Below are 144,179 nucleotides of genomic sequence, written 5' to 3' on the forward strand. Positions count from 1 at the left end.
ATATTACGAGCTGCATGTATCTCCAAAGTATCTAGCGGCTTTAGCACCTATATATATAAGTTCCATGCCAGAACAGAAAGCGTATTAATTCCCTACCTTCTTAACTTTTGGAATTGAAGATTGGAAAACTAGCTAGATGTGTACGTACACGAAGAAAAGCATTCAAGCATATGCATGCTCTATATTCATTAAAGAGTAATGATATAAATATAATACTTTGCACAATAATATTATAAAATGAGGATATTTTTATAAAATGATGTTACTTTTATAAGATGTTTTACAAAAATATATCTCATTTAAAACATAATTGTATAAAATATTGTAAAAAATATTATGTGTAAATCTTTAAATTACTTCTATTTATTGGTGAGAGAAACCGTACTTGCACGTATATATCTATAAAGAAATGCATGATAGACTGAAATCAATCACCCGTTTTACCCAAACTCTTAATACTTTACCCTTTACATAAAGAGAGATTCTACTCGCAACCGCATCGGAGAACCGCTGCTTAACCAGCGTCCACAGGGAAAATGAAACTGTGTTTCGTATATACCAAACGACCGCATTCCATCATTTTTGCCCTCCCTCTTGAAGAAATGTTCCCTTCGTCTTCCCATAGAAGAACACGAAACCTTCCTCCCAAAAAGATGAAGACATGGTCCCAGCTCCCTCATTTGCAAGTTCTTCTTCTCATCTTCTTCTTCTTATCTTATTCCTCAAGCTCCTAACAAGAATTAAGTCCTCCATTAAAGGGGTATACTGTTCCCTTCATCTTCCCACAAAAGGACATAAAGCCTTCCTCCCAAACAGACGAAGATGTGGTCGCAGCTTCCTCGTTTGCAAGTTCTTCTTCTCATCTTCTTCTTCTTATCTTCTTCCTCAAGCTCGTAATAAGAATTAAGTCCTCCATTAAATGGGTATATGCCTAGACCCCCAAAATATCCGGAAAAATAATTCAATCCATAGCGACAAACATACGACGACAAGCACAAATGCAACCCATGGTGACCCCCAAAATATCCGTAAGAGCACAAAATCTCAGGTGAACCAGGCTTCAACCCACGGTGACAAACACAGATGCAACTGCCTGAGAGAAACACATGCAGATTCGGTACCCAACATGGTAGTGTGCGTGATCTTGAATACCCAACACAGATTCGATACCCAACACAGATACAACCCACCAGTTGGTTCACCAGATCACCGCTACAGATCTGGTTCTCCTACCCACAATGCGCGACGTCACTCACTCTCCCTCAAACTCTTTTTCTCCTTTCTTAGTCTTTTTTTTTTTTTTTTTGCATAGGAAGGCCAAGTATGCGAATAAAAGAGAAGCATTCACAAAAAGCCAGGGGACAGTGAAGTTTCATCATCTTTTGCGTTGCCAACTTTAGTCGACCAGTGGAAGTGCCTCTTGGGGAGTGGCTGTGGGTTCGTGGAGAAGAAGAAGGGGGAGTGGTCGTCTATGACTTCATGGAGAAGAAGATGAAATTCCGCAAGTGTTAGCTAGATTTCTTCTTCCTACGTAAAAATGAAACACTGTGTTTCATTAATGACATGGAGATTCCTCACTGGTTGCACAGGTCGGTTGCAAGAAGCATTTTTCTTACGTAAATGACCCTTTACCCTTTATACTCTATTTTTCTAGTGAAACATCCTTAGAGGTTTTACCCAAACTCTCGAGTCTTGGGTAGGAAAGAGATAGACATATAAAATAAATTCTTTAATATTTAATGAGTTTTAATATTGCACAGGACACAAAATGGCGGGTCCCATAGGCAACAATAAATGTTGTGATTTTTATAATTTTTATGCGTCACGTTCTCTCACTCTAAACCCTCTAAGGGATCCTTATCCTTATTGGAGTCCATTCTCTTCTACTTTAGGCCCTAGAATATTTCTTGCCCCATTTTACATGACATCTCAATTTTGTTTATGTTGCAAATTAAAGAATTTATTGCATTAAATAATGTAAGACCCATTTTATGTATCAATCTCTCTCTCACTCTATGCCTCAAAAGGAATTATGTTACATATAGTCACTTTTGCGTATTTCTTGTGCACTCCACTGATATAATTGACCAAAACAGTTATTTTATATTAAAAAAATGACACAGTCAATCACATTAATGAAGTGTGCAAGGAGCATGTAAAAGTAACTGCACATAGAGTTATTGTTGATTTTATCATGTTTGCATCACAAAAAAGTCAACGAAAAAAGGATCGATTAATTAGCAGAAAAAACTATATCGACACTAAGGATGTGTTCTATAACAACAATATACATGATAACAAAAGAAAACATGACTACATCAAGATTAGGATTGGTACGTTACATATGTTTTTCAATTAGGGGTAGGCAACAACTCACCAAGACCTGCCCAACCTGCCCCATCAATCTTTCTTGCTAAGATCATTTGTTTCATATTGTCGTAAAGTGGGAGTGAGAAATCTTTTAACAAACGTGGGCAGGCGGTGGGTGCACTTGTCCACCCATATAGAGAAATGGTACTTATCATTCTCACACCACACACCAACACGTGATTTGTCATTTTTATCATTTTACTTAAACACACACATATTAACACATCAATATGTGTGTGTTTAAATAGAAGAGCAAAAATGACAAATTACATGTTAGTATAGGGGATGATAAGTAAGATTTTTCATACAACAAATCCTAACAATCTAATAAAACCTTCAACTCACCCTTCTCGTCCATTTTCTCTCTTCTCCTCTCACTTCTTCCCTACCTTTGCTTCTCTTTTCTTTGTCTTCTTGCATGGCTAAAGCCTAAAGGACTATAATGACACTACACCGAATCCATCGAAAAGGCCCATGGCTAGGGCTGTGGATTTCATCCTTTGCAACAAGCAGTTTATGGTTGTGATTGTGAGTCTGTGTATATCTTGCCTCGTAGAGACTCACAGTCGCAATTGTGAGTTTGTGTACATCTTATTTTTATTTGTGGACCTAGATTTTTTGTGATGGCCTGAACAGTGGGCTTGATAATCTGCCCTGGCTAAGCCAGGACGAGCAGTGGCGTGGGGGGCATGGGTGGGGCCAAACATTGATATGATTTGTGGTGCGAGGATAATGGTAATGGATAAAGGATAAAGTAATTGATAACAATATACATTTTTTTACGGTAACAGTTTCTCTGAGAAGACGAAATTATTTATTTGATTGACATATAATTTTAAAATATTATCCATATTTTTGTTAAAAAAGAGTTAATACTATAAATATGTTTGCTTTGCTTAGAAAAAAAAATAATTAAAACATCCACCACCTAATTGTTTATCCAAATTAAAGATGTAAAGTACCAAATAGTATAGTATTTTCTAATAATTCAAGCATGCCAACTTGTCCTCCATGCTTCTATTTAGAAGTTTTAATATGTAATTCTTCATATTGAAAGTGCATTAACAATGAATTTAATGGCAAAAAAATTGGTTTGCAACCGTGTACTGCTAAATATAAAAAATTAAAAACAGATTGTCTTGTCATGATCCCTTTTTTTAACTTTTTTTTGGAGGAAAATTTTTTATCCACGAAAGGGTTATAGAAAAGTAAATCACAAATTGACGTGATTTGATATAATTTATCAGATTTATAAAATTATTTTTTTTGCATAATAAATTTAATAAATCTCATAAAGTCACGTTAGTTACAAATTTATTTTTATATAATCTCTTTATATACGTCGTAATCTCCAAATACATTTTTTCTCTATTTGGTGAAGAATGTATATTTGGGCCTTTTACCGATCCTGCAATTACTAAGCCTTCTACTTGAAATTTGCTCCTTTAAATGGGTCAAGTCATGTGGGCCTTCTACTTGAATTTCGATTCTGCCCCATTTGAAACTTAGATTGAATTGAAATCGATTTAATTCAGTCTAATTTTAAATTAAATTTGATATTTAAATATCAAACTCTCAAATTATTAAATTTATTTAAACTCAAAACTTCTTTACACATAAGACTCACAATTTTTTTCAACTTAACACTTTTTTACACGTGAGACCCACAACCTTTTTCAACATCTCATAAATATGGACGTTGCTACGTCCACAAAGAATTTAGAAATTCTCTACAGAACACGAAACTCTTTTTTTTTTTTTACTTTTTCTTTCACCATTTTTTTAAACTATTTAGATATTTTTAAAAAATAAAAAGAAATTACATATTCATTTAAAAGTACTTACTTAAACATTAAGTAAAAAAAATTAAAAAAGATTTTTGTAGAAGATTTTGTGGGTATAGTATTTTTTTATAAATATATCTAAATTCATTTTAGATAAGTTTCATAATGCTCGCTGCCGAAAAATAACAAAAATAAATATTTAAAAATAATAATAAAAGATAGAAGTTTTGGATAAACTTTTTTAATGGGCTCACTTGGAAAAACTAGTCCAAACTTAAGCCCGATACTTGCACCAATCATTTCCCCCTTGATACATTGAATAACGTCTAATTGCTATTTTGAATAACGTCTTATAATTTTTTTTAAGTATCACTCAAATATAAAATATTTTTTAATTTTTTTATCTAATTATTATAACTTTACCAAACTTCCATACGAAGTACAAAAAATAATATTAAATTTTTTAAATTTTAAAATAAAAGTTATATTAAATAATTAAATTCAAACAATTTATTAATTTATAATATTTTTATTCAATTTTTTTTTTCATTTTTTTTTAAAAATTTAATAAAATATCTCAATTCAAATTATTTTATTATTATTTACAAAATTTTATCTCATTATCTAAACTCAAAGATCAAATGATTTTGGAAAAATCAATTTCATGGCTACCACAGCTCCAAGTGCCAGAGGCTGCTTTCACCTTGCAGATGGGCCCAACACACCACCTAGAGTTCTCCCGATGATTGTTCCCCCTCCACTCTTTTGTAAACCAAAAGATCTTTCTACTCCCAGCCTTCAATATATTTTTATTGAAATAAGAATTTTTTTTTTTGAATTATCTAAAATGCATTTTTGAAAAATTCTTTGACGAGAGTATGTACACTCCAGAAACTATTAAGTTTGACCTTTAAGATAATAAAAAAAAGATGATACAATATAATTTTGATGGTCCAATCTAATAAAAGATGTAAATTATCAATTTATATATGATAATTTGTAATGTGTAAATCATAATTTAAGTTCGATTCTAAAATATATCTAAAACAAAATCGAACCGGACGATTACACTCCTAATATTAGTCAAAGAAAAGTGCTACAATCACAAAAAAAAAATTATAAAAATAAATTTCCAAACTGACGTAACTTTATATAATACATCAGATCTACTTTATCATGAAATTAACTTTACAACGAACCATATCTTATTAAATTGCGTTAGTGTGTTAGTTTATTTTATAGGACTTATATTTTTAAATTATACATTTTAGAAATGTACCCGAATATTTATATTTAGTATGAGTAATGATATCCTTACACATCTTTTATTATTGTTTTACTATTCAATTATTTTTTTCCTTTTGCTATTTGAATTTAGATAAAAAATCACAGAACATGATCTTCTTGTATAATCTAAAAAAAGTAAATTCAATCAACAATGTAATTATGTAATTTAATTAAATATAAATTTAATTTTATAGAATTGATATTCTTTTGTTATTTGAGTCAATTTTAATAAAATTAAATTTATTATTAATTTAATCACGTGATTACATTAATTGATTGAATTATTTTCTTCTTAATTATATAAAAATATCAGATTTTAATCTAAATTCAAATAATACTAATAATAATAATAATAATAATAAATAGCCCATAGTAAAGCTTGTATCATTAGCCGGGAGTAGCCCGCAGAAACTTCCGAATTCCACCCAACACGTAACGCAGACAATATCCCTATCCCATCCATTTCCATTAGCCAGACTCAATTGACGTCCCTCTCTCTCTCTCTCTCTCTCTCTCTCTCGGGTTTGTACTTCATCTTCCGTCCAAGGTAGTGTATTTTTTCATTTTTGGATTTTTTTTGGTATTGGGGAGTTTTTGAAGTTCTGTGAATGTTTTTTTTTCCTTCTATTTTTTGGGATTTGCAGAGGTGAAAATGGAAGCTGGGGCAGCGACAGTCGTCCGATCTCCATTTGGCATGTCGAGAGCGTTCAATTCAGTTGGCAGATCGGGTGCGTACGTACCCGATTTCGTGCGTCTCGGTACCAAGCTCCCGCCCTCGATTAAGGTAGGAGATGTTTGTTTCGGTTTCTGATTTTATTTTCCCCTTTTGAGCTTCGTCTGTTTAAGGTTTATACGTGGTGGTGTCATGAACATATTGAAACCCGGTTTAAAGAAACGCGAAACTGGCCGGCTGGAAAAGGTTTTTTTTTTTTTTTTTTGCATGAGTTTCTGATTGTTATTTGAAGAAGTTCTGTTTCGCACTTTATGGGTTTCCTCGTTTGGCTTTTTCTGGATTTTTTTTCTTGGTCTTCTTAAAGTAGAGAAATATTTTATGTTAGTAATTCATTCTGGGTTAGGAGCTGGAATTTTATGTACTCAACTTTGCCTTTTCTCTTTCCTTTCTACGTAGAACCCAAATCAACCAATCAGTTTTATGCTGTTGCTTAGTCATGAGGTTCATTGCAAAACATATCTTGAAGCCCTTCAACAGGGATAGTTCTAGCACATAAATTCATGATGCATTTATGTAAGTATGGACGTGCCGAGTTACTAATCTAGGTGGTTCATTTGGCGAGTATAAAATAGAAACAAGGGGTGCTGAGTGAGGTCATGGATTCAATCCAGTATGGGTGAATCAGTGAGGTTTACCTATTCAAGGAATCAGTGAGGTTTACCTATTCAAGGAATCAAAATTAGTTTGGAGACTTTTCATCTACTTTTGGGATGAAACATGTGCATCAGTAGCACATGTAGGAGTGAATGAGCAATGTTTAGCTACTCCAAAAAATAAAGGTTTGAGGACACTTTCTTGCTTTCTTTTTTCCACTTTCTTGAGGAAACGTGTCCATTACTAGCACATATGGAGGTTGCTGTCTATAATGGTTTGTTCCACCCCCCACGCACTAACCTCTATTTTCTTTCTCTTCATTCTGGAATTTGATGCACTTTCATGTGATTGATGCTTTACAGCATTACACTTCAATTTATCAACCAAGTTCAGGACACAGGAGAGTGGGTTTTGGAAATAGGAGATGCTTGGTAGTTTGGGCGTCATCATCTCCTGACTCAGCAGGGTCTACTGCCCCAATTGCTCCACTTCAGCTGGAGTCTCCAATTGGGCAGTTTCTGTCACAGATCCTGATCAGCCACCCACACCTTGTGCCTGCTGCAGTTGAGCAGCAGCTTGAACAGCTCCAAACTGATCGTGATGCTGAGAAAAAGAAGGAAGAACCTTCTGCTTCAGGGACTGACTTAGTTCTTTCCAGGTTGGTCTAAATTTCACCATCAACTTTCTTGGCTCTGTTTCATGGTTGATATATACAAGTGATGCTTGGTAGGATTACTTACATTTTTAATTGCAAAACTCAATTAAAATGTTCCATTGATAGCTTTTTGTTTTTCAATTTCTTGTAAGATTCTAGATTGAGCTGGACAAAAAATATGAAATGGAAGGTTATAATAATTTTGTTGGCTTCTTTCCATTCATTTTCTTGAGAACTGAATAGGGAATTGTGACTTTGAGGAGAAACATCAATCATTCTCATGACCTTCTGAAATATGCAGGAGGATTGCGGAGGTTAAGGCTAATGAAAGGAGAAAGGCTTTGGAAGAGATTTTATATACACTGGTAGTGCAAAAGTTCATGGATGCCAACATTTCTTTAATACCCACCATAGCTCCCTCTTCCTCAGATCCTCCTGGCCAGGTGGACGTGTGGCCAAGCCAAGATGACAAGCTCGAGCAACTTCACTCTCCTGAAGCCTATGAGATGATCCAGAATCACCTAGCTCTGATTCTGGGGAGCCGTGCTGCTGATTCAACTGCTGTAGCGCAGATAAGCAAGCTCAGGGTTGGGCAGGTCTATGCTGCATCTGTGATGTATGGATACTTCCTCAAGCGGGTTGACCAGAGGTTTCAGCTTGAGAAGACGATGAAGATCCTTCCAAATGCTTTGAATGAAGCAGAGAGTGATACTCAGCCAGCTGCTGGGGGGAACAAGAAGGCCAGTGGTGAAGAGTTCCCTTCCCAAGGTGTAGCATCCCATCCTGAAGTCTCTTCCTGGTCTGGAGGTATGAGTCCAGGGGGGTTTAATCAAGGGATAAAGGCTTCCCGCTTGAGAAATTATGTAATGTCTTTCGATGGCGAGACACTTCAGAGATATGCCACAATAAGATCCAAAGAGGCTGTTAGCATCATAGAGAAGCATACAGAGGCATTGTTTGGAAGACCTGAAATTGTTATAACACCTCAGGGGACCGTTGATTCTTCCAAGGATGAACTCATCAGGATTAGCTTTGCTGGTTTGAAGAGACTGGTGTTGGAGGCAGCGACTTTTGGTTCTTTTCTCTGGGATGTCGAGAGCCATGTGGATTCAAGGTACCATTTTGTTATGAATTGAGCTATGTCCACCCAACTTATATCCCTGGTCAGAGGAAAATGACCGTGGAGGCACAACTGACCAACATAAAACCGGTGTTAGTTTGACTTTGGTGATGAGTTCGGAGTACCATGGTGCTAATTGTTCTGTATATAGCAATTTTTATTCTGATGAACAATTTAAATTCAGATCATTATTAAGGAATAAAGATAGTTGGATTTCGGAATTGTGTAGCTTCACATTACCTTTTTTGTGAAACGTACTTGAATGTTTGATCTTTATTGGTTATCCATACAGGCACGGAGAGACTGTGTTGTCATTTTTTAGGCATACTTTGCTTTGGAAGGATTGCATCTTAACTTTTAACTGAAAATTGCTGAAATTTGTTAGTATTATGGGACGTGTATATGAGTAGTGCTACCTTCTATCTTGAATTTTGTCATCATTATTAGTCGAATAGCTAATGTGTTGTATTTTAAAGATAGTTGACCTATGAAATTACTCATCAGTCGGTATATAAAATGATTAAATAGGTTGAAGGGTATCTTCTCGTTGTTGCTAATGCAGTAAGGAGTCATCTCAACAGGAGGATTGGCCCAAGTTGCTTTCAGGGCCATGGCAACCTATTACAAGTTGCACTATTGCACACTCCAGTTCTTGGTTTCCACCGGAACGGAAAACAAAACTGGGTAAGAAAAACAGAAAGAAATTAAGGAAAACTCAATGGTGGTGGCTCCTTAATTATATACTAATTTGAGGCCCTTTGCTTGTCCTACGTGTCTCCAACCGTCGGTGTTGCAAAGAGAGACTTGCTTCAAAGAGTTCCTAGAGTACTTAGGCCACACAGGTGACTGTAGAAGCTTTGCTTGACCCAAAGACAGTTTCTGTTGATTCATCTCTCTTGCAAGGAATTCATGGATTCACCAATATCCCACTTCGCCCTTGTTATTTTTCTTCTTGTTTCCAGTGCTATGTTGCCGGCATTAATGGTTTCTGCTTCCCTTGGAATCAACTATGGTTAAATTGGAGACAATCTTCCACCACCCGAAACGTTGTTCCTCTCATTCAGTCCCTTGGTGCCGAAAAGGTGAAACTTTTCAACGCAAACCCTCTAGTTCTTCATGCATTCGCCAACACCAACATTGAATGCTTACTTGCCTGGCACGAAAATCACCGGGATCGTGGTTGGGAACGAAGTCTTGACCCTCGGTGACAGTATGCTCTGATCAGTAACCTCGCCCCAGCTACGCAGAGCGTCCATGGAGCACCCCTTGCTTTTGGACTGAACAAATAGATCAATGTAACCACTGCAACCTCCATCGATGAGGCCAAGTTCTGATATAGACTTGTATTTTTGCGTTGTTTGATAAAAATATGAAGCCCGGACCAACATCTGACAGGAATATTTGGCTATTCAAGCCTGACAAAACGCCAGTTTATTCTCTTGGATCACTCACCACTGAAGCCCCTTCAGAAGTCTCCAAGCCTTGCACAATTTTAGTGTATTAATTTGGACTTCCCATGGGATTAATCTTCTCCATGATTATTTCGAAGGAACATACATCATCTTTGCATAATGGCATGGGCTTGGTTCCTTTTGCATGATTCCTAGCATGGGATAGAACTTATCTTTTGTTGAGCAATGGACCTTAAATGATTTAGGACAGGTACTGGTCATAAAACATCTATTGGAAAATCTGAAATATGATTAGCAGTAAGACAATTTGAAACTAGCTGAGTCTAAATATATATCAGTCCACAGCAAAATTTATTATCTTGACAAATGAGAACTTTACACGCAACCGGATCCTTGAATCTCCATCCTAGCTAGACTCCTAGTACATTAGCCATTGCTTAATTGCAGGGCAGGTAAAATGGAAAAATGATCTTGAAGTTTATTAACTAATCACTAAAGCATACACAAATCCTTCAAAGGGTGTGTTTACAATGTGGTTTGGTGCAAGTTTTCATATAGATTGGTGAAGCTGCTTCATTGTTCTCCATCTGTGCAAAACATTGCCAAAAACATCATAGAATACAATTTTTGCATCTTTCTCGGTCAACTGCACAGACATAAAACCCTGCCCATCATAGAAGAAATTTAGACCACCTCCGTTCAGTCCTTTGATGTCTCCCCTCCATGCCTTGGACCCAGCTCCACTTGTTAGAAATTGTATACCGCTGTAACAAGTTTCAGCATTAGTAAAATACATATAATTTGGTACCATTTTATGAAATGGTGAAAACTCACATTTTGTTTACCTGTCATTGTCGCTTATATGCTCAAGGCAATGGTCATGTCCATTCATGTAAAAATCCACATTGTTGGCCTGTTATTTTGCATGATATAAGTAAGGCAATGGTCATGCCATAAGAACTGAAAAGTGCTTGCTGACAATGAAATTAACCTGAAGAATTGGGAGAAGCCGCTTTTCAAGTTCCTTTGTATCACCATGATGTCCAACACTTCTAATGGCATGGTGACCAACAACAATTTTCCACCTTGCAGTTGATTTCTCCAGTGCTGATTCTACATCCTATTACAGAGATTTACAAGGAAAACACATACAGAGTTGTAAATACAAGAATTTGGCTAGAGCAAGTTCTTCAAAGGGTTTCCCTTCGTAACCAATCGTTGCGTTATGCAAAATTAATTTATTTAATTCAAGTATTTGATTGTTTAATTAGTCACAAGGTGGTTGAGAACTAACCAAGTTGTTCAAGTGAATTGGTATACAATCTCGTGAATACACATGGGTACATTGGGAATTTCAAGAGTGCTTCATCAACATAGTTTTAGAATCAGGCTATAAGCTTGAAGTTGCCACAGGTATATGGAATCAGCTTAACATCTGATTTCTAATTACCTTGTACATCAAATTTTTCAAGTAAATTGAATCGATCCCAAAAATCTTCAGAACTCCATTAAAAAAACATACCTTTAATAGGTTTGCAATGTAACCCTTGCGAGATTGGATGCCCCTCCAATCATAAGTATGGCCTTCGGTATCAGGAAAGTAACCATTGACAAAAGGAGTGGTGTCCACAAATATAATCTCTGCTAATTCTATAAAACACAGATACAGAGGAAAGTTAAATATGATTTGGCTTCAAAAGTTTCAATGTCCATTAGACAATCCTCCATTGAGAAATCCTTGAATGTAAGACCTATTTACCAGAATTCACAATAAAAGATCTCAGACAAATCCATCTGCTATCAATTTTCCTGAGGAGAGGGCTCAACTGTGCCTCTACATTGCCTCTATAATCATGGTTGCCCAAAACTGCACAGGATTAAAGCCGGGTAATATCATTGTTTCAGATTGTTATTGATATGTGAAATGATTGAGATTTCTTTTCTCCTTTTTTCGTTCTATAAAAGTTGGAACTTACCGCTGTACCACAACTTCTGCAGGCTCTTGGCTGTGTAGATTTTGGTAAACGACTCCACAAATGCGGTGTCCTGCACACTAGACAATCCATTGTCGTAGAAATTATCTCCTGTAGAAACAACAAAATTGATGTCTAACTTCTCTCCAATCCTTCCCATCTGCAAGAACGAGTCATGAAAATCGTAAGGAGAATCGGAACAAGTTCTTTTTATTCCTTTTTTGGGAAACTTTCTCATGCATGCATATGAATCTCAGAAACGCATACAAAACGTGGAGAAGATTTGGAAAAAAGAGAAGATAAGAACCTGGTAAGCAACTTGAGATTGGTTGAATTCTCCTCTTCTTCCCCAGTCTCCAACAACCAAAAAGCTAACCGACCCATTACTTTTGGTGGGGTCACTGGGGTGGTCAAATCTTTGAAGCTTTGCATGAGATGTATGGAAGAAACACAGGACAAAGGCAATGGCGGAAAGAAGGCAGAAAGCAATGGATTTTTTTAAGAGAACTGCCATTGATGGCTCTTCAGAAGAGATTGACGACAAACCAAAGACTACTAGGTTGGCAAGAAACTAAATATAAAATAGTAATAAAAAAGAAGAAGAGAATGCTTGGATCTTTCTCTACCACGAGGAGTCTCTCAATGTCAAAGCCACTACCTTTTTATAGACACGGAATTCCTGGTCCTGTCGAAACACAAGCTTTGGGGACAAGGGGGCTGTCTTGGGATTGGTGGAAAATAACATGAAAAAAAGAAAACAATGGGTTCCATTCATTTATAGAAGGAAAATTTATTAATGATTTTTTAAATTTTATTTTTAATTTAAATGCTAATTAATTTGAACGTCACGTTCTTGTATTATATTGCATATTAAGAAAAGAAGATAAAACGTTTTTTGACCTTTAAATTTTCAAATTATCCAATGTAATTTTATGAAGTAAAATTAAGTTTCTGTTGTCATATTATCTATAAATTTGAAATAGAATAGAATGTATTCCTCATCATAAAAAAAATATTATTATTACGAACATAAAATTATGATTAATTATTAAACGATACAAATCATAAAAAAAAAAATCAACTGGATATATATAAACCTATATATATAATAATTTGGTATATAGTATTTATTTATATTATTATCTTTTAACTTAATTTGTAAGTCGGTTACGTTTAGATAGTGAGAATACTCTAGAAGTATTGAGAATGTTTGTAAATAGTTATGAGTAGAGATTGAAGTGGGTTTGTGGGTCCCATTGAGAGTATTTTGAGTTATTTGGATGTATGAAGTATGTTGAGTTGTTAACTTTTAAACAGATAATTGAAAAATGTGTGAGTCCCATCAATGATTGATTTTTTTTAATGATGATTTTATTTATATATAATAGTGATAAATATTATAGTGATTTTATTTTTTATTTATATTTAATAGTGATAAATATTATAGTGATTTTATTTTTTATTTATATATAATAGTGATAAATATTATAGAATGTTTGTAAATAGTTATGAGTAGAGATTGAAGTGGGTTTGTGGGTCTTATTGAGAGTATTTTGAGTTATTTGGATATATGAAGTATGTTGAGTTGTTGATTTTTAGATAGATAATTGAAAAAGATATGAGTCTTATCAATGATTAATTTTTTTTAATGATGATTTTATTTATATTTAATAGTGATAAATATTATAATGGAGATGTTTTGGAGAGATTTTGATATGAAGATAGTTTATTATATTTGATATGTAAAATATTTTTATCAATATGAGAATATTTAAAAAGTGTTAGAAATACTTTTATTACTCAAACGTATCCTTAAATATAATGAATAATGTTTGAACCAAAACAACGTAAGCAAGCAGTCAGCAACATATTGAAAAAAAAAAAAAAAAATGGCAGTCAGCAACATGTGAACAGTTTCATTTTGTATTGAAAGTAGTTACTTTTTAATAACTAGAACATGTGGGCTGAACGGTGCGCTCTCAAGAAGACAATGGCGGCGGCGGCAGGAGCAAGGGCGGGGGTTAGCAGTGTGCAGAGAATGCGGCGCACTGGCACCTGAGAGCGGCGCATACGTATATACTTATTCGGATAGTAAGTTCAATAAAATAAAATGAATTGAAATGAAAATTAAATAAATTATTATTTTTAATATTATTATTATTTAAAATTTAAAAAAATTAAATTATTTTTTATATTTTATATAAAAATTTAATAAAATTATAATGATTAAATAAGATAAATATACGAATGCATATACGAATCCATCCGGTTGGAGATCGAGCCCATAGAATTTTTTTTTTCTAAGCCCATGGAATTAGAATATATGAAACCACTTCAAACTTCAATGCCACCACATCATCTTAACTGCACTGACTTCATCATCTACATTTCACATGTTTTTATTTTGTCCTGATTTAAAAATACTAATAATTTAATTAAAAAAAATTATATAAAAATATATTTATAAATTAACGTGATTTAATGTAATACATTAAATTATGTGATTTAATGTAATATATTAAATTATAAAATTATTTTTAATGGAGAGAATATATATTAGAATGGGTTTTTTTTAGCAAGAGTACTGGACGTACGTGACCTTGAACCCTTCAAATGATGGCAACGCCCACATTATCATAACCCAAACGGTATTCCGAGAAGTAGTATTAAAAAATTAAGATCCTTAATTCCTCTCTCTCTCTCTCTCTCAAAATGCTTAGACCAAAAGAAGAAATGCTTCTGAGCTCAAAATTGGAGGCAGTATATATACATGTTAAGATATAAAATAAATAATAAATTTTTTTTTTATTAATTTAAAATTTTAAAATAAGTGATGATTTTACATAGTATCAGAGCAGAGATTTTGAGTTCGAATCCTGACTCTACGCTCGACCCTATTTAATTAAATATTTCACTTGTTGGATCTACTCATTGAATGAAAGTCTGATCCACAAGTGAGGGAGACTATTAAGATATAAAATAAATAATAAAATCTACATCTTCCTACTTATTCCCATCAGTTTAAACTTTTAAGATAAGTGGTGATTTCATATACGTACCTTCTTAATTTTCTCTTATTATATTCATTAGGTCCTTCCTAAGTTTCTTAATTAATTATTAGTCATGTTTTTAATTACCGCATGGATAATGATAGGTAAATACATAGAAACATAAAGTATTAAAATTCAATAAGCCAAGTCATTTTGTAATTTTTATATATATTTTTTAAATCTCTTTATAGATCTAGCAAGCAGTACTTCTCTTTTCATAAACATCGAGTGCTGATCTCACGAGTAATCTCCATATGGTTCATTTGCTTTATCTGGAGATTGTATTATTATGGATTTTTTCCACCAATTAAAGAATGAAAACTAAAATAAAAACAGAAAATATAAGAGGGAAAAGAACGAATTATAATCGTGGCGTGATACTGTTCATCATGTTTTGAATTCTCAAGTCTCCATTGATATATCATGGTTAGCATGAAATTCACCAGCTTGAAATATTGGAGGTCTCAACTCACATTTGATTTGGTTCTTTTCAGATTTTTTGAAGTCTAATGAACAGTGAGGTTGCCATTCTTCTTGAGCATCGATGTCATGAGCAGAGGAAGCATTTGTCAGATTCCATGAATCGACTTGCTCAGTAATTGATCATCATAGGATCTGTTATCTTCCTTTTCCTTTTTTGTGTTAAAATTTCTGTATCTGCAAATCAATCACTTATTTTGAAAGTTCTGAGTTCACGTTTTCATTTTTAAGAAATTTAGAAAAATGATACGAACGTTTTTTACAATCCCGTTTTAAATGAATGACATTTTTTTATAAAATAATATATCCTCAATTTGAAATATGGTTGTATAAATAGTTGTACATGTATCATTATTCTAAGATTTATGATGTATTCCTTTTCCCAGAGCTTTCGAGAAGTCTTTACAGTATGTTAAGCGCTTTAGTCGCTTCACAAATCAGGATTCTGTAAAGCAAGTTCGAGAGTATCCTTCAATTTTAAGAAACAAAAGGATCATGAGCAAAATATTTATGTCCTTGTTATGTTCTAAAAATATTTGAATGAATACGAGGCATTCATTTTCTACATTTTCTATAGTCCTATGAGTTTCATATTTCACTGATTTCTTGAAGTATATATTTATAAAAAGCTTCGATTTAGTATATGCACAGTTAAAGCTGGCGTAAAAAAAAAACCGGAAAACTAGACCGGATTGAATCAAGCCGGTCTGGTCCAGAACCAGTTTCTGTAATGGCAAAATCGGCCGGAATCGGTCCGATTCCGATTCTAGGCTTTTTAGGCCCAAACCGGACCTGTTCTATATAATATATATTTTAATTATTATTTTTTATATATAATATATATAGTAATTTAAATTAATTTAAAAATAAACTGAAATTGAACAACTTTAAACTGAAATTGATAAATCACATCAATTGAAAAAAAGTCCTAAATATCAAAAGATTAATTTGAATTTATATACCAAAGTTGTAAATAAGATTACTAAAATATTATTTACCAAAAAAGAAAGAAAATCATTCAAATATTATTATCAAATTCTTATGGCCTAATAAATTCTCAATATATTTTTTTTGATAAGTACATAATACATTACTAAATTAGTAATACTAATATACATTAGTATATAATATATATTAATTATACTTTATATTTTCTGGCCTAATACTAATAGTCTAATACTATATTACTAATATATAAATTAGTATATAAATCACAATACTAAATAATTATATATGAAATAATGATATAGTTAATAATTTAGTAATTGGTACGTAATTAGTTTAGAGGAGTAATTGGTACGTAATTGGTTTGTGAAAATGTAAAACCGGTACATACCGGTTCGATCTTAAATTTTGTCCAAAACCGGATCGAACTGGACTAGTTACACCTCTATGCACAGTACTCCCCCAATATTTGAAAAAAAAAGCATTCCAGAAACATCAATGTGGATTTCAAATTAGGAAAAAGCTATTATGCCGCTTGAAGTGTACCGATGAAGTTGCCCTCCATTGGATTGGACAAGCGGCAGTTCCGCATTTATATATTTATATATATATATATATATATATATATAAATTCTTAACTACCATGCTGCAGAGTGTTGAGTAGATACCAGATGGCTGAATTCGAGGTATTGTAGTCCATACCATACCAGCATTAAGTTGAAAAAATAAAAGTAAAAATTGAAGAACTTTGGTCTGGATGATAAACTGAATACCTAGCTATCATGTCGTTATTTCTAATTATGCAGCTTGCTGTGGTTTGAAATCTTTGCCTCGAAATTGTGGAGGAAGCTACTTTTTTCATGCCATCTCTCAAGGTATTCACTACTCTTTGTAAAACATGCTTGTCTCCCTTCTTTTAAGTTGTTTATTATTGATACATGGATTCAGGAGGGCATTTTTTTTCCTAAATAAAAAGGTTAAAGGAGCAATCCAAGGTGAGTTTTTCTATCTGAACATGAATATAGTAGTGCCCTACTCGCTAAGAACCAAACTGGAGCCGCCTTGATAGTAGAAAGCTGCAAGAGATCCCTCGAGTCGAGTTTGAGTCATATATAGATTAAAGCCCATCTTAACTAAAAAAGTTAATAAATTTTTAACCAACTAATAACGATAATATTATTCACAAATGATAAAACATATATATCATACTATGTCAAGTATAAGACTGTTCATTTGGGCCGAGTTTTTTTCTGGCCCAGCCCAAAACCCAGATAACTGAGTTCCGGTTACTGGTTCCGGCCCGGATTTGACTTGGGTTGAAACTCGCATTACAAAACTCGAACCTATATGGTCCGGGTCCAGGTATGAAATCTGGTACCCAGATTTATATGTATAAAAGCTCTTCAGCAAACTCTGGCCCGTGATCTATCATATCTCTTCTTTAGGGTTTTCATTGCCCCCACCCTCTCTCTCTCTCTCTTTCTCTCTCCTAAGCCCCTTCTAGTTTTTGAGGAAATTTGTCTCTGCTTAGACCTCTCTCTCTCAAACGAAACCCTAGCCTCCGTGTCTCTTTATTTCAAGCTTCGGCTGCCGTATCTCTCTCGTTGCCGTGTCTGTCACACCAGCGACCTTTCGGTAAGTCTCTCTATTCTCCCGATCTGTGAGCAATGAATGTAAACATTGTGATCTGTGGGCATGTGGAGTATCTGTGAGAGACTGTGTAATATGAACAAACCATTCGCAGAATGGAGTTTGAGGACAAGAGAAGAAAGATGGTGAGCCCTGTGTGACCTTCAGTTCTAGGCAAGTCTATCTTTGGGTTCTTTGAGTTTTCGCTGGGTGTTCGAGAAAGTTACATTGTTTCTCTGAGTGGTGGGTAAGGGTGATACCCGCATGATGCGGGGCGGGGGGTACCCTCCCCCACACCCTGCCCCGCACCATGGGGGGGTTGTTGAAAAAATCACATCCGCCCCACCCCCGCCTAGCCCACTACTTTGTGTTTAAAAAAAAAAAATTTGGTCTAAAAATATTTTTTTAGACCCAAATTATAATATAATTTAAATAATAAATTAAAATTTATAAATATTAAAAAAACTTAAATTCATTAGAGTTAGATTTTGGATTGAATTGACCTCCTAGACCAATCTTTATATAGGAGGCCAAGATAATACAATAGTCATCTTTAAGCAATGTGGGACTTAGTAGTAAGTCCCACATTGCTTAAAAATGACTATTGTATTGTCTTGGCCTCCTATATAAAGGTTGGCCTAGGAGGTCAAGGCAATCCAATGACTTGAATATAATTTTAAGTCTTTAATAAATTGTATATATCTATATACAATATACTTATTTATATATGTATAAATAATTTTTTTTTATATGTAGAGCTGGGGCGGGGGGCGGGGCGGCTGCCCACCCCTAGTGGTGGGTAGGTTTGCATAGAAGGGGCAAAAAGGTGTTAAAAAGTCTCGGTATTTCAAATTTTTTTTCTTCGAGGTGTTTGTACGTATCATTGCATTTCAATCTATGTTTGTGGCTATTGGTGTATAACATTGTTGTTATTGTTGTGGGGGCACAGGTGTTTGATGATGGATTGTCGTTATTTCTCAATAGCCTTCACAATATTTTTCTAGTTTGCTTTCAATTAAGTTCTAAGATGGAAAGTTTTTCTGACCCAAATTAAGTTTTGCTGGTCTAAACGAAAGTGCATAATGCATTAATATCTCAAGAGTTACACCTTGCATGCATATCATTTTAAGCTAAGCTAATCTTTCATAAAGCTTTTGTTTGTTGTCTTGCAATATATTGGACGCAATCTCAATTAAAACAATAAAGAAAATAATGACTGAGAAAACAGGAGGTTTTATGCTCTATGAATTAAATGCATTTACTTATTCAATTCTTAACAGATTTTTCTTTTGAAACTTTTTAATTGCTACGTGCCTCTTAGTCAAGTATACAATGATTTTTTGTCCTAAGGCACGTAAACCATCATATTATAATATTATATTGGTTTTCTGCTATCCTGCATTTTTCGTTTGATTTAGTTTACATTATCTTGGTTGTATTATGCAGAATGATATTTTTCCTAACGCTTTTCTTACACAGCATTGGACATTGAGTTCACAAGATCTCAGATCATTGCTGCAATGCCTTGCACCTTTTTCTGCGCATGCATGGTTTGCTTTGCAGAAGCATTGGCTTGCTAACAATATACTGGGACTTGCTTTCTGCATTCAGGTTTGCCAGCATCTTTCTGAGTGAAACGTTTTTGTTGCTAGTGTCTTTATTCAATAAAATGCGAAAATATTGTCATTGAGCTGCTTTTATATATTGTGTCTACTGTCAATATTTGGTCAATCCATTTTTGAAAGGTTTTGTTTTTGTTATTTGCAGGGAATTGAAATGCTTTCTCTTGGGTCTCTCAAGACTGGCGCCATCCTTTTGGTAAGAAGTAGGACTTATGGAATTAATGCCAATCTTTCTGCTGAAAGTAAAGCACAAAATTGAAGTCTTTATTGTAATATCTTTGTTCGTAAGATCTGTAGTTATAGAAAATGTATTTGGAAGTGCAATGAATTAATGGATTTTATAAGCTGTGGATATTTATTTATTCTTTAGAAACCTCTTCTTTGGAATGTATGCATGGTGAATTTGGTGTTCCTTTTCATGGTTTGTGTTTTTCTCTGCTGAAATACATTTTTTCTCTTCAGTTTGGGTGGTTGCAGAGAATATACTAAGAATTCAATGTGGCTGTTGTCTTCAGTTTGAGTGGCTACAGAGAATAGACTTGAAGTTGTTATTTGGTGTGATTAAATCACTGATGGAAGACTATGTTATTGATATGTATCTTGTAATTTTGTATTTTGTAATGTAATGTATATAATACAAAATAATGTAATATGTAGTGGATTGCATTGTATGTTGCATGCATATTACATGATTAATATTGGATTTTTTTTTTTACATGCATTTAGTTAAAAAGGTCTAGTTGTTTCTAGGCTTATTTATTTTTGACATAAAATTTCGTTTTTCATTTTTAATATATTTTTATTATTATAGACAATGTTCAATGTATTAGTATTATGGTTTTTAACATGACTTCTTTAGAAAAATTTAATAAAATATAGGCTTTCATGTTAAAAAATTATGCTTTTTAACAACATTTTTTCTTGAAAAATTTGTAATGAAATATAGGCTTTTAGATAAAAATAAAATAAAAATTATGCCTTTCAACATTATTTTTTTGAATAAAATATAGGTTTTTGTAAAAAAAAAAATAATTATAATAAAAAAAAAGAAAGAAAGAAAGAAAAGAAAAGGAGTACAACCCGGAACCCGGGTTTCAAAAATCCGGAATCACCCGGGTTTTAGCTCTAGTCTATCCCGAGCCAACCCAACCTGGGTTTCGATCTGAGTATAGCCGAATTCCCGGGTCAAAATTCGGATGAACAGTCTTACTCAACATAAAAAGATACCTCGTCCAAGCACATGATATGTCAGTGCTAAAACAATTGCCACACTGACAATAGAAAGGAGGAAAAAAAAAAAGGGGTACCGTATACCACAATTTTTTTGTCCCTGCAATGTCATGCATGCATGTGACAATCACTGCTGATCTATTGCCAATGCCCAATCCCAGTGCTTAAAAATCTTCTTTAAGAGGAGAAAAGAATAGTTCTTAGAGAGAATTTCAATTGGCACCTCTAAATTACAATATATTGCTTTTAAATTGCATCCTAAACTTATCACATTTAACATTTTTCACCCCTAGCTAGCTATCTCAAATCTCAACTCGATCGATCCATATATATTTTATATATATATAAATAGCTAGCTCTGAATTTTGAAACGAATTTGACACATGATCCCCTTTGTATGAACTTTTTCTAAGCATGGTATTTATAAATATTATTGTTTTCCCAATAAAGAAGTGGTGAAATTAGGGCTGTGCTGCGCATCAGCCGGAAGCCGCAGCACACCGCCCAATTTTGTTTTTTTTTTTTTTTCACTCAATGCACTAGGTGTGCGCCGGCTTCCATAAACAGTAGGCTTACATTTATATTTTCTCGTGAAATTATATCCCTTTGACTATATTTTGGCTCTAATTAATTGCCAGTACCATTTTCTGGTGCATATTTATCGAAGCAAATTGAATCCCATCCATGGGTTAATTTGCAGATGGAAGGGTGAGGTTATGATGATGAAGCCATCGAGAGATTATTGAATGACCTGGCAGTAATAATCATGAAGTTTGCTTGACCCTTTGAAATCAGCCCATGCATGCATATATAATGTTTATCCAATTTCAACAGCATTGAGCAACATGAAAATAGTTTTATGGGTTTGGTGGAAGCTTTGGATAACATGTGGTTTCCTACAATAACTTTTGAACACGACTATAATTTGTGATGAAAAGTATTACAATCATAAAGAAATTTTATAAAAATAAATTCATAAATTTTATGTACTTTCATGTGATATATTGATCTATTTTACAGTATAAGTAATTTTATAATTTGGCATAATATATCAAGTCAAGTCAACTTATAAGCTTATTTTTATAAAATGTTAAAACATTTTTCATTTGTGATATCGTGCAATGCAAACTTCTTGCAAGTTGCTTTTGTTCTTTGGCAGACAGCGCTTTGAGCTTTCGTTATTGACGACAATGTAATATGTACGTTGTCTTGAAACTTTGGACTCAAAGGGTCCGGAAAGAGCACAAGAACAACTGAACAAGCTAAGCTCCAACACAACAAAATGCATTGCTCTCTGATCTCTCTCTCTCTCTCTGTAATCTCTGTGACATGATGTGAAAGTTCAGTCACAACCACTTCGCATTTTACTCTGCCCTCTCTCCTTGAACCGGACCCCCCCACCCCAGTGGGAGGTGGCTCTGTGCCTCGGGTTGAGGGGAAAAAGTAAAAAAGGGGAAAGAAAAACCCCGAAATTCCAAATAAAGGCAAAGCAAAAACCTCCAATTAATTTCAGAGCATAAAGCAAAAACCTCCAATTATGATCATAAGCGCCAACTGGCCCTTAACTTTCTTCTTTTTTGGTTGTCAAAAAAGATGTTGGAATTGCTGTAAAAGCTTTTCTTTCTCTCTATTCTCTTTCAATCATAAAGCAATCGATTGCAAAATCATTTCTCACTCATCCATTCTTTACATGCATGTCACTGTCACCTTGGAACTCTCTCTCTCTCTTCCTAATACACAAAAGAGTAGCAGTAACTGGAATAAGGAGTACTGTACTTATTTCGAGAAATCAGAACCTTTTATTGGCTTTGCTAAAGAATAAGTAGGGCTGGTATCATGTTACAGGTATAAGAATCTTATTTTACAGTTCTTGTTATCTTTATTTTATTAGGAAAAAATGTATTTAGGTTCCTCTTATTTTCATGATATTTTACTGATAGGAAAATAGTTATTAGGGGGTGCTAATAGAATAATGGTTATTATGGGTACTACTTGCCCCCTACGGGACGAGACCATCCATTCCCCGCACCCCACCTCGCATGGGGAGGGGGTGGAGTTTTCACCCCCATCCCCAGGTCCCGGGATGTGGGGGCTGGGCGGATTGAGAATCTGCCCCGCTTCCGTCTACTTAAAAAATATACTACATTTTACTTAATTTAAAAATTATTTCTAAATCTAAAAGTAATTAAAAATTTATTTTTAGACCCAAATTATAAATTAAATTTTGTAAATATGACTATAATTTAAAAACTATATAATTTTTAAATTTGTTAATGCATATTTTGTATAAATTATAATATATTAGTTTTTAAACTGTGTAATTTTTAAATTTGCTAGTGCATATTTTATGAACAAATCTAATAAATTGTAATATATATTTATATATACACAGTTTGTAATATATATATATTTATATATATATATATTTATATTTATATATAAAATATATATATATATATATATATATATATATACAAATGTAAGAAGGGGCGGGGTTGGGCCCTCCCTACCATCCGACCCCGCTAGGGGCCCTAGATGCGGGGTGGGGTGGACGGGGGAGGGGCAGCGGGGTGCGGGGCTCCACTGCCTACCCCTAATAGTTATTGACCTTTAAAACTTAAGAAATGTTTTAGGTACAAAGATATTTTATAAAAGATTAACAATCTGACGTAACTTAATATAGTACGTCATATATATATCACATAAAGTCATATCAGTTTGTGAATTTATTTAAAGTTGCAACACTTTTATGATGTGTATGCATATATATGTAACATGATTAAAAATATCAATGCATGATTTGCTATCAAAATTTCAAAAAACTTGCGATATGTTCATTAATTCATATGTTATCTTAATTTTCCACATTATATAATTACTCAAGTACATTCTCGTGATATAATATGATTAGTTTCTTATAAAGTTAGAAAATACAAAATGGGATTCGAATATTAAAGGTGGTTTAACTTTGCAAACTTCTTCAAATTTGAACTGTATTTGCTTCCAAACTAAATGGTTGAGATTTGGGCATATTACGATATATCATTTAAAAGTATAATGCGGATTACTGAAAATATCATGAATTAGTATATATCTAAACTTATTATAGTCTCATACAGCAAGAAGATATATAATCAATAGCTTTTCCGTGTGCCTTATAACCACAATGGTATCTAGCTACGTACACTACTCTCCGATTGTGATGATCAGAGAAAATGCTATATATTCATGAGTTTAATCTCATATCTTTGAGATGATCAGGTTAAGATATGGAGATTCGAATCCCAAATATGCATCGTGAGAGAGGATGCAAATGACATTAGGCTGAAAAGCCATTCAAATCATGTGTTATTCAAGTTATGGATATATATATTAGGAAACCATTAATGGATGTGTATATATATATGTGTATATATGTCTCAAATAAGGATAAAACCAATCCCACAAATCTGTCCCAAGTATATATGTGTATGTGTATGTATATATATATATATATATATATATATGAATAAAAATGGATGAAACATTTTGAAGGTAGCCAACCAATGCATGGCCGGGGAGTTTAATTAATTGAGAAGAAAATTAGTAATATGTCATAGAATTCAAAAGGGATTTTTTAACAGTACGTAGATTATATGTTGAATTATACAGTGCAAGTGGAAGGTAGCAGCGGATGCATGCAGTCTGTTCATGTTTGTTACTTTCACTACATATATGCCCATAACCTGCAATATTATGACTTCTCATCAGTGCTTTGCAGATATTTCAATAATTTCATTGCTGGGAAAAAATGTAGAGTCAAAGTAGATCATGATCAGTACTGTTGTTTTCCTATTATTCCAAGCTCACCGACATGGAAGACCTAATAATATTCAATGGCCAGAGACTTTTGTTTTAGAAAAAGAAAAAAGAAAAGAAAGTTATTTCATTATATGCATTCATATGATCTACGCGGGTTATATGGCATGCAAAGTACTATATTTTCGTAGAATTAAGGAAAGTTCTACCTATATATTAAGAAAGTCGAGAGAGAGAGAGAGAGAGACCATTAGAGACACTGACTTTTACTATTTTTTATTTTTATTATTTGGACTTCAAATGGGGTCCTTTAACTGAATTGGATTGTCCATTACATAGTGACACTATTAAATGCTAATGTGAATGAAATCCACACTACCTAATAAGAGTTTTCTAGGGACAATATTAAATGATGCAGGGTCCATATGATGTGTCTCTCTTTAAAATTGGACCATCCAATTTGATCAAACAATTAGAAAATATCTCTATTCATTATATATTTATATAGGAAAAATTATTTGTATAATCTTAAAGTCTGTAAATGTCGTACAATATTTTTTTAACAAAAAGTGAGATACACTTGGGACCCATGCACAAAGAAAACTTATTTTTTCATTGTGACTCTGTGAGTTTCACTCTCTAATTTCAAAGGTATTAATGCAAGATTTGTACATCTTAAAATTGTATCCGGCATTTATGTCCATGTAGCATGACATTGCAACTTGAAGATAATCAAACGTGTCAATTGATCGACTGCATGGACCATCGTAATTGGCCGGTGTGACATATAGGGTTTGAACTCTGATGAAATGTTTAAAAGTACATCCACCGAGTGCATTAAAGAACTAGGAGAAAATGGAGAATTTCCTCGATTGACTATATATAAGATCTAGGAAGGATTTATGTGCTGTTTTATCTTTCATATTCGGCCTAGGGTTTTGAAATTCGTCTAGTTTATGTATAGTCAAAAGGATGGGGCCCGGGTGATCGAAGAAGGGAGGAGAATGCCGACATGTGGGTGCATGTCACATAATGTATATGTGCCAAATGCTACACGAAGTAGTTTGAGAATTAGAATAATGGATTATTTGGGAGGATGAAAAAAACAGAATAACTAAGAAACTCACAAAGGTATGTGTGTGTGTAAATAGGGTTTACCATGACAAAACCATATTTGTGAAAGGAGTAATGATATACATCACACTCTTATGATCCTATTTTGATCATACTGAGTAGTATGTAGCACATTTATCACTATTAAATGATAAAAAATCATGTAATAAATAATCATTTAATAGTGAGAAATGTGTCACGTTTTATTTAGTGGGATGAAAGTAAGATAGTAGTATGGTGTATAGAATTTTTCTTATGAAAGGAAAACACTATAGGTACAAAGGGATCCCACAAAGAAATCTCACACACTGATGTGACACACTACCAGTGTGCCACGTCTCCCCCTATTCTTTTTTTCTTTTCCTTTCTCCCCCTCCCCCCGTTCCCGCCCCTTGCCCTCTCCCCATGCTGGCCAAAGTGGTTGGGGACCACCTCATGGTGGGCAGAAGACGCCGACGGTCCAAGCGGCACCGCCGGAGTGGAGTGTCGATAAGGAGGTTACCAAGAGAGGGAGGCACTTTACCGAGAGAGGGAGGCGTTGCTCGAGGAGAAGGGAAAGAGAGAATGGCTCCAGTGGCTGGGGGAGAAGTTTACGTCAACGAGGGGCTGGGTGAGGTGGCGCAGTTGGGCTGCGACGGAGGCGCTGGCAACGACGAGAGGGAGAAACCATGTGAGAGGGGCTCAATTTCGGGAGGAGAGGGAGAGAGGTTGCACTGTGGGGGGCTGGGTCCTGTCGGAGGTCACTGGTGAGGGGGAACAACCGATGGTGGTGGTCGGCAACGAGTTGCGGCGGCGCTGCTATGGCTGGGAGAGAGAGTCGGGTGAGGCGCACGACTGTTGGGAAGCTGAAGGGAAAAAAGAGAGAGAGAGAGAGAGAGAGGGAAAGAGGAGGAATGAGGGCTAGGGAAAATGGACACGTGGCACACTATCAATATGCCACATCAATGTGTGAGATCCGTTTGTGTCTCTATCAGTTCCCTTTGTGAAATAAGATTAATTTTTGCAGCAAGAACCCTTAATATAAACCTAGTACTTTACATCCTTTGATAGAAATATGGGTGATAAACGATCGGTTCAGACCGGAGAAACCGATTGGACCGAGACTGAGAACGATCGATCGGTCTCGTCCATGTTTTAGAGGATCGAAAAGTTTCGGTCATGTCTCGGTCCAAGGTTTTTCCACTCCGGATCTGACCAAATGAAAAAAATAAAATAAAATAAAAGATAAATATTATTTATATAATAATTGTACAATTTATTATGTAATTTTCATCTAATATGTGACTATTAACAATATAAAATTTTAAATATGTTATTAACACTTGTTAATATTCTATCAATTAACTAATATATAATATAAATTAGCTAATTATATACTAATTAGCTAATTAACTAATTAATAATATAATTTTCATCTAATTTATTATCATTGACCATATAAAATATTTTTTATTGAGTTAGTTACATAATCCACATTAATAAGTCACTTAATTTTAATTTAATATTTTAAATAATGTTTTTATTAATTAATTTAAAAATAAATAAAAAAATAAAAAAATAATTAGACCGGACCGAATGGATTGGACTGCTAATCTGGTCCAATCCTTATGGGTGTTCAGTCCAGTCCGATCTGAAAAAATGATGGATAAAAAATGTTCAATCCACCATTGGACCGAACCAAACTGACCGATTTGCACTCTTAGATAGAAAGCCAATGTTGACACATCCACCCTAAAGTAAAAATATTGAAATCATTATAGAGAGCAAAGATGTTTCTCAATATCCTCTTTAGGTCATTTCATCATAGATGACACAACTCAAGTTATGTACTTTTATTGAGATGGTTAGGCTCTGATATTATTTGTAATTCTATAAAAAAACCTCAAGCTGCCATATTAAAAAATGACTAGTCAATGCAAGTATAATTGGAGTTCTCAAATACCATCTACCCTGACTAATTAATGTAGCTACCAGTTGGAATAACAACCATAGTAATGGTCTTTGTGATTACTCCGATCTTCTCTTAGAATGACAAGTGGAATGGTGGTTAGAAGTCATTTTAGAGATAATTATAAGAATAAGATATTTTAGACATTTTATTTCAAGATTTTTAAAAAATTAAATCTTGCATGGTCAAGTCTTTTCTTAAAACTACAAAATCATTAAATTAGTGTCGTCGTCCTACATATAATTGAAAGGCACAAGTCTAAAGTATAGAGAGAAGCTCCTCTCATGAAATAGATGGATCGAGAAAAAGTAAAAGAGAGACCCTTTAGGTCAATGCATGGGTCCACTTAATTAATCAACATTTTTTTTTTTTACTATTACACCAACCCGGGCCCCACCATTTCATTCATCTCTGCTAAAAAGATAAACGATAAAATCACGGGTTTTTCATGTATTTTTTAACTGCCGACAAATGTACTTACAACTTAAAATGGAAATTAAATTTAAAGTACTGTTGTTTGAAGACTTTTATATCATATACTATTTATGGAAAATTTTACGTAGAATACACTTTCTATTAATTAATATATGATTTTTTTTTCATTCTATTTAAAATATAAACGTATTTAAATAAAATAATAAAAATAACAAATTAAAATATTTTAATTACATGGAATTGTGTGAAGTAAGACTTTGGTATAACTTAATTTGTAATATTTAAATAATTTTAAAATTTATCTTTTAAATCAAATTATATCATGTGAATGACGTGTGGTGTAAATATTTTCAAATAGAATAATTTAAATTTAAATCTCACTTTTATCTATATTTTTGGTCATACGATGTAATTCATATATAATAGCCACTGAGAATTAATAAAAAAGGAGACCCAAGATTCTGCCAGGGCGGATGCTAAGTACTCATGTAGAATGTCTTTTTAGTTTTTATTGAATATAAATCGAGATAAAATTAATATATATATATATATATCCAATCCCATTCCTTGCAAATCGATCGGGTCAATCCGATTATATATCCTTATATCTTTCCAATATATTCCAAGATTGAGGCCATCTTACGTACTCTGTTATCCTAGAGAGTGGAGAACCACAAAGATTAATTAGCTTTAGATTAACAACCAAGAAATGACACCAATTGCAATAGCACATGCAACATTATACACGATATTATTGCTACACCATTGCCTCATGACGCAATTCAATGCTACATTGGCTGTTGTTAGCTAGCTAGGTTTGTGCATTTGGGTCCCTTTTTTTTTCCTATCTGATCCAAAATCCAAAAAATGGGATTCAGCCAAGCAGGAATCGCTCATATTTTATCCGAGTGGGTATCTAAACTTCCTATTCACCCATATCCGGATCAATGCGGGTATGGTGATATAATGGTTATTCTGGATTAATACATGTCACCCATAACCGGATTTCACATTTCAAAAATAAATTACACTACAGATAAAATAAAGTTGTTTTGTATTTATAGCCCTCCTCTTTAAAATGGTTTTTTGACAAATCTAGTATCTAGTTACGACCTGAGTAACTAGATATCCGGACAAGTACCCAAATCGCATTATAAACCTGGATACAAATTTGATATAGCCGGATACCCAGATCAGCATTCGGGTTTAAACCCTTAGCTGCTGTCGTTGAATAAACTAGCTCATATCTCGGATTGCTCAAGCAAACACCAATCACGGTGGCCCCTATTTTGCATGCTAAACCCAAATTAGATCATTGGAATGGGTTTTATAGATTCATTTATTTATTTTTTTGTTAATTTACTAGAAATTAATTTGAGATGGTTGTTAGGGATCTCCTATTAAGATATAAAATAAATAATAAAATCTACATCTTTCCATCAGCTTGAGCTTTTGGGACAAGTGGTGATTTCACATCTCCACCTCTCCATCCATTGCTTTATATATTTAATAATATTAGTACCATAATTAGAAAAAAAAAACTTATACATAAACTCTAAGAAAATTATATATAAATAAGGAAGATAATTGTTTTTATGCAACCTTAACAAAAGAAATGCTTTTAAAAAAAATCACCAATATATGAAAATTAAACCCGTATGCTACTCTAAAATTGTCTACATCATTGATCCATTCTTGGATTTGGGAATAAATTAGAATATTGGATACAAAATCTGTCTAAATTAGTACTATTCCATGCACTATAATGGCTATTTCCAAGAGTCATTAACATAAACCGATAACAATTGGATCTTCATGATATCCTCCCCATAGACATATAGACTGACCTAGTTTGAACTTTTCAGTTTCCACTTAGTATATGCATCAAGAAACCCCCACTGCCTTCCTCTCAGGGTGAGGTTTTTCTCTCTAGAATAGCGTGCGTCTCTTGAGCTAGTGTGTCTGCCTTGAAGAGGTGACCATGGAAGAAGACTTAGCAAGGCAGTGGGAAGGTCTATGTCTCACTGAAAAGGAAAGAGAAAGGTTGGTTCTACAACCTGCTTCTATATGTTTACTAATAATGATAGTGGCTGAGAAGTCTGTTAACAAAGAGGCTTTCAAGGGTACTATGACTAAAGTGTGGAGATGTGAAAGTTGGTCCACTGAGGTTTGGTCTAACAAGTTTTTGATCGAATTCAATCTGAAGAAGGACATGGAAAGAGTGATCACTGGAAGACCTTGGTCCTTTGACGGATGGCTTATATGCCTGCAGGTCTTTGATGGTAGTATATCCATGAGTGAAGTGGCTTTCGGTAAGGAGGAATTCTTGATTCAAGTATACAACATGCATGCCACTTGGATGCATGACACATGATGTTGGATCCCAGATTGTCAGTAATGTTGGGAGGGTTCTTTAAGTCCATGTTGACTTGAGAGGTATTGGATGGGGTAAGTTCCTGAGAATAAGGGTGGTGATGGACATCACAAAACCTCTGTTAAGGGGCATGTTCATCACTGTGGAGGGTAAAAGATCCTGAGTGCAGCTTAGATATGAAAGATTACCCTTTTTCTGTTTCAAATGTGGTGTAATTAAACATCCCAAGCAAGGTTGTTCTTCCACTTCTCGTACTGAGGGCAGCAACAGTATAGAGTTTGGTTAAGGGCTCATGCAGTGAAGGAAAGTGATTTGATTTGCAAGAAATACGAAAATGGAGACAACCAGCAAGCTCGAGCAGATACTCACTCATGGAGGAAAGGGGGGAGGATAGGGATGAAGCCAAGTTTGGTAATTCTAAATGTCAGGAGGATATTTAGAAAACTGTTTTGCTAACTGCCATTTCTAAAGTTAATGACACAATGCAGGAAAAGCTGCATGAATCCAAGGAGTTGTCCCCTTCAAAAACTATAACTAAAAAGGTAAGTTTGACTGCACCTTCTAAAGACAACTTTATGATTGCCAAAACAAATGGGAGGTCAAGTCCTATGCTAGTTTTTAAGGAATCTGATCCAGCAAAGGAAGATTATTTTAAGGGGGTCAATTCTGCTGCTCAAGACCAGAATTACAACATAGTCCCTGCTCAAGTGGACTCGATTGATCTAAAAGCTCAAGTCTCATCTTAGGACCAATTTTTATTTGACCAAGTCCAACTGTTGGACCAGTAAAAAAAAAGGGCCAGTTGGAAAAGAATGGCCCGAGACATATTTTTTGCTAGATTCAGTTTAGGCCCACCAGTCACTAAAGCAAATGGTTCCAATCACAAAAAGATGCATGCCAAGCAGTTAAAAGAAAGACCTATCAAGCCTCTAGGCAAGAGGGCAAGAGGAGTGGGGGATGAACCTATGGACTTACACAACTCTAATATGGTGGTGGTCGTGTCACAGCCCCACCAAGAGCCATGAATTGTCTAAATTGGAACTGTCGAGGGCTTGAGAACCCAATGACAGTTCAAGACCTGCATCAAATGGTGCATAATAAGTTCTCATCCTTTGTTTTTTTTATGGAAAAAAGTGTAAAAGAAATAAAATTGAAAGACTAAAAAGGCAGTTCCAGTTTGCCAACAGTTTTGTTATAGACTGTAAGGGATTGAGTGGAGGTTTGGCTTTTCTTTGGAGAGATGTTGTGGAGGCTGAGGTTATGTCATATACTCATAACCACATCTCATTGCTAATTAGAGGGGGAAATGATAGAATGGATTGAGTGTTAACAAGCTTCTGTGGAAACCCAGTCACAGTCAAGAGGAGGGAGAGTTGGCAACTTCTCAAGTTCCTCAAACCTAAGGAGTCTATAGGGTGGTTATGTATAGGGGATTTTAATGAGGTGCTTAGCAATGTAGAGAAGTGTGGGGGAGTTGTGAGACCCTTCAATCAAATAGAGGCTTTCAGATGAGCTATTGAGGAGAGTGGTCTTTCTGATATGGGCTTTAATGGAAACAAGAATACATGGTCCAATGGAAGACAAGGTCTGGCATTTATCAAAGAAAGGCTTGATAGAGCTTTCTGCAATATAAAAAGTTCTGAGAAGTTCCCAAGTTCGAAAGTGCATGTTCTCCCAGCCTTGAGCTCAGATCATTGTCCCTTGCTCATCACTATGGATCAGTCTCAGTAGGATTTGAACAAAAATGCAAAGCCCTTTAGATTTGAGGCCAACTGGTCCTTAAAGGATGAATGCTATAAGGTTGCAGAGGATGCTTGGAGCAAACCTAGAGTAGCTGAGAATAAACTACTCTTTGCTACTAAAGGCCTAAACAAGTGTAGGATGCAGCCATTGCAGTGGAGTAAGCAGCATGCAGACAACCATAAAAAAGAGATCAATGCTCTTTTGAACCAGTTATCTGAGATCCAAAAGGCTACTAATGGCCACCCAACTAAACCCATAAAGCAATCGCAAAAGAAGGTGGGTAGCTTATTTGAAGAAGAACACATCAAATGGAAACAAAGAGCCAAACAAAAGTGGTTGAGGGAAGGGGATCGAAATATAAAATTCTTCCACCAATGTGCCACTCAGAGGAAGAAAATTAACTAGATCAAGAAATTAGTTGATGAAAATGATCAATAATTTATTTCCAAAGAAGGAATCTCAAACCTGTTCCAAGATTATTTTCAAAATTTGTTCTCTTCTTCTGACCCCATGAATATTGCAGATTGTCTTCGGTCTATGGAGGCTTGTGTGACTGCTGACCAAAACAACATGTTGCTCAGACCATGTACTCAACAGGAGGTGAAGGCAGCACTTTTCCAGATGAATGGACTCAACTCTCCAGGCCCCGATGGCTACCCTGCAACATTCTATCAAAAGCATTGAAATATAGTGGGAGATTAAGTAAGTGCAGCAGTGCTATATGTGCTGAATTCAAAAGGGAGCTTGTCTGAAATTAATAGCACTTACATCACTCTAATTTCCAAGAAAAAGTGCCCCACCAATGTAACTGAATTCAGACCTATATCTTTTTGTAATGTGATCTACAAGCTGATTTCCAAAGTTGTTGCCAGTAGACTACATAAAATATTGCTAAGCATTATATCCCCCTATCAGTTAGCATTTATTCCCAACAGACTAATTTCAGATAATGTAATTGTTGCCTTTGAAGCTTTGCATACAATGAAGAGTAAAATGACATGAAATGAAGGATATATGGCCTTGAAACTTGACATGATCAAGGCATATGATCGAATTGAATGGAAGTTTCTCAGAGCTATTTTAAACAAACTGGGATTCAGTATTCAGTGGGTGGACCTTGTTATGAGATGCATTGAATCAATTTCTTATGCTATCCTTTTTAATGGAGCTTTTCAAACAGCTTTTCATCCAACAAGAGGAATAAGACAATGTGATCCTCTTTCACCTTATCTCTTTATTTTATGTACAGAAACCCTTAGTAATCTTATTGGACAAGTTGAGAAATCAGGTGTGATTCATGGTGTACCAGTAGCAATAGGGTAGATTTGAGTCTCTCATCTCTTGTTTGCTGATGACAGCCTTCTGTTTTGTAAGGCTATGAGAATGCCTCTGGACAGAGACTAAACCTAGAGAAGACCTCCATAATCTTCAGCAAGAATACTTCCAAGATGACTCAAAAGTATATCCTGTCACTTGCTGAAATGAGATATGTTATGTCTTATAAAAGATATATGGGTTTGCCATCAGTTGTGGGAAGGGATAGAAACAAATCTTCCAAAGGTATTCTTGATGCAATTCGAGTGAGAATCAGTGGCCATAAGGTGAAGAGTCTATCTCAAGCAGGGAAGGAAATCTTTATAAAAGAAGTGGTGCAAGCTCTTCCTACCTACACTATGATTGTTTTTAAGTTACCAAAATCCTTGTTGCACTCCATAAACAGTGTCATTCATAATTTCTAGTGGGGTCAGAAGGAAAAGGAGCATAAGATCCACTGGATTTCTTGGAAAACTATGTGGGTAAGGCCAAATCTGTTGGGAGAATGGGGTTCAGGGACCTTCGCTGGAGGCTAGTACAAGAACCTGACTCATTTGCAGCTAAGGTCTTGAAGGTAAAATACTTCCAGAATTCTATCTTTCTAACAGCTAAATTAGGCTCCAAACCATCCTTTATTTGGAGAAGTTTTCTTGCAGCTCGACATGTGGTGGCAGCTGGTTCCTGCTGGAGTATTGGAAATGGGAGAGAGGTACATATATGGCAGGACAAATGGCTTGGTGATCCAGTCCCTAGTAAGGTTCTTAGTCATGTTGTGCAATTGGAGAGTCGAGCTACTGTCTCTGAACTAATTGATCACAACTCCATCCAATGGAAGTCTGAGATTGTGAAGGAAGTCTTTGAGGAAAGAGACGCCAATATGATCCTACAAACCCCTATTAGTACTATGCATGGAAGAGATCGAATTATTTGGCAAGGTACTAAAAATGGTCATTTCTCTATAAGAAGTGCTTACCCTATGGAGATAGCAAGGGAACAAGCAGAGAAGGGTCAAGCATCTTGTAGCAATCAATTTAAGGAGGTTTGGCAAACACTATGGAAGCTGAAGGTTCAACCTGGAGGTAAGGTCTTCCTATGGAGGGCTTGCCTTGAGGCTCTCCCTACTCAATCAAATTTGTTTAAGAAGAAAATTGTGGCCACTCCAATATGCCCTCTCTGCTGTAGGGAAAAAGAAAGTGTGGTCCATGCTCTTTGGAGTTGTGAATCTGCCAAGGATGTGTGGTGTCAAGCTTCAAAAAAGTTGCAGAAGATCTACTTGCCACAACTTTCTCTGTTAGAACTTTTTGCTGCCCTTATTCAGTCGATGGAGAACTAGGTGCTTCAAGAATTTGTAACAATGGCTAGGAAGATTTAGTGGAGGAGAAACTGTCTTATTTTTATTTAACAATGAATTTACTCATCCAAATTCAATTGTTAGGGAAGCTCGAGTCATCCTTGATCTGTTGGATGAAAAAGACAAGCATAGTGATCTCAGGACTCAATAGTTTTGCTCATCCCCAGCAAAATGGAAGGTTCCTCCCTTGCACTGGTACAAAATCAATTAAGATGGATTTGTTGACAAAAAGAAGGGAGTGATAGGAGTTGGTGTTGTTGTCAGAAACAGTGAAGGGCAAGTAATAGCTACCATGAGGCAGAGGAAGAAGTTGTTTCCAGACCCCTTGCTAGCCGAGTCCTACAGTGCTCTTCTAGCTATTAAATTTCGTATGGATCTAGGCCTTAGACAAGTCATCATAGAAGGGGACTCCTTACAAGTGATCAACTCTCTGCAGGATGATAAGGGAGGTGGGAGTAGTGCTTTTATGTTTGTTTGTGAAGCAAAACTTTTGATGCAAAATTTTGCTAGATGGGAGGTTTCTCATGTTAGGAGAAATGACAATGTTATGGCCCATTTGTTAGCAAAATATTCTCTCTCCATTTCATATTTGATTGTAACAATTGAGAATACTCCTTATTATATTTCCTCTTTATTATAATGAAATGGTTTAAGAGTTTTCAAAAAAAAAAAAAGAGCTGAAATGAACTATTTCCAAATTTCTCAATGATGACGTTTGTAACCAGACTATCATTTGATCACTACATCATTATGATCAGTGTCTATATTTCTTTTATAAAAAATTTTATGTACAGTCATTTTTGCGTACACCTTGTGCACTCCACTACTCTAATTGACTGCGTCACTTTTTTTAATATAAAATAATTGTTTTGGCCAATTACATCAGTGGAGTGAGCTATGAGTATGCAAAAGTGACTATATGTAGCAAAACTCTTCTTTAATTAATTATTTTGGTACACACTAGAGGGAAATATTAGGGGTGGGCAGTGGGGCCCGGCCCCTCGCTACCCCGCCCCGCATGCAATATCCCATGCGGGGGGCAGGGGGCGGATTGACCCCTGCGGGCCCCCGCACCCCGCTCCGCACTCCTCCCATTTTTAATGTAAAAATTTATAATTTATAATATTTATATAAGTAATTTATATAAGTATATTGTATATAAATATATACAATTAGTTAAAAACTTGAATTTAACTTCAAGTTAGTAAGTCTCATATTGCTTAACTATCACTATTGTATTGATTTGGTCTCCTATATAATGGTTGGCCTAGGAGGTCAAAACAATCTAAAATATAACTCTAATGAGTTTGTATCTTTTTTTAATGAATAAATTTCAACTTAGACTTTAAATTATATTATAATTTGAGTTTAAAAATATTTTTAGACTAAAAAAAAAAATTTAAACAATAGGTTGAGCAGGGGGCGGGGCGGGGTGCGGTTTCTACCCCACCCCCGGGTAGCGGGGCGGGGTATGAAACCCCTCCACCCGCATGGTGCGGGGCGGGGGGAGGGGAATGGGTGCCTTCGCCTTGCACCATGCGAGTAGCACCCCTGGAAAATATTTGAGGATGAGAGTACGGAGAGAAAGAGAGAGAGAGAGGCAGAGAGTATTAATAGATAATTAAGTATTGTTCATCAATTTTTTTTTAGTAGGGCTACAACTATAAATGAATTATAAAAAAGTCAACTCACAAACTGATGTAGTTTCATGGATTCGTCAGATTTACTTTACAATAAAAGTAACTTTATAATATGATGAACCATATCAAACCACATCAGTTTGTGAGATTATTTTGTGTAATCCACTCGTGGCTAGAGTATTTCTCATTTTTATTTAGCAAAACACTTTATCCAGAAATGGATTACACAAAGCAATCTCATAAACTGACGTATTTTGATGTGGTTCGTTAGATTTTAAAGTTATTTTTACTGTAAAGTAGATCTAAAAGATCAGATAAAATCATATAAGCTTGTGAGATTATATTTGTTTAATTTGTTTATGGATGTAGCACTCATCTTTTATTTGTACACAAGTTAAGTAGTAATAGCTATTTAATGTTGGCAAAATAGATTACTTAGCTTAAATATTTTTGTCTTTAGAATTTGACCAGCCAACTTTGAGGTTTTGTAACAACCTTATATAGATTAGAATCTAGATAACAATTATATTTATTAGAATTATGTTTTAGTTAGAGTTATTCTATTCTCAAGTCTAGGGCTATAATTGAGTCGAGCTGAACCAATCTATGGTTTGTCGAGCTCGGCTTGACTCAAAATACTTGAACTCGAGCTCGAGATTTTTCTTTATTTTTTGTTCGAGTTCGACTTGGCAAGCTAAATTTTCATCCAAAAAATGAGCTCAAGCGAGCTCGGCTCAAATTGTTTATTTTTTTTTTAATTTTTTGAATAAAATTTAATAATTAATAAATTAAATAGATAAAAACTAAAAAATCTAATATTGAATTTGTACAACTAACAAGTAGAACTTCTATTGAATTATAAGATTTTAAAAATTTATAAAGAATTAATATCTATCTAATTTATATTTATCCATAATTAATATCTATGTATTAATAATCATTAATACATACACATAATATGACAGTATATATCTATTTCATATATGGTTTCCACATACTAGTATATGAAATTATTAAATCTTACCGACTAATCATTGTACAAATTTAAATAGTCATGAAGTATATTCAATATATAGAGATAAATAATTAGGTTACGTATTATATATTTAATTATATATTATTAGCTAATATATATATCTATGTATATATAGATATGTGTATGTATATATTTATCAATATATGAATAGGATTTAATCGAGTTAAGCTAACGATTCGACTCGAGCATAAACGAGTAAGCTTTAACGAGTTTTAGCTGAGTCAAATCGAGTTTTATTGAGTATGTGTCATTTACTAATCGAGCAGATATTTGCTTTCACGGGTGAGCTTTTTTTTCACGAGTCGAGTTCGATTCGTGTTTAACCGGACAAGTACCGAGCGGACTATGAAACAAACTGATTCATTTACAGCCTTACTTTAGTCGGTGTGTAGAGTACAACATCCATATCACTTAAATGATAAAATTTTATTTATAAAATTCAAAATTTAAAATTCCTCTTTTAAACCAAATTATCTCATATAAGTACTTTATTATGGGAGTTATCCACCCACACCAGCTTATAAATAGAATTTTTCTTAAACATATATTATATTAGTAATATAATTTCTTTTGTTTATAATCTTATCTATATTTAGATGCTATCGTTGTAAATTTATATTCTTACTATACAAAGATTTACTTGTTTATAAGAGTTTATAAAACGATTGAAATTATTTTTATACTACTTGTATTATTTGATAATTGATTATTATGATACTATATGAACAAAGTGTTCATTTTGATAAACAAATCAAAGTCGAATTAAATATTTTAAATAATGTTTTAAAAAAAAATCACAACATGTAAAAAAAAAAATGCACTGTCGGTTGTAGATGATCAGCCTATCTTTTTATTATTATTATTATTATTAATCCCGTCGTCTCCGGGGAAGTAAAACAAATTGCGTAATGAATTTTGTAGTTTTGCGGGTATTGACTTGGAGAAAACGAGAGAGAGAGAGAGAGAGGGGCCTGTTGGAGTGTCACTTTCCTATATATACTCTCGAGGTAGTGAGAACGCATACCAAAATCGTTCTCCTTTCTCGATCTTTTCCATTTATTTTCATTTTTATTTGCAACACCACGTATCTCTCTCTCTCTCTCTCTCTCTCTCTCTCTCTCTATAGTTCCTACTGAGGATGTCTGTTTCTTGTAGAACAGAAAAAGTCTTCCTTTACCAGTTATCCGTCCTTACACCACAACTTCTTCTTTTCCTTACCCCTCCGAGCGCGTCTTTCTTTTTTTTTTGATCTTAGCTAAAGGTTTTCCTTTGCCTAGCATCCATATAAGTTCTATGCTTCAGATCACTCGGATATTCTTTTTTTTTTACCCTACTTTCGTTTTTCCTCTCAAAAGTTACGGCGATTTGTGTTTTTGTGTGTTTTTTTCCCCTCGAATTCTAATTTCAGCTAAGGAGGTTGCACTTTGAGTTCGAACCTCACCAAATTTGAGAGCACTTCTGAGGATAAAATGTTCCGGAAAGACATTCTTGAAGAACCCTCTAATTTGCATCCGATTCCTGATCTTTCACTGCACATAAGCCCTCCAAAGAGCGCCCCTTCCTCAATTTGCACTGCAGCGCATGAAGGAGATTTGAGCTTCGATGTTTGGCGCAAAGATGATCATGACAAGCTAAAATCTCACAGCGACAATTCCATCAGAGCCAGTACCCAGTTAGCTGAGACTGGATTCTCTCTATCTAACCCTAAAAGTGCTTTGGAGGCTGAGAGTCAATGGAGAAGAAACTTCATCAGCAGTAACAGTACTGGTGGGGAAGAAGTACTACTTCAAGCAAGGCATAGAAATCGTGGGATTCCAGTGCCTGATGTTCCTGAGGGAATCAAAGCCATAAAAGGAATTCCGGTGTTCTCAACTTTAGATCATTCCAGCAAGTTTTGTTTCAACCAAATGGCTGCATATCCATCTTTTAATGCTTCTACTCGTTCTTCTGCTGCCATCAGGCCTTATGGTATAGAGGGTTCTGAACCCATTTCAAGGTATAATGGGATAACCATGGAGACTCTAAGAACCCAACAGTTTCATCAGTATATGCAATTCCCACAACACCACTATATTGGGGCTGCAGGAGCCTCGGATTTCTCAAACAGCTTTTTGAGATCATCAAGATTTATGCCAAAGCTGCAAAGTAGGAAGAATATGAGGGCTCCCAGAATGCGTTGGACAAGTTCTCTTCATTCTCGTTTTGTTCATTCTGTGGAGCTCCTTGGTGGCCATGAAAGTATTGCTCTCTCTCTCTCTCTCAACTATTCTAAGATCGATTTTTCTTTCTTTGACTTTTCCTTTGATCGTTGGTTGTATTGTTGGCTATTAATTAGGGGCTACTCCAAAGTCAGTTTTAGAGCTAATGGATGTGAAAGATCTTACACTTGCTCATGTCAAGAGCCATTTACAGGTACAGCTGAAATAACACTCACCTTCCTTCCTTCCTTCCTTCCATCCCTCTCATTTTTACACACCACAGAAAACCAAAAGAACACGCTCCTGTTGAAGGGCCCTCTGTGTCCCTGTGGCTGTGGGGTGCGGTGAAGACTTTTGTCTATGATCCGTATGGCACAGGAGCCGATGAATGCAGTGAATGAATGAACAGTTTTGAGTCTGTTCTTTATGAAACAAGACAACTTCTACTTTTAGAGAGAGAAAGAGAGTGTGAGAGAGAGAAAAGTAGCCATCATTTCTCAATAATAGAAGCAATTACTGACCTTACCAAACATCAACGTCGTGGCCATTAAAGAAACCAAGAAAATCCAGAAAGCGAAGCATCTGATTTGATTTTTTTGACTGGGATCTTATTATTAATATATTTCAAGTTGAGCAGTAGATTTCTTTCATTAATCCCATCTTTGTTTTGTCTGTTGGTTTATAATTTGGTAATTATTTATTTATAATATATTATATATGTTCTAATAATTTGCCTCGGCAGATGTATCGCACTGTTAAGAACACTGACAGACCTGCTGCTTCCTCAGGTAATTCATACTCCTTAGCTTTGTTTCTTTTTACCCTTATTAATGCCATGATTTACGCTACACGTTTTGAATTATTGAAGATTCTCTCCTTTTACTTTATGCTTTATATTTCTACAGATCATATGCATGCATGGTTTCAGACACATCATGCACATTATATAATTTAATGCACCATACATATATATATAAGCGTTTAAATAATCCTCTATATGTATGCATGTATGTACATCTGTGTGCTGCATGCTGCATGTGTATATATGTGAATCCATGCATCTACAAGAATAATACATAATTTAAGGGAGAAATATATACATGTGATTAAAATGTGAATATAAAAAAGATGAAAACTCCTAAGAAAAAAAAATATATTCTTGTTTAATTATATATATATATATATATATATATATATGTATATGTATAGGTATTGCTATTTTAAGGCCTCTACTCTATACATTGTTTATATGATATAATTTGATTTGAAAAATAAATTTTAAAATTTAAAATCTTACAATCTCAATCTTATCATTTAAATGATGTGGATGATATACTCTACGCATCGACTTGATAATAGAATCATTCATATATATATATATATATATATATATATATATATGTATGTGTGTGTGTGTGTGTATGGACATTACAATCTTGATCTGAATTTTGTTTGTGGCTTGTATTAGATGGATCTGGAGACGAAGATTTCTTGAGCACAGCTCCAACTTTACATGATCAAAATGAGAACTGTCTCCTCAATCAAAGAAGATCATCAGCTTCAAATGCAGTTTTGGAACATGAAATGGGATACCATTCTAATTTGTGGTGTAACCCTTCCAGGTTCTCATCTCTCGACTCTCTCTGATATATATATATCCACTAGGAAAGTACTAGTACAAGACCTTTTCTTTATGCAGTCAGCAAATTCTTCTGTGACTTGATCTCAATCTTGTCCCCTTTACTTGTTGACATTTATAAATGATCCCCAGCTAAGTACATTACTGTCGATTTTAGGGTTTTTTTTTTTTTTCATGACATCCATCAATCAAGATTTTTCCTTTAATATATATACCAGTTTAATTAATTCTTCATTTAGCTAAAGTACTTGCAAGACGTCTTCAGCCTGGTTACTTTGTCCAGCTTGCACTTCAGAACATATATTATTCTATTAATCAGATACTAACCATATATCCACGATGAATAGTTATGTATGGAGATTATAAGTACTCTGCAAACACATGCACCAATCTGATTCTGTATTAATCCGAATGGACGTAGTATAGTTAATAAACATCTTTGTACATTCTTAATTAACTTTTGCATGCAAAGTCTAAATCGTTATTAAATCTCTCTCTCTCTCTCTCTCTCTCTCTCTCTCTCTCTCTCTATATATATATATATATATATATTATAGCCCAATCTTGCTTTGTTAGCTCCAAAGATCAGAGATCGCCGGACCAAAAAAGCATATATATTAATTACTTTCCTCCACTTCAATGAGCATTTAAACGAAGGAAAATGTTAAAGTTACTTAAAAAAAACTTATAAAAAACTTACTTATCCATATATCAGTTATTGATATATTGAAAATATAAAATTTAAAATTCAAAATTTAAAATTTAAAAGAAAACTAACAAAATGAGTTTTGTAAATAAAATTGTAAGTACATGTACCACTAGTTATTCTGAAAAAATCTCTTGCCATGAATTCGAAGGACTCGTTTGGACACTTAGAGTATTTGAGAATATATGTGAAAAGTAGTGAAAATGGTTTTTGAAATTTTTTGAGTTAAGATGTCTTATTGGATTTTGGAAAATGAGAGAGAAAAGTTGAATGAAAATATTATAAAGTTAAAAAATTGTTTGAATATAATTTTTATTTTGAAATTTGAAAAAGTTATATTATTTTTTGTGTTTTGTTTGGAAGTCTTGAAAAGTTGTAACCATTAGGTAATGATTAGATGAAAAGTTAAAAACTTGAAATTGAAAAATATTTTTTTTTTGAGTGATGTTTGGGAAGGAAATATTTGAAAATATCTTAGAATACTTGAGAATGTTTGAGTGTCCTAACAAGGCCTAAGATCTCTTACAATTTGTACGTCTTTGGTTCTTGAGGTACTTCAACACTCATGATGTCTTGCTAACAAGCTTATAAAATAATTTTTAGGTTCTAACACATTCGTATACGACTCGATATACGTATTGTTGACGATAATATCACTAGTATCAAAGCCTTTGGCTAACGCTAGGTTCGATCCTGTGGAATACTTATTCTTCCGCTAGCTTTACCTTCCACAAAATTGTTGTCGCCGTTCAATTATGTATCGTCTCAAATCAATGCATTTGGAGCATCTCTATTAGCAAAGGAATCTTGTCCACAACTTTAGATTTGATGTTTTAGTTGCCAGCCACTTCATCACAACAACATCATCTCATCGACGATCAATTAATAAATATGAAAGCTACTTTCAATCTTAAACTCAAGATTTCAAAGTTCTCCACCTTGAGTTTAAATCTTGAGTTTAAAGGGGGATGTTGAAAATAATATCAAATCAATAATTTGATTTGATATTATCTTCAACACATATGTGCCTGATGCCAGATTTTTGTCTCCAACTAGTTACCATTTTCCCTTTTTCATTATAATGTAATTACCAAGAAAGGTCCTAGCTACATTAGTTCATATAGTGTGAAAGAATTAGTTGAATAATTATTGAGGTTAAGGGTATAATTAAATCAAATTTGAGAGAGTTTTAAATGTTTTAAGCACTGTTTGTTTAATTTTTATGTAGATAAGAATCAAACTCAAACTTTATCACCAAACTACAATTTATTTTGACAATCCATCCAATATTTACCTTCAAATGTGTTCGAAGTTGTTTATGAATTGTTTGATGGGTAAACAATTATTTATTACGTATGAAATTATAAAAGTTGAATTGGCAAACCTTGTATTTGATACTTAACTCTTTATTACAAAATATATTATTTATAATATTATATCCTATGATTTTATCAACGGACTTTGAAATGCCAATTTTGAGTTTACGTAATGTATTTATATGAATTTGATATTTTTGACATATCTAAATCAAGAGTCTTGATCGATATACTCTATATATAATATTGCCACTATATACAACATGTCAAAGTAATCCCATGAAAGCCAACTGAAGTTTATATGTGTTGATGATTTTCATACACCTGGGCCAAGTTCCAGCAACCCGAGTTGGGATCCTGCTACCTGCAACACAGAGACAAAGGGGGCTCGGTGGTGGTCCCAGGAAACTTCGATGCCAAAATCACTCTTCCTTTCTTGGAGACTTATCTCAAAATTAAAATGTCTAGAGAGCTTATTCGTACCTGGAGTCTGACTTTTATACAAGGTATCGAGGGAACATTTTGTACCCTGTGTCAGGGGTCAATGTCACACTCACAATTGTTAGGCTGCGATCTTTAATGCGATGTGGCTTATGAGGTGGAGCCATTAATACGGCGTAGCTCCCATGATGGTGTCTCGATTGTAGATGACCAGTGCTATCACTTCCGTCCCCATCATCAAGGAATGGAGGGTTGTCTGCGATCTTTGTTCAATTGCCGGCTTAGATATTTAATTGCTAAGTGTTAGGGTCGGCGTGTCCCGTCTATCCCCTCGAGTTCCGTTGGTGATTCTAGGCCCATAAGAGCGGAGTGAATCGGGCTAAGATTGGCTTTAGTGTCTTGCCCAGGCCCAACCCCGAAGAGGGGATGCAAATATTCCCTCCAATAGGAGTTCTCTATTATTTAATAATCGACAATAATTTTGTAATCTCATCTATCAATAGTCACGGCTTAAACTGAAGAATATTCTAGTGGATTGAGAAAGATGCATAAGAGCTAGCTTTGAGGGTCTGAAAAGCAAGGTGCATGTACACCTAATCTATAAGACATGTCTGAATCAGTTCTTGTTCTAGTATTACCAAATTTTGAGGTAGTATCATGTAATGCCTCTAATGTATTGGAAATTGATATGTGTCCTTCTTAGTCAAGACGATAAGCCTATTGTCTTTTTTAGTGTGATATGCCCATGTCAAGGAGTTCTATTCTATTGATGATGAAAGTAGTCTTCTTTCTAAATCATTGAGAATTGAGGTATATCAATGGACAATACAAGCGCGCTGAATGTCAAATATTACATTTTAGCTAAAAGAAAGTCACTACAAGAAAAATATTTATTTTTGACTAAATTATTAGTTGCAAATAAGTAATTTTCGTCTCAAATATCTCATCTAGAATAAACATTTTTCATGTAGTGTGTTAGCATTGACTTTGTGGAAGGATCAACAGTGACACAAAGAAACAAAGCTACAACTATGTGTTTTTTTCTTTTATATCTTTTTCTCAAAAATAGCGCACTTTGTTCCTTGTAACAAGACCATGGACGCTCACATGTAGATGATGATTTATATTTTTGAGAGATGCATGAATGCATGGCACATGATCTTCATGGTATGTACCAAAAAAAGTTGTTTCATATACCGAGATATATAAAGTTTATCATTGATCACTTTGGTGTTCATTATATATGGACAAAGCTTGGTACAATGCTACTATAATTTATAGGATATCTCATCATGATACTCAAATCTATAGTCAAGTAAAGGTTATGAATCAAAGCCTCGAGAATCTCTATTGAGGAATGAAGTGGGGAAGAATACTTATCGTGGGGGATCTTATGGTGGCTTAGGCAGAATGTTTCTTAATCATAAGCGTTCTTGATCAAGCTATACCAATTGTTATAGCTAGACCTCTTGAATTAGTTTACATGGTCTTAATCTGGCTATCCCTTGGGATTTGGATCTTATTCCTTCGACATTGCAATCCGGTACGTGGAGATACTGCTGATGAGTGAGTCATGGCTATAAAAAATGAATGAGCAGATACGTACGAGAGAAGATTGTCAAGCAAAACAAGAAGCATTTTCCAACTAAAAATCATGTATTTATGTGGGTTCATCTTTGGATGGAGCATTTTCCGACTAAAAATGTAGGAAGTTGATTCCTTGAGGTCCATAAAAAGTGTTGCGATCATATTCTAGACAGAAATGCATGCCTATAATATAAGATTGAATTTCCAGGTTACTACAATTTCAACAACATTTTATGAATTCGATAGGTCCATTATCATAAAGATTAAGCTGGTTTAGACTCGATGCCGAGAGTTTCTATCAATCCGGGGGATCCATGACATGGATCCTTTATATGGAGTTCCTTTAGGTTGTGAGTTTTATGTGTCCTTTTGGGCTTCTTTTTTCTTGTTTAGCTCATTGTTTTAATTTTTTTTTTCAATATAGGTTGCATATATAGAAGGCGTTTAGGTCTTGAGTGCAATAACATGAAAATCAATATATATCAAGTATTGATGATATGGAAAACAAAAAGCGAGTGATATTGAGTACTCTCCAACTGAAATTCTGTCAGTACTATTGCCTGATCGGTGAATTCATCATGAAAAGAACCTACCTACCTAGGGTTACTCTGATAGTAAAGATCAACGTCTTCAATGTAATAAAGACATGCATGCATGGATAATCATGACATATTCATTTACAGTCGTGTGTTTACAGAAGATCAGCATGATCTTCATTTAAATTAAGCGTCTGATTTGACTATGTTTATGAGGAATTTGACTGAAGATCAATATTGAACAAGGACCTTAATATGGGAGCTTATGATACGTAGTAGAACTCATGCCATATATGTATATAGTATGTTTTCTTCTTCTAATGTGATTTATTCTGCTTGTGTTTTAGAAAGCAACATTGGTATTATATGTTTTTGAAAAAGAATCTAAGTCGGCTTCGTTTGTTTACACATATGAGATGAGATGAGATGAGATGAAAGTTGAATAAAATATTATTAAAATATTATTTTTATTTTGAAATTTAAAAAAGTGTAATTATTTATTATATTTTGTGTAGAAATTTGAGAAAGTTGTAATAATTAAATGAGATGGTTTGTGAAAACAAACAAGCCTTAATGTTTACTAAACCACACTGAGTGATCAGTATGATATTTGAACATTTTAAGGAATTCAAATACTATTTGATCCGACCATATGCTAGATCAGACTAAAATTCTGAACATTTCTCAGGTTTTATAATCTTCTTTTGTGCACTTATTTATCTGTTGATGATCATCATCCTAGAGTCTCATGAATTCAATTCATTCTTCAAAACATGGGAAAAGATTTGAGGAGTACTCCCGTATTAATTAATTCCTAATGGTAAAATCTGAAGATCATGTAGCTAGGAAAATCATCCTGTGAACCTAGTACTAGCGTATATATACTGGTTACTTTCTTCTGTGTCCTTGTAATGATAGTACACCTCGTTTGAAACATGAAACTACTTGAATACTTCCCACTTCATCATTCTTGATTTTGAGGGCATAATGGGTTCATCTTTGCAGTAGTTTGAAAGGATAGACATTAATACATCAATTCATTCATGTTCTTGCTGAATAACTTTTTGAAATTGATTAGTTGATAATGGTAATGTTAGCTAGCTGTTTTAATTCTTTCTAGCTCACAATCATTTCTCATAATATTTCTATCACCTCTTTCTTCTGGTTTTTGTTTTCTCAGTACCATTCTAACTCAAATATCAAAATAATTATAAACTAATTTGCTTGTTTTAATGGTTATATCAATTTCTTTCTCTAATGTTATATTTGACTACCAGTTAGCAAGCAAACAATAACTAAGCACATGTTGAAGTAATTATATTATTGCCTTACTTTGCAGTGTACATTAATGTGTAAACTTTTCTATTAGCGTGAGGAGTATGAATGGCTTTTATCGAAAAATAGTGTTAGATACAGTCTTAGAATATGCAAATCTCGTGCATTACCTTTGAAAAATAGTAGACCCACATTTAAAAAATTGGTTTTTTCAGTGGATCCTATAGTACTTATTCACTTTTTTTTAAAGGGAATGTGCAGACTCTAAGACTATATTTAACATTACTCAAAAAGTGGTAATAATTCGGTTTTTGGCCATGGACAAAATATTTGAAGAATAACTGGTTTCCTATGAAATTGTTACAGTAGATCAGGCTCATGGGTGCAAGCAGCCAGTTCAAGGAATCCGGATAGATTACTAAGACCTGAAATATATCCATCATCTCAACAAAGATCTGGAGACCAATTTGATCAGGTAGGGATCTGAAGCAAGCCGAGATCATACCTTTGAAAACTCTGAAAACTCCTCCAGTTTGATCAATTATATATGCGTATAAATTAAAAACCCATGAACAAGTACTTAAAGTTGGTTGAATTTCATTAATACTAGTACTGATTGATCGCTGGTTGTTTTTTTTTTCCTTTATTTATGCACTTGAGACCTAAAAATAAGTGGTGTAAGTTTCTAAACTCATTGCAGGTATGTGATTTTGCTCAATCAATAAAGTCCAGAGGTTCAAGTTTAGGCCTCAAGAATCCAAGCTTGGAGTTCACGTTAGGGAGGCCTGACTGGCGCAGCAAAGAACATGACTAGTTTGAGTTATTAATGGCTAATTTGTTTTAGTATTCCCATGGTAAGAAAATTAGGGAAAATGCACTGATGTATAGGTACAGTTAGCGAGCCATAAATTAAGAAAGAAGAAGTGTTACAGCCACAAAGAAATACTACAAAAACAAATAAATAAACTGACATGACTTTATAGGATACGCTGTTAGATTGACTTTATAATGAATGTAGTTTTACAATTCCACGTACCACATCAACTCATGTCAATTTGTGAATTTATTTTTATAGGATTTCTTTGTGGCTAAAGCATTTCTCTAAAAGAAAATTATGATCTCTACAAGTTTTTGTTTTTTCTGTTTTTTCGGTTTGTCTTCTTCGATCGATTAAGTTCCATGCATGATGTCTGTACATATATACTTCTTTTGCTAAAGCTGCTCTTGGTGGTGAGGAGATCATGTGAATCGTGATCATCAACTGTCATGAATGAGGGGTCATTTTCTGTACATATCATCTCCTAGCTAGCCATGCATGCAGTTCTATTCCCTCTGTCTCGTCTCGTCTATCAGCTTTTACAATTCTCCATTATCTCTTCTTGTGGGGTCATTTGTTGAAGTGATTAGTACGTGAAAGCTTGACTTTATGGTACATTATATATTCCATCCAAACCTGCCTGATTTGGAGCTTCACAGTTTTGTTCACATGTAAACACCCCCCCGGGGGGCCATAAATGATCGTCACCTTAAATTCTATTATTTATTTTATATATTAATACTTTCATTACGTTTGGATCATACACTCAGTTAACAAATAGGTTAAACATGTAAAATATTTAATTAATTGAGATAGAGTGTAAAATTAAAATTTGAACTCACATATAACTCTGATACCATATAAAATCATCATTTGTCCCAAAATGTTAAACTAATGAGAAGAAGTAGATGTTATTATTTATATCTATAATACATTGATCTCTTATGTCATATAGCTAGACTCTCTCTCAATAAGTAGGCCAAACTCATTAAATATTCAATTAATTTGGTGAAGTGTAGAATCAAGGTTTAAACTCAATATATCACATGAAATCACCAGTTGTCCCAAAAACATTAAGTTAATAGGAATAAGTAGATTTTATTATTTATTTTATATCGTAATTAACAATCCATATTGAAAAATCTCACTAGACTCTTTTCTAAATTTGGAAGTTTCAAGCGAGAGAAATATATATGAAATGTTGTAATATTCATTTTACGTGTCTATCTTTCTCTCTCACTTGATACCCTCAATCAAATCATTGAAAGATGTTTATACATCAACCATTCATGCATGCATAAAAGCTTATATGTCCTGCTCCAGCTTTCAGACTCAAATTGAGAAAAAATAGCTCTGATTACATCAATAATACTGTTTTTTGGGAGGTTGGTTGGTTGATTCCACCATTAAAATCTTGTCACATTTGTGGAGGTATTACAAGAAAATTGTTTATTTGTGACCAGCTATTTTCTGTGATAATAACTATTTCTTACCAAAATTAGTTTGTTTTCATCACAAATAGTAATTATTGTTGTAAATAATCTGTCACAAATGCTTGATTTTCTTTATGCAGTATGACCTCATGCATGCTGTACTGTTTTAAAATGCAAGTGACCAACTGAGACGTACATATTCTAAATAGACAAGTCATGATTCATAGCTTTTATATATATAAAAAAAAAAGTAGATCCCACTCTGAAAAAGTATCAAAAAAATCTTCATTTTTTTTGTTTTGTTTTTTTGTCAGTAGGACTCATATTTTTACAAAATGTCTGTGTAGAACTTATCTATTTAGAACTTGTACGTAACATTTACTCTATATGATATTATTGATGTGAAAAAAATAGAATTAAAAATAGCTGTAACCTTAGCATATATTCTGAGAAAGCTAGGTAGGAACTTTGACAAATACAATGAATTAAATTATAGGGTATTTCGGAAGGAATAAAGTATGGTGTCTTGTCTTCTAGTGCATGTCTCCGACTACCTCCGGTAGTAATAATACTGCGTCTTCTAGTGGTGGGTCCCTCTTAAGCCCAATTCCCAAGTTGATGTTCTTTCTTTTATTGGATATTCCTTCTCGGCCCTCAATTCCCAACATTTCTACAAAACCCACCTAGGCTTTAGATTTCATCTCAGCCCATGAATTCACCCACCTTTTTTTTTATTATTATTATTTTTTTGTATTTTTATTTTTTATTTTTAAAAAGCAATTAATATGATCTAAAAATATAAAATAAAACTATCTTTTTAATACATCCAGCACACTGTTCAAGTGGACACTTTTCATATCAACAACATTTCTAGTTTGTTTTCATAATTTTTTTAAAATTTTTAATAAAATAAAATAAGTAATTTAATTTTTTTAAATCTAAAAATAAAAATAATATTAAAAAATATATTCTAATAATATTTTATTTAACTTTTAATTTTAATTTCAACTCATCTCATTTCATTTTTAAAAACAAATTAAACATAAAAAATAATTGATATTTTAATTTTAGCTTTAATGAGTTACACCTTAAATATTATGATAACGCACCGACTTATGAATAGTAAAATTTAAAATATAAATATATAAAAAAAAAATGGGACTCGTGGGGCGGAGCAGACATGCAACCATAAACGTCAACAAATAAAACTGAATAGTAAAAAATAAACAAGAACTATATTTATATGATCAGAAATGCTAAATTCATTGAATTTGGATTTTGAAAGTGTCTTGAATTTTTTTATTTATTTAATAATTAAGGAAGTATTTTTTAATGATATTATAAATTTTTTATTTTTTTAACAAATATTTATTATGATTAAAAAAATATATAAAAAAATAAAAAATACTTTTATTGGACACATGTTCGAAACAAATTTTCGATAAGTGTAGTGTTACTCTTATATGATTTGAGACAAATATTTATGTGATTTTATTATAAAATCTAATTTTTAAAATAATTTTACAATAAAAAAATTATTTCTCCACTAAAAAATGAATAATTTTTTTTTTTTATAATAAAATCTAATTTCTTAAAAAAAAAAAAAAAAACGTATGAATTTACAAATCATTTCTCATGTATAATAATATATACACATTAATGCCTGTTGGCAGATTACGAAGCTGAAGCTCAGCTAAGGCCAAATATTTTGGACCGCCAATTATTATAAGAACCGCCAGGTTGCCGCGTAGATGACACGTGTAAGACTTATCAAGACGCCACGTCATTTTTTGTTACTTTTAATAAATACTTTTCCTTTTATGTAAGAAACGTTGTAACACGTGTCGTTTGCGGAGGCATCGGGTTCGGAGATGTAAGAACGGAACTCCAGATTTGGACCTATTGGTTGGCCCTGACATCCTAAACCTATGTTCCCTTCAAACAGTACCTCGACCCCACCACACGACATTGAAGAAAAGAAAATTCCGGCATTTCAAGTCCTTTTGTCTTCCTCTTTCGATCCCATTTTTCTTCATCTGGAGCGTACTCGAGTCTCCAGCACTAAGAGAAGCGCAGAGAGAAAAAGAGAGAGAAGCTTTTTGGTTTATGATCTGTATAAGGACGACACATTATTCCGGTTCTTTCAGCTGAACCTCCTGATCCATTGCATGCCAGAAAAAAGAGGAGAATATCGGCGAGGTTAATCCGATACAGGCTGTCCGCGTGTTCTTTGGTTTTTGGGGGGGAGGAGAACGGATTCAATGGCCAACGCTGTTCATACGTCGTCGTCTGTGATGCTGACTTCCGGCGCGAGCGGCCGCGTGAACGCGCTCTTCTCGCTGCGGGTGTGGAGGAGCCTGATTATGCTGATCAACTCGTTCGTGTTGCTCCTCCTGGTTCCGTTCCGAGGGCGGAGAAGGGACGAGAAGCGTGAGGAAAGCGGCGGGGCTCAGCATCATCTCGGGAAGGGGGTTGGTGGTAGTAGCGGTGGGCCTGTGGTGCGGGTCCCGGCTAAGATCGTGTCGTGGCGGAAGAGCGGGGTATTGGAGCAGGAAGTCGCGGCGAGGAGAGCGCTGGCGATAAGGAGGGTGGTGCAAGATGGCGGTGATGACAAGAAGTCGGTGCGGGAGTACTCGCTGTTTTCTACGGCGAGAGGCAATACCATTTTCACGCAGTCATGGACGCCGGTTTCGGCCACGATTAGGTAAATGCTTCCTCCATTTCCTTCTGATTTTTAATGATTTTCCTTTCAGATCGATTTGGGTTCTTCTGGTTTTATTCAGAGTTTCATTTCCAAAAATTGGGTCTTTAAATTTCCAGTTGCGTAGGAATTTTTTTTGTTTGGACTTCCTTCCAACTTTTCTTTAAAAAAGTGTCTTGAAATTGGAAAGGTATACGTAAAAGGGAGCATATGTTCTCTGTATCATTATAAGCCACTGCCAAACGAGTTCTTTCAGAAAACTGTTTAAAACTGTGTGCATGTAACTAGTTATTTTCTACAAATTAAAATGATTAATTTTGTTAAAATGATTCCACTCGTTTTCATGTTAGAACATGAACTGATATCTACGTACTTCTCTGATTCTTGGAACAAAAAATCTTTACTTTTTTGGAAATTCCCTTTATTTTTCTGTTATTTTCTCCTATTAAACAATATTTTCTTTGTTTTAGTGGATATTTTATTGTTATAAGAAGTTTATTTTTATCGTTCTTCTTGTTTATGTCGTCGCTTTTTAAGAATGAAGTTTTAGAGGACACGTTTTAAAATTCATATAAAATTTCCAATTCCAGGTGTATGTGTATCATATATACTTCCAACTTGAATGCTTTGTCTTCACGCTGTCTTGATGATACACTGCATAAATGATCGCATTTCCTATGCGTCGAGTATTGACTATTGAGAAGGCATATTCTCGTTGAGATCATATCTTTGCTGTCACTTACTGTTGGAAACTACATATGGTTATCATACCCAAAAGGAATTACATGGTCTGCAGCAGTTATCTCTGTAATTCCCTTTACCAGGACCGTGCCCCAAGAATTAGTATACTCACCCATCATTTTTCTTGACTCTTCCTCTACCCAGTATGTATGGCTTTCATACGGTCCCCTTTTTCGGTGGGGTCTCCTCCGATCCCAATGTTTTCTACTCGAGTAATATCAGGAACAAGTCCGTATGCACCATTCATTACAAGTCTTTTGTTAAAAGGTGGATCTATTAAAAAAATAGTAAGTTTTTACACCTTGTCATGATAAAGTCCACGTTTTTATAAAAAGTCTGCACAAAATTTGGACATTTAAGACTTGTATATATGATTATTCACCTGGGTTAATTGAACAATCAATCACCTGATCACGTTTTGATATTGTAACCTAACAATTTTGCCTTCGATTTGCAAGATTTCTGACGCTCTTCAAGTAGTTTTCGTTAAATTAGTGTCCCTAAAAAAGTGGGGTATCTCTAGTAATTATCAATTTATTGCTTCTAGTTTATAAATCTGGTTTGCCGTTTCCTTTGTGGAAGTGTTTTATCGGTTTTGTGTTTGATTGATCTCTTGCTGTCAACTCCTCTGTTACGGATGATATCATATTGATTAAGTAGTAAATACCCCAACGAAAGAGGCTATTGTTAGTTGCATAAATTGCTGGGATGAGTGTAATTCATTTTCATGTAACCCAAAGTTAAATATGGAAACATTACATGCACTAACAAATTTCTATACATCAATCACCAAAAAACTAATAATATAGTTTTGGGGCCTTTAACTAGACTACTGGGGTCCGGGAAAGAAGAAAGATAAAAAGGAGAAGACAAGAAAAAGAAGATCATAATGAGCCGAATAGAGAGAAAGATAGATCTTTAACAAACTATTCTATTTATATGTGCAATCCTAAAACTCATGCATTGAGAAGTTGTAATCAGAGAAATCAGGAATGCCTTTTATTTCATTAGATACAAGTGGATCCAAAATTGTAAAGTCAAATTATTCTCGGCTTTTTATCCCAATGGGTGTCATCAATGAATGATAGCAGCAGAATGTGCAAGGTTCCATGTAGTCACTTGACAGTCAAATTGAACTGTTGAGAAATGAATAATGCTAGATATAGTTTTAGGGTATACAAGCCCCACACACTCTCTTTGGAAAAAATGGAATCCACCATTAAAAAAATGATTTTTTGATGTGGGTCTCAAATTTACCCATTTTTTTCAAAAGGAGTATGCAAGGCTTAACACCTTAGGATTACAAATATCATTTATCTTGGGAAATATATCCGGGTTGAACTGGTAACAGGTTTATGATCAGTCTCTTTTGTATTTTGTTTTATTATATTTTACAACACTTAAAAGAGGTATTTTGTTATATTGATTGTCAAACTGATCATAAAGCTTTGCTTTTTTCTTGTCAGCATATAGAATCTCATGCTAAGCTCTTTAAGGCATTTCTCTCAATTGGTTTTAGTGGTTCTTAGGTTCTACAGAAGTTTCACCTTGCATGGTCTTTTAACTTTCTTGTATGATCAAAGTCCTAACTGCCATCTAATTTGTGCAGGGGAGTGGTTCTTATCATGCATGGCCTGAATGAACACAGGTTTGTGATTTGTGCATATCTCAGTTTTAGAAGTCATTTTCAGTTGACTATAAAGCTTGCTTGATGTGTTATTCAAGTATTTTCTATTATTGGAAACAGTGGCAGATACAATGTTTTTGCAAAGCTTCTGAATGCTAATGGCTACAAGGCTTATGGAATGGATTGGATTGGTAAGTCAAGAACCATCTCCACATGCTCACCCATTGAGTTTCACCTTCTAATCAAGCCATCATTATCTGTTTGTGCATGCATTAATAAATCATCCCTCCAATGTTATTTCAATTGTACCTCTAATTTATGTTGTTTAATTTTTTATGGTTTGGCAATGACTCCCATTACCTTCTCAGTAGACCAAGAGATTTTTTCCTGATAAGTGATAGACCAAGAGTATCTCTAGGTGCTTGTTTTATGATAGTACCATGAACAATAAATTGACGATCAATTGATGATATCTGGTGTGTTTAAGTGGTGATCTCTTTGTTAATATTGCAAGTAATGAACAGTCCTGCAGAAGCAAAATTTTTGAAGTAGATAAAACTAATCATTGATATGACTGAATGATGTGCTCTCTTTTACTTAGTCAAGAAATATAGTTGAGGGGCTCCGAAACATTCCAACAATTTCTTTTTAAGCAAGCATAGAGGTTATATAAATATATATATATATATATATATAAGTAAAGGCATTATTACTAAAAGAGCACAAGGGGCACAATCCATGTATAGAGACAGTATACCAAGAAGAACACCTAGCTAAGGTGAGGGAAGAAAACAAAAATCTAAATAAGAAGAGAAGCAAGTGTTGTTGTGGGAGGTTGTCCAATCATGCAGTGATATGAGCATGGAGGTATTCAGCTCTATTAATGTTTTCTCATTATCTTTAAAATGGTGGACATTTCGTTTCAACCATATACTCCACATGAAGCACAAAGGAGCCATCCACCATACCTTTGCATTCAAATTAGTATATGCGATTTTCATACCCCATTTGGCCAATAACTCTATCACCCTATGTGGTATCACCCAATCAATCCCAAAAAGTTGGAAAATCAAGAGCCATATAGCCCATTCACAATGGAGCAAGAAGTGGTTGATATGTTCTCTGCTCTTCTTGCAGATACAACACCAATCTGTCATCATTGTCTGTTTTTTTTTCGATTTTCCATTGTTAAGATCTTATCTTGTGCAACTGTCCAAATAAGAATGTCACTCTTGAGGGAGATATTCCACCATATACTTTTACCAGAGAAAGGAGGTTCCCATCGCAGGGTGTAGAATTTGATAAAAAGAAAGAACTTCAAATGTCATTCATTTGGAATCAATCCACTTCATTTTTTTCCTCGCGATCTCCTCGCTACGTAAGTATAGAAGGTTGAGAAGTGAAGAGACTGTTTCCACTTTCAAATCCTACACTACTCTGGTAAAAGCAATACTCCACTTTGGAACGTTATTTTTAACCGGACAAAGATCCAACACACTCGCCTCCCTGCAACAACATACTTGTATACAAGACGGGGTAGGCTTCCTTCAGTGTTCGATCACCACACCACACGTCATGTAGAATATGACCTTGGTTCCATCTCTCACCACATATCTGAAGGACCTGGAGAATTCCTCCAACCAAGGAGAATTTTTCTCCATGCCCCTACTCCTTATGGCCCATTGATTGTTTTTAAACACCACCTACCTCACATACTTCATACTTAATTTCCACCATGAATTGTCACTATCTCCATGTCCATTGCATAATGCCACAATGATCTGCCTGGTAAAGCTCAATTAAACACGATCAAATTCTTTACCCTCAAAACCCCTAGAGGAAGCCAGAAGTAAGCCCAGAATTCCAACAGCTAGAAGCATCCAAAAAAGTGTACATTGGTATCCCTCCCCTCAGTTTATATTAAAGATCTGTTCCTGGTTTTATTCTTCATCTTTCAGTATCTAGAGTAGATTAATGGTGATCATTTTTCTCTCTTTGAATTGCTACAACTTTTTATTTATTTTTTACTCCCATAAGATAACCCTCCAATAAATTTTTTTTCGGCCCTTAATCGATGTTTCACAGTCTAGAGATCACCATTATTCAACAATGCATCTATAATTGGATGTTGCAGGGATTGAGTACTCCGATTGGGTTGCTCATTGGTGTGGATAAGTAACAGGTGAAAGCTTCTTTTAATAAGTAAGCTTATCATTTGCATGTATGTGTCTACCTGGTATCTCCAACATTGATAAAAAAGAGGGTGCAGGTTTTGGAAGTGAAGACAAACCCAAAGCAATCTTCTTCCTGTTTTATATGAATTGGGGAAACTGAATTTGCATTCAGAATCTGTTTTTCAAAATTTTACATTTTTGCCTTGTAGTGGGCAAATATGTTTTTTCCCCTTTTTGTGTTTGTAATTTTCTTTGGCACTGTTAATTTTTTAAGCTTAAAATACGCTATGCTATCTTCTTGTGTCAAACCTTAATATTTCACTTCTGTTCCATGGCTTTTCTACAATAATTATTTCTTGGCTCTGTAATAGCTTTAAAAATTAGACCACACGCCTGATTGAGCTTCCAGCAGGAATGGATCTAAAATATAACAATAGGATTGGGGACCTGGGGGCATGGTTCTCTTTGACTTTGTCCATTCTACTTGGTGGTTTTTTCCAGTTCTGTAGTTACTATTTTTTTTTTTTTTTGTAGTACATTTGTTCTCATCTATCTATCTCTTTCCTTTTCTCCTAGGTCATGGTGGAAGTGACGGGCTGCATGCATATGTTCATTCTCTTGATGATGCTGTTGCAGATATGGTATGTTTTGAGGTTCATTTACGAGAGGCTGATGAGAATAGTGTCAAAATAATCAGCATAAATCTTTGGTTATTGATTCTTTATAGCACATTGGTAAAGGCGCAAGGTGGGATGGATAGGGGCAGTTGGGTTAAACTTAATGGCCCAATAAAAAAAAGAGTGATAAGTTTAGTTTTTTGCATATGTAAGTAACTTTATGTTTCTGTACAGAAGTTGTTTCTCGAGAAGATTTTAGCTGAGAATCCCGGGCTTCCATGTTTTTGCTTTGGACACTCCACAGGTGCAGCAATTATCTTGAAGGTAAAGTTTCTATCAAGGATGTGATGCTTCCAATATGCAAATCAGCAACACATGTTGATGATGAATTTGTAATCCCCTCTTTCCTGAACTAATGAACCTGGAATTTATGCAAGGTTTTCATTGTTTTTTTGTGAATAATCCTAGGCAATGCTCGATCCAAAGGTAGAAGCCGGTGTATCTGGTGTAGTATTGACATCACCTGCCGTTGGAGTTCAGCCATCCCATCCCATTTTTGTGGTGAGTATATTCTTTTAATATGATATCTGTTTCATCTAATTTTCAAATGCTCCCTAGTTTAGAAACTTAGATTTAGTGTCATCTTGTTTCTACATACAAATCAGTTCATAGAATCATAAAAAATAGAAGAGAAACCATAAAAATGGCATACAAATTGGTTTGTAGAATCATCCAGTGTCATTTTGTTTCTGCATGACTGGCAGGTACTTGCCCCAATTGTCTCATTTTTGTTTCCAAAATACCAATTTAGTGCTGCAAATAAGAAGGGCACGTCGGTTTCTCGGGATCCGCAGGCACTAATAGCAAAGTATTCAGATCCACTAGTGTATACTGGATCCATCAGGGTAAGGACTGGTTATGAGATTCTCCGAATCACATCCTACTTGCAGAGGAATCTGAGCAAACTGAGAGTTCCCTTCTTTGTTCTCCATGGCACTGCTGACAGTGTAACTGACCCAGAAGCTTCTCAGAAACTATATGAAGAAGCCTCCTCGACTGACAAAACCATTGAATTGTATGAAGGATTGTTACACGATCTCCTTTTCGAACTGGAACGAGAGGCTATTATGGAGGATATAATTGAATGGTTGAATTGTAGGGTATGAGGTTAGGTAGTGCAGTAAGAGAAAGTATTTGAGTTGGTTCTCTAACCAAAGGGAACCGATGAATTAGTTATTCTTGTGACCATTTTTATAGGACCTTGGTAAAGGGCTTCCAATGAAGCAGAGGAGAAAGAAATGGTGGCTGAATAAAAACTTCAGCATTTCTTATGTTGAAAACCTGAAACAGTTTCATTTTTTCTCCATGTCTTATGTCTTATGATGCATCTTAAATGGTTTAGGCTCCAACTTATCTTTATCAATTAATAGCTTGTCTAGATCTGTCACATTTTCACCTGTGAAATGTGAGTTTCCGAGAGAAGTATATTACTATGAACTTCCAAATTAATATAATTTTTTTGTGGCTTTTGTCTCATTTTACAGTTAAGACTATTTGGTTCCAAGGCCTCGTTTGTTTTTGCAAATGAAATGAGTTGAGATTAAAGTTAAAAAGTTGAATAAAATATTGTTAGAATATATTTTTTAATATTATTTTTGTTTTGGAATTTGAAAAAGTTGAATTGTTTATTTTATTTTGTATTGGAAGTTGGAAAAGTTGTAATAATTAGATGAGATAAGATGTTTTCTGAAAACAAACGAGGCTTAAAACAAACGAGCCTAAATCTTAGGCTCAGCCATTGTTGTTAAGGCACTATGGGACAAATGCAGCAAGACATCCCTCTTGTGAAGAGCTCCACATTAATTTCAGTCACATAAAGATTTGTTTAACAAGGCTTCCTAACAGCCGAACAAGCCTAACAAAAATATGTGATAAGATCATAACAAAAAACCATGTAAATAGAGAGATTTTGTTTGTCATACTAGAATTTGTCATCCCCAGCTATAGAGATATGCTGCCGAAGAGATTCTATAAAAGTAAACTCACAAACTGACATAGTTTCATAAGATACGTTAGATCTATTTTACAATAAAAGTAGTTTTACAATTTAACATACCATATCAAACTACGTCAGTTTATCGGTTTATTTTTGTGAGATCTCTTTGTGGCTAAAACAATTCTCCTCTATTTGACATGTACCACATAGCAAGTCTGACTGGGGAAGATAAAATTTAGGATAAAGAACAAAATTTTTCTTAGTCACATTAAATTTAGTCATCCCTGTTCACATTTAAATTTTGTAAACACACAAATTAAAACACCTAACATTTATATGAGTTGTTGATGTTGATATCACATACCTTTGCCTCTCGTGAGTTTAGTCCTTTTGGCTTTCAAGAATGGAGACCATATCCACTAATGAAATATATTTTGTGTTAGATATTAGGACTCTCGAAATATTTATTAGCATTATTTAAAGTTCACAAATAATTTTTCTCCTTCTCCCTAAGATAATCGAGTGCTAGTAGTTAAATTCCATATTAACAACTAGATCTTCATGTTCCAAAACAGATCTGGCATTCAGCTTTGGAACCATATATCTAAAATACTTTCAAATATGTTACATTTGTTTGAAAATAAATTTAAAAAATATTTTTTGAGGTAGAAATGACATAAAATGTCATTTGATTATTTAAAGATCATGATCACACCCTTGATAGAAATCAAATTTTATAATAAAAATTAATAAAAATAATCTAATAGAATTTTCAGTAAGTATAATGAAAATAAAAAATTCCTTCAACAATGTATAAGTGAAATAGCAATACAATTATGCATAAGATAAGGACAAAGTTATAATTATGTAAAAGTTATATAGGTATTTTTCATCTATTTACATTTTTTTAAAAATTATAATTACGTTTCGCAACATCTGAAAAAGTACATTTGAGAAAAAAAATATCAAATTGATGTTTTTCTTAAAACATACATTTTAGCTTTTTTATATTAAAAAATGCATAAAAATGTGTCAACCAAATAACCTAATTTTATTATTAAAATGATTTTAAAGTTATTTAAGCACTTTTTAAACCACTTAACGCAACCTGAAACAAGTTCTTAGATCTTGATTGAGATTGCTGTATGCAAATTGAGCCTTTTTTCTGTAAAGTTTTGTGCAAAAGAAAACTGATTGAAAAGCAATTTAGTTGTTTAGCAACAATGAAGTGACATGCTAAAAAAAACTATGAACTGCTTTAAAGTTATTATACTTGTTTGGTAACAGAACCGAAAAAGAAAGGACAAACCAATGACATTTTTTTCCTTTTAAAAAATCGTGTTATTATAAGGGTTAATATGATTTTCTTCCCATTGAAAGTGGAAGGAGATGAGGGTAGGAGTGAGTGAAAGTGGAAGGGGAGGAAAGAGGGGCTCTTTTCTTGATAAGTTCAGAGTTTCTTCAAGGAGGGAGGGGAGGAGGCAGGTGGAGTTTGCATTATTGGATCTTCTCTCACTAAAGTAGGGAATTTTGGTCAGCTTATTAAAAGGTAAAATCTTAAGTATCCTTACTCGACACTCCCTCCCTCCTTAGGTTCGGTTTAGATAATGAGTTGCGATAAGATGAGTTGAGATGAAAGTTAAAAGTTGAATAAAATTTTATTAGAATATTATTTTTTAATAGTATTGTTGTTTTGAGATTTGAAAAAATAAAATTGATTATTGTATTTTATCTGAGAATTTGTAAAAATTGTAATGATAAGATGAGATAAGTTGAGAGTTCCTTTCAATCCAAACCAAGCCGAAAGTGTGGTTAAGGTAAGAGTTTTAATCACCTTTTTGTTAGGGTTCCAAACATGCATGTTGTTTGTGACCATGATTCGAAGCTTAGTTTGATAAAACCTTTTGTTTTGTTTATCTGTGTCAATGAACAAACTCAGGCCTTAATTTGATAATGTTTATTTACATACCATCAGTGAATGTCAGAGCTAGATCTGGTTCACAAGCTTGAAATTTCGGTATAGCTTGCTTTATTTTAGGAGCAGAGGTTATTCATGAAGAGAAATTATTCAAGTAGATGGCCATTTTTACTATCTCTCGAATGAAATCAAAGCCAAACTCAAATACATGCCAACACCAATGCCATTAGTGATCCACAGATACAAGCAGTCTCAAGGAAACTCAACCAAGTACATTTATTTGTGCAATTCTTGTTTTTCTTTCTGTTTGTGCAAGTGAATTTCAAAACGGATCGGATCTTCCAGTTGTAATCTGATAAACAACAGTTGCTGGCACTGTGGTCTCCGACTCTCCGGTCCTGACTGAATTTTCTATTCAATCGCCCACATGAACATTCAAAACCCATGTATCAAGCTGGCAATATGTCCGTGGAGGAATACAGAATATTAACTTTGATTCAAGTATGCAAGACAAACCTCAGAACCCATAATTTCTCCAGTATCATTAATTCACATGCACTTAAATCTTTCTGAGCGTGTTCACATATGTATAACTGGAAAATGCTACAAAAAGTTTGCGGAACCTGCATCGTTTGACAGAAAGAGACATGATTGTTGGAACATTTAACTTGAAATATGTTTGATGAAAAACTTAAGACCTGGAGTTTTTATAATCGATGAAAATTGCATCAGCCTCACATCATAAGCAAGGTAGTACATTCAAGAAAGCAAACAAATGCATCTCATAACCAAAAGGATCATCTTTTACTTTCTATTAAAGAAAAGGGAAATAAGCCAAAAAAGGGAGACTAATTACCAAACCCATTGGCTTGAGTGTTGTGCCATTGCGAGAAAGCTCTTCTGGGGATGCTGATTTAGCAAGCAATGCATGACTTCACCTGATTGTTGCATGGCATGTAAAACGGACAACCAAATATCAAGTGGTCCACTATACTTGCGTAATACATTGGTACTGACCTGAGGACAACGATAAAAAGCACAAAAATTATGATAAATGGGACCAGAAGCCTGAAGAAAAATAGTAATTGTTAAATCAGGTTAAACAAAATAAAAAGTAGATAAGTACATTTTTGAATTGTTTTCCGTTTATGTGAGTTTAATTTTTGTTCTTGCAAACAGGAATGTAATAAGCCCAAGAACTGCACTCTGTTGTCGTGAATTTGTCTGCCAATAAAATGGCAGTGTGAATGAAAATGAAATCAAATGATAAAATCTGATAATAAACCTCAAGGAAAATAACGTACAAGTTCCCAGGCCTCAATATTTCCTTGTGAGGCATCAGTCAAGACCTTGCTGCATACAACATAAATGAAGAAAAAGAAATGTCAAAACATATTTTATTGTCGTCATTGTAACATGATCAACAAATCAGCCGTACTGTAAATAGTACATTGCTAATACAAGTAACAAGGTAAATTCATCTAGGTTGGATACATAATAATTCATGTCATGCTCATGCAATTGTCATGATATACAATTTGAAGGATTCTCATCAATAAAATACTGTGCCACTGAAATTGAATCATGTAAAATCTTTGCTATTGATCAAGAATCTGTGGTTGAGGTCTGTTGCATGACTCCACGAATATGTAATACCTCATAGTACAGAATCCAAGTGGATTTGGTTGCATGGACTTCAATGAGTTTTCATAAAAGTTGGGTAGACACATTCCAGATTCCACATTCCAAATTCCATTTTACATTGATTAATTGTCAGCCCTCATCCTTACCATATATATTCCATTTCCTTTTAGTAATCAATGATCAGCAGTAACAAAGCATGAGAAAGTGCAAATTTGGAAGAACCAAGTGAATACCAATACTTTGTCTTAACTTGAAATGATTCCAAGATAAATAAATAAATATGATTGGAAATAATAGAACAAAACCGATCAAGCATAGCAAAACTTTAGTGCACCTACTACAGTTGACATAATGCAATCCATGATACAATTTGCCAAACTGTCTGAAATAGGCGTCATTAAAATGTTAAGGAAAGAGACATGCATAGAATGTATTTTAGGTGCTTGTGCTTACCAATAAATTATAATAACAGGTTTAAAGTAATAAATGTCAGATCTCAGGAAGGCTACAATTGGAAATTTTCTTGTAGTTATGAAAAAAGTTTGACATAAAACTAAAAATTAGAATTCAACTTACCATACCCCATAATGCACATCATGATGATTACAATGACCCGAAACACCATAGTAGTCGAATGTAATAATCTGAGAAAAAAGCCAGATGAAAAATTGGATCTTAGAGAGTATAAACACTTATTTGTGATAAAACCTAACATCAAATGGATCACAAAAGAAATGAAGAAAGGAACAAATCCCTTGATAAATAAGAAGAAGAAAGGATAAAGTGGACCAAAGATGGGACAATGATCTCACTGAGTCAATGCCATAACTCATAATCTCCTCTTCAATAATGTTAGCCAGCAAAGTATGGTTCCAAACCCTGCCAAAACCATCCTAAAAATTACACCGTGTCAAATTGAGGGTTCAGCCTCAAAAAAATGTTTCAAACAAGCAAAAGATATAAAGGTTCTTCCAAAATGTTACTAGAGTAGAACCTGCAAATCTGGATGGTCTAGAATCTTCACTTGTTGAAGTGGAACCTGCGCATGAAATTTCAAGCCAATGCCTAGATTAAATTCTTTGACTACCAACGTTCACTTTTATTTTGATGATAAGTTGCATCTTTTGATATCCTTAAGAAAATTGAAAAAGTATTTTTGAGAGAGAAGGTGAAAATCTTCTTACTAGAATTAGAAGAAAAGAATTCAAAAGTTTTCCGTTTAGTAGAACCCTTAATATGAATGATAGGAATACCAAAGAAAGTCGGCAGCAGCAAAATAACTTCAATATTAGCTTGGCATGCATGTTCCAGAAGATTGGGTTCTAGAACCTTTATGCTAATGCTGCATTCTTGACTCGAACTGGAATTTATTTGGCATTCTAAATGAATTTGAAAGTGTGCTTTTGAGCTGCATAGCAGTCACCTTGAGAATTGCACAAGCCTGATAGAGCTCTTCTTTTCTGATATTCCCCTTGCCATCTGCGTCACCTAAGAAATAAATGAAACTCAGCAAAAGAAAAATAACCAGGAAAGAGTATGTTGAAGGATGAATACCATCGAACAAGAGCCATGTGTCCCACCCCACCAGTCTGCAGGAATTATATATTAAACAAAATATGATATATACATATATATAACCCTCTATTGATTCAAGGAATTTTAGTACAAACTTGCACAACTAGAAAAGAACCCCAGAACACAAAAGGAACTAAAAAGAGGCAAGTACTGGAGATAAACTTGCATCCATCAAGGAAGAGACTTTTTTTTATCAATAATTAAGATTTGTATTGATGAGAACTCGGCATAGCCTAGGAACATGGGACATATACAAGAGCAACACCCAGGCATGATTGGCCAGGGATACAAGGAATTCATGAATGTTCAGATCATTGAAGTCTAGTACAATCGACCAATGGAGTAAAGTGTTAAAAAGGAAAACTCTCAGCTCGTCCATTGACTGCTCGCGATCTTCAAAGCTTCTATCGCTCCTCTCCCTCCAAAGACACCAAAATAGGCAAATGGGTACCATCTTCCATATGGCTTTAATATGGGAGTTGCCACGCACCAATTTGCTAGGAAATAAACTACCCTTCTTGGCATCACCCAAGCTATTCCCATTCTAGCAAAGAATTCATTCCATTAAGGTTGTGGCCACCTCACATTGAAGAAGTGAATGGTCCACAATGTCCCCACTCTTTTTGCACATGCAACACCAACCCACTATGATGATCCGGCATCTCTGTAGGTTGTCCAAGGTGAGAGAGTCTTTCTGAAGGAAATTGTCCATATAAGAAAGCTGCTTTAAAAGGTGTCTTAGTCGTCTAGATACTCTTCCACAGGAATGAGATAGTATTGTTCATGATAAGGGACTGATTGAATGAGCAAACAGAAAACTTCCCTTTCTTTGATAGACTCCATACGAGTCTATCTGCCTCTCCCATCCTCACTCTAATAGAGTAGATAGGGTTCTAGAACTCACTGAATGCCTCAAGGAATAGACTTAGCTCCATTAATCTAGGTATAATGTGGCAGGTTACATTGAATTTTTTTATTGATAAGCTGCGAACTCATGTAATGGTTCTCGAATTTACAAGCCCCTCTATACCATGTTTACAAGGAGATGAAGTGTCATTTGAGGCAGAGATCATGGGCCATACCCATGCATAAATAGCAAATCATACAACATTCCTAGCATTATTGGAAGTCAAGATCCATAGAGTACACTATAAACTTCTTGTTTTTTTTTTTGATATGTAAGAGATAAATTTTATTAATATGAATGAAATAGGCCTAAACCATGTACACAGGAAGTATACCACAGGACACCTAAATAAATTCTAAGAGCGATGAACTAAAGACAAGAAGTCATGAATATTATCCCCCAATTAAAACAATAGCAGAAAACAAAAGCAATAAGGTATTTAGAAAGAAATTCTTCAGCTCCACCACTGTGCGTTCCTTGTCTTCAAAACAACGTGCATTCCTTTCCATCCAAATGCACCACATGATACACAACAGAATCATCTTCCAAACTGCTACCACTTGATGACAGCCCTGTAATTTGCTCCAACAGCCCATCATATCCACCAACCTCAAAGGCATTACCCAAACGACGCCAACCCTCTGAAAGATCTCATCCCACAACACCCTTGCTATGTCACAATGTAGTAATAGGTGATCCACCGATTCTCCATTCTTTTTGCACAAGTAGCACCAATCCATCACTACACATCCTCTCTTCCTCAAATTGTCCATGGTCAAGATCTTCCCAAGAGAGGCATTCCAAACAAAGAAAGCAACTTTGAAAGGCACACGAGACCTCCAAATGTTCTTCCAAGGGATTGGAGTATGGTTCTGTGTTGTCAAAATGTTATAATACACCTTAACAGTACATAACTTATGCTCCCTAGACCTCCACTTCAAGCTATCATGCTGTGACCTAGTAGTCCCCGAGGAATGTAATAAGCTGAAAAAGTCAGTAACCATATCTAGTTCCCAATCGTGAAAATCCCTATTAAACGGAATATTCCAATGATACAAACCATGAGAAAATATCCGCACATCAACCACTGAAACCTCCCTATCAGCTGCAAGACGATATAAAGCCGGAAAAACCCTTTCCAATGCATGATCTCCACACCACACATCCGTCCAAAAACTGATTTTGTTGCCCTCACCAGCTACAAAGCAAATATAATTTTCAAAACATATCCACCCCTTCCTTATGTACTTCCATAACCCCACTCCATACCCCCCTCTCATTTCGTTGGAACACCATCCGCCCCAAGCAACATCATATCTCGCATCTATAGTTTCCTTCCACAATGCTCCCCCCTCCCGATGATATCTCCAAAGCCATTTCTCCAATAGTACTTTATTAAAGGTTCTCAAGTTACAAACACCCAACCCACCATCCACAATTGGGGCACATACCGTTTTCCAACTAACCAGGTGGAATTTCTTCTCCTCCCCTAGGCCTCCCCATAAGAATGCCCTAAAAAGTTTCTCAATCTTATTCACCATCCCTGCAGGCATAGGAAAAAGAGATAAGAAATATGTGGGGAGGTTAGTGAGTGTACTCTTGATAAGAGTAAGACGCCCTCTTTTGATAAATACACCCTTTTTCCATCCCGCCAATATTTTCTCTATCTTCTCCACCACCACATCCCATATAGCTCTACTCTTGAAAGATGTTCCTCACGGAAGACCCAGATATTTAATTGGTAATGAGGACACCCTGCAATCCATAAGACTTGCTAGACTGCAGATATTAGGAACCTCACCTACCGGTACCATCTCAGATTTGCTAAGGTTCACCTTAAGCCCTGACACTGCTTCGAAACAAAGTAACAATGCTCGTAAAGTTTGGATCTGACTGCTATCCGCTTCACAAAATACCAGAGTGTCATCTGCAAAAAGAAGATGTGAGATGATAAATGGGCCACCAGAGCCATTTCCCACCTTAAAACCCGATAAAAAACCCCCATCAACAGTAGCCTGCACCATCCTATTCAATGCCTCCATAACGATAACAAATAGAAGAGGAGATAATGGATCTCCCTATCGCAAACCCCTCGAGCTATCAAAAAAACCAGCAGGGGTGCCATTAACTAGAACTGAAAATCGGGCAGTTGAAATACAATGACTCATCCAAGAAATCCACCTATTTCCAAAGGCACACCTCTCAAGCAGGTACAAGAGGAATTCTCAATTCACATGATTATAAGTCTTCTCCATGTCCAACTTGCAGAGAATACCTGGGCTTCCCTCCCGCAATCTAGCATTGAGGCTCTCATTTGCTATGAGCACCGAATCAAGAATGTCTCCCACGAATAAAAGTATTCTGAGGCTTGGATATAATATTTTCCAACACTGGACTAAGCAGGTTAGCAAGAACTTTCTAAATAATCTTATAAACACTACTAACCAAACTTATCGGACGAAAATCCTCAATACCTGAGGCCCCGTATTTCTTGGGGATGAGAGCAATAAATGTCGCATTAAGGGATTTTTCAAACTTCTGAAAAGTGTGGGATTCACTGAACACCTGCAAAACATCACCTTTCACAACATTCCAACAAGTTTGGAAAAAAGCCATTGAGAAACCATCCGGGCTGGTGCTTTGTGCTTGGCCATACCAGAGATGACCTTGAAAATCTCTTCTTCATCGAACGGTCTCTCCAAAACACTCACATATTGCGGATCAATTGCCTCAAAAGACAAAGCATCAAGCTTCAGCCTCCAATTTGTTGATTCGGTAAGAAGAATCTCATAATAATGTACAACATGATTTTCTAATTCCGGAGGAGAGGATAACACATGAGTACCACAATGAAGCGACTCAATAGCATTGTTACAATGATGTGAATTAGCCACTTTGTGAAAGAACTTTGTACACCTATCACCCTCTTTCAACCAAAGAGCCCTGGATTTTTGATGCCACGATATCTCCTCTGACAACAAAGCCCTCTCCAACTCTGCCACAACCGTGCTCTTCCTCAATAATACCTCCTCCGAGACATCTCCCAATAATTTCCTACCCTCTATCTCCTGCAATTCCTCCAACAAAGTGGACTTCTGATTGTCTGTGTGATCAAAAACTTCCAAATTCCATTTTTTCAGATCTAGTTTTAGAGCCTTAAGCTTACATGCTAAAATGAAACTTGGAGTGCCACTAAACTGATACGATGCCCACCAAGCACGTACCGTCTCTACAAACCCATTCGCTATCAGCCACATGTTCTCAAACTTAAAGTACCAGCGACCCCTATGAATGCCCCCACAATCTAAAAGAATGGGAAAATGATTTGAACCGACTCAAGGTAACCTTTTTTGACTTACTTCTGGATAGTGGGCTTCCCATGACGGAGAGACAAGAAATCTATCCAACTTCGACCAAGCTCGGCCGTTTGACCATGTGTACTCACTCCCCACCAAGAGAAGGTCCATAAGGTCTAGATCAAAAATGAACTCAGAGAATTCTTCCATGGCCATAGTATGCCGATGATGCCCTGAACGTTCACTAGGAAAGCGAGTACTGTTGAAGTCACCACCCATACACCACAGAACATCCCATAAAGACTAGATACCCCCCAATTCCTCCCACAACCTTCGCTTATCACTGTCCATGTTTGGACCATAACACCCTACAAAAGCCCATTCCCATCCATCACTCGCATCTTTGAATAAAATCAAAACTGAGAACTCACCAACACACTCCTCGATCACCTCAACCACTCTTTTATCCCACATTAATAACACTCCACTTGAAGCTCCCGGTGAGGCCAAATAAGACCAACCCACATGTGAGCATCCCCATAAACTACTCACAATGTTTCTATCAATGAGACTCAACTTTGTTTCTTGTAAACATACCACATCACCCTTCCACATCCTCAATAAGGATTTGATACGAAGACGTTTATTACTATCATTGAGTCCCCGTATGTTCCAAGATAAAATCTTAGGCTTCATAAAAAACTTAACTTGCACCCTCCCTTTCGGTCTATCTCTTCCGCTACTCCCTTCCTTAACATCATAATTAATGGAACATGTTAAACGTTTAAGTTCTCTATCCTATTTTGTTGCTGATTTTGAACTGCTAGCTTCAATAGCCACTACAAGAGCCATAAATTGCTCTTCATAACCTCCAAAAGAAACCCCAAGCCCCCCAAAAAAAGTCCCCTTTTATAAAGGACCTCTAGTACAACAAAAATGGAAGAAATAAGAAAGTTGAGTCATCAGTTACACAGAAGTATACTTGAATCCCAACTAAAACCAAGTTCATTACCACTTGAAACTGATAATCTAATCATAATGAACACATATTTGGTGAGCGGTCAACCTTCTATTACCTCGAGTGTGTAAATACCAAACTAATTGACAAGCCCGTATTCTCTCTCTCTCTCTCTCTCTCTCTCTCTCTCTCTCTCCCCCATCCCTCCTCCCTCCCCCCCAAAATTATAGTTGAAAGTTCACAATGGGACGTGTTTAAATGAAACAAATAATCCTTGTAAAATGACATTGAATGGGAAAAAAAAACTGGAATCATTTAAAAAATGGTGAGCTCCATTTTGAAATAAGGTAGTTTCAAATTTAATAGTGACATGGGAAGTTAATGGTTATGGCTTTCATTTTTGGAAACTTTCACCAATTTCAGGACAGCCTGAAAAGAAAGGTACAGCATCTACTATGGGACAGATGGAATCATATCATTTCAAGACAATTTTTAAATAACTTGAGCGTTAATTGCTTAATTTTATACAGACATGGCAAACCCCAAAAATTTGATACACAAGTACATGCATCTCAATGTGAGAGCTGCCATGAAAGCCACATGGTGATCAATGTATCTTACCAGTTGACAAGCACAATACGTGTAGATTATGCCCTGTTGAAGTTAGATAGCTAATTGTTGGAGAAAAGAACCTGCAAGAATGTTACAGAAGGTTTCAACAAGAAAAACTGCAGGATAGTTAGTAACTAACTTGACAAAAAAAAAAAAAAAAAAATCTTAATTTTTTAATTGAAAACACAACATCATACAACAACATAGCAAGTCATAAATAAAAGCTGTACTCCAATGCTGGGACTAGTTAGACTTTAAAAAGCATCAATGTAAAAGAAAAGACAATCATTAAAGCACTATGGGAATTTATGTTTTGTATAATAGGTTAATAATCTTATTCAAGAAAAGATATAAGTGTGACACCAGTAAAGCTAGGGACTTAGATTGTAATGATCCTAGTTAAAGGTTCAACTAAATCAGCATCCAACAGTTAACATAGATGCACCCATCGCTGCATTTATCTAACAGTGTAAACCACATTAAAGCTTACATAGACTCATCATCTGGGTGGGCAATAACCAGCAAGACATTTCTCTTGTGAAAAGCTCCACCTATATTCCAAATACACAAAACCACTATTAAACACATAAGGCTTATTAACCAATTAAAATCCAAAAAAAATGAGCGTTGCGTAAATGACCCACCAGTATTCAAGAATGAGTTCCTGAGAGGTGAGCTTGATCCATGGAGAATTTTGCATAGACACGCAACCCAGACCAAAACCAGAGAACAAACGATCAATACCCATGCCATCTAGCATGCATGCATACGCATCTGTGGCAGCCAAACAACAGTAGTTAATCAATTAGAATTTGAAGTTCAAAACAAACCACGACTCTCCTGAGCATTTCAACAAACTTATAAAATACAACAAATATAAAAGATAAAAAAGAAAAACACAGCATTTGCGGAAAGTAGATAGATTTAAACATATTAACGGAAAAAGGGACATCTTAATGTCAGAATGAGCTACTTCATTGGGGATTTTTTTTTTTTTCTTTTTTGGAAGACAAAATATGCAAGACAGCCTGATGTTTGGTACTTTTGGACACAGTTTTAATAAAGTGAGCATTAGAGACTTTGAGTCATTACCCCTTCGGTTAAGCCGGGTTTCAACAGAAAATTATGGGCTGAAATAGAGAAAAACAGAGAGCGAAGGCACGGAGAGGCAAACTAGGTCTTGGGAGAATCTTGGATTGGCGTCTGCGGGTGGTGGAGAAGGGTTAAACGAGGAGGCGTTAATGAACGATGTCCAATCCCAACCACCATAATTTAAAGAAAAATTTTATTTATCATTTTTGCGCACCATATTTCATATTTATTTATTTTATTTTTTTATTAAATATATGATATATAAATTAAGAATAAAAAAATTTAATAAATTTAAGAAGAATAAAATTAAAAAAAAAAATATGATGTATAGTGTGTAATATGTAATGTATTGAGATTATGAGTATCAAAACTCTTATTTAAAAGACTAATTCTATTCATCAATCGCTATTCATTTTCACATCCTATATTTATAATATTTTTTTATAAGATGTGAAAATGTTTTTTATAGGATCTGTGGATGTTTTTAATAAGAATCAAGATGTGGAGTGTGGAATAGTGAATAGTAATTGATGTTAAAAATTTTTAAATTCTTCTCATCAGTCACTATTTTAATATATCTCACACTATTCTACTATATCTCACACTCCACATCTTATAAAAAAAGAAAAAAAAAGTTGTTAAATATAGAAAATATAGGTGAATAGAGGCTATATATAGCAAAATCCTTTTAAAAACTTGTAAATAAAATATTAATTTTTAATTAAAATAGAAGTCAACAAAATCTGAAAATAAGATTTTATTATGCAATCTAGAAATAAAAGTCTTACAAATCAAATATTATTATTTAAGTGATGTGGATGATATAATTTATTTTAAAATTATTTTTTAAATAGTGTGTTTAACATATGAACTTATGAACACAATTTTTCTTTTGATATATCATCAAAGTAAAAATACTTTCAACTTTTCTATTGATGTTTAGAGAGGAGAAATTTTCATAAATAGTACAATAATGTTTATGAATATTAATTAAAACGTTTATTTTAAAAAAAAATTATAAGATTTTGCGAAAGTGGTGGGACATGTATAGATGTACAAATCTTATAGAGAAGTTTTAAAACAATTTTTAGTTAATAATTTTAAAACAATTTTTTTAAATAAAAAAGAGAAGCATATTGGACAACATAAAAAAAAACAAAAAAAAAAAAAAACCATCGGTAGCTTGATCTGTCATTCAACGACGTTAGATTTTGAGAAAGGGTTGACCTCGTAATTTCACATTTGGAGGGTCAGTTGTCAAAATTAAAGTTGCGTTTTTAATAACGAAGTGATATTAGATATTTTATAAATAATAATAATAAAATAATAAATAATAAATAATAAAATATTATTCTCAACTCTACTGCCCAAACTAACCTAACGTAGTTGGTATGGTTTGGAAGTTATGAGTTTTAAGAAAAAGGTAATTGAAAAGTTCATTCACTTGACTCAAAACACTTTGAGCTGTAACTTTATCCATTACCAGAACAAGGACATTTCCGTAATTAATGGACAAGCGATGTTGGCTTGCTCGATCGGACAAGCAACCCCCATCTTCTCTCTCTCTCTGCCCCTTGACCTTCAAGCAACAAACCCGCACTGGCACCTGGTGCGTTTCCATGTGTGTGTGACGCAATCTCTCTCTCTCTCTTTCATTTCATGCGAAAAACAAACAGGTTTCGCTAGCTAGAGCTTGTCTCGTTGATGACATGGCTTCCCGAGGCAAGAAGCTCATCAACGATCCCAACGGTTCGCATTTTCACTCTCTCGCTTCTTTCTTCGCATTTTCTTTTCCTACATTTTTTAGGATTTTTGGTTTGCATAGTAAAATTCATGTGCGATTCTTGAGTTCCTTCTACCTGATCGGTTGCCGAGAAAACCGGCCGGGGGAACTAACAGGTACGAGAAGGGAAATGCGACCGTGCTGTTTTTCTTTCTTTTGGTTTTTTGATGATCAATTTAGTTCTTATTTATATTCCGGGAAATCTCTGACTTTTTGGCGTTATATCAATTGACTTAATAATTATTTTCATGCTCAGATTTCTTAGTTGATGCTCTGTATTTTAAGTGCGTTAGGCTGAAGGTGAATTTAGGTTCGTAATTATCTGTTTGTTTACCGAGAGAATTTTAAAAGATGCGAGTATTACGATTATTATTTTCGTGTGGTTTTCTTGGAAACTCTTGCTTACTTGCGTTTTCTGTGATGATTTATGAATAGTTTCCAGCTTCAATTCTATTATAACTGTCTGTCTTGGAGAGAAATCCACTTTGACTTACTGATGTCTGGTTGCCGAGAAAAGTTAGGACAATCTCGAATGCTATGTTTCATGTTGTTTTTGGGAACTTAAAAATGTTAAATGACAATTGGAGATAATTTCTTCTTGCCTGTTTGCTGAAACTGAACGGGGGCTTAAGGCCGAGATAAGGATCCCTTGTTCTTATTCACTAAAAAACCAATATCTGATATTTTGTTTACTTTGGGTACATTTAGTCCTCGGAATAGACCCCTAGAAAAAATGGAGAGTTAAGGCAGGTTCTGAGGTTAATCAAAGGCTAAAGAAAGAATAAGTCCCTTGGGAGGCAGACCAAGGCATTCAAATAAAAAATTTCTAAGGAGAATGGCAAATGTAAGTTAGACAGTTACTAGGAAGTGCTGTTTAAGGTTTAGTTTTTCCCTCTTGTACGAATGTTCCCTCCTGTACTCATTTGAGGGTTGAATAATTTTACAATGAAGTAAGACTTTTTAATCATAATGAATATTCACACTAGTAAATTCTAGCTCTAGTTAACTAACATGCAAGTGCTTTTTTTTTTTTATAAGTAAGAATCTTTATTGAATATTATGAAACTATGCAATGCCCAAGTACACAAAAAGTATACAAAGTGAGACACCTAATTACATTCTAGTGAACTGAAAAGAAGATAGAAACTCATGGACATTCCCACCCTTCAATACAATGGCAGAAAACCACTGGAAAAGAGAAAATACAAATAAATTCCAGATTTCCCCCACTGCACGTTCCCTATTGTTGAAACACCTATCATTCCTTTCCGACCATAAATACCACATTAAGCACAAAGGTATCATTCGCCACATTGCTGCTAGTTGAGTGTTATTATGCCTTCTATTCCAGCACGCTAGTAGTTCCACCACACTCTTAGGCATTACCCAACTCAGCCTGGCTCTGTTAAGATACCAGTCCATAACTCCCCAGCCACCTCACAATGTAAAAGTAAGTGGTCTATCGATTCTCCATTCCTTTTACACATATAGCACCACTCTGTGATCACCATACCCCGCTTCCTTAGATTATCTACCGTCAAAATCTTCCTGAGTGTAGCTGTCCAAATAAAAAACGCAACTTTGGATGGCACAAAAACCTTCCAAATGCTCTTCCACGGAAAGAATGTGGGCTGGTGGACTGTCAAAGCCTTATAAAAAGATTTAACAGTAAACTTTTTGCTCCCTGTGTGGATCCACAACATACGACCATCCCCATTGCCTCCTAACTTTGCTGAATATAGGTAGCTATAACAATCTTCCATCTCTTCAAGTTCCCAATCTTAAGCATTTCTAGTAAAAATGACATTCCAAGTTACCATCCCATTTACATGACACAACAATTCTGAAACTGTAGTTTGTTGATTTTCTACCAAGTTAAAAAAACAACTAGAAAAGCAGTGTAAAGAGGGCTCTCCCCACTCCAAGCATCGAACCAAAAACGAGTTCTTGCTCCATCATCTACCTCAAACTTAATATGTTTTTCAAAAGTGTTCCACCCCTTTCTAATAAATTTCCATGAGCTTACTCCATAAGACCCCCTACCCTCCTTAGAGCACCATCCCTCCCACACACTACCATACTTATGATCAATAACCTCTCTCCATAATGAGTTCTCTTCCAATTGATACCTCCACAACCACTTCTCTAGGAGTGCCTTATTAAAAGTACTAAAATTTCGCACCCCTAGCCCACCATTCGCAATTGGACAGCTCACCTTTTGCCAACTTACAAGATGAAATTTAATTTCCCCCCATGCCACCCCACAAGAACTCTCTAAAAAACTTTTCAATCTGGTTTGCCACACCCACCGGTAATGGGAAAAAAGAAGGATAGTAAGTGGGGAGGTTAGAAATGGTACTTTTGATAAGTGTTAATCTTTCCCCTTTTGATAGATATAGCCGCTTCCACCCCGATAGTCTTTTCTCAATCTTCTCTACCACCTCGTCCCAAATACTCTTTGCTTTGAATGATGCCCCTAGAGAAAGTCCAAGGTATTTCATAGGTAGAGAGGCAATTTTACAACCCAACAACTCTGCTAGAGAAGAAATATTACTCACGTCCCCCACCAGTACTAACTCCGACTTCCCCAAGTTCACCTTGAGTCCCGAAACAACTTCAAAGCACAACAGGACTGCCCTTAGAGCTTGAATCTGATCGTTAACAGTATCACAAAAGATGAGTGTATCATCTGCGAATAGTAAGTGAGAAATTGAGTTGACACCATTGCTATTGTTGCCCACCGAAAAACCAACAAGAAATCCCCCCCTACAACAACCTCCACCATGCGGCTCAAAGCCTCCATAACTATAACAAAAAGGAAAGGTGATAGCGGATCCCCTTGTTGCAAACCCCTCGAAATCTGAAAAAAACCACAAGATTTTCCATTGACTAAAACCGAAAACCGAGTGGTCGAAACACAATGTTTAACCCATTCGCACCACTTGTCCCCAAAGCCATATCTTCTAAGCATATAGAATAGAAATTCCCAACACACATGGTCATAAGCCTTTTCCATGTCTAGCTTGCAAAGAATCCCTGGAACTTCTCTTAATTGGCTGTCGAAACACTCGTTTGCTATCAAAACTGAATCCAAAATTTTCCAGCCCTGAACAAAAGCATTTTGGGGCTTGGAAATGAGTGTGTCCATCACCAAACTCATACGATTGGCTAATACCTTAGATATGATTTTGTAGATCCCACCTACCAAGCTAATATGATTTTGTAGATCCCACCAAACTCATGCAAGTGCTTCTTGACCTAAAAAGACTATTTAGATATAGTAGGAAAAGTACTGAAACATGAAAAAGAGTTTTCTTTTCATTTTTCCTTTCTATTTCATCTGTTTCTTCTTATGACTTTGGGATAAGGGTTAGTGTTGTTCTTTTTGACGTAACATTTAAGGGTTCTATTCTTATTCATTAGTGAGTCATGGTTCTCTTTACTAAAAAAAAGCACTGGTTCTCTTTGACTTTGCGCATGTCCTAAGGGACAAGAGATTGGGAAAGGAAGAAACTTATATTAACCTTCCTTTCCTAAGCAATACTCCCTTTCTGTCATTCTTTTGGAGGTATAGATTGAGTGTTAGGGAGTTTGTCTTTTCCCTTGTGCAAGAACATCACTATTTTAATATTTTGGGTCGTGCAAGTAAAGCAACGAATTACAATAAAAAGAGTAATGCGATATAGTATTTGCTAATTGGATCTTTGTTTTCTTGTTATTGTGGTTGCATACTGTTGCAGATGTTGTAACTGAGTTCATCGAGGGACTTGTGGAAACGTATCCTGGGCTGCAGTTCTTAGATGGTTTTCCTGAGGTGATTTTTTATCTCTAAGATTTTGTTAAGGAGCTTATGTACATAAAGTTAGTTTTATTATGACATTGTCCTCCTATATTAACACACAGGTGAAGGTTGTATTACGTGCTGATGTTTCTAGTTCAACATATGATAAAGTTGCAATTATATCAGGTTAGAGACCATGAAAAGTTTTTGCACAGTTTTCATTTTAGTTTCACCCATCATGCTCTTATTGTCTAAAGCAGCTACTATGATTAAAAAAAAAGTTGGAACGGTTTTTAAAACACAACTGTTAGCAGTGAGTTAATGTTATACTGAATTCTAATTATTTGCTATGAATTAATATTGAAAAGAGTGTTTTCTTCCTGCTTCTGTTTATTTGCATGAAACTGTTTCACAACCTCGGTAGTTCTTAATTACCCAAAAGGATAAATATGTGACTCGATGGTATGGATCATTGTGATTGACCTTTGGCCTTCACAATTCGTGGGAGATAATACTTGACAAATCTAATCCATGACTTCTAGTCCTCTTTTGTCTTTTGATGTAATACATTAAGCGATAGTTGTTCGTATGCTTACACCTGTTAGTTGCTGCAATTAAATTGGGCATCCTAGGAAGCCTTTTGTTACATTGATCTATCTCATACAGGAGGTGGAAGTGGTCATGAGCCTGCACAAGCTGGATTTGTGGGGGAGGGGATGTTGACAGCAGCTATTTGTGGGGATGTTTTTGCCTCTCCACCAGTTGATTCAATTCTTGCCGTATGATTTCGTTTATTCTTATTATTGGACATGCATATGCATCACCCTATCAATAATTGTAATCACTCTTAGATGACTCTGATCTAGCCTACTTTTACTGCAGGGCATCCGTGCTGTAACAGGTCCTATGGGATGTCTTCTAATTGTCACGGTACATTATTTTGAAACAAGTACTTACTTTTTATATATCATGGTTTATGATGGCGTCTTTGTTCTGGGTGTCTAATGGCTTATGTTGATTCTGGGAAACCCTAGACCAGTGAAAAAGATAGAAATAAAAAGGTGGTTTGAGTGAGAGATACAGAGAGAGAGAGAGAGAAGAAGCAATAACATCTTCATTATAGGGTGGCTGAAACCATGTTGGAAAGAGTGGTGAGCTTTGTGAATGGTCTATTATTACTTGAGTGTGGTTAACTGTATAAGGATGTTCTGATTATTGGAGTCATCTAGCTTTTGTACCTTGATTCGAGGCATTATAATCTGCTTTTGACAGAATTATACTGGTGATCGTTTGAATTTTGGTTTGGCTGCCGAGCAGGCAAAATCTGAAGGTTATAAAGTGGAGGTATGCTTTCATTTAAGTTTATATTCATAATCATCTTCTACATGGTTAGACCCAAAAGATATATATATTTTAACTGTTGTTGGCACCTTATAGACTGTAATTGTGGGGGATGATTGTGCTTTACCTCCACTTCGTGGCATAGTTGGACGAAGAGGATTGGCAGGGACTATTCTCGTTCATAAGGTCCTCTCTCTCTCTCTCTCTCTCTCTCTCTCTCCCCCCAAAACAAAACATGCACACTTGAAGAAGCTTAGTGGCATGTGCATTTGCATTTGCATCAACCTTGAACCGACTCCAGGCTCATTTTTCCCTTATCTGTGTCTCTCTTTTTATCCATCTTCCATCTTTCTTTATTCTTTATGCAGAACTTTTTGTATTATTAATTTTCTTCTTCCTTCGCCAATGACTTGTATGTTCTGTATTTGACATATGCATGAGAATTTATGCACTACATCAATGATTAAAAAGCAAGATTTTTTCTTGACCATGCAGTTAGAGCATGAGTTATAAGTCATCCATTGTATGAGGCAGTAAAAGATTGAAAAGAAAAATTACATTCTTGCATCTCAGTTTTCAACAATATCCTTCTTGTCTTCTTTTTTCCCCTTGTGACTCATGACTTGTTATATTTTTCTTTGATCGGTAAACAAATTTTTATTGATCAAAAGAGAGACAAAAATGCCCAAGTATACGGGACATGCATGAGCAAGTTCATGTCTAGTTTAGAGATACAAGGAAATCATGCAAAGACCTGCCATGAAAATCAATTACAATCGACCAATGAAATAAAAGGGTTGAAAAACAAAATTCTAAGCTCTTCCATTGATCTTTCTTGATCTTCAAAGCATCTTGTGTTCTGCTTCCTCCAAATGCACCACCATAGGCAAATAGGTAACATCTTCCATATGGATGCAATTTGAGAGTTGCCCCTAATACCTCTCCAAGAGGCTAAAAAATCACGTACCCTTTCCGGCATCACCCTCGCTAACCCCAATCACATACCCTTTCCAGCATCTTCCATATTGTTATATTAATTGAACAATATAATTTCCAGGTTATTCTTTTCTAATTTTTCATCTTACTAAATGTGTCACACAAATTCTTGCCCTTTGTGAAAGACAGGTGGCTGGAGCTGCTGCTGCTGCTGGCCTTTCCCTTGCTGATATTGCTGCCGAAGCAAAATGTGCATCAGAAATGGTTGGAACAATGGGTGTTGCTCTATCTGTTTGCACACTGCCTGGGCAGGTTACATCAGATCGTTTGGGTCCAGGGAAAATGGAACTTGGCCTTGGGATTGTATGTCATTTTCAGCCATCCCTTGTCTTTGAAATAAGAAATGCACTCCTTATTTATTTCAAGAATTTTAAATTTGTAGTATTTTTAATACGTAAGATAATTTGGAGTTCTTTGTCTTTTCTGAGCTTATCTGTAGTTGATTACTTTTGATCTATCCACTGGTTTTTACTTGCTGATATTATTTATCAATTGCGCAGTTATACTTTTACTTCTAGACTAATTAAATTCTTGTTCAACTTTTACGTATCAAGCATACTGAACATGCATTTCTGTACAGCATGGTGAACCTGGTGCTGCTGTGGCCGACATTCAACCTGTGGATGTGGTGGTTTCTCATGTTCTTAATCAAATACTCTCACTGGTATGTCAAAGTATTTTATGTTCAACTCTTGTTTTAATATATAGCATGCTCACCCTTACTGATTTTTTTTTTCCCTTAACAAAGACGCGTTCTAGGGTTCTATATATTTTTATGCCAACGATCCTAGAGCACTTAGGACTCGTTTATTTTCACAACTCTTCTCATCTAATCATTACAACTTTCCTAAATTTCCACACAAAATAAAATAAACAATTCAACATTTTCAAATCCCAAAACAAAAATAATATTAAAAATATGTATTCTGACAATATTTTATTCAACTTTTAACTTTTATCTCAACTCAACTCATCTCATCTCATCTGTGAAAACAAACGAGGCCTTAGTCATTCTAAGTTTGACTTTCTGGACAAAATCTTCAAAGCAATTTGCTGCATCCTTTTGATGCTATTTTTGCTCTTTTTGGACTGAATTGGAACATACCTGGTTCATTTTTGAGTTTCTTAACAGCATGGTTTTTACTTTAGAACTTGGTTGTTTTGGAGGCTGCATGCTTAGTGCTTATTATAGTGTTTAAGGGCAGAAAAATAATCATATATTTGATGTAGCTGGGCATTCAATTAGAGATATTAGAGGGAGGCACCTAGCCATTAATGCAACTTACTTATGTCAATCAATGAGAAAGAATTTATCCTGAAGATGTTATACTTTGCAGTAGCTTGTATATCTTTGCACCATGACTATATTTAAAATTTAAAAATCCCACACCATGTGTGATTAAGTTTACAGCATAAGGTTCTACTTATCAAAAAAAAAAGTTTACAGCATAAGGTTCTTTTTTTTCTCATTTCCAAAAATTTTATAGCTCAAGTTGATGACCATTAGTCTAAATTATATAATCTTTGCAGGAAACCAACTATGTTCCCATTACACGAGGCAATAGAGTTGTGCTCATGATCAATGGGTAGGTGCCAGGATCTGTGCTTTAGATCAGAATTCACCTTATCAAGTTATGGGATTGACTGTTATTTGTGCTCTTAGCATCATAGCAATCAACATTATATTAAATAGATACATGTTTTTGTGGATTGAGTTTCTAGTTTCTATCTTTATGGTTGCAAATTGATAAAAACTAAAGTGAACATCAAATCAGTAGTGCAACTCAAACCGGAATGTCAGACAGATTACATGTTTCTTAGACCTTCCTAAGGTTACAAGTTTGGACCAAGCTTTGATGCTTTGAACCACTGATGCTGGTTTAATTCCTCATTCTTCAAGATCTGTTTTCTACCTCTTAACTTTTTTTCTCATTATTTCTTCCTAAACACCCTTTACCTTTGAATTCTTGCTCGGAATTGTGTTTTTTTTTTTTTTTACTATTTATTGTCTTTCTTATAAACCCTTTTCCGTGAATTTCTAGATCTTTTTGCATTTTCTTTTAAGGTGCATCTCTTGTATGCTATCTACGTACTTGGGTAATGACCTTTTGTTCTTTAATAAAATCTACCTTATTTTATAAAGAAGGGGCCTACAATCAACTTCTTTTAGATTTTAATAAAAGTGAAGGTAACTGAACATTGGTGTTATTTGACAAATCTGACAACCTTTTATGATGTTTCTTTTTAACTCATTACACGTTTGATACTCCCAGCTGTTTCTGCCCCCACTACAATTTTTTTTTTGTTACTATCTTTAATTTCAAAATTACAAATCCTATGTTTTTCAATTGTCCAATCTGGATCAAATCTGTTCCTCTGCCACATTACAGAGTAAAATATATTAGATATTTGTGAACCTAATTATACAAGAATTATAAAAATCGATCTGAACTTGCTGCTCTTGGCCAATGTTTTCAAAGTTTCCTGGTTTTCTAAATCAAAAACTTCAATTTTGTGCTGAACGGTGACCAAGTAATGTAATTTTAGTTTTCTTCAATCATTTTATTTGTTTCTAATAGATATTTAGTATAGCTGCTCAGTTATTATCTTACATGTGCTTTTTGTTGTGCCATCAACTCTTTTTAGGATGTTATTCCAAAACATAAACTTTTCCTGACTTTAGTTTCTCTGTTTCCTTATGATGGTCAACAATTTATCTGAAGTTCCACTATCCTCATGGCACTCTTGTTTTTTATAAAATTGTCCTTTGAATTGCAGGTTAGGAGCCACCCCTATAATGGAATTAATGATTGCATCAGGAAAAGCAGTGCCAAAATTACAGCTTGAACATGGACTGGCTGTTGATAGAGTGTATACAGGGTCATTTATGACATCTCTTGATATGGCAGGTTTGTTTATGCTGATAAGAGCATCATGCCTAAACTAATATTATGGTTCTCCTCAGAATCGTGTTTTTTTCAGGTTTTTCAATATCCATCATGAAGGCAGATGAAACTATTTTGCAACGTCTGGATGCTCCAACTACGGCTGCATATTGGCCTGTTGGCGTTGATGGTCAGTGAATTGAACATTGCTTCCTTTTCTTAATTTCCCTAAATTTCCTTCTATATATGGGATTGTTTGAACATTGTTTGAGCATTCTGTCTAAACTAATAAGATGCTCCATAATGGCAAGCATAATATATATTGAACTAGTAATGAAAGTGGTTCCCATCATTAGTAAAAGTATTATCATCTTATTTATGTGTATACGAGTGTGTTGTGCGCGCGCGCGTATGTGCATATATTTATGCGTGCATGTATGTTGAGACAAGTTCTACGCTACCTTGACTTTTATTGAACTCGAGAATTGTCTTTACTGGCAGGTAATCATCCACCTACCAAGATTCCTGTTCCAATGCCACCGTCTCGTTCAACAAAGAGTGATGAGGTATGCTTATGAAATTTATTTGTTACCCCCATGGAAAATCAGATTAAGATGATTGTACTCTTTTAGACAAGTTCCCTACTCACTGTCTTTGACACTTTCGATAACATTTTTTATCTCTACAAACCTGGTTTGGTTGTCGTGAGTTTAATCTCTCACTGGTCTTCATTTCTGTCTTTGCTTTTTCTATCACATTCTGGAGCACAATTGCCATGCTTGTGATGCTCTGATTTACTTTATTTTCTATTTCTAAATTACTTATTTTTCCTTTTATGTTTTTCCTGTTTACACGTGTATTCTATTAAATCTGTCTGCTGATGCTTTTGATTAGGCATTAAGTCGACCACCGCAATTGAATCAACAAGGCCAGATTCTTGAGGTTGCTATTGAAGCAGCAGCACACGCAGTTGTCAATCTCAGGGAAAGTCTGAATGAATGGGATAGCAAAGTAGGTGATGGTGACTGTGGGTCAACAGTGAGTCATATCCTAGTAGCCCTATCATTATTTCCGATATATTGCTTGTGCATTATGTAGTATGTATCGTGCCGTGTCTAATTTATCTGCTTCTGCAGATGTATAGAGGTGCAACAGCAATTCTGGCGGACATTAAAAAGTAAGTTGTTCACTTTGACTAGATTTATAAGACAAAATCCACAGTTGCAATCTTATCATCGAGAAGATCACCGACATGATTGACATATTCAATGCACTTCCTTGTTAATGGTTCAAGAGGCTAGAAATATCAAACTTATTCATCCAAGATGCCATTAGATATGGTGGTAAAGTTTGTCATGTGGTTTGTCTTACCCTGAGCCTGCCTTTCTCCTCAGAGACCATTTTCATCTTCTTCAGCACCCAATAAAGGAAAAAAAGCAAAAAGGGTAAAAAAGAAAAAGAAAAAAGGAAGTGGATAAATGGAAGATGGTGAAGTATTGTATTTTCATTACGCACATCATCATAATGTTCAGAGGTTGCACATATTTGCAGTTACTGAGTTACATGTTAATTATTTTTCTCCCAGATTATGATCATTCCAAAATAAGCTAAATTCAGTGTATTAATTTCCATCTTCTGTTCCCAGTTACCCTCTGAATGATGCTGCAGAAACAGTGAACGAAATTGGATCATCTATTAGAAGAGTTATGGGAGGAACTAGTGGGATCCTGTATTTTCCTTTATCTGGATCTTTACTTGATTGACTTTGACAAATTGATTCATTCACATAAGTCTGAAAAATCATTTAATCTCTCATTTTGAAACAGATATACTATATTTTGCAAGGCTGCATATGCACAGTTGACAGCAAGCTCCCAGTCGGTTGTCACTGCAAAACAATGTGAGATAATCATCCCAATGTCATAATCTTCAGAGTTGCACATTCCCTCATTGAGTTTTTTTTAATTCAGGGGCTGAAGCACTTGAAGCTTCCATTGCAGCAGTCTGTAAATATGGGGGAGCTAGTGCTGGTTATCGCACATTGTTAGATGCCCTTATTCCAGCATCAGCAATACTTCAGGAGGTCATTACCAATGATCATTATCATCTGTTTCATAATCAGTGTGGCCTTAAGGACTAATATATTAAACTTTGCATACAGAGGTTAAATGCTGGGGATGATCCTTGCACTGCTTTTGTTCTCTCGTCTGAAGCAGCATTGGCTGGAGCTGAATCAACCAAGCACATGCAAGCACAGGTGATATTCTTATTGATTCTTTTCCTATTTCATTGGGATTAAGCCTCTTTATCTTGGCATTCTTTCTAATCAAAGGATATGAAAATAAGCAGCCTTTGAACGCATCTGCATGTTCCTTACATGACCCTCAATTAAGTTGGAAACAATTTCCATGAATACTGTAAGCAGTGGTGGATCTAGGGGGATGGGGACCACCACTCCCCCCCTCCCCTCCTTGACCCTTGACCCCTATTCAAAAATTATTTCTAGACCCCAAAAGATTAATAACTCCTTTAACTCCGAAAAATATTTATTAACCATATTTTGAAAAAAATCTAAAAATCTATATATTTTAAAATTTAGCCCCAAACCTTATAAAATAATTGGATTTTCTCAATATTTTGACCCAAAAGATTTTCAAAAACCTGTCAGGATGCAGCCTTGTGGTTAAAGGCAGGACTAAGATGAACTATAGACACAGATGTCTTCTGTTCAATTTTGCACTAGGACCTGAACTCGGCTCAATTTTTCCTTGCTTTCATTTTTTTTCTCTGATCTATCCATCCACAACTTAAAAGAGTAACATTGAATATATTGAGTTTTCAGCTATCTATAATATCTGATCTTTTCACTATCATAAACATGTACCATATATCCTTGAGTTGATGAATATATTGAAATTTTTTTTTGGTAACGTGACATGTGTTTATAATATTGTTTTATTATATATATATATATACACATGAAAACATACCTTTTCTTTTATCGTTAAACAAAGTTTTATTGATCATAAGAATAGGCAAAAACCTAGGTATAAGAAACATATACAAGAGCATCGCCTTAGCGTGCTAGTTCAGTCATACAAGAAAATCATGGAAACTCATTTCATTGAAATCAATCAATGAAGTAAAGTATTGAAAAACAATGTCCTAAGCTCTTCCATTGATTGTTCTCGATCTTCGAAGCTCTTGTCATTCCTTTCCTTTCAAATGCACCACCATAAGGATATTGGGACCATCTTCCATATTGTTGCAATATGAGAGTTACCCTGAAGGCCTCGCCAAGAAGCTAAGAGATCGATCATCCTTCTCAGCATCACCCAAGTTAGTCCCACCCGAGTGAAGAAGTCGTTCCGTAATGTCATGGCAATCTCACAATGAAGTAATAAATGATCAACTAACTCCCCACTCTTTTTGCACATACAACACCACTCCATGATAATAAATCGACATTTCCTTAAGTTGTCGAGTGTGAGTATCTTCCCCAATGAAGTTTTCCATACAAAGACGAGTTCCTTTAATGGTGCCCTTGTCTTCCAAATGCTCTTCCATGGGAATGAGTTGGTTGTATGTGTGTGCATGGCTTGATAGAAAGAGCGGACAGTGAACTTTCCTTTCTTAGAGTGATGCTAGAAAATCTTGTCATCAACTTCTCTCCTCATGCGGGTGGAATATATGAGATCATAAAACTCCGATATTGTGTTGACCTCCAAATCATGCGCATTTCTGAAAAAAGTGACATTCCATTTAGGAGCACCATTTGATGTGACCAACAGGTCCACAATCGAGGCTTCTTTCATTCTTGCTATGCCATAGACTTTTGAATAAGCTTCCTTGAGTGGCCCATCTCTACACCATATGTCGTGCCAAAATTTGATTTTGAGTCCATCACTCACCTCAAACCGGGTGTTTCTAAAGTGGGCATCCTATCCTCTTCTTATGTGCTTCCAAAGGCCCACCCCATATGGCCAGCTTACCTCATTTGAGCACAAACCTCCCCATGCTTCACTGTACTTCAAGTTTATGATGTTTTTCCACAAGGTCCCCCATTCTTGATGGTATTTCCACAGCCATTTGCCCAACAAAGCCTTGTTAAAAACCTATAAATTCCTTATACCCCAATCCTCCTGATATGGGGGAGCATACCCTAGCCCATTTTACCAAGTGAAACTTAAACTCATCATTTATCCCCTCCTTTTGATATAGGAAGTAAGTCGGCAAGTTGGATAGAGTACTTTTAATTAAAGTAACCCTACCACCAAAAGGTACATCCACTTCTAGTTAGCCAGTTTCCGCTCCATTTTCTCTAATACATCGTCCCAAATTTATTTTGATTTGAATGGTGCACCCAAGGGGATGTTATCGGTAAATGAGATATCTTACATCCCAAGATGAAAGCCAAGCTCTCCACATTAGCAACATCTCCCACGAAAACATACCTTACTTGGAAAAATAATTAAACATATGCAAAAAATAATTAAACATATGCACAAGATTGTGCTTACGCATTTTCTGTCCTTTTGGCAATACTTTCAAGATCCAAACTGTTAGATTCTTTTATTCTTCCTTTATTTAAATTAGAATCAAGCCATGTATTATAAAAGATTTACACTTTTGGGTGTTAAGGTTATCAATCACATGGACTCCTTGTAATGCCCCAATGGAAGGCTCAAATCACATGGTCTATACTCTAAAAGGACTAGTTAATGATACAATTGAAGCCCCATTGGAATCTTATAAAGAGCAAGAACTTCTTATTCCCAAGCAATGTGGGATCTCATACACCATCTATCCTTATCTTTATCATATGAGGTATCACAATCTCTCCCTCTTAAATTCTCAACATCATTGTCAGGGCATCCGTTGTAGGTGGTACGGCTCAAGTCCCACATTTCTGGTTGTGATAGTCTCTGATACCATTTGTAATGCCCCAATGGAAGGCTCAAGCCACATGATCTATACTCCAAAAGAACTAGTCAGTGATACAATTGGAGCTCCATTGGAATCTTATAAAGAGCAAGAACTTCTTATTCCTAAGCAATATGAGATCCCATACACCACCTACCCTTATCCTTATCATATGGGGTATCACTCCTACGTGGTTGTCATAATAGGCGCATATTGGTATAAGATGACTCAAGCATTAAAGCACTTGTCTTAACCTTAGACCTTCATGAGTGACATTCAGCTTAGTTGTATGCTATTGTGTTACTTGAGTTGTATGGGAGTCAGTGGCCTGGGCTTTTGGGACTGATTGTTACTACATGGTGCTTACCTGAGGTGACTCTTGATAGATAAACTAAAGTGAGCTTTATAAAGCCTGTGAGAATGAGATACACAATCACCAATGTAGTCCCTGACCATGATCCACATGCTACTACAGAACCAGGGTCCACATGTTTGTCCCTCCCGGATGCTACTTGTGCCTGTTGGCCCTTTTTTGTCATGGAGTTGATCAGTCTGTTGGTTATCTTATGTTCCCTGCAGTTCAATGTAGAGTCATGAGAACCAAAATAACTGTAGAAATGTTATGCAGGCTCGATATTCATGTACTTGGGACAACTTGTCTTACATATAATCATCTCCTGTGTGACTCAATGACCATGTTTCTAGGGGATGACACCAATGGTAAGGGCCTTGTTCTTAGGGGTATGCTCCCCAAGTCTAAGGTTCGAACCTTTAGGTATAAACAATTTTTGGGGCTGCGTCCTATTGATAAGAAGTCGATTTACTTTATCTATGTGGAGTTGCATTACATGGGTTTGGGGTTTACCTAGTGCACTACACTAGGTGACATGTTTTAGACCACATAATACTCATGCTACAAGAAATCCTTTATGTAGAAAGTATCCACATTCTTATGCATTGTATTCACCTTAATGGGGATCTGATGAGATAGATTTTGTAGGCTGGCCGTTCAACCTATGTATCTGGGGAGATCCTTGCATCAGTTCCAGATCCCGGAGCAATGGCTGCAGCTTCGTGGTACAGAGCAGCAGCTGTAGCCGTCATGGAGAAGTACAGGGCTTCTTCATGAACCAATGCATCTAGCTCCTCATGTAATTCCTTCTCCTTTTCAAGCAATTCCTGCTCCTTTTTTGCTGCGGAAGTTTTGCTCATGATTTTACGGTATTCGGAAGTTAGGCTCTCCGCTTATGCTTTTTGTGCATTGCATAAAGCCGAGAGAGCGAGTCAGACTCGTGCATCTCTCAACATTTTCTTTAGATAAAATGTAACTTTGATGAGTATTGGTAACTACAAGACAGAATAATCTGCATTGAAATCTGAGCATATGGGTGTAATTGAAATGGTTGAAAAATGTTGCTTTTTAATGGCCTATGTTAGATTGTTTTGTATGCATTAATTAACCCCTGAATCATGTCTTTTTCTTTTATGGTTGCTGATGATACTCAGGTCTAGGATGAATTATACTCTTCTTAATGCTTCTTCCTGTTTCAAAATATTAAGTTATGGGTTTTGGTCATATTTCAAACTTAAAACGACAGAAGTTGCTGCTCTACTGACTACTGTGAGCCTCTTTGGCGAGTGAAACGGAGTGGGCTGACATATTTGTGCGACTTTTAATTTTTGTTTTCAATTCAAAAATTGACAAAGGGTGTGACAATGTCAAGGGTGTTGTGTGATCTTCATCCTTTTTTTTTAATTTTTTTTTTTATTTCTTCAGTTTTAGTTTTAGCTTTGTTTTTTTACTTTTTCATTGATTTGTTTTTAAAAAATTATAATTTAAACGAATATTATGGTTGCATGTCCTAAGCTTGTGTATAATAACATTACACTTATTTTAACACTAACCATTAAGCAGAAAAAGTGTAGGAATTATGGTCAAGATAAAGTAAATTGATCAATCTTATAGTTTTCCTACAACTCTTACGTAAAAGGGAGGGTAGTTTTATAAAATTGAAAATTCATTTTTAATGAATTAGTACGATTAGTTTAAGCAATTCAAGAAACATACTTCATCATACTTAGATAATTTTTTTTTTTTTATAACTTTTTTGAAGAAAAATCTAATGGTTGATGGAAAATGCTGCCACATTTAGTCAATAAAGTGTGCAACTCTTGTGTAGACCTTTTATAAAAAAATGGGTCTCACAAAAAAAAAAAAATAATAATTTGTTTTATACTTTGGTCTATTTTTTTTACAAAAGGATTGTGCATGGCTTGTGTTTGGAGTTTGTATAAATTATTAATCTTCTAAAAAAGTAGACTACATGAAAGTGTAAAAAGAACTTGCTCGTTTTAGTGGGACTACTCTTTTTACAAAAGGTCTAAGCAAAATTTGTACTCTTTTGAAAAAAAAAAAAAAAAAAACCTCATAATCCCAGATGGACAATGCTAGGGTGCACACTAGATGTGCCATCGCAAATATGCATATCAGTGCAAATGGATTTTTTTTTTTTTTTTTTCAGAAAAATGATAATGACTTTCAAATATGCTCAATAAATGTGATTATTTATATATTTTTATTTTTATTTTTTTAATAATTAAAGAAATAACTATTAATGAATTTATATTTATATTTTAATTTTTTCTTAATGATTAAGAATGTTTAAAAATTTAAAAAAAAAAAAAATAATAATTTGCACTAGTTTGAATATTTGGAGTCCACATTTGGTGTGTGCACCCCTAACGTCCTTTCTTTTAAGCAGTTTTTAAATATTTTGAGACTTTGTTTGTTTTTTTAAATAAGATGAATTGATATATAAATACTTTAAGATCTAGTTTGGATTTATAAATGAGATGAGATAATTTTAAATAAAATATGAAAAATTAAAAAAAATATATTATTAGAATATTATTATTATTTTTGAATTTGAAAAAATTGAATTGAGATTTAAAAAAATTGAATTGTTTATTATATTTTGTGTGAAAATTTAATAAAGTTGTAATGATGAGATGAGATTAGATAAAACACTTTCTGAATCTAAATGAAATCTAAAGTTAAAAGTTAAATAAAATATTATTAAAATATTTTTTTAATATTATTTTTATTTTAAAATTTCAAAAAGTTGAATTGTTTATTTTATTTTATATAAAAATTTAAAAAAATTATAACGATAAAATGAGATGAACAGTAAAAAAATTTGTGAAGATGAGGCCTTAATCATTTAGAAAAAGTAAAAAAAAAATATAAATTCACTAATAATTACTTCTTTAACTGTAAAAAAAATCATTTCTTTAATTATTAAGAAAATAAAAAATATATATAAATAAACATTATTTGGAAGTTGTTCTAGCATTTTCCTTCCCAAAAATCACAAGTACGGACAGCGCGGATTTACGTGTAGATTACGGTCAACACCTCTACAAAAACCCGTCTCTCGGTCTTGATCATTCGTTCTTTTCTTATACACACACAAAGACCGGACACACAAAGACCGGACCAGACTTCTGATTTTGAGATGGCGGAGCAGCTCACGGAGGAGCAGATCGCTGAGTTCAAAGAAGCTTTCAGCCTCTTCGATAAGGATGGCGATGGTCTTCTCTCTCTCTCTCTCTCTCTCTCTCTCTCCGTTTCTTATCTCTTTCCATTTGCAAATCGAAGTCGTATTACAATACCAGAGGAGATCATGACTTACTTGGATCTTGTATATTTTCTTACGCTCTAGAACTTATTCCTTTTTTCTCCCTCCATCTCTCTTTTTAGTTTATAATTTTCCGGCTGTTTATTCGAAGAAAAATGCTACTTTCGCCGCTCAATTTGTGACCTCATTTTGATATATTATGTATTTTAATTTTTTTAAAATTTTTTTATTTACTTCATCGTTAAAGAAATGACTGTCGTTGTATAGATATTTTTTTTTATATTTGTTAAAAATATTTTAAAATAATAAAAAAATATGGATAAAAAAAATAAAAAATAAAAAATAAACTAATTTGGCCTAGCGGTCAAATGGTACTCACCGCTCTTATTTGAATGTATTGGACTCGTAGTCTTTGTTCTCTGACCATTGTTTATCATTCAACTCTCATCTTCATGTAATTTTTTTCAATTGTCTTGCGAAGTTTCTTACCTCGAGGAAACGAAACTCACATCTGTCTGTGGCTACACCTTTAGAATTGGCTAATTTTTCCCCAGTGCTGTTACTCATCATTCAAATTATGATGTGTTCTTGTCTTTTTCTGGACTTGTTTTCTGTAAGAATCTAATTTTGTTAATCTGTATTGAAAACTTTTTAATCTTGCTTCATACTCATCACTCATTCTATACCACACACCATCACTTAAATGTTAAGATTTTATTTGTAAGATTTAAATTTTAAAATTTATCTTCCAAATTAAATTATTTCAGTTGTGTGTAGTATAGAGGCTTTAGAATAACATTTTTGCTCATTCTTTTCCTACACATTTCCTAAAGACAATCTAAAATGTCATGTCTACAAAAATTATGAAACGGCTGCTACTTTTAATCTTGCTTTGTTTTTTAACGCCACCACATTTTGAAACGGCTGCTACTTTTTAGGCGACTTTTGAAGATTTCTATCATGTATTATAAAGTTGCTTCTTGACGGGGCTTTTCCTTGGGCGATTCAGTTTTAAAAAGCCAGAAGCTACTTTGCGTTTAGAAAAGAGTATTTCAGTTTTTTTTTTTTAATCAATTTTGGGAAGTAGCTTTTGCATTATAAATTGCTTTTAAGATGCAGCCCAAGCGTTGCCTTTTGGTTTTCAAGGGTGTTTCAGCTTTTAAATGGCTATTGAGAAGCAGCCGAAGTGTTGCTTCTTGGCTGGACTTTCCGAGTGTGTTTCATTTTAAAAAGCATAGCCGCTTCATAAAATTGGCCAATAGCTGAAACATCTTTTATTAACACGAAGTTATTTGGCTATTGAGAAACAGTCCAAGCATTGCTAAGGGTGATCTAGTTTAGAAAAGAAAATGCTACTCACATTTAGAAATCCAAATATTTTTATCTTTTTCATTAATTTGTGATGCCATTTTTAACCCCTAGGGGTTGGCTTAAGTGGCCTTGGTCTTGGTGGTATGCTCCCTCCAAGATCCAAGATTTGAATCCCATCGGGTGCAAACAATCTCTAGGGGCCATCAAACTGAGAGATTTTTTCCCTTAAATTACCACATGATACTTGCAGGAAACTCCTTACTAAGGGCCTGTGTACCCCCGGGATTAGTCAGGAAGTTGTTCCCGGACACCCAGTGCCAATTAAAAAAAAAAATTGTGATGCCATTTTTGAGAAGCAACCCTTTGTGAGGCTTTTGAAAAGCAGAAGCTGCTTGCATCAAATTTTCGTAAGCCAAAGATGGTTTAGATTTTCACCAATTTTCCTAAGCTACTTTGGAGGAGTAATCCAAGAATCAGAAACACTGGTTTTTGGTGGGCTTTTTCCATGGGTGCTTGAACATTTAAAAAGTAGAAGCTACTTGCAAATCTCCATGAGTAAACCAAGGACTTCTAGATTTTTGACAATTTTATAAAGCAGTCCAAGGTTTTACTCAGAGCTGCTGAGTTTTTTGCATTAGTTAAAAGCTGTACGCTTTACAAACTGGCCCCAAGGCTATTAGCCCACTGATGTTTTAGTATAGAACTTGAGACAAATCTTGCATCTATATAAACATGGAAATTCACCTGCTCTTGGTATAGGATATTGTTTACTTGTAAAAAAAAAAAGAATATTGTTTATTGAGATGTTACGTTTTGCATTATAATCACTTGTTCCTGAGTGTCTACTGTTATACCAATAGTGAATGACCATAAGATTGCTGAAAATAACGGATGGGAGCATCTGCCGATTTATATAAAAGAATATGTAGCGAGCCATTCCAAAAGGAGCACATGCAGGTCATTTGTGTTATAGTGTTGAGAATTGTGCAGATCCTTTTTGTCACAGGCTCTCTATCTTTTTCTTTTTCTTTCTTTTTTTCTGGCCTTGGCATCGTGATTGTAAAATTCCCCAGATTTCTCTGAAACATAAAAGGCCTCGAATAGATTTGTGACAGTGGGATATAAGGTATTTCTTCTCCCTTGTTGGGTGATTTCTCTTATCTAACACCTAGCATTTGAGTTGAAAAATGACATAAACGATAATTTTAAAAGAGGAGACCTTGGTTCTGATGATTTGCTTCTGTAGGCTGCATTACAACAAAAGAGTTGGGAACAGTCATGAGATCTTTGGGGCAAAATCCTACTGAAGCTGAACTGCAGGATATGATCAGTGAAGTTGATGCTGATCAAAATGGCACCATTGATTTCGCTGAGTTTCTAAATTTGATGGCACGGAAAATGAAGGTCAGCCAATTCTATTTATGTTAATGTTATACTGCTCATTTCAGAGACCACTTGACTCTTACTTTATGGTGCTTGCTACAATTTAATTCAGTTTCCCTTCCTGGGATGAGATTTCTGTGGTAAACTCACGATTGATGTCTTTCCAATCGATATGCTGCATTTTCATCTTATTTATCATCTGTCCATGTTTTGGTCAGTTGGTTAGCTGTGACTGGGAATTTTCTCCATAACTATCTTGTTTGAAATTTTAGAGTGGAAATGTAGATGCGATACTTGTTTCTATTTTTTATTTATCTGCCTATGCGTCAGACTATTGGTTGAAAATTACTTAGCTGATGCTAGATTTGTGAAATCCTATTAGTTTTATTCCTAAATAACGGCAACAACCTTTTATTGTCTGCTCAATTCAGCCCTTTATTTTGCTTTGCCATGCCAAACTCATTGAATATATGGAGCTAAAAAAATTCATATTGTACTCTGCCCGCTTGGGCGTATTTTCTAGCACATTTTCTTTTCCTTATTTTTGGATGTGAAAGAAATTTTTATTCGACTTTTTTCAAACTGTTGGTTTGTGTAATTAAAAACATACATGGTTGTATTCACTTTCCTTTTCTCCTTCAAGGATACTGATTCTGAGGAAGAACTCAAAGAGGCTTTCAAGGTGTTCGATAAGGATCAGAATGGCTATATTTCTGCTGCAGAGGTAATTAAAACATATTGGCTTCTCTCTCTGATGCTGTTTTCAACGTTGTATGGAGGAGGATTAGACATGATTAAAACAATTTTCGATTTGCGGTGTAACTGCTCCCTTTCAGCTATTGGTTCTATACTGCTTTTGAGATCTGTTTTCTAACTTAAGTGTTAATGGTTTTGTAATTTTTCAGCTTCGACATGTAATGACAAATCTTGGAGAAAAGCTGACAGATGAAGAAGTGGATGAGATGATACGCGAAGCAGATACAGACGGCGATGGTCAGGTGAACTACGAGGAATTTGTGAGGATGATGCTTGCAAAGTGATATGAGACAAGGTATGGATATGAGACACAAGTAGTTAATGTAGGACTACTGGTGGTATCTTGTGTAAGACTTTGTTGTATTGGCCATAAAGTAGTCGTTGGCATTGACGCAGATTGGTCAACCGTTATTGCTTGATTGAATGTTTGTTTTTCTAATATGATTGTATCCATTTCACTCTGTGGCATGATTTCTTTGGTAATGCTTCGAAAAATCAAGAAAAGAACGAAAATCAGAATATTAATAGCACCATTGACTGGTGTTTGTGTTTCTCTGCAGAAGTTTGGTGCCTATGGTTGTTAGAAATAGGATACCATAAGCTAATGCTATATTCAATCCTTTTCTAGTAGTGTTTGTTGAGCAGAGTGTCCATAAACTCTGCTTTTGAACTCACTTTCTTACTGTCTCACGAAAATTCACATGACAAAGTTGCTCGTCTTTAAAGGAATCTGCTGCCCTGTTTGGAATTAGCTACTGAATTTTAATGGGTTTAAATTGTGTTGGCCTATTCCTATAAGATTTGCATTATTTGATTGCAATATATTGCACTTTCATGTACCGATCACAAAGACTAATGCTATTTATTATCAATTTTACTATCATTTTCTCACCATCAAGCGGTATTAAATGATTGAAAATTTGTTATGTGTATATATATATATATCAATTTGAACCATTAATATGTTCATATTTGACCAATAAAATGGACAGATAATGAGAACAATGTGAATGACTTCTTAATTTAATTTACCGTTCATAGAATGTATTTAGGTGTTTTTTGGCATACCTCGTGTACACGGGTTATCTCTATTTCATTTTAATTTATAAAATTTATCTGTTACTTATAAAAAAAAAAAAGGGCAGGCAGGTAGGTCCACATGACCCTCACATGTCATTTTGTAACATAAAATTATGTAAGGGTCCTTATCATTCCCTATCAGTTCTAATAGCGCGCATTATGGCACCTAATTAGTCATTTTAAGCCACTTTTTTATTTTTTATTTCCTTTTAGAAAAAAGAGGCTGAGATAACTAGGATTCGATCCTAGATAATCGCATTGAAAGAGGGGGGGAATTAAATGTCATCATTGCTCCGGCATAGGTCAAGGTGTTTTTATATTTTCTTTTGTTTCAAGAACATGCATGCATAACAAATATTGAAACAAAAGAATATCATCACTATAAACTATTTAGAAAAATTAATTCTTTAACTCTTTTGAAGATTTTATTCATCCCATCTTTGAAAGACTTAAGAAGCTGCAATATTAATATCAAATGGTGTCACGCTCGAATAATATATATATATATATATATATATTATGGAACTAGATTTCATTTTATTTAATGAATTGAAATTATAGTTGTGACTTATTAATACAAGAAAAATCTAGACTACAAGCCAAACTAACACAATCTGCTCTAGGACACCCCCACACATTTTTTTGTGATGGATATTATCTTAACTTTCAAAAAACTATCTCCTAACAGAGATGAACGCTTTGTAAAATAGAATTAAACGCCCCCTCTTCCAAAGAAGAGAAGTACTATCTTCATCCTCCCAAGAGAATGATTACTATCTTTCCGATTCCTCCCAAAGGAGGAACGAGACTCTCCTGCTATTGGACACCAAGTCCAATAGTTTATTTCTTTTTATTATTAAGAAAACAAACACCAAAATTAAAAATACATCAAAAATAAAACACTGAGGAAAAAACACTGCGCTTAGGGCTACATCTCATTCCTCTCCCGCCGCCCCCTTATTCTTCTTCTTCTTTTTTTTTTTTTTTTTGCTGCTTTCTCATGCGTTGCTTTCGCCCATGGCCCCCTCCCCCAACACCTCAACCGCCACTTGTTTCCTCCACCGGCTTCGAGTTGCCCCCTCCACCGCTCCTCGCTCACCCACTCGCTATCCATGCCCACCCTTTCCGGGTGGCTCCGATATGTTCAGGCAGAAACAAAGGACGCGCAGGCGGCCGACGCCACTTCTCCGATCTGCTCGGGCGAAACGAAACGCCGTGGGTTTGTTCCAGATCCGTGTTCTCCAGTAGCTGGTTTCCACTGTGGGATTGGGTGCATGCCGGATAGGGATCTGAATCCCATATAAGTGTTCCTCCATTATTAGACCTAAAAAAACACAACAAAAACAAAACCAAACACAAGCTTGACAAAAGAGAGGAAAAGAAGTGTTTTTAACTGAGTGAAAGACTGGACAAGAGGGAGGTCAGGCTCCCACCCCCCTCAAGCTAGGTTCAGGATTGAAGTGTTTTTAGAGAGAAGTTAGAGCTTCTCTCTCTAAGATTTTTGGTTCTGGGTACTTGATCCTATCCTCACGCTCCAATAATAATTAATGTTCTTCAAGAGTGTCAAAAACTGTTAAAACTTTAGAGTACTCTTAATGTAAAATTATGTTAACTATATTTTTCAAAACCCCTAACTTATTGTGTACGTGTGTGTATATATATATTCATCTTATTCATTCGACGTTCATTGATCGAGCTTTATACATATCTAATTCTGTTATTGCTTGTCTATACAAGTATTATTCAATTTAAAATTGTGATCTTATAAACACGGAGAACTTGCATGGAAAAGTAACACAGAAGGCAACATTTAAATACTGTTTATGTATTATTCATGTCCGTGGCTTAAGCAATTTCTTCTATATCAATTAGCTATCGATTATCTTCCCCCTTGAAGATGTAACTCGATTCTCTTTCTCCCCTTTAGACAAAGGTTATGATGTCCTTTGAAAAAATAGCTATAATCATTTTACACTAATAAATGTCATTTATCATATTTAGAACCATTTAAACCACAAATGCAAATTTGCTTCCTCTTTCTTCTTTGATGTTGTGCCAAGTAGAGGCTTTGGTGACTATAGTTGAATATCAAGGATTGTGTGATTGTGCCTGTTTTATATTGTATTTAATAGATTTAAGAGGGCAAGAAGCACTTCTAGACTTAAAACTTAAAAGTACCTTTTGTTAGGTAAATTTTACAAAAAGTAATTTTAGACCAAAACTTCAATTTGATACATTTTAAAAAGGGTAATAGGAGAACTTATATATATATGGTGTGTGATTTTCAAGCATATTGAAGCATTTTTTTTTTAAATTTTACCAAACAAGCATAACAACTATCTATAAAAGCACTTCAAATATTATATGTTTATTAAACTTAAAACAACTTTTCAAAACTAAAAGTTTCACAAAGTTTTAGTCTTTAGAGACAAAATTAGCATATAGAATTACCCAAAATGTAGTATTAGAGTAGATATCTAGTTCATGTTTCTTTGAAGAGAAATAATATTTACAATCGTGGAATGCGTAAGCATGCGCAATCTTTTTATAAAAAGTGAGTAAATACGAAATTCACACGAAAAAAAACTAATTTTTTTAATAGTAGACTACAGTACTATTTTTTAAAACGATTACACGGCGCTTGCATATTCTATGACTGTATGTAGCATTACTTTTCATTAAAACATACACGACTACTCTTATATATAATAAGCCATGACAATGTCTTTTCAATCACTTGTACAATGCATATTGTCTTGGATGCTTTCAATAAGTTAATGCTGCTAGCTAGTATAGTAATGATATACATACATATATACATATATATATATATATATATATATATGTCCAAAATGGTATTTTGCCCCATTTCACTCAGCCAAGTCTTTCAAATATTACAAGTCAATTATTGAACAAACAAAGTCAGATGTCTTCAACTCCATCATGGATAAATTTGACCTCATCATGACTAGTTGAAAAATAGCATTCCACGAGTAGTACATTTTAAGTGTGTATATATATATATATACATACATAAATAGAAAGACGGTTACGAGAAATTTAAAATTCAAATCAGATTGAAATCTCCAAATTAAAAAAAAAAAAAAATCCTAATATTTTTTATGAAGTGGCATTTTGAAAACCCTAATGGACACAAGTGTTTAATTAGCTAGCCCACCAAAAATACTCCGTCTAATTTCCTTCATGTCATATTGACTCGTCTATTATATATACAAGACTTATATATTTTTGGGCTTGGAAACGTACTGTTTAAAATTGTGGAAAAGAAGGAAAAGAACTAACACATAGCGCCTGCATCGATCTTAGAAGATGAGGAAAAGTTACATTAACCAAACATACTAAATTATTACTAAGAAAACAAAAATGATGGATTAATTAAGAATACATGAATAAAAATTAAACAAAACATGAATATCTTACATTCAAATTGACACAAACTTTTTCACTATTAAAACTGATTATGGTAATCTACTTAATAAATTATTGTCGTTTTGATAATTTCTCATCTCATCATCACGAAGATAGGAAGAAGATAATAATAGATATTTTATTTTATTTTTATCAATTTTAACAGTCAGATCTAAGCCGAATGTGAAAATTAAATTGCTATTTTAATAATTTGAGAGTGCAAATTAACAAAAAAAAAAAAAGGTAATATTAATTTAAGGGTGAAAGTATATATATTCCCCTAAAATCAAATAGAATAAAATAAAAATAAAATTATTCACTTAAACTTCTTTCCCACTAGTACGTCTGTCGACCCCGGAGGAGCACTAGTAGTTCTACTGGGTAAGGGATGAGGCATTGCCTGTAGATGCGGAAGACGAGGAGGAAGCGTTTTTGTGGTTATGCATCCACACTTTGAAGACCTGCCTGCTCACCCCAACTCCCCTGCAGAACCTCTCAATCTCATCGTCCAGATCCTTTCTCTGCAGTTTCCACTCCAACTTCTCTGCAAAAGCCAGCATCTTCTCCTTCTGATCCTGTGTAAACTTGGTCCTGAACCTCTTCTTGCTGAAGTTTCTCTCTGCAGCTTCACCCGACTCCACCATCACCGCCTGCCGTCCGCCGCCGGTGTAATCCATGAGCTCGGCCGTGGTTTCTGGGACTTCTCGGCCACCGCGGCTGCTATAGCTCGCTCCTCCTCCTCTCACATGGGTGGGTACGTACGTGACCTTCCGGTGGAAGTTGCGGTGACAGCCGCATGCTGCGCATTGTAGGCAGCCTGGAGAGGAGTCGTCGAGGGTGAACTCTCCACAGCCGTCTGTGGCATAGCTACCGAGGCTGGCTGCATGGTTTCTCAGACACTCTCTGTATACATCGTTTGCGTTCTCTGTCTCCATCTCCATCTCCATCTCCATCTCACTCTCTCTGCGTCTCTCTCTCTCTCTCTCTCTCTCTGTATTCTCTTCTCTTGTTTTGATGCTATATAATGGGTGTACAGGAGGGCTTGAAATTACAATGATGCTCCTTTGTGGCTAGGATGTATGAAACCATGCCCACGCTTGTCGCTTCTTTACTCTTTTTTTTTTTGTTTTTTTTTTCTACATTTGTGCTGTGTAACATCATGGTTGGTTCTTCTCACTAAGCCAAGTTGGAGTAAGTTTTACATCATGCCAAAGTCTTTTTACACTTTACACAGAACGGAACAATATTATTGCATCTAGGGCAGTTTTTTCTAGTCATGTGAAGGTAGACTCTTGACAAGCTATAGGACCATGCACTTCATTCTTAATTAATTTGTATAAATATTATCAATGGTAATTAATTAACTCGATGTGGGATCGAAGGAGGATCTAAATATTAATCCCGTGCCATATTCTTTTATTTCTCATTTGGCTAGTTTTACAAATCTTTTATTGAATTAGCACTACAAGAAAACTGCTTATTTGTAATCAGTTATTTTTAAATGACTATTTTCTACTAAAATGAGTATGTTTTTGTCACAAATAATTATTCTCATCATAAATAATCTGTCATAAATGTTCGTTTTTCTTTTAGTGTAGATTTGGGCTACTCGGTCTAGTTCATGTTGAAATTGGACTCATTAGACGTACAATATGTTATCTTTTGAGTTCTGTTATGTGACACTTGTATGTCACATGATATCGGCAAACGAATCAAATTCTAATAGAAATCAGACCCAAGCCAAACCCCATGCATTTTTATAATTTGAGAGCTGCTACATAGCATCCACTGTAGTGGGTGCACACAATGCACTCACTACGTGGATGCTTATGGTCCATGTAATTTTTTTTTTTCACCAGACGGATTCTCCCGTCTCTCTCATCTCGACGCTTTCTCTCTCATCAGATCTCTCTCATCCTCTCTCTCTCCTCGACTTTCTCTCTCATCTCGGGCTCTCTCTCTCTCCTCGACTCTCTCTCTCATCGTTTCTCTCTCTCATCTCCGCTCTCTCTCTCATCTCGAGCTCTCTCTCTCATCTCGGTCTCTCTCATCGTCACTCTCTCTCTCTCATCTCGGGCTCTCTCTCTCTCTCATCTCCGCTCTCTCTCTCTCATCTCGAGCTCTCTCTCTCATCTCGGTCTCTCTCATCGTCTCTCTCTCTCTCTCTCATCTCTCGCTCGTTCTCTCTCTCATCTCTGCTCTCGCTCTCTCTCTCATCTCCGCTTTCTCTCTCTCGTCTCTCATCTCTGCTCTCGCTCTCTCTCTCTCGTTCTCTCTCTCATCTCTGCTCTCTCTCTCTCGTTTTCCCTCTCAAACATGTGTATATTTTGATACCTAATGTGTGCAAAATTGACTTCAATAAACAGTGGCTTCTGTATATAATATTTCTTATAATTTATGTGTATATATAACAACTTGGAATATCTCACAATTAGTGATGAGAGCAATCTTATTGTAATAACCAAATTCAAATTCAAGTTTTGGCTAATATGACATGAATTTGTCTTATCTATTCTATTCACATCTAATCAATCCTCACATTGGATTATTCATATATTATTTATATAATAATAAAATAATATTAATTTTTATTTTTTAGAATTTAAAATAAACTGCTGCAATCAAACCATCATGGTAGGAAGTAAGGAAGAAAACATTTTTTATTCCTTTTGGTCATGCTAGAATAACTATCAAATTTGACCTGCAATACTAACTTACTATAGCAAAAATTCATCCCCTTTTAAATTTGCATAATTCAATGCAACACATTGTGAGACTCTATTAGCCAAACACCCTATTGGATTTGCATTTGCATAATCCAATAAGAGTGCTCTAACAATATATAGTGTTAAATTGTAACTAAAGAAGCCTTATTAATATTTAAATAGCATTATCCATTAGCCATACAAAATATATATACTTTTTTTTTTTCTCAAACATATAGCAGGAAGATTTAGAAGCGATGATCTTCCCTAGAAGATAGGTAATATATTCTCATCATCACATATGTATTTAAATACCATTCCATTATTTGATCACATAGACTTTTGAAATCAACTTTTCATCTCCTATAGCTAGTGTGGAAATCCTCGATCCATATAGACTTTTAAAATCTACTAATTTCCTTATAGCTATGATTGTTTGACATAAAGAATAAACAAATTATGAATGGATCTCATCTTTCTTATGGCGGCAGATCAGGCATGCAGTAGTCAAAGTAGTATATATGTGGCTAATCCTAGCTAGCTAGCTAGCATCCCCTCACATGGCCTGTATTTATCAACTTTGAAGGATCGAGAATTAGATGAGCTTTCTACAAAGGGAATATATATAGTTGGATTGTCTCTTTGGTCCATGAACCCTATATAGATGCATGCAACGACAGAAAAATAATAAAATTCAAGATAAAACACATCAGCAATGTTTCTCTCATTACAGAATCCATAGTCCGTAATCCAAAGCAAACACTGGTTTCCAATGTCCAATGAAATCATCAGCTCAAGCTATTTCAGTGGGCCCGAGAACCCGGGGGGGTGGTTTTGCTTAAAACTCACGTCGGGAATTCTGAAAAACAAAAAAAAGTCGTCGGGAATTTCATAATTTAAACACATGCGGCCCAGTCCTCCTTTTTTTGTACTTTTGCATTTGCCTCAGAAGACGTATTCTCTGCTAAATCACATGTACTACTGCAATTCATACGTACAGTCCTGCTGCTGCTGCTGCTGCTATGTTGCATATATACAAATCACTTTTGCATTTGTTGCATGTAATGTAACCTAGCTAGTGCTGTTTGCACGAAGTTTCCTAGCTAGCTAGCTCGCTTGTGATGAAGAACAGAAATCAAGAATCTCATTAATTCTTTGAATCCTGAATTATATTAATCATGGATTATACAGTAATAAATTAGTATGCTTTCCACGTTTTTGGTCCAAATACAGATGAATCTTCTTGTTGAATTATATACCTGCATCTGGGTAAGAGATTAAACCCGAGTTTTCGAAGATTCAAAGTATACATATAATACGTAACCCGGATTTAATACGAAAAAGATAGCGAAAGCAATCTCATATAAGAGAAATTCTTACTCTTTATTATGATTTCAAAGAACTCCAATTATATTTCTTTTAAGTGGGTATAATCAATATGAAGATGGGAGGGAGCTGTGATCAATTATATTATATGCTGACTATGTAAAGGACAAGATAATTTATGGTGACAAAAGGTGTGAGCTGGACAGGGATGGGTGTGAGCATGATGGATGATGGAGTGGAAGAGCGCGAGCGTGTGAAACTACTGATCATGAGTGGGCCTGGGAAATTCTACTGGGGAGGAGGGGGCAATTGCAAAGCTTTAAGTTTCTTTTTGAAAATTTTGATGTGGTATTCAGCTTTTTGATGTGTCGGAATAATAATGTTACTGTTGTCTTTTTGAAGCAAGCATTGCTTTGTTTCCTTTTTCTCCACCACTCTCTCAGTGTCTTGTCATTGCAAAACATGACATTTTGTGTACAGTTGAAAGACTCTGCAAAAGTAGAACAGTGACGAGAGCTGAGTTAAGGCTGCAACTCTCTCTGCCTGCCTGCCTCCCTCCCAGCTCCCTCCCTCGTGAGGGTAGTGTGGTGGGGTTACTGATCAGATGCTCCTAACTTAGGCAAATAGACAAATTTGCTTTACATGAGTCTCCAACTCATGGCCCCCACGCCCCCCACCCGAGAGGCAGGAGAGAACTCCACCGATCCCTTCATTGTTCCTCATTTTTGTGCTTTTTTTCACCCAATTTTTTATGATCTCCTTCTCCCCGTCCCCGGACCCCTACCAATTCATCGGCCAGCTTCTTCCCTAGCCTCCATGGTGATTTTCTTTTTCGTTTTTTCTTTTAGATCTGTATAGTATATATGCAACACCAAATATCTTCATGTCATGTATATATATATCCCAACTTCTTACCATTTTTTTCTGCTATAGTCTTACCAGTTTTGTGGTCTCATCTATCGATGCGTGAAAGTCACGTGTTGCCCATCAAACAGAGCTAGCGTTCTTGATGGTTTTCTTTTTTAACTCTCATCTCCATTTTGCTAGATCAGTACTGAATTTCAGCAACCATCATGATCAACAGTAGTCAACTGAAATACATAGTTGATCATATGGAATATTGCAGTCGCGTGGTGATCGATCTATGCATATGATTCTTCAATTTGAGAGGACTTTTGTTATTTTTTTTTAAATTAATCTTTTAAAAATATTCATGTTTTTTTTTTTTTAATTTTTAGTATTATTATTTTAATTTATCATCTTTTATGTTCTACGTACACTTTTTTTTTTTTTTTTATCAATTTTCTAATATTTTAATTTTTTTTATCAAGGGTATTTATCTGAAATTCTTGATAGAGGGTGTACATTATTAGTTTTTTAGTATTTCAAGGGGTGATTGTCGAAATTGATAATTTGGTCGGAAAAAAAATTATTTTTCTTATAATTAATTACATGTTGTGCACGCGCACTACAAGAAAACTGTTTATTTGTGGTCAGTTAATTCTAACAAAATGACTATTTACAGTTAAAATGAGTCTGTTTTAATTATAAATAATCTTTTTATCGCAATTAAATTGTCACAAAAGTTCGTTTTTCTTATACTATCATATATATATATATATATATTGAAGAAATTAAATAATAAATATTCTCGAATGGTAAGTAAGTAATTGGCCGCTAGCTTACAGATCGAATTGCACGATCCTTCTTCTTTAATTCCTTTCAAGGGAAAAGATTTTAATTTAATCATTGAATTCATTGACTTTCCCGTGGAGAGGATTACATAGTACCCAAAATTGCATAAAATACTGTTAACTTTTAAATCTGGGGTACGCACGTAGTAAAGGGTAAAAAGAAAAAGTTGAATTGTAGTTAATTATAAAGCCTTAAATCCTTCCTTTACAATTATTACGACTTGGTGAAAAGAAGTAATATTTTTCATGAAGGAGATTACTAATTAATTTTAATTCAAACACACCATAATTATAAATTATTAGTTATTTGTAAAAATGGAACTAAAAATAAGGCCGTATAATTAATTCAATATATATATATATATATATATGGATATTACGCGTGTCATGTGATCTCACTTGGAAAAATTGATTTATGAGAAAAATTAAACTTGTGATCGATGAAGATTATTATTATATGAGCTGATGATCAGGATAAATATGTTTAGTAGGCAAGGAAAGAGCTAGGTGAGGCTACTAAAGACCATGGTCACGTGAGTCTCACGTGACAGAGTGCGATTAAAGGGCTAAACTATACCAAATGCACCATATCATGGGTTCATTGATAAAGTCAACCACCCATATCCTTCTACTATCGGGATTAGTCCATAAAGATAAACTCTAAAAGGGCGTTACCAACATGGAATCCTAACTAATTGTATTTCAATGGTATACGGATCTCTAAAGATAAGATTAAGGGTGCGTTTGGATGTTGAGTTGAGTTGAGTTGAGATGATAAAATATTATTAGAATATTATTTTTTAATATTATTATTATTTTGTGATTTGAAAAAATTGAATTGTTTATTATATTTTGTATTGAAATTTGAAAAAGTTGTAATGATGAGTTGAGATGATATTACGAAGCAAACGAAGCCTACGCATGATGTCTGCACCAGATGGCCGGGCACCATCAACAGTTGAATTATACTTTAGAAGATAACATATCAAATTGGGCACTGAGAGTCCTGCTCAAGGAGAGGTTTCATCATAGTGGACTTCCTCCATCCACCCTTATAAATAGCCTACAAGGCGCGTGCATTCATAGATTCATTAGTGATAGTAAAAATATAACTTCTTGCTAACTTAAGTAGTATTGAAGGCATCCTCTCCGAATTTTATCTTTTTGGTTGTAGGAAATTAGAGCATGCCATAGACATACTTGAAAGTCGCTTGATCAACAAGACCCTCAATATTCTGCGCGCCTCCTTAATATTAATTGTTTTGTGACGAAAATTATATTTATAATTAAAACAGACTCATTTTAACTGGAAATAATAATTTTGTTAGAAATAACTTGTCACAAATAAGTATGATTATTTACAGAGAAATGATTATTTCCAGCTAAAATGAGTTTGTTTTAGTTACAAATATCATTTTCGTTGCAAAAAATATCACAAATATCTGTTTTTCTTATAATGAATTTGATTTTTTTGCCTTCTTTTATATTTATTTATTTATTTTATAGATTAATATTGCAACCTCATCATGCTTTGAGGACTACACCAAAGTGGTCGTTCGATTATATATTATAAGCAGGGATCCAGTTCATTTGCATATTTTATGCTCGATCGATCTTAATCATATATTAAGGGCTTTATTTAATTAATTGCATATATATGATAGATGAACAAAAAGTCTAATTGCTACCGTAAAGTAATTGTAAGAAAATTATAAGAGTATTATAAGAAAAATGTTTATTTGTAACTAATTATTTTAATAGAAAACTATCATTTTTTTTTATGAAAATGAGTCAATTCTCATCATAAATAGTGATTTTTATTATAAATAACTCGTCACAAGCTAAACATGCAAGATTGTGATGGTAGTTTAGCTCCAAAACGCAAGTTTAAGCTGGCTGACGAAAGCATTTCACTTTCAGTCAATTTAAGTCTAGAATCTTTATAAATAAATATATAGTGTCTCGTTTTTATTTTAATTGTTTGTTGTTATTACTGACCCATGCTCTTAATTGCATGTGTACACGTGTTTTAAGTACATCATAGATGTGTTTCATGCACCGAACCTACCTCGTTTTAGACAATTCCCACATGGAACAAGCTGCTCAATATTTAACTGAACTAAGTACTTCCACAACCAGATCATAGATTAAGATCTAAGATTACTGATTCTCAGCATAAGATTTAGACAACTAGATGATCAAGTACTACGTGCCATTGTTTTGTTTTATGTTTTTTCTCAAAACTATATATGTGCGACTGTACGTTGCTGCAGGCCAGCCAGGAAACCAGGGAGAGGCATGCAGCAAGCAGCCCTGATTTTATTTTTATTTGATCGTGTTTTGTACTGACTGGTTCAGAAGATATATACCGTTGAAGGAGAAAGAAAGCTGTCCTTTGCTGATCATCGGACAGAACAGGGACATAGCTTGGCTGGAAAATCCACGGTTGTCTGTAGACTTTGTTACAGAATCAAACACCAAACTGGCATTGTGTAGGATGAACACTGAACCGTTTTGGTAAGCTGACCTTCACAGCCGCAATATATACGTTAATTAGATTGATATAATCTTATTTATTACTGTAATTAGATTCTTTATGCAAGTATTCATTGGATTTGGGCATTTTAGGACCTCAGCCGAAAGCTCTGAGAGAGAGAGAGAGAGAGAGTTGCTGTCATAAATAAATTGTGTACTCACCTATGATCTGTCAGGTGCATGCATGATGACATGATCTTTACTGCCCAATAGACTTTTTCATCTTTTTCTATCGATTTAGGCTCTATTTAATGAAGATCATGGAATCTGTAAATCAACACATGATGATAGAGAGTGTTCGGAAAATGTGTTAGGTTTGGCGTCAAAAACCGGGCAATATTGCAGGAGAAGAGCTAGCTTTCCCTGCAAAGAGATCTAAGGTTGCTGTACCGGCAGTAAGACAGGCCAGTCGTTTGTTAATGTTGGCAATGTATTTTTAACATGAAATCTTCGATTTTTTATTCAAGATATTAAATAATAATAGTTAAAAAATACTAGGACCTCCGATCAGTTTGATAAAAAATCTGACCTGACTATGAGAAAATGATCACCTTAACAACTTTACCTCTGAATGTCTCCGATGGCTGAAAATCCAATTATGTTATAGGTGAGAACCCTTAATCCCTTAGTGCTATTTATAGACTCTGGCCATCATGAAATCTAGAGATATTCGTGCATGTCCCACTATAATTAAAATAGAGGTATTCGTGTCCCACTATGACTCATTAACTAGTGATAATATTTAAACTAGTCTAAACCCATTAGGATGAGTGTGTGGGATATAGAGTTTTAATAAAACTCTTACATTCTCTCACTTGGCTCATACGCTTATAAAATAACTTTTTTATTTCAAAGGTTTATTACAGGAAATTAACTATATTGTGCACGTTCATTTCCAGAAAACTTTCCTAGCTCAAAATACATTACATGAGTTTCATAATATCAATGTCAAATTCATGATGGTCATCTGTTATATAATCAAAAAATTTCCTTCCATATACCACAACACTAGCTAGTAATTTAATTTAACACGATCTTTAATTGAGACAATTAAGGCTAATACTGTAGTGCCTTGGGGTTCTAATTCATGTTTATTTTAGAAATTATCTTGTCATCATTCATCCACACCATTCAATGTACATATAAAGTGGACAGACAAGAAAACATAAACAAATATAATAGATATCTTTCAATGTCAAGTAACAAAATATTGAGCATATCAATGATCTCTTTAACATGTTCACATCATAGATAAAGACATAAGACCCGTCCATCTTTTCAACAAGTTCTTTAAAATATAATCATTAATACAATATTGATATGGACATATTTGATTCTGTACTTTCTCCTTAACACTTATGCATTTAATTTTTTTTTAAATACTCATCATTCAGAGAAAAATACTTTGAGGAATTCTTGCCATACATTATTAGCGGCTTGCCGATAAATTAGTCGACAATTCCAAGTCCTAAGATAAATTTTCTCAGTCATATATCATACATTAATGTGGTCTCAAAGTATACCACAAACTCAGCCTCTATTGCACGTGAAGCAGTAAGAGATTTATCTCATACTTTTCCATAAAATAACTGCACTAGATAGCTAAATACATAACCAATAGTGTAATTTCTATTATTAGAGCAATTCCACAAAATAGAGTCTGAATATCTAGTTACCTTATGAGTATTAGTTTAAAGGTAACAATATAATCTTGAATTTCTTGCAAATAACTTTACACTTTTTTCATAACTTTTAAGTCAAACATCATTAGGTTACTTTGACAACAACCAAATATGTTAACTATAAAACTGATGTTCAGCTGTATACAAGTTTGTGTAATTATCAAATTCCTTATAACTATCATATACATAATTTCTTTAACAACCTAATCAGTTCGAGAATACTGTAAAATACTCAACATGTCACATTTCATTTTTAAAGCATCCATTGGCCAAAAATTCTATATGCAAAATCTTTCAAAACTCTATACAAATATACTGAGACAATCCTAACAGTATTCGTCTTGGTATTAAAATTCAATCCCAATTATGAAGGATGTCTCATTCATAAATTTATTTTCAATTTTTTTAGAGACATAACTTTAATATCATACTACAAATCGTGATCTATACCTGCCAAAATGTCATATACATCCATGACCGTAAATATAAATAGAGAAATGCTAGTACTCCCACCATTGGCCCCTCTCGCTTAACGTGGAATGGCCACGTGGTATGAATATTAAATATTAAAAAAAAAAATTAGTCGTTTCAAAATCTTTCTTCAAAATCGACATCGTCCAAAAGGCCTTCTTCAAAATCCCATATCCTAACCAACCCTTCCACATCGTCCACATCCCAGATCGTCCACATCCTCCAAAAGGCAAGCCATCCTAGTTCCTTCTTCAAAATCGTCTTTCCTCAACATCGTAGAAGGCTTCCCATCATTCTCTCCTCCACATCGTCTCCTCCACCTCAGCGGGATCATTGTCTTCTCCACATTGTCTCATCCATATCATCTTTCCTCCACATATACTTTTGGGGTTGTGATTTCTGAATGCATTTCTACTTGATTTATTTTTTGCGTTATTATTATTAAAAAATTGGGTCTTGAGCTCAAATGCCCTATCTGGTTTGTACTTCTTTATTTTTTTTTCTATTGCTTTTTGTGTGTGTTTGGTTTTCGAATGAAAGAAATGACTTTTGATCTGTTTTTATTTTTTTCACAAATTGGACTTAATTTAATTTGTGTTCTGGGTTTTCGTTTTTGAGTTGAATTCCATGTAGTTCCTGCATACCCAGCTCAACACAGGTTAAATCAGAGTGCCCTATCTGTAAAGCTCACTATTTTAACAAAGATATGTGATAAATATTGGGTACCTCTAGTCTTTATTGCTTTCTTTGAACAAAATAATTTTTACTAATACTTGGAAGAAAAAATTTTGTACTAATACATTATGGTTGAACAATACCTCCGACTCCATTGCTTTTTTTTTTTTTTGTAGGAATGCTCCACTGCTTTTAAGCATACTTGTTTGTGGGTGAGAATACCACAAGAGAATTAAGATATTCTCCATACAAAACCAAGTAGAGGCATGCTAGATCTCTATTTTTTCCTTTTTCCAATTAGTATATTTTACTTTAGTAAGAGAACTACTCTTAGCTATTATCTATCTCTTTGTCTCTTTGTTGGCTTATAGCTTTTTATAATTGATCTTGTAGATTCCAGGAGGGCTTTGGAGCGATTCCAGGAGGGCTTCGGAGCAATTCCAGGCTTCCTTTTATACTGGTAATTGTAGTAAGGAACCATCTGACATTGTCCAGAGGGATAAATCATGCAGTGGATAGTTAATCTTTCCATGATTGGCTAATAGGCGAGATCAAGTTCCATTGAATTTTAATAATTCTATTGGAAATGGGTTTGGCATGAATGACAAATTTGAGAAATACAGTACTCCCATAGAGGATAAAAGAGGAGTCAAATTTAACGATGCATTGAGTACAAATCCACCACCATTGAGTTCACAAATGGAGCTTGAGAGCCTTGAAGAGCAAAAGGTTGTGGAAAAATAAATGAATAAGGTGTCTCAGTCATTACCAGACACCCCTCCTTTGTTTGGTGATACTAAGGGCTCAGGTGATGAAAGATTTTATCGGGATAGTGTGCATGTATTGTATTAAGAGTTGTAGATTTGATAATGATTTTGTCACTTATATTTTATTGTTTTATGGTATTGACCTTGTAGTATTTAGGGAGAGTGTAATCAATTCCAACAAATACATATTCGCATAGCAATACTTTAGATTTTTTCCCATTATGTTTTGTTGAAGCGTGTTTTGTGCTACTACAATTTTTAGCTAGTATTGTGGCAAATAGATGCAGCGTGTGATTTTGAATTTAGTATTGGAAAAATTTACTTTTCATCCAAAACAACCATCTATTTCTCAATTTAGTACTGGAAAATTTAAACCTACAAATATTTTATAGGCATGGAAAATCTAGAGGGAGGGGGATCGATACCATTACATGAAAAAAAAAAAAAAACCCAAAAGCATTTTTTCAATCGAGCATGATATGAATTAATACTATTGCAAAATCACTAATAATTTACAGAAAAAGTGATTGTCATTACAAAAAGTGATCATAATTTACAAAAAAGTGATAGTCATTACAAAAAGTGATCATCTTCAATCAAGATATATTCATCTCCACCAAAAAATTGACATCTCCATCAACAATGAAAATCCCAAATAATAGTCATTACAAAAACTACTTTAACAATTTCCACAAAAAAATATCCAACTCCACCAAAACTACATCATTTATAATTGAATGTGTACATCATCGTCTTGGTCCACTAGATGCAATCAAGAAGGTTGTGCGAAAGAGTTGAGACAGTAGTAAGATTAAACACAAAATTATAATTATTGGAAGGGCAAAAAATATGGTTAAAAGAAACAACACTTTTAAGATATGTTATACTGTAATGTAGTTTGGATTACCTGTGAGAGAGAAGTAGTTGAGCCAATTCCAAAATAAGCCATAGTGTGGTCAGGTGCATACTGTGGGCATAAAATGAAAAATAAATCTGTTAAAACAACCCCCCAATGTAGTTGTGCAGGTGTAGTTGGATTACCTGTGGCGAAGGCATAGTCGGTCCAATACCAAAATAAACCGAGCCAAGTGTATGCTGTGGATATGCTGGGCATTGGAACACAGTTCATAGAAACTCATTCTTTAACTGCAACTCATGGTCCACGTATATTTGATAGTAAAAATCTGGATTTTTACTCGGCATATCTTGGAAGTAATTACATAGAACTTCAGCACCTCCAACCCCGAGGCGAAGCTGACGTGCTTTGTCAATATTATAGAAGTATTTTTCATCGACATAATTTATGTCTCTGTTTTAGGTTAAATTTATAAATATATTTTGATCATTTCCCATGCACCATAATCAATACCATTTACACCTCTATATTTACTTGCACCAGAACTCTTCCTGCATGCATCTCTACATATTACATATATATATATATATATATTGAATAAATACATTTGCCACCAATTGAATTACAATTTGCAAGAAAAATAAGAGTTGGTTCATCTTGATATTAAGGAATCAAGAATGTCAATTTCCCAAACGTGCACAAGCATATATAGAAAAGTAAACTAAGATTGCAGAGAACAATAGAAACAAACAACAAAGTCAATTTATCCAAACAAGATAATCAAAAGCTAGTCCTTCCAACTTCCAAAAACTCATTATGCTATTTAAAATCTATTTTGCATGCAATCTTTCACCTTACTGCTACCTCTTTGTGCTCATAAATGAGTTAATGGCATGGAGAAGACCATATGCCTACCTACCCAAAAAACTAGAGAGAGAGAGAAAGAGAGAGACTACTTGCTTAAGTAGAATATGTGGAATGATGAATCATGGTTTTGTAAAACCAGGGTCCACACAATTGATACAAGCTATTCCAAACTGTTTTCTTAATAGTTCAATCCACTTTTTATTTTGCATGCATCTGCACACAGCCCTAAGGAATCGAGTGACCCAAATTGGTGGGGGCTAAAACAAATACAAAGAACATCATAAAAAAGATCTGGAAATCACCAGCAAATTATTAAATTGAACCCAGTATATAGTCAAATCCGACAAGATAATCACATACATAAAACCCTAATGTAAGACGAAATGATGGAATGTTAATGGAAATACCCACATAAAAAATAAATGGGGAACCTCAAGCTCATGGTAACTATGGATGCCAAAAATGGAGCGGCAGACTGCAGCTGCGTGCTGGAAGACGGCTGCGCTTGGAGGCTGATGTTGGACTAGGAAACTCACACGAAGACAGTTGCCTCTGGAGGCCTTTTTGTTTATGTTCCTTTCCTTTTTTTTAAAAAAATATAATTACACGTGGCATGCCACGTAGAGCGGGATGGGCGAGTGGTGACTGTAGAAGTACTCATACAAATATACTCCTACTGACCTTCAGGTATATACATTAACAATAAATATTTTTCTTAAATCCAAAAACAATATTGATATTGTCAAATCTCAGATACCATTTTTTTAAAAATCTTTTATCTTTTCTAAGTAGTACTTTTATTCATTTCTTATAAATTTCTAACCTTCACTTTACAATTATTTTCACATCCATTTTATGTAACTCTAAATCATGATGAGTTACTAATGTTATAATGATCCTGAATGAGTCATTTCACATTTATTAGAAAATATCTCTTTCTGATCAATACTCATTTTTTAGTAAAATCCTTTATTTCAAGTCTAACTTTATATCATTAAACATTGCCTTTAAAGTCATGGTTTTGTCTCTAAGACCCATTTAGATTCGACTATTTCTAATTTTAGACAATTAGACGAAATTACAAGCTTTACATTGATTTACTATTTCAATCAATTTTTTATGCATCGATCTTTTACATAATAATTTCTTTCTATAACTTATGAAAACACATGTAAATTCTTATTTGTTTCTATGTCAAATTCAAAATTTGAAAATTCACCACGTAGTCTAACCAAATAATAAATCAAGAAGATTACATGAGATTACCTGTTCTGATGTCTCAATGGCCAATTTTTCAGCGGTGTTTCTCTAATTTGGTTGTTGTTCCATGTTATCAAAAAAATAAATTACAAGCATTTTCAAAGTACAAAAATGCACTTCACGACAATCACATCTCTAGCTTTTAAGCTCTCACTGATTTTGCCAACCTTAAGGAATTTGACATTTTAATTTTCTAAAAATTCAAACTATAAATAGAAACAATACAGCCTAAATCGTTTGAATCTCTCAACTAATGAACAATGATAATATACCCATAACTATTATAGGACTCAACTTTCTTTCATTTAGCTTATAAAGTATTACTTTAACTTGACTATCCATACATGTACATGTATATGCCTTAAATCAATCCATAACTAAAAAATAAGTCATTAAGACTACATTACTAAGAACACGATATAAGGTTTACACTATTATTTTCAAGAAACTAACGAAATAAGTCTGGATTATGGCCCAACTCTTAATATTTTTCATGACACTATTTCAATCCAATTTGGTGATTTTTACCTTTCTACCTTGTTGCATTTCCTCCCCATGAGAAATACCTCAAGAATTACTAATGGCTTGAGACTTCTCATATAGCAGATAGATACATCCATACCATGAAAGTCATCTATGAAAACAATGAAATACTTTTATCTTTCAAACATTATAATGAAAAAGGTTTACATGCGTCTATGTGCATTATCTCAAGAAACTCTCTATTTCTTGTGGCATATTTTCTTGATATGTTTGATTTGCTTTCCTTTTATACAAATTAACACACATCTTGAGATTAGAAAATCTAAATATGAGAATTTTTTTGTTTACTAATCTTTACAAGTTTTCTTTGGAGATATTCTCCAATATTTTATGCCACAAATAAGATATTTCTTTAATCATGCTTCAAACTTCTATACCACAAATTGTAAAAAAATTTATACTTCTATGCCACAAATTGTAAAAAATTTTATAAATAATTTTTCCTTTGGTTCTAGTACATGCCTAATCAATGAAAAACTTTTAACAAAAACATTAATATGAAGGCATGACAAATAAAAAATTTTATTGGAAGAAAAAATAGAACCAACATAAATGACATTTTGAAACAAATTGAAATTAACATGAACATTTGTATTCAAGTTTAATCAACAAAAAGAAACTAAATAAATAAGTATAAACATTTATAGAGTTTGATGTGAAACTCATGCAAGGAAAAGAAACATGAATATTTGCACTCAAGTTTAACCTCAAAAATAAGTATAAACATTTATAAGATTCGATTTGGAACTTATATAGAAAAAATTTATCCTTCCTTTCAAATCATGTCTTATGCTTAAGGCACTTAAACCTTTGTGTGTCCTTGTTTCTTTCAAAATTCAATTAACACAATTCTTGCATTTTCTTGACTATCATTTTGCCTTTGTTTCCCAAAAGATACAATTGTTTTTCAATACAAATTAACAAAATAAATGTGTATCAATCTAACCAACTCGTTCATATTTCATCACTTTGATAAAATAATGATACATCTAAAATAAACCATTCTATAGAAAGAATAAGAAGATTTCACAATTTTCATTCCTACAGTTCTAATATGTAGTAATTAATCATATCTTCGTAAACATCATAGCTCTCTGACCCTTACCCAAATTCTCAATAATTGATGTTAGACTTAAATGAGTAATCCATAATCCAGAACTAGAGTCATTCCCAAATAAGGTCTTAGTGTAAAACTGACATGCTCATATTTATCTAAACTAGAGTCATTTTGTCTAGAAAATCTTGTAATAATATTCACATATTTATTACAAGAAAAACATTTTGATCACATTAATGCTTTGAGTTTGCCACTTATAAACAATGACAGAATTTAAATCATTATGGATGAAATGTAAACCATTATGGATGAACTAATAGTGTTATTCAGACCTCTCATTTGGGAGTGAATCCCAATACACAAAATGTTCCCTCCTGTTTTAAGTTATGTGGATGAACTAGCTATATCATCGGAATTCTCTTTTGGGAGTAAATTCTGACATATAAAGTGTTCTCTGTAGTTTTAAATTATGTGGATAAACCAAACGTATCATCAGAATTCTCCTTTTGTTGTAAAGTCTAACATACAAATTGTTCCTTCCAACCTTATTTTGATGGATGAACTAATAGTATCATCAAGAGTCTCCTTTAGGAGTAGGTCTTGACACAGAAAATCTTTATTCCAATTTTACTCTAAGTAGTGTCATCAAAATCCTCTTTTGGGAGTAGATCTTGACACACAAATTATTCACTCCAACTTTAATTTAATAGATCAACTAGTAGTGTTATCAAAATTCTCATTTGGAAATATATATTGACACATAAATTATTCACTCCATCATACCCATCTTTACTATGGATTTTAATGGTTTTTCTAACAAAGTTAAGAAAAATCTTGTACTTTTAGACAACCAATATTTTCGTTAGTTTTAGTGCAAACCATTTGCCCCATATGGGATAAACAATTATATATGACATAAAAATTTAAACAAAAGCCAAAAATCAATATTAAATAATGCATGCATTTATTGAATAGTAAAAACGTTCACATGAGAGAATAAGATTTCAAACTTTTTCTTTTAATAAATTATATTAAAATAATAATATATTATTATAAATCTAACATGACCCAGACTAAATCGGACTGGTCGAGGAACCTGGGCCGAAACCCGGTTCAGTGTACTGGTCAAACGCCATTTGGGTCGGCCCAACTGTATAGGCCATTTCATTTGGATTGGGCTTTCTGTATAGGTTCGACTCCTTTGGCCTTTTTTTTTCTTTTTTTTTTTTTTTTGTTTCTAGTATTACCAAATCGCGCGACCACTAGGCTTCACAGCCCTCTGCCCCGTTGTCATAGAGGCACCGACGACCTCCGCCTCCTCGCGGCACCACACACTCTCCCTTTTATTTTCTTTGATTTCTCAAAACCCATCTCGGAGAGAGATCGGGCCATCAAATAGAGAGGAGCTAACATAGTGGTAGCCACATTTTCCATCTTGGGGTACCAATGAGGGCACTTCAACCACCTTGCGCCACCCTCTCCAGACCCCACTCAGTGGCTCCTTCTCACTGTTCTCTCTGAGACCCTAGAAAAAATGAAACCCTTTCGTTGATTTTCTCTTAGAAAACACAATACAAACAATAAAGAGAAAAAAAAACTCAAGTTCATGAAAATGAAGCAATTCCACATGATATTGCTACACAAATTTTATTTTTAAGAATCGAAACAATAATTTTAAATTCCCAAGCAACAACATGAGTTTTCTCTATAGCCGAAATAAGAATAACACTGAGTTTTCAGTCACAACAACAATCCGAGAGAAGTATGTAAAGGCCATATAAAATAAAAACGCATTTATTATATCTATGCAATAAATTTTATCTAGACCATAAAATATTTATAACCTATAGCTCTGACACCACATGTTAAATATTTTAACATTAATAAATACTAATAGTTAGAAAATGTATCTCCCTGCATCTCAATTTGATAAAGAATTTGATGTGACTATGATCAGAGAAGAATCACCCTAACAACTTTACCTCCGAGTGTCTCCGATGGCTAAAGGTACAATTATGTTGTATGTAAGAACTCTTAACCCCTTAGTGCTATTTGTAGACTTCTGGCCACTCTGCCCTAAGTGCATGGGGCTAGTTACAATTTCAAAACCTATGAAGATACGAAGTAAATGTTGGGCATCATCCATAATTGATGTGGGGATCTGGGTTTGATGAATTTGAACTGTCGTCATATTCGACGTTAATAGCAGTGCATGGATTATTTTAAGAAAGATAGATCAATGTAAAGATGATAGAAAATAGTGAAGATTCCTCGATTTCGGATAATATTGCACACGTGTCGGTATTTTGATCATATTTTTTTGTTATGGGTAATAAATATTAGAATCACACAAAAGATTCTAATTTAAAAAGCTTTTTTTGGCACTCGTCGTGCTTAATATGCTATGCCTAGTCATTCACGTTTCAACTTTGAGGTCAGCTGTTTAATTTCACCTTCAAATTGTAAATTTGGGTTGCTTCTTACCCTTTAAAAAAGTATTTCGTTTTGACTTCTCACTACATGCAACGTCAAATTTGAGATTTAGGGACTAATTAATTAAATTTAGACTGGATCATCTTATTTTTGATTTTGTCTAGATTTTTGTTTGTAGGATTCTTATTTTGCCTTTTTACGCCTCAATTTTTCAACTTTTGTTAATTAATTAATCGTTAAAAAATTCTAATTATGTCCTGTACTACATGTCAATAATAGCCGTGCAAATTAAACATAAGATGTTGTCTACACAAAGGAGCTGACAACATAAGAAATGCACTAGAATTTATGAGCAGCTCACTGGAACATTTGATATGATTACAATTAAACAGCTTTCTTGTAGAGATTGTGGTACATATACCAAGCAGCGGGCCAAAACCAGCAAGTAGGTAAATTATTTTCCATACAGCTTGACCTGTGGTGACGGGCGGGTTGCCCGCCCATGATATTTTATCTAATGGGCCAGTCCGACTTCTTCTGGCGACTTGCTGCGCGCATATATATATACATGCCCAGCCGTTATAGCGATCACTTGACATTCTACTCAATACCTCTGACATTTACGAAGAGCGAGCTGCACATGATGAGAAGGTTGATTTTATTAATCAAGCCAGGCGCCATTCTTAGCATGCAACGAGAACCGATCGAGTCTACAATTTTGTCTAGCTCTCCCAATTAAAGGAATCCGGTCTTTATTCCCTATAGAGCTAGCTAGCTAGCGTGATAAATCATTGTCTCTACAATCAAGATCAATTTTGCCTAATATTCCGGGGAGAAGATGATGAATTTATTAGGCAAAGCAGCTTTGAGTCATCATCTTTTCCCCTAATATTGGCAAATAAAGCTGGTACTCTTGATTGCAGAGATGATGCTTTTAACAGCTAGAGCACCCAAAAAACACAACATATTGTCTGAAATATTAATGACATGATCATGGCCACGTGCAATATTGCATGCATGTATACTGTTCTTTTGACGAAGTAATTATATAAGTTCTAGCTTTTCTTTTTGTTTGGTCATAATTAATTTGTATCTTATTCTAGTGACTTATATATATGCTTTTCCTGATTCAGAAAGTGGTCATGTCCACTTCCATTAATAAATATTCTAGATTATTATGTCCCCGTGCATTTTGTAATTCATGAACGTACGTTGTTCAGAGGTCAAAACTTTGACTGCATGCTATGGTTAAAGATTTTGGTTGGGATTCGACGTCGTCTCGATCTATTTCTAAGCTGTTTGAAGTTTTACGATCTTTATGCCTCGTTTTTATGGTGACTTCAGAATCATGATACAGTGCCTAGCCTTAAGGAAGTTTGATCCTCTCAAATGATATTCTAAGCCGCATTGCATGCATTATCATTTCTGAACATCATTTCTTTTGTTGAAAAGAAAATAAGAAAAATGACATTTGGATGGGCAAGCGTCACACACTCTTTTTGAAAAATAAATAAAGGTAGATAACTCATCTGAGATCTATGTAAAAAAAAAAAAAAAATCATTTTTAACAATGGAATATTCTCCTTTTTTTAAAAAAGATTACACAAAATTTACACACTCTAAAACGGTACGTATTTAGCATTAATTGTTTACATGCAAGCTATGTGAAGAAAATCTCTTCTTGGTCCACTAGACATTGATGTTTATTTTCTATATCTTTATTCACAAAAGCATATATTAACTTTACTTTTCATGATCATCGTTATATTATTGAATTCATGTCAGATAGTTGGGAGTTTCAATGGAAGTACTGTAATAATCACGCATGCATGACTGTATACGATAGCTGCTGGGACAACCAATTTTATCATAGAAGAATACTAGTGGAGCCTTCAAATTTACCGTTCAATCTTATCGCTTATGTATTTTAATTTTTTATTTATTTGTTTTTTTTTATGATTAAAAAAGTGACTATTAGTGAAATTATATATTTTTTTATTTTTTTTAATAATTAAGAATGTTAAAAAAAATACTTAAAGGAAAATCAAAAGGAAAAGAACAAAAAATTTATAACTAGTGGTACGCCTAGTTATTTACCGCTCACGCTTATGTTTGACTTGCATGTTTGCCTTGGAAAATATCAGATGATCTTTAACTTTTTCGTGAACATGACCACTTGATTATATTCTGGTGTTATAAGAAATATGCCATAATCATTTAGTTCTAGCTGCTAGTTCCTAAACCTTGATGACTTTTGTAGAAAAGGGAAGGAAAATTCATAATATGGAAGGTAAAACTCAATGCATTGCTCCCAACATGCACTAGACTCTAGTATTGATGATGAATTTTGGAGTATTTACGCAGTACGCATGCATCTCATCATGAAAGTAGATTAGTGGAAAATATTTACTGTACTGTAGAGTTGAGGAGAATCAATCATCATCTTTGTTTTGGACCCTCTGGTTTAATTTGAAGTCAGCGGCAAGAACTGTAAAGTAACTGCATGCATGTGTATCTGCTGCAATAAATTATAGCCTGTATTTAGATGACAGATTTAGGGTTCGAGTATTTTCATCGTTCTCGCAGTTGTAATACATGACTCTCTTGCAACTTAATTAGGGACCACTGCATGGGAACCTGAGAATGATATGATGCAGGGACAGATATATATAATCGATCTTTGTGATCTTTTTCTCTGCAAATTCCTAGTTTTCCTCCTTACCACAACTTTGGGTTCTAAGTGGTAGGGTGCCCTGAATTCAGAGGACAAATTAACGTCAGATCATGTCTTATTTATGGACCATCCACACACATGCACGCGCGTTCACACATACACACACACACATATATATATATGTTGTTCATGATGGACCACACTCTCTGTTCACGGAATACATGAGTTTAAGAATGGAAATGAAGGTTGAAGTTTCTTTCTGAACGTACATAAGATGCATTTTGATAGCACCTAATGACCCTGTAGGACCGTATAAAGGTCATGTAGGTGATCAGCAACTGTGATGAACAGGTGCTAGCTTGGTCTTTTTGTGTCTAATTCAGCACCTCGGTTGGGTTGACAAGAGATTTGAAGCCAGTGCCTTGTTGAAGTACTGATGACTAGGATCTCTATATCTTGTTAGATTAATACACTTAATTTACCCAAAAAAAATAATTTTTTTTTTTTTTTTGTGATTTGGGAGACGTACGTACTATATAATGATCACTCATAGTGGCTCATATATATTTTTCCCCAAACCTGACTTTAAAAGCCACGTCAAGCTCAGGGGTGACATGGGAGTACTAGTTATGAATTTATCATGCGAATAATAATATCTAACCTATTTCATCAGAAACTTTTGTAGAGAATAATGATATTTACACAATTTTTTTATTACTCTTTTGCAACAAACTAATGTAATATATAGTACTTTCACTTCATAAAAAATATTAATTTTTTTAAAAAAATTAAGTTTCACATAACCGCATTCCCTTCATTTAAATAGAGTTATAGAAAAGGGTTTTGCTAAATACAAGCGAGTTCGTGCACCATATCGCGTACCGATGATTTTTTTTATTTAAAAAAAATGAAAAAAAAAATTTAAGAGAAGAAGAAAATCTCATATATCATAAAAATTATTTTCATCTTTAATTCACATCGTTTCGTTAAACATATATATTATATATCAATATTGGTGCACGAATTGGTGTACAAACTTGCTTGCAATAAGATTTTTTCTATAGAAAATATTGTACGTGTATTATTACTTCCTAGAGGTATGTTAGCCTTGCTAGTGAATAGACTGATCATATTATAAGTAGCCAATATCATCCTGCATGTCTCCAAGCATGCATCCATATATAAGACATTCACCAATAATCCTGCAATGAATTGGTGATGCCTATATATATATATATATATATATACCTTATATAATTTGTTTAATTGATTGATAAAAATTGTGATCCTGATCTCGAAAGTGGGATGCTCATGATCATGTATTTCCACATCCTCGATCTTTTGGTTTTCTTAATTAGTTTGTTCTAATTTTCTTTTTCTCCTTTTTTTTTGTTGTTGTTGTTGTTGTTGTTGTTGTTGTGCTTCAGTTTCTATTCATCGCACTTGAGCTTGCAAATGTGTTTCAGGAGCTTGAAAATTTTATTCCTGTGTAGACCAAGAATTTCAATTCCACTAAAAATCAGGTTCATAAAAAGATATGCTCATGAACACCTTCTTCAAATTATTTAGAGCTAGCACAGTCTACATTGTCATGTTACCTTAAAATTAATTATATATGTTGAAGAACTGAAAAGTAAAAGGCACCTAATATTTTTGCACTACAACAAATTTTAGTTTTAGGGACGAAATTGTTTAGGGACAAACTAAAACGTTCGAACAACTAAATATATGTTCGAGCTAGATCTTCTGTGATGAATTAGGTCGTCTCAAAAAGTCAAACCCATTCAAATGGCAAACAATCCGTTCAAACAGGGAATTAATGTCTATTCGAATGGTTTATAATTTGTTCGAATAACAATCTTGGCAGGGCAGTAATTTATTTTGTCGAAGAAAGTTCAAAACCGTTTGAACCGCAATTGGTTTGTTCGAATGGAAAAGATTTGGCAGGAAAATCTGGTGGGAAGGTTGCAAGATTGTTTGAACTACACATATTTCGTTCGAACACAACATTTATACATTCGAACGGATAGTTTTGTCGAAAATTAAATTAAAATTGGTAGAGATTTTTTTAAACTTGTTCGAATGGAACATAAAATGTTTACAATTAAATTCATAAATTAATTTTATGTAATTAATGTAAAAATGTTTTAGCGATTTATTTTATGTTAAATAAATATTACTTTAAAGATAGTGTCATTTTTTATATTATCGTGAATGGTAAGTAAAATGGGAAAAAAAAACATAATTAACAATAAACAAGCTAGCAAACACTAAAATAAAAATCATACATTAATTGCATCCCAAAAATATAATGTATGGCATGAATATAATGTATGACTATTTGAATATTTAAATTAATTATACAAAATACAAATAGTCATGATTGTCCATACAAAAAAACACATTTAATGCAAATAAAACATATACACTACTGGGTCAGATCGTGTAGCACCGCCTCGACTCTAGTAAGGCGTGTCTCAATATCTGTCATTTGAGACATGAGCTTCGACTCAGTCTCTTCGAGGGTGACCCAGACTGCATCAATAATCTCTTATGTCTGTGTGCACATCTCTGCATGCACGATATCTGCAATCTCCTCACGAGTAGCAGTGCGTGATGCACCCTGTGTAGATACCTCACCTGATACGCCATGTGCACCTCCTTGAGTGTCGACTATCTTTGTAGTGGGTGCACGAATACAAAATCTGAAGTGTCCGGTGCTATGAGACAATGTTGTCGAGTTGATCAGTCTAATTGGCTCTTGAACATGCTCAAACGCATCTGGCCTAACTCCCTTCGCTAAAAGAAATCGTATGAGCAGTACTCCAAACGGCAATGTATCTGTCGTAATATAGGTGGTCTCTGATCAAATCCTAGCGAATATATATCTCGCTAGGTCGATAGGCACCCACGAGCGACCTGTAACATAAATCGTTCCCGGTCCATGCTCACCTTAGTCTTGTATAGTCGCAGATAGATGTTGTTGGCTATTAGAATGTTCATGATCTTTTATATATATATATATATATATATATATATATATATATAGGAAATAGACATCATTTTATTTCATGTAGGAAGTTACAAGCCAAACTAACACTTGTTGTAAGCTTCCCCTTACACAAATATCTTTGCAACAGGCATTGTCTGAATTTTAAAAAAACTCTTACAAGAAAGTATACATCTCTATATAAAACAGAAGTAAAAACAACCCGCATCCAAACTCCATCCTCCAAAGGAGGAGAAGTGAAAACCACACCCATCCTCCTAATCGGAGGAGGGAGGAACCAACCCTGCTATGGATATAAGTCCAATAGCCTATTTCACTTATTTTCCTACAACAAAACCAGCAAACAAACACTAACAAAACATACCAACATAAAGTCAAAAATACAGAAATCGGAAACAACAAACACCAACAAACAGTAATCGAAAAAAGCAGAAAAAGGAAACAGTGGTGGCGCGTGAATGACACGCGCCACTCTGGGAAGGATCCTTCGGTCGGTCAAGATGGTGCCAGAGTCACTGGACCCTGAGTTGTCGCGCATGGCATCAACGGAAGATGATTCGCGGTGGTGCGACTGCGCCACACGTTCCCTTTAAACGTGTCAGGGCAAGATCTTCTTTGGAATGACGCTATATACTTATATATACAACTATATACTTATATATATTTGTTAACTTATATTATACTTATATATAATATACTTATATAATATACTCTTGTACACTACTTGTAACGCCCCGGCCCCGAAGTACCGGAGAGTTAACTCATATCACCTAAAAAAAATCATTTCCAAATAATACTTTTAAAATAAACCAGAATCTCCATAACACATTAACCTATTTGTTCAATACAAATATCCATGTTCCTACATAAGGGCACATCAGTGGTGTCTCATTGATATAGATAAACTTTTCCACAAGGACTAAAAATATCCAATCCTCAACACACCAAAGCCACATAAAATATCAACGCTACCAAAAGACTCTCCAAAAGTCATTGTACCCTAGGGCACATAGTCTTCTATGATCCACAAAATTTGCAAGTATTTCCTATCCCTGATTTCCAGCTGTTGCATCAAAATTATCTGAAACATATTATGGAGATAGGGGATGAGTTATCAACAACTCAGTAAGGAGAGAACATATACTAGTATGCAAATATGAGCATTTACAGATTTCATAATGCAGAACAAAACACTTTTTATTTTCAGAATGCAGAGTCAGAACATGTTATAAAAATATCAGAGCGAAAGTTCAAAAATATTCTTATTCAAATTCTTTTGGCATAGCATAACTGACCACCATCATACCAGAGCATCAAATCGTATCAGAGGCCATGTTTAACCCCCGTGGTAAGGTTGTGCAAACCCCGGTAGCTAACCGAGCAGAAACAGAATGTGAATCTTCCCCTTATTTATTCTCGGAGCCCCGAGTGTGCACACAGGAAAGACCACCAGAAAACCACTTTATTTCCAAAGTAGGTGCACCAAAAACAGAACAGTTGGTACCAACCCAAACAGAAGCCACTATTAGCACCCGTGGTAGGTCAAATAGGTCACCATCCACAAACCACATCCCAATTCAGAATGCCATGCCAAAAGTTTTCAGAAATCACATCATATCAGAGTACGGAACACCTTCAGAACAGAACAGAGTTTTCAGAAAGCATATCATATCAGAGTACAGACCATCTTCAGAACAGAACAGGGTTTTCAGAAATCACAAAACATTATTTTATGCACAAACTTTCATATTCGCTCTCTTTTTCAGAGTTTAGAAGCAAAATGCAAAATAGCTCATGTCTACACCAGTCATGCCAGAAAAATACTTTATTCATAAACAGAATCTCATGAGTAATGCACAACAAATAACTGAGGTAGTTCAAGTATATTTTTATAACAACACATGTTCATTTTCAAAAATCAACCTTAGTTCATTTTATTTTTATGCAAATCTAGCATAGGAATCCCCCTTACCTGGATTCTTTAATCTTTCAAATTCCTCAACGAAGCCGAATAAATATTAATCGTCACCTATAAAATCACGCAAATTCTGTAAATTTTCAATCAATCATGTATTTCGATATTTGAACCTAAGAACCTATTTTAAATCCTCAAAACCTAGAATTCTAATAATTCCTATAATACCACCATTATCTAAAACCACAAATATCCACTTAGTCGAATTCGTACCGAATAAGAGATGTAATCAAGCAAATATTTAGGCATTTGCGGAACTCAATAAAGAGTACTCTTCAAAAAAATATCTAAAATACAAACAATATATTATAAATTAATAGAATATTTAGACTACTTTAAAAGTCTTATAAAATACACCATGCAAAACTCCTCTCTAAAAAAATTTAGAGTTTTTGTTAACAATATTGTTAAAATATTTTCTACACAAAAATAATGTTTTATGAGACTTAAACCCAAAACTCATTTTAACGTAACAACAAAATACATAAATAGATAAATACCATTCATCCGAAACACATTTTAGTAAAAAAAAAAAATACCAACTTAGTTGATGTTTTAAACAAAAGGGCGAAACGGTAAAAACGTTCTTCTCCTACCAGTTACTCGAGACCACCACCATTTCCTTTTTAAGTAACTGTTATTAACAGCAAAAACTAAAATCAGAAGAGACAAAAATGCAAGTGACGGTAGGGACATACTCACGAGAAAGAAACTCGAGGCAGCAGCACCGTGGGAGTGCGACAGACACTGGACAGAGGTGGTGGTGCCTTTCCTCGACGGCGTCGCACGGGAAGAGAGGGAGAGAGAGAGAGTGGGACGGTGAGAGAACGAGGGAGAGACCGAAAGGGAAGGACCCTCAACCGGAAGTGGCGCGAGCTTACCGAGGGAAAACTGAGTCAGCGTGTGGCGGACTGGGGTGATGGGAAGTCCTCGTCGGCAGTTTCTGGGGAGGCACAGCGCGATGAAGCTCTCGGTGGAGCGTGACTGCAGCAGCTTGGATGCTGCTCCGTTTTAGGCAACTAAAACAGAGGATTTTCGGGGCTTGTATGTCCGTGCGTGTGGGTGGCTCTTCCGCGGTGGCGACAGCTTGGTGGCTCGCGAGGTGTGGTTTTCCAGTGGCAAGGACTCTCTGTTTCGATTGAGAAAACAGGTGTATGATGTTCTGTTTTTTGAAAGTATAAACTGGGGTGGTGGTTTGCATAAAGTGGGTGGTGGCACACAGCTGAAGTGGTGGACCGAGAGAGGCTATGGTACTGGCGCGGACGGGGTTTGGTGGAGTTGCGGCACGTGAATAGGTTTTGCGGGTGGCAGTTTTACTGGCAGCAAACCGAGCCGTACGGTTTGGTGTTTTTTCTGAGAAGAGGTTGTGGTTTGCACTGAGGTTGGGGGTGGAGGTTCAGATGAGTATGGAAGGCTAAGAGCGTGAAGAGGAAGAGCAGCGGCAAATAAACTAGGGTTGAGATGATAACCGTATAAGTATGTATAAATAGGAGATATAAATAGTAAAGAGAAAACCTAGATGAAGGCGATGAAAAGGGAATGCATGAAAATGACAAACGGGTGCGACGTGCTCTGGGTGCTTTCAAGGAACTGGTTCTTAGGTCTAAAGAGAAAAGAAAAGAAAATAACATAAAATAAAATAACATAAAATAAATATACTTAGACCTAAACTCTCATAAAAAAAAATTATTAATGAACCCAACGATTTTAACTAGACCCAAAATTTTGTAACGCTATTTGACTAGGTTCGGGCATTACACTACTATATCCTTATATTCTACTATATATAATATAATTATATATTTAGACTTATATATATTCTTAACTTATATTATACTTATTAACTTATATATATTCTAAACATGAATATTATACTTATATATACCTATATTTTTATATATATAGTTATAAAATTAGATATATAATATACTCATATATATATTTTGTACGTTCGAACAACATTTTATTATAGTTCGAATGGTTGAATTACATGTTCGAATGAATATTTACAGAGTTTGAACGTATAAAATATGTTGGCGCCATTGATACGCAGTGGTGGGATGAATTTGTGTCTAATTACACTTTCAATTACCAGTTCAAACGTATATAACATTCAAACGAGTGTGAGCTGAATTGATCCAGGCAGGAAATGTTTCCCACTTCATTGTTTTTGGGTTCGAACGGTTAGTAAATTTCATTCGAACGATAAAATCAGAAATAAAATGTCCAAAAGCACAGACGTGCTAGACATTTGGATGAGTTTTTTTTTTTGAGATACAAAGAGCATGAGAAAGAGAGTGGTGGTGAAAGGAGGTTGCTTCAACTCTTTCTTTCTCTTCAATTTGGTAAGTTCTCTTACTTTAATATTCTATTCTCATGGGATTTTTTATTCAAAACTCAAATTTTTATTCTCTTCAATTTAATGAGTTCTATTCCCTTCTGTTTTTGAACAAAAGATTAAGGTTAGAAGGATATATTTCTGTTTGGATATGGGAATATGTAAATATATTTGTATTTGGATGTGGGAATATATTTGTGTTTTTGAACAAATACGAAAATATATTTTGGTTTGGATGTGAGAAAATGAAAATATATTTGTGTTTGTGCAATATTTGTGAAATGTTTGTGAAATATTCATCTAATGAGATTGTTTTTATCCCATGAATTTGTTCTATGAGATTGTGTTTTGTCTCTGTTTCTGGTCTGGAATTTGGGTTGCAACCGTTCGAACACTATAATTTCTTCGTTCGAACATGTGATCCTGTTTGAACAGAATTTTAAGTGTTCGAACGGTTGTACTCCTTAGTTGAAATACTTAAACTCAAATTTAATACTTAAAAGATAATTAATTAAAAACTATATGGTATAATTAAAAAAATAAGTAAAGTTAAATTATAATTAATACTTAAAAAATAAGAAACATAAGAATTTGTAATACTTAAACTCAAATTTAATACTTAAAAGATAATTAATTAAAAACTATAAGGTATAACTAAAAAAAGTAAATTTAAATTATAATTAATACTTAAAAAATAAGAAACATAAGAATTATTAATACTTAAATTAGAATTAATACTTAAAAGATAATTAGGTTAAAAACTATAACGTATAATTAAAAAATAAGTAAAGATAAATTATAATTAATACTTAAAAAAGAAGAAACATATGAATGATCACCCACTTAAATTAAAAATAATACTTAAAAGATAATTAATTAAAAAACTATAATGTATAATTAAAAAATAAGTAATACATAAATTTAAATTAAAACTTAAAATATACTAAACATAAGAATTATTAATACTTAAATAAAAGTTAATACTTATAAAATAAGAATAATATTGGTGATTTGGAATGTGATTTGATTTCAAATGTAATAATTGTAGGAGTTGGTTTACCAGTGGTTTACTAGTGAAAATTCAGAAGAAATCTCACCAAAATTGTATGCTCTGGCAATTGGTTCGTCCAGGTGGGCCATCCAATACTCAGGATGTTTGGTGCGTAGATATAGATTTCACACAGCTGACAGAGAACGATATAGGAAAACTAAAAATTGTGGCGTCGTAGTCGAAGGAAGTCATGGGGATGATAACATTGACTTCAACAGAATTGTGAAAGATATCATAGTATTAAAGTACGTAGGAGGATATATGGTCTAGTTGTTTAAATGTAAATGGTGGGATGTCTCAAATCCTAGATTGGGAGTGTGTAACGATAAATATTTTGTAAGTGTCAATATATATCGCACATAGTATGAGGACGATCCTTTCATTCTCACTTGCCAAGATAATCAAGTTTTTTGTTTAGATGATCCGGAGTACGGGAACCCATAGCAGGTAGTGAAGAAGTTTGTACCAAGAAATGTACATAATTACATTCCAGAGGCAGACGAATCACATGAAAAAGTTGATAGTCCAGCAAATGAAGAAGCATATCAAGAAAACGAATCAGACATCAATCTATTTGTTGACTAAGCCAATATGACATAGTCCCATTGCGTAGAGAAGATTTTCAACCTGAAGTAATTGAGGGTGAAATGACTGAAGAAGATGAATCAACTGAAGTATATAGTGAGGATGAGGGTGACTAGTCCAGCAAAACTAATAGTGAATGAATTTCAAACAGATATTTGTGTAAGTATCATTCTTATAATTTTTCGTAACGTTTGTTCGAATAATAATTTATTACGATTTCAAATAGATATGCCTCCCAAACGCAAAGCAATATGTGTGCTATCCCAATCCATTACTGACTTCCTGTGTGGTTCACTGCTATCAATAGTGGGTCAATATCACCAGATCCAGAATAAGGTATTTTATCAAATTATATACCACATTTAATGCTCGATTTAAGTAATATATCTGTAAAATAAAATAATTTAATTAAAATATATGCTTTAATTACTGTATATATGGATGTTGTAAGCCAATGCCGAGGTTGAGACATTACGAGGTGTGTCTGCATAGACAAAGCAAGGAAAATGGGTAAAATTAAAGTTAATATTCAAGATGATCACACCGGTGGTTTCGGCAGCTTGGTTTGCTTCTTATGTTGGTATCCTTACTCGCATGTATGCACCGATGACTACATCTTCCTAGGCTAAATTTTCTCAATATGTGAAATATCATATTAAAAATCGTTGCCTGGTAATAAGCTACATCCCAAGAAACTAGGTATAACATGTTAATTTAAAATTACTTTGTATTTATACTAATTGTTTATAATTTTTGAAATGACGAATTTGAACTTAATTATGGTTGACGAGAGGATTGACTAATGGTTGAGGAACTAATGTTAGAATGCATTTCGAATGTACAGAGGTCGATGTCATGTACACTACTAGAAGTTCAGTATTACAACAGAGACGCGCCAAAATCCATTCCAAGCAATGCTACCAAACAAATGGGATAATGTTTGTGATATGTTTGTAGATCCTACTTATCAAGTAATTTTGTTGTTATCTTTTTTTAATAGTATATGATAGATGTATTAAACATATAGACATAATATTTTTTTTTTAGCAACGAAGTACAGTGAACAAAGCAAATAGATCAAATTTAACGATACACCATCATGCAGGTTCTCAATCTTTTCATTTTTTTTGTCTAAAAAAAGGGTAAGCTATTCTAGTCCCCGTTAAATATTAACATATAATACATTTTTCTGATTTAAGTTCTAATATAGATTTTCCTTTTGCAGGAAGAAGAATGTCCTGCTAACTATTATCTAACCCAATTGTATACTAAAGCACATAAAAATCGTGATGGTGTTTAGACCAGTCCTGAAGTAGAGGCAAATTATGTAAGTTCAAGTTTCTTTAATTCCATTGTTTAATAATATTTTTGTTACTTATACTAACTTTAATTTTTTTTGTAGGACAAGATGATATCTCTTAAGAAAATTACTGCGGATTCATCTAATGAATTATCTGTCAACGATGCTTAGATCCTTTCTCAAGTTCTTGAATTACGTTCTGGATATTTGAGGGGCTTAGGATGTTGCGTGAAGCCATCTTCAACATCATCATCCTCTTCTCAAGGCAGATCGAATGACGACAAGACTAAGAAATTAGAGGAAGCAACACTTGAGATAGAATGATTGAGGTCCATGGAAAAAGAGTTGTTGACCCGATTAGATAAAGCAGCGGATTTTGAGACGAGATTAGAAGAAAACATGCAGAAAAGAATGGGGACAGAGGTACAAAAAGTGTTTGAACAGTTGTAGAAGATGATGTCCCAAAACTCTATGCCACCACCACAGTCTTAAAATTTATTTTTTCTTTAATTGTTTTTCTATTATGATGTTCCAAAACATTTGAACAATTGTCATGTTTGAATTACAATTTATGTAATATTAGTATGTGATTGTTAATTAAATTTTGTTTTGTATGATTAGTATCGTTGGAATGGTAAATAACCAATTTGAATGGTAAATTACCATGTACAAATCCAATCGAGAAAAAACAGACTCATTCGAACAAAAACTAATCCATTTGAGCGACAACCAAGAAATACAATCTATACATCCATTTGAATAATAAAATATTTGTTCAAACAATGTTAATATGCAAAATCTCATTCAGAAGGATAGAATTTTAAAAAATAAACAGTCTGTTTGAACGGACATAATTTATGTTAGAACACAAGTCATTTGAAAAATTTATTAGTTCGAACATATAAAATCTGTTTGAACACTCTGTCTGTTCGAAAAGAATCAAATATGATCATTAGTTCGAATGAAAATTTCTTATAGTTCGAACGGTAAGTGTCGGTTTGAACTTATAGGATTCCATTCGAACGTGTTTTTGAGACGAAATGTTTCAAATTATAAGAAAAAATCCATTCAATTGGTTTTGCCCAATTTCGTTCCTAAAAATCATTTTTTGAGGCGTCAAAAACCTTTTGAGACTGACTTTTCGAGGTAAAATAGAAACAAATTCTTTTTGTCTACAAAAATCTTTTGGAACGAAAATTGGGTAAAACTCAATCTCTTGTAGTGTTGTATGATGAGGTCCAACATGAATGTCTAGATGGGCACCACACTCAGATCATATCGAACATCAATATATGGGTATAATTTTCATGATGGTGCAATACATGGAATTACAGGTGTAATCAGTTCAGTCCGGTCTATCTTGGAGGAGAATTTCAAATCAGACCGGACCTCTTTGTTTTGATCTGGTTAGTCTATTTGGAGTGTTTTGGTCCAAGTCTTTTTTTTCCCCTTTTTTAAGTTTTTGAAAATAAAAATTATATAAAATAAAAAATTAAGTGAATGATTTAATCTAAGTCCTCAAAGTAAGTATATACTTAACTAATTAGGTATTTTAATAGAGTGTAATAAATTAATAATGTTAATAGTGTGTGTATTATCAACAATTAATTAATAGTTAATACCTAGAGCTAAAAAAAAAGAGTTAATACCCTCTTAGAATTCTTAACCTTTAATATCTTGTATAATCTAAGCATAAATAATTAGTTAGAAGAAAATTATATATTACTTACTTTTAATTTATATAACTACGTAAAAAATAATAAAATATCATATAAAAATTATTTAAAATTTTATATATTAAATTATGTTGGTCCAGTCTGATCTGGGTTGAAAAAATCTCATCCTAAGATCGGACTGAAAATCAAATTTCCATACTTTCTTAAATTGAGACCAACTGATTCCTTAATCGTTCGGTCGAGTTTTTCGATTCATGCGAAAAATCTTACACCCCTACATGGAATGGAATGAAAATGAAACTTCCCTTTTTTTTCTAATGGGCTTCAGGACTCTCTCTCTCTCTCTCTCTAAACTCCTTTCACTAATTTCCTTTTTGTTTCCTGGGTTTAAAAGGTGGTCGCGTCTCTTATATAATATCAACTCGCAAGGCCCATCAATAGGCTAAGGTTCTTCATACAGCTCAGCTCCTTTGTATATATATAGAATCTCTTTACTACTTAATAAATAAAGGGAGATATAAATAGTAAATGTACAGCATGCATGTGTCAGATAAAAAAAAAAAAGTTAGGAGGCTCCTAGCAGTAACATTGAAGGTAAAAAGAGAGTGCACATGGTCCAAGAAAAAAGCAAAGAAAGAAAGGTCCTTTTAACATGCTCATGAGTCATGACTGTGGCTGCTTGTTGGCTCTTTTTGTTTTGGTTATAGCGATGAAAGATGACACCAACCCACATCCAGTTTCACGAGCACAATGCCATTTTCCCCTTCCAACTCCAAAAGCTTTGAATGGTCTCTGCATATTTGGAAAAAAGATGCTGTGCTCCTGCGCTTGCTGCACGCACTGCCACGGGCGCTGATTCTTATGTGATGAGTGCGAGAGGTGCGAAAAAAAACACAGATAAGGGTTTCCTTGTTTGTGTCTAAGATGTGCAAGGGAGACGCTTGCATTTTTGTTGTTTGATAGGGACGACTGAGCCTGTCTTTAAAGTCCCTTACAACAGTGGCACTGAAAAACATGCTGCTTTTTATTCACATTTATAAGGGTGTCCAGAACCTTATAATAGTGAGAAAAAGGACTATCCGATTCCCCACCCTCTCTCTCTCTCAAGCTACTGAGTTATTATTATTCTCAGTACAGTTTTTTAATGCTTTTGCAAGAGCTAGGGTCATCTCCATTATGTTACCGCCTTGGCCTGCAAAGACACCCTCCCACCCCCCTTCTCTCAAATAGTCCAATGACAATCTAACAACAGCTAAGTTAACGTCCAGAAAATTCCAGTAATTATCAGCATAATGTTATAATAATAAAAATATATGATTATGGGAGTATTTTTAATAATAATACATTCTCTGATGATGAGTAATAGATACTGCGCGCATCAACTTATTTTTATTTAAAAAAGTTATAAGAGTTTCTGAGCTCATTCATGAATGAAATAATTGCACTATTGCAGTGGGTTAATTAAACTAGCTAATGAAGACATGCATGCGTGAGATTAAGATCAACTAAATGACAAGTGAAACCTATATCATGATATATATATATATATATATATATGTATTATTGTGGGAAAAAGTTTATAACCAAAATCCATTATAATAGTCCGCATTTACCAAATTAATTATGAACAAAAAACAACAACATGAATTGCAAGATACATGATCACTCTTCTAAATCAAAACCTAATATGGCCACAACAACTCACTTCGTATATTGGTAGACAGAATATTAAGGGTAAAAAAAAGCGTTGACAGAGAGAGAGATCTTAAGGGTTAGCTGATTTTGCATGATCAGTCCGATTGTCGATCTCTACTACTTCACCTTCTGTGGTTATGGCGGACGACATGTAACTCAGTACCAGAGAATTCTCATCGGAAGGCACAGTTGTCAGTGCATGAAATTGCATCTTGCAGGCATGGCAAGTTATTTGAAGAATTGTCGAATTAATCTGTTTGATTGCATGGCCTTTCAGAGTCTGAGCCTTATCTAGTTCAGCCTGCGCCTGTTGCCTAAGTCTCTTTGCATTCTCAAATTCCTGCTTTGCTAGTTCAATCTGGCGCTTTGCTTGTTGTCTAGCCTCCTCGGCATGAGCCTTCTCGGCAATGGCAAGCTTTAACTGCTCGCGTGCTTGTTCTTTGAGCCTTGACGCAGCCACTACAGATTTCTGATCACTTTTAATGCTCAGCTCCTTGGGTGAGTATCTATTAGCGATGTTTGATTCATTCTTCTCTCCAAATTCACATGACCCAATTGAGAGCTGAAGTTGGGTAGAATGAGTGTCATGATCTCTTTTAGGGGAAACCGAGGAATCGACATTGGGATTCGAGGTGGTCGAGAGCTGAAGCTCCAGATTGTGGTAGCTTGCTATAGTCCTGGATGAGTTCCCTCCAGCAGTAGGGTTGAAGAATGTCGTGTCTGGTGGTTTTGGCTTTGGCACAACTAAAGTTGGCCAAGGACCTGTGCTAAAATTGGTCTCGCTGGATGGGCTCGGACTTGAAGCCGTCCGAGACAAGCATGCCGGCTGTAGTGCTTGTACTGGTTCCGGCCGGAGATGTCCCAAACTGCAAGCATCTTGGTGTTCAATGAAACTCTCCACCCTGTAAAAGACAAAAGAACCATTAAACTATTTTCTGTGACTCTACACGTAGCAGCAAAAGAAGTGCATGGAATGATTCGAAGGATTTTTATTTTCTGAAAGTATTGAGTGATGAAGACGGGCATTAAAAACGTGGGAGGAAGAGATCAAGGGAGCATTAGCATACTTGAGAATAATAAACAAGAACATTAATATACATAAATAAATGCTTTGACAAAGAATTGACTGGGATTGAAATGGTATATATGCATATCAATTAAATAATGGTGCAAAATCACGTTAATTATTTATAATATATTCCCTATGGTCCATTTCACCCACCGGAGAACTACGATGTTTGCTTAGAGAGAAGAAAAGGGAGGATACAACAGTGTATAATTAAAGCAAATAGTTACAAAAGAGCTACTGTTGGGATCTTGGCTGCCCAAAGGATTTGAAACCAACAGCTAGCTGTGTGGGACGAAGGGAAACTGATCTTTGGGAAATGTGTTCCAACTTCCAGAACGGTTGTTAAAACTGGATTAAGGTTCCATCAGTCAAATCAAAGCTTTTCTGAATAAATAGTTTTTCCTTTTTGAGTCAAACCCAAGATCACTAACGGGATTGATGAAAGCCGGTTCAGTTGATGATGATATCCTGTTTTCGAAATGATAAAATTTATATCCAAATATGGAATGATAAGAAGGCAGCAAAAAAATATTACCCAGAAAACCCAAAATCCAATTAAGATCGAATTGGTTTTGTTGTAAGAGAATGATCGCAAACGAATTTGGATAACTTTTTTTTGTGAAGGAATGAGTATTATTTCAACAAACACCTGAAGGTAATTAAGAAACATGTGTTTGGAGATTGGAGGAAAACCTTGAGAAAACACGACCGCAATCACAAGAATGGCCTCTGGTGCCACAGGTTTTGAGGTGGGCTTTGTAATCTGATTGAACTGCATAACCTTTAGAGCATTTATCACAGACCCATTGCTTTTGATTGCTGTGCTTCCTCCTGAAATGCTTCTTTATCCCAACAAGATCACCCAGAGCATGGCACGGATCATGATGCAGGCAACTTGGCTCTGGGCACACGAAAACTCGCTTCCTCACCACTGGATTCTCTCTCTTTAGCAACTTCCATGGCACCTTGTGCCTTCGCCGGTGCATCTGAAGGTTCTGGTCTCTCTGAAATCCCTGGTTGCAGATCTCGCAGACATAGCGATCCGATTCCAATAGTGTTTTGGGTGAAAGAGAAACCACTTCTGCATCTGGATCTATTGAAATGAAATTCACACATAACCATATCCAAAATTTAGAACCAAGAGGAAAACCATCATAATAAACAGAAAAAAAAGGGAGTAAGGAACGAATTATTCTATACCTGGAGTTCCTGCGGGCCTTCTTTTCCTCTTGTTGTTATTACCGTTTTCCAAGCAAGAAAATGGCTCAGAAGAAGGAACGACAGAGGAAGAATTATTGCCTAACATGGGTGGTGAATTCTCACTCTTTCTGCGATTACCTTCAATAATATAACCCTAAGAAGGAAACCAATCACCCTCACTTTCTATATAAAGCTTAATAATTTGTAAGAAACTAAAGCAGCTTGAGATTGGGGTTAGAGCCGCGAGAGAGAGAGAGAGAGAGAGAGAGAGAGAGAAGATACAGCAAAAAGCCTTCCCTAGCTAGCTAGGACATAGAGGAAGAAAAAAAAAAGCTCCTCCCTTTCGGTTACCTCAGCTTTCTTTTATAAACTTAGCTTTTTAAAACTTTCAGCCTTTTCATTCAGCTTTCTCTGTTCCCAGCCTTCTTTCTTCCAACCCTCATCTTCGACAGGTATTCTCGTAGAGTCATCTCATCTCCTTATTAAGCTTCTTCAGAAGAGAGAGAGAGAGAGAGGACGTGAGCCAATCACGATGCTGCTTTAAACTTGATCCCACAAGCAGCAAGCAAATGGGCTCCAGAAGAAAAAAAATCATCCCTCACAAAGAAACAAAACCACTCTCATAATTCATCGAACAGTTAAAAAAAAAAAAAAAAAAAAACAGCTTTGCATGCAAAAAGAAAAAACATACAGGGAGACCTCGCTCCGTTGTACAGTACTGTACACGTAAGCTTCCTATTCTTGTCTGATCAGTCTCCCTCTCCCAAACACAACACCGTTTTGGAAACTCTTCTTCTAATTAAAAGATCTTCCAAAACAACGAGGGAGATAATTAAACATCTAAGCTGACCGAAGTACCCCTTACTCCGGAACTTATTATGTGCAGACTGATTAATTAAATTTGAAGCAGCCTTTCTAAAAGGCAAAACTGTCGATGTAAAGTCACCCTCAAGGGTATAATGGTCAATCAATTCATAATTCTCTGTGCAAAAGATGCTTACTTTATGGTAAACTAGTTGCATCAGCACAGCAGTGATGTTTTTTTTTTTTTTTTAAGGTTGGGGAGTTGGGGTGAGGAAGGTAGCTTTATAGCTAGATAAAGTGGCACGATTGTCTTTTCAAAGTGAAGGTGTCGAGTTGACTATTTTGTCCCTAGGGCTGAGTACCTACTCTAAATATTCTAGTCTTCCATGCAACCGGCGGCCATTAGTGATCGGTGTACCGATCGATCACTCAAAGAAGCCGATAGAGCTATTGACTAGTAGTGAAACCAACATTTGCCAATCAATTGCACAAACAAACAAGAGTTATAAGGACGTCGATCTCGCCATGTGTCTCCAATTATTATAAGGATTATGAGGTCTAGAAGAAAGGTCAAGATTGAATTAATCATGATATAACCCTTAAAGGGAATTAGCTCAAGTGGTTGGTTGAGCTTTGATAAGCATCTCACTTGATTGATCTCATGACTTAGTACACTTCAAGAAAAACAAGAATTTGTAACAGATTATTTAAGATGATAATGACTATTTATGATAAAAATATACTCATTTTAGCAGGAAATAATAATTTTTACTGTAAATAACTGGTCACAAATAAACAATTTTCTTATAACTAGTTTAGATTAAGGCCTAACAGCTTGGATAGAAATTGAGCCTTGGTAAGGGGGATTACTTGTGCCCAAGGGATTAGTCGGGCTAAATAGTTTCGAATATCTTTGTCAATAAAAACAAACATGATAAAAAATTTCTACGTCGTAACTTCTTTACTTTTAGTCCTTTTGGCTTTCCACTGATCTTGGATTCTACTCCACTGTTAATTGAGTTCAATATGTGTGTGTCATGTTTAGGATCTTGATGTGAAATTACCATTTGTTTCGAAAATTTAAGCTGATGAAAAAAAAAAAGATTTTACTATTAATTCTATCTTAACACTTGATACATACACAAGAGAATTGCATAGAAATGAACATATGGAGGGCAAAAGCAAGTTATTGTTGTTGTGAATTGTGCATGAACAATAATTACTTTCCTTTGCCCTCCATGTTTTTCATTTCGTGCAATTATCTCGTCTCTTGAGCATTCATAGTTGTGTTTATCAAAACACTCAACTTGATGATTTTGAACCCGAGGGAGCAAACCATAGAGACTTAAGCCTCTCGTTTGGTTACACAGATGAGATGTGATGAGAAATCTATTAATAGTAGTGAGATAATTTATAAATAGTATTGAAATGGTTTGAGTTAAGATGTTTTATGGAATGTTGGGAAATAAGAGAAAAAAAAGTTGAATATAAAAATTATAAAGTTAAGAGGGTTAGAATATATATAATTTTTTAATATAATTTTTGTTTTGAGATTTGAAAAAGTTAAATTATTTTTTATGTTTTATTTAAAAGTTTGAAAAAGAGATAATAATTAGGTAATGATTAGATAAAAAAATTTTGAAAATTGAAAAATATTTATATTTGAATAGTGTTTGATGTTTAGATGAAATGACATGGGATGAGATGGTTTGAAAAGTTTGCGAAACCAAACCAGGCCTTAATGGAGTGGGATAAAAAATGTTGGATCGATCTATTCTTATCAAGCCATAAGCAATCATTATTGTCACATGCCAAATGAGGATAGATCTTGCTTTATTTTGTATCGTGCGTGTATAATATCATTGATTTTAATCAAAATTAAAACATATATATATATAAGAATTAGATGTTATATTAATGATCGATGGAGTTAATACAAATGTTAAGGAATGTTAGTAAATAATAATACTATTCATAGAATGATTAACACAATTACAAAGTACACAAAAGGAATCTGGTTTGGTAAAGGACAACTACCCACGGAGGAAGACATTGAGAAAAAAGTTCTCTATCGAGGGTAGGGTTCCTAAAACAATGGCTCCCACAACCATCTAATCTTAGCCTAATTATAGTCAAAAGGCAATTCTTTGATGAGCTGAAAGTAAAAACCAAGGTTCTTAATAATTAGGTAGGGCACATGTTCATCGTGAAATTAATATATATATATATATATATATATAGAATTGTGTGACAAAGTAGTAACGAGTGACAAATAAAAGTAGAAAGTTAGAAAGCAAATTTGATTTGTTGTTTTGTGTCCACATCTCTCCTATTTAGTCGGGTGTTCTTCAAGGATGAAATAGTTACTTTTGCAGTTATATATAATCTTAATCGAACTTGTTATATAGTAGAATTAAATATCCGTGCGTAGAACTTATTATATATGGATCGATAAATTAAACGCATACACGAACTAATTTGGTAGATGACCATTTAGATTCCATCTTTTAGAATTCTAGCTAGCTCGCTCATTGATGTATCAATCTTTCATATTTCTTATCCTCTTACACCTACAAAAGAGTGTCTTGAAGATCATTTGTACAAACACAATAACTTTGTACATGCATGGTGAATGACATTACAATCTTAGCCTAATTATAGTCAAAAGGCAATTCTTTGATGAGCTGAAAGTAAAAACCAAGGTTCTTAATAATTAGGTAGGGCACATGTTCATCGTGAAATTAATATATATATATATATATATATATATATATATATATATATATAGAATTGTGTGACAATATAGTAACGAGTGACAAATAAAAGTAGAAAGTTAGAAAGCAAATTTGATTTGTTGTTTTGTGTCCACATCTCTCCTATTTAGTCGGGTGTTCTTCAAGGATGAAATAGTTACTTTTGCAGTTATATATAATCTTAATCGAACTTGTTATATAGTAGAATTAAATATCCGTGCGTAGAACTTATTATATATGGATCGATAAATTAAACGCATACACGAACTAATTTGGTAGATGACCATTTAGATTCCATCTTTTAGAATTCTAGCTAGCTCGCTCATTGATGTATCAATCTTTCATATTTCTTATCCTCTTACACCTACAAAAGAGTGTCTTGAAGATCATTTGTACAAACACAATAACTTTGTACATGCATGGTGAATGATATTACAATCTTTTAATTATCTTACTAATTCTCTTTAATTTTACCACAGTTAATTAGAGGATATTTTTGGAAAAATTAATGAAAAAATATAAATATAAATCAAGGATTTGAAGAAAAATAATTCTCCTAGATCGATTATTCATCATAATAATGATCTATTGACTACAACACATGACGCTTGTCGAGCGGCCACATGCATGTACACACATGATATATTAGAGTTAGACTAGTGATATATCATGTTGTAAAGAAATAAAAATAGAAGAAGCTTAGAAAACAAACTGCAAAATCTAAAAAAATCTTAACAAAAAAGAATCTTAATAATTAATAAGTGGTCAGTTCAAATTGATTAATAATTTTTTTTTATTTCCTACATCTCAGTACTTCTGAAATGTCCCTTTCTGTTTTGCAATGAATATTTATTTGAAATTCAAGTTTCAAGGGCATGAAATTATATAAACACATAATGATCATTTTAAGTCAGATCAGACCCTTCTCTGCGAGGCTGCTTGCACATCAAGGCATGCAGCTAGCATTCAACGTCCTTCGCATCATTGCATATATGGCAGTCATCAGTACCAATATATATATATATATATATATATATATATATATATACACACACACACACACACACACACACACCATCATACATGATACACATATATAGAAATATGGGACTCTGCTTGTACAAATTCCCTGCATTTCTGACCCATTTGTTTAAACTCTTTGCTGCAAAAACCACGTTGAACATGATGATGCATTTGATGGATGTATTATCGTCATATATATATATATATGGCTTAAATTAATTAAGATCATGATCAATCGAAATTCTGATCATGCACTCATGAGATCAAGTCCATGATGCATGGCTGCAACATGGTATCATTATTCCTCAAGTCACAGAAGAATCTAATAAAAGAGAGAACTCCTGTTTGGTGGCTGTCGGGTTCAAAAAGAAGTAGGACCTCCATTACTATCAATCAGACCCTACCTGCATATACATACATAATTTTCACCACCCTTAGCTATCTATCTATATTTGGATTAATTAAGATGAAACCCAAGAGGTCCCATATATGCATAAAAGGATAATTAATTATTACTATATATAATCCGTCACTAACCCATGAATAATCCCTCATGCATGCATGTTAGGAGAGAGAGAGAGGAAAAAGAGAAAGTATTTTTAAGAGATGTTGGTTTGATTGGTTTTAATGTAGTTAGGTTGAGTTAATTGCTATAATATATATACAAAAGTTGTAATTTGAAGTCTTAACGAAGTATGATTAGATTCGGAACAGACGACAACAATTGGGGAAGATGATTGCAAAGGACATACTCTCAAGATGTTGCATGTGTTTGAGAATCCAACTCCCATCATCTCCCCAATATTCTTCCTACATATTAAACAAATACCTAGCTACTTATTAGTTAGGCAGCTTTGCTTTTTTTTTTTTTTTTTTTTCCTTTTTTTCTCTTTAATTTCCTTTGTAAATCATTGTTCTTTTTACATTGTGTAGAAAGGGCGCAGACAACTCTCATTGTTTCTGTTTAAACATCTCCCTTCGTACGATTTTTTGGGGGTGAGAATAATGGCTAAGAAGGTGACAAGTACTACCACATCAAGTCCCTTAAAATTGCATTTATAAAAATAGAAAGCTTTGACAATCATCATGACTCGAGAATTAATGGCCTCTAGCTATATATGAAGTAATATATAAAAGAAAATGTTACTTGTACTTGCAACTTTTACTTACATATATAATAATACGTGCTGACATATCAGTTATTGATATGTTGAAAATTAATTTTAAAATTTAAAATTCAAAATTTAAATTTAAAAAAAAAACTTATAAATTGAGTCTTGTACGTAAAATTATAAGTACATGACATAGCAATACTCATATATAAAAGAGCAACGCTATGCTGCCACCTACCAATGACCGTTAGGCGTGCCGCTTAGACAAAAAAGTAGTACTCATCCATTTTATTTTTTTCATTTCATATTTTTTAACATCTTTAAACATTCTTAAAAGATAAAAAAAATTATCAATACACTAATAGTCAATTTCTTAATCGGTAAGTAAAAATTAAAAAATTAAAAAAAATAAATACATAAACAGTAAAAATAAAGAATAAAATAAGAGAGTAAAATAGCATTATTCTATATAAAATATGCACTACATGCAAGAAATTTGGAGTTTTTAGCAAAATGAAGAAATTGAAGTCCTCACAAATACTTTAAACTTTTGCCATGGGAAGAGTGACATTAATTAGTGACTCATGTTTTGTCGAGAGTTTAGGTTTGTAGCATCCTAAATTTTCTGCATTAATTGCTTATAATTTGACTTTTTATGGTAATCAGTTTTTTTGTTAAAAATCATATTTTTGTGATGGGGAATTAATTAATAGCACTGCATAGAGACAACTTGTTTTTTGGTTGTAAATGATCATGATGAATTAATTGTTCCTACTTTTAGAATTTAAGTAAGAGGGATATATATACTACAAGAAAAGCGATATATATAAATATATTTTAAGTGAATATACCAGTTATTTTAAAAATTTATCTTAAAACTATACAATTTCTTTAGGAAAAAACTACATTAATCCAAGAAATCCATAAATTATCAGAATTAAAAGAGATATTCCATGTATAAAACAAGTATTGAGTAATGATATATATACAAATAACTCTTGTTGTTAATACTTTCTTATATAATTTATATATAGGTTTCAATTGAAAGACATATATATCTAGTTAAAAAGATTCTAAAATTAACTATATATGTAATTTATGTAAAATCTAAAATTTAAATTAAAAAAAAATTTGTCATTACTAACGATATAACACTACTAATTGAATTGACTATAAATTAAAATAAATTGTAAAATAGTTTTATAAATATCGAAATTCTTTTCCAAAATTCAGAGGCATTAATATTAGATGATCAGACATTATTAAACGATTATAGATATAGTAATTATTGTATATATGAGTTATATTATATTCTCAAGTCAGTGTATAGAACACACAATCTACATAACTTAAATTATACTATTTGATCGAGCAGATGAAATTTTCATTTTTCTTTTGCGGTACTTTTTGGTAGGTTAAATAACCTAATTATATATTAACCACATCCGAATTAGTGAATAGGGAATAATAACCCTACAAATATTGCAAATATGCCGGGTCTTTTAAGGAAGCTAGCGGCCATGCTTGGGGTTCATGATGATCATACATATATGTTTAAAATGAACTAGGTGGAGAATTAATATAATATATATATATATAGTGGAGAGGGTATGAATGTTGGGTGAATAATGCATGCATGGTATATATTTTCTGCCAGCCAAATAATTTTGGTTATGGGGGAATGACAGAGAGACATATAATTAATGGTCCCCTTGTCACACTATTCCCCGATGCCTTTGTCCATTTTCATTTTTGTTTCTATTCGTATTTATTGGCTGAAACAAACAAAACACCATACACAGTACAGAATCTCTCCCTCTCCCGCCAATATATAATATAATATAATATAATATATGACATTAATATATAGAATAATATTAGATACATTTATGCTTTTCTGCAAAGGTTGCATATTTCTTTAAAAGAGAGTAGTGTCTATTATTAAAAAATTAATTTCTTTATATAGATCTCACACACATTTACTTACTTTTTTCAAAAGGAGTGTACGGCGTTTGCACACTCTATGACTGTAAATATCATTTATTTAGTGTGTGTATATATATATATATATATATATCTTATATTAAACAGGCTCAATTATTTTCTTATTTTCTCCATTCAAAGATCTTTTCATTGTAATCTAAGCTTATTTTAATTAGCTTATAATTATTTGTTTTATTTTTGGTTGAATTTGTGAAAACCAATTAAGGTTTTTATCCTTTCCCATCATTCTAGGGAGTTTGAAAGAAAATGATCTGATTAATAATATGAGAACTTATCCTCTTTTTATGGAAG

General features: G+C 34.3%; 9 protein-coding genes and 1 pseudogene across 13 annotated transcripts; 6 read left to right on the forward strand and 4 right to left on the reverse strand.

Annotated features, from left to right (window-relative positions):
* Positions 1–5,830: 5,830 nt before the first annotated feature.
* LOC108993201 (UV-B-induced protein At3g17800, chloroplastic-like) lies at positions 5,831–8,819 on the forward strand. The gene is made up of 4 exons (XM_018968022.2): positions 5,831–5,988; positions 6,086–6,225; positions 7,131–7,426; positions 7,725–8,819. Exons 2-4 carry the CDS (start codon positions 6,094–6,096, stop codon positions 8,557–8,559), a joined length of 1,263 nt encoding a protein of 420 aa, XP_018823567.1. The 5' UTR covers positions 5,831–5,988; positions 6,086–6,093; the 3' UTR covers positions 8,560–8,819.
* A 1,468-nt stretch (positions 8,820–10,287) lies between these two features.
* LOC108993093 (purple acid phosphatase 17-like) lies at positions 10,288–12,652 on the reverse strand. The gene is made up of 7 exons (XM_018967856.2): positions 12,236–12,652; positions 11,932–12,088; positions 11,715–11,822; positions 11,478–11,605; positions 10,947–11,075; positions 10,801–10,868; positions 10,288–10,719 (listed from the first exon to the last, which is right to left on the reverse strand). The coding sequence occupies exons 1-7, from the start codon at positions 12,440–12,442 to the stop codon at positions 10,506–10,508; spliced, it is 1,011 nt and encodes a 336-aa protein (XP_018823401.1). The 5' UTR covers positions 12,443–12,652; the 3' UTR covers positions 10,288–10,505.
* A 2,835-nt stretch (positions 12,653–15,487) lies between these two features.
* On the forward strand, positions 15,488–21,665 carry LOC108993063 (annotated as a pseudogene).
* Positions 21,666–38,727: 17,062 nt separating this feature from the next.
* LOC108993252 (transcription repressor KAN1-like) lies at positions 38,728–48,292 on the forward strand. Of its 2 annotated transcripts, none has more exons than XM_018968106.2 (6): positions 38,728–39,874; positions 39,972–40,048; positions 40,577–40,622; positions 41,303–41,456; positions 47,701–47,809; positions 48,035–48,292. In XM_018968106.2, exons 1-6 carry the CDS (start codon positions 39,106–39,108, stop codon positions 48,146–48,148), a joined length of 1,269 nt encoding a protein of 422 aa, XP_018823651.1. In that variant the 5' UTR covers positions 38,728–39,105; the 3' UTR covers positions 48,149–48,292. The 2 variants fall into 2 exon arrangements, with proteins under 2 accessions (XP_018823651.1, XP_018823652.1); XM_018968107.2 differs by having other exon boundaries at positions 47,704–47,809.
* Positions 48,293–51,490: 3,198 nt separating this feature from the next.
* On the forward strand, positions 51,491–58,806 carry LOC108993244 (monoacylglycerol lipase-like). The gene is made up of 7 exons (XM_018968094.2): positions 51,491–52,288; positions 54,636–54,674; positions 54,774–54,844; positions 57,404–57,468; positions 57,679–57,768; positions 57,913–58,005; positions 58,209–58,806. Exons 1-7 carry the CDS (start codon positions 51,846–51,848, stop codon positions 58,608–58,610), a joined length of 1,203 nt encoding a protein of 400 aa, XP_018823639.1. The 5' UTR covers positions 51,491–51,845; the 3' UTR covers positions 58,611–58,806.
* Positions 58,807–61,504: 2,698 nt separating this feature from the next.
* LOC108993226 (N-acetylglucosaminyl-phosphatidylinositol de-N-acetylase-like) lies at positions 61,505–71,598 on the reverse strand. Of its 4 annotated transcripts, none has more exons than XR_004798466.1 (12): positions 71,443–71,598; positions 70,995–71,124; positions 70,841–70,901; positions 70,360–70,430; positions 64,256–64,490; positions 63,997–64,041; positions 63,815–63,895; positions 63,579–63,646; positions 62,663–62,711; positions 62,485–62,582; positions 62,215–62,375; positions 61,505–61,981 (listed from the first exon to the last, which is right to left on the reverse strand). XR_004798466.1 is itself a non-coding variant. In XM_018968063.2 (12 exons), the coding sequence occupies exons 2-11, from the start codon at positions 71,101–71,103 to the stop codon at positions 61,918–61,920; spliced, it is 774 nt and encodes a 257-aa protein (XP_018823608.1). In that variant the 5' UTR covers positions 71,104–71,124; positions 71,443–71,598; the 3' UTR covers positions 61,505–61,769; positions 61,875–61,917. The 4 variants fall into 4 exon arrangements, 3 of the variants coding, with proteins under 3 accessions (XP_018823608.1, XP_018823606.1, XP_018823609.1); XM_018968063.2 differs by lacking the exon at positions 62,485–62,582 and having other exon boundaries at positions 61,505–61,769; positions 61,875–61,981; positions 64,426–64,490; XM_018968061.2 differs by lacking the exon at positions 62,485–62,582 and having other exon boundaries at positions 64,426–64,490.
* Positions 71,599–72,961: 1,363 nt separating this feature from the next.
* Positions 72,962–88,615, forward strand: LOC108993156 (putative 3,4-dihydroxy-2-butanone kinase). The gene is made up of 20 exons (XM_018967944.2): positions 72,962–73,191; positions 76,966–77,039; positions 77,129–77,192; positions 77,673–77,785; positions 77,889–77,936; positions 78,279–78,350; positions 78,444–78,533; positions 79,473–79,646; positions 79,924–80,007; positions 80,874–80,929; positions 82,122–82,252; positions 82,326–82,418; positions 82,730–82,794; positions 83,123–83,266; positions 83,365–83,405; positions 83,874–83,957; positions 84,055–84,128; positions 84,199–84,311; positions 84,390–84,485; positions 88,152–88,615. The coding sequence occupies exons 1-20, from the start codon at positions 73,152–73,154 to the stop codon at positions 88,278–88,280; spliced, it is 1,785 nt and encodes a 594-aa protein (XP_018823489.1). The 5' UTR covers positions 72,962–73,151; the 3' UTR covers positions 88,281–88,615.
* Positions 88,616–90,502: 1,887 nt separating this feature from the next.
* On the forward strand, positions 90,503–94,798 carry LOC108993157 (calmodulin). Its single transcript, XM_018967945.2, has 4 exons — positions 90,503–90,742; positions 93,347–93,504; positions 94,127–94,207; positions 94,389–94,798. The coding sequence occupies exons 1-4, from the start codon at positions 90,667–90,669 to the stop codon at positions 94,521–94,523; spliced, it is 450 nt and encodes a 149-aa protein (XP_018823490.1). The 5' UTR covers positions 90,503–90,666; the 3' UTR covers positions 94,524–94,798.
* A 4,199-nt stretch (positions 94,799–98,997) lies between these two features.
* LOC108993100 (zinc-finger homeodomain protein 11-like) lies at positions 98,998–99,824 on the reverse strand. Its single transcript, XM_018967864.2, has one exon. The coding sequence runs from the start codon at positions 99,699–99,701 to the stop codon at positions 99,123–99,125; it is 579 nt and encodes a 192-aa protein (XP_018823409.1). The 5' UTR covers positions 99,702–99,824; the 3' UTR covers positions 98,998–99,122.
* A 34,003-nt stretch (positions 99,825–133,827) lies between these two features.
* LOC108993222 (zinc finger protein SHOOT GRAVITROPISM 5-like) lies at positions 133,828–136,778 on the reverse strand. Its single transcript, XM_018968056.2, has 4 exons — positions 136,544–136,778; positions 136,193–136,346; positions 135,686–136,085; positions 133,828–134,825 (listed from the first exon to the last, which is right to left on the reverse strand). The coding sequence occupies exons 2-4, from the start codon at positions 136,296–136,298 to the stop codon at positions 133,994–133,996; spliced, it is 1,338 nt and encodes a 445-aa protein (XP_018823601.1). The 5' UTR covers positions 136,299–136,346; positions 136,544–136,778; the 3' UTR covers positions 133,828–133,993.
* Positions 136,779–144,179: the final 7,401 nt, after the last annotated feature.

Source organism: Juglans regia, chromosome 15 (assembly GCF_001411555.2).
Source record: "Juglans regia cultivar Chandler chromosome 15, Walnut 2.0, whole genome shotgun sequence".
Taxonomy (NCBI): Eukaryota; Viridiplantae; Streptophyta; class Magnoliopsida; order Fagales; family Juglandaceae; genus Juglans; species Juglans regia.

Coding starts and splice junctions, on each gene's coding strand:
- LOC108993201 (XM_018968022.2), top strand. CDS start 6,094: ATGGAAGCTGGGGCAGCGACAGTCGTCCGATCTCCATTTGGCATGTCG. Junction 6,226..7,130: donor AGCTCCCGCCCTCGATTAAG/GTAGGAGATGTT, acceptor GATGCTTTACAG/CATTACACTTCAATTTATCA. Junction 7,427..7,724: donor ACTGACTTAGTTCTTTCCAG/GTTGGTCTAAAT, acceptor TGAAATATGCAG/GAGGATTGCGGAGGTTAAGG.
- LOC108993093 (XM_018967856.2), bottom strand. CDS start 12,442: ATGGCAGTTCTCTTAAAAAAATCCATTGCTTTCTGCCTTCTTTCCGCC. Junction 11,823..11,931: donor GCAGAAGTTGTGGTACAGCG/GTAAGTTCCAAC, acceptor AATCCTGTGCAG/TTTTGGGCAACCATGATTAT. Junction 10,869..10,946: donor GGCTTCTCCCAATTCTTCAG/GTTAATTTCATT, acceptor GCAAAATAACAG/GCCAACAATGTGGATTTTTA.
- LOC108993252 (XM_018968106.2), top strand. CDS start 39,106: ATGTTCCGGAAAGACATTCTTGAAGAACCCTCTAATTTGCATCCGATT. Junction 39,875..39,971: donor GCTCCTTGGTGGCCATGAAA/GTATTGCTCTCT, acceptor GCTATTAATTAG/GGGCTACTCCAAAGTCAGTT. Junction 41,457..47,700: donor TTGTGGTGTAACCCTTCCAG/GTTCTCATCTCT, acceptor AAATTGTTACAG/TAGATCAGGCTCATGGGTGC.
- LOC108993244 (XM_018968094.2), top strand. CDS start 51,846: ATGGCCAACGCTGTTCATACGTCGTCGTCTGTGATGCTGACTTCCGGC. Junction 54,675..54,773: donor CATGGCCTGAATGAACACAG/GTTTGTGATTTG, acceptor TATTGGAAACAG/TGGCAGATACAATGTTTTTG. Junction 54,845..57,403: donor TTATGGAATGGATTGGATTG/GTAAGTCAAGAA, acceptor CTTTTCTCCTAG/GTCATGGTGGAAGTGACGGG.
- LOC108993226 (XM_018968063.2), bottom strand. CDS start 71,103: ATGGCATGGGTATTGATCGTTTGTTCTCTGGTTTTGGTCTGGGTTGCG. Junction 64,491..70,359: donor CGTATTGTGCTTGTCAACTG/GTAAGATACATT, acceptor TTTATTTCTTAG/GTGACGCAGATGGCAAGGGG. Junction 63,647..63,814: donor TGAGTTATGGCATTGACTCA/GTGAGATCATTG, acceptor CTTTTTTCTCAG/ATTATTACATTCGACTACTA.
- LOC108993156 (XM_018967944.2), top strand. CDS start 73,152: ATGGCTTCCCGAGGCAAGAAGCTCATCAACGATCCCAACG. Junction 73,192..76,965: donor GCTCATCAACGATCCCAACG/GTTCGCATTTTC, acceptor ATACTGTTGCAG/ATGTTGTAACTGAGTTCATC. Junction 82,253..82,325: donor GACATCTCTTGATATGGCAG/GTTTGTTTATGC, acceptor TGTTTTTTTCAG/GTTTTTCAATATCCATCATG.
- LOC108993157 (XM_018967945.2), top strand. CDS start 90,667: ATGGCGGAGCAGCTCACGGAGGAGCAGATCGCTGAGTTCAAAGAAGCT. Junction 93,505..94,126: donor TGATGGCACGGAAAATGAAG/GTCAGCCAATTC, acceptor TTCTCCTTCAAG/GATACTGATTCTGAGGAAGA. Junction 94,208..94,388: donor GCTATATTTCTGCTGCAGAG/GTAATTAAAACA, acceptor GTAATTTTTCAG/CTTCGACATGTAATGACAAA.
- LOC108993100 (XM_018967864.2), bottom strand. CDS start 99,701: ATGGAGATGGAGATGGAGATGGAGACAGAGAACGCAAACGATGTATAC.
- LOC108993222 (XM_018968056.2), bottom strand. CDS start 136,298: ATGTTAGGCAATAATTCTTCCTCTGTCGTTCCTTCTTCTGAGCCATTT. Junction 136,086..136,192: donor AAGGCCCGCAGGAACTCCAG/GTATAGAATAAT, acceptor TCATTTCAATAG/ATCCAGATGCAGAAGTGGTT. Junction 134,826..135,685: donor TGCGGTCGTGTTTTCTCAAG/GTTTTCCTCCAA, acceptor TGTCTTTTACAG/GGTGGAGAGTTTCATTGAAC.